Source organism: Colobus angolensis, unplaced genomic scaffold (genome assembly GCF_000951035.1).
Source record: "Colobus angolensis palliatus isolate OR3802 unplaced genomic scaffold, Cang.pa_1.0 Scaffold326, whole genome shotgun sequence".
NCBI classification, from domain to species: Eukaryota; Metazoa; Chordata; class Mammalia; order Primates; family Cercopithecidae; genus Colobus; species Colobus angolensis.
The window spans coordinates 1090190-1200427 of NW_012116555.1; the positions used below are offsets into that span (position 1 = coordinate 1090190).

General features: G+C 37.6%; 2 protein-coding genes across 2 annotated transcripts; both read right to left on the minus strand.

Moving 5' to 3' along the window:
* Window positions 1-47896: 47896 nt before the first annotated feature.
* On the minus strand, window positions 47897-68046 carry GPR37 (G protein-coupled receptor 37 (endothelin receptor type B-like)). Its single transcript, XM_011951749.1, has 2 exons — window positions 65846-68046; window positions 47897-49242 (listed from the first exon to the last, which is right to left on the minus strand). Exons 1-2 carry the CDS (start codon window positions 66866-66868, stop codon window positions 48424-48426), a joined length of 1842 nt encoding a protein of 613 aa, XP_011807139.1. The 5' UTR covers window positions 66869-68046; the 3' UTR covers window positions 47897-48423.
* Window positions 68047-79717: 11671 nt separating this feature from the next.
* LOC105518672 (chromosome unknown open reading frame, human C7orf77) lies at window positions 79718-94277 on the minus strand. Its single transcript, XM_011951750.1, has 4 exons — window positions 94000-94277; window positions 91290-91346; window positions 84385-84458; window positions 79718-79988 (listed from the first exon to the last, which is right to left on the minus strand). Exons 1-4 carry the CDS (start codon window positions 94078-94080, stop codon window positions 79928-79930), a joined length of 273 nt encoding a protein of 90 aa, XP_011807140.1. The 5' UTR covers window positions 94081-94277; the 3' UTR covers window positions 79718-79927.
* Window positions 94278-110238: the final 15961 nt, after the last annotated feature.

Sequence of the window (110238 nt, forward strand, 5' to 3'; positions counted from 1 at the left end):
GAGCCTAAGTCTCTTTGTAGGTCTCTAAGGACTTGCTTTATGAATCTGGGTGCTCCTGTATTGGGTGCATATATATTTAGGATAGTTAGCTCTTCTTGTCGAATTGATCCCTTTACCATTATGTAATGGCCTTCTTTGTCTCTTTCGATCTTTGATGGTTTAAAGTCTATTTTATCAGAGACTAGATTGCAACCCCTGCTTTTTTTTTGTTTTCCATTTGCTTGGTAGATCTTCCTCCATCCCTTTATTTTGAGCCTATGTGTGTCTCTGCATGTGAGATGTGTCTCCTGAATACAGCACACTGATGGGTCTTGACTCTTTATCCAATTTGCCAGTCTGTGTCTTTTAATTGGGACATTTAGCCCATTTACATTTAAGGTTAATATTCTTATATGTGAATTTGATCTCGTCATTATGATGTTAGCTGGTTATTTTGCTCATTAGTTGATGCAGTTTCTTCCTAACATCGATGGTCTTTACAATTTGGCATGTTTTTACAAAAACTGCTATTTTTTAAAAAAGGTTTAAAAAATTTTAACAGCAAGGGCAAAAGCGCCAGTGTACACATGACTTCATCCTGTTTCATGGTAGAAATTTTCACAATGTGTAATCACTGTAAAGCCTAAAAGGGCAGGATCAAGTCTGATTTTTTTTAATTGCTGTTTTTTACTGCTTGTGCCTCCTGTCATGCCAAGTATGTGGTCAATACTCAATATTTGCTGAAGTGATGAAAGATTATGATCAGTATGTGTAAATGACAATGAGGATGACATTGAGAAAGCAGTCATCAGTTTATGCCTAAATGATTAAACTAAAGGCAACTTTGAAAATCAGGTCTCTTGGCTGGGCACAGTGGTGCACACCTATAATCCCAGTACTTTGGGAGGCTGAGGAAGGCAGTTCACCTGATGTCAGAAGTTCAAGACCTGCCTGGACAACATGGCAAAACTCTGTCTCTACCAAAAATACAAAAATTACTTGGGAATGGTGGCAGGCACCTATAGTCCCAGCTTCTCAGGAGACTGAGGTGGGAGAATTGCTTAAACCAAGATTGAGCCACTGCACTCAAGCCTGGGTGAGACAGTAAGGCTCTGTCTCAAAAAAAAAACAAAAAAAGAAAGAAAGAAAGAAAGAAAGAAAGAAAGAAAGAAAGAAAGAAAGAAAGAAAGAAAGAAAGAAAGAAAGAAAACAAAAGGAAAAAGCAATTAGTTCTATTACTAAGTCTTTTAAAATCAAGTTAATTTCGGGTTATCTGACTTACATAGCAACCAAGGTTATCCACAATGTTTATTTCTAAACTAGCTCAAGAGAAGCATAGAATGTTCTTTATGATCAGAGAATAATTTGGGGCATCACCATCCCCATGACATTATTGAAGAGTACATGACAGCCTCAATCTTCTGATAGAGCAGAACATTCAAATGACAGGGGTCTTTAAAATTCATCCAGGTATTTTTTTTTATTCCACATATTTACTCATTCAACATTCATTGCCCACACCCATTTTCCAAATGATAAAAATATAGAAATAAAAAGCATCATATCTTCCCTCAAGAAGCCAACAATGTCATAGAAAAGATACAACAGGTTGAGATCAGTTTTGTAATAGTGTCTGGTTGGGGTGTGGAGGTAGATGCCTTAGTAGTTTTGCAATATCTGCAGATATTTCCAACCAGGCCTAGTGTCCAATATCTTTCATTTACAATTTATGACATTTTGTTGAAGGTTTACCATGTGCCAGGAAATGTTCTGCTACTGGAGATATGGTAACAAAGAAAAATGACAACGTTCCTTGCCTCACTGAGTTTACACTGCAGTGTGGAAAGCAAGTAAAAAAAATTAAAATATATAGTATTCCAGACATTGATAATGCTGAGAAGAAAATTAAGCAGGAGAGGCAAGTAGACAGAATGTAAATGCAAAATTTAAAGGCTGGTCAGGGAAGACCTTAATAAGATATTTGATTAAAGACCTAAAGAAAGTGAGCTCATCATTCTGGTGAACTCCCTGGAGAAACAGTACTTCAGGCAATGGAAAGAGAACAGCAAAGGCAAAAGCCTTGAGGTACAAGTGTCTGTAATGTCCTGAAATGGTGTGGAGGCTCAGGTGAGAATGGTAAAGTGAGCACGGGGAAAATTAGATGGAGAAATTGGTTAAAAGGGTAAAGGAAAAGAATTAAGGAGGGAGCCAGGCGCGGTGGCTCAAGCCTGTAATCCCAGCACTTTGGGAGGCTGAGACGGGTGGATCACGAGGTCAGGAGATCGAGACCATCCTGGCTAACCCGGTGAAACCCCGTCTCTACTAAAAAAAAAAAAAAAAAAAACTAGCTGGGCGAGGTGGCAGGCGCCTGTAGTCCCAGCCACTCTGGAGGCTGAGGCAGGAGAATGGCCTGAACCCGGGGGGCGGAGCTTGTAGTGAGCCGAGATCTGGCCACTGCACTCCAGCCCGGGCAACAGAGCAAGACTCCATCTCAAAAAAAAAAAAAAAAGAAAGAATTAAGGAGGGAGACCCAATTTCATAGGCCTTTCTATGGACTGATTTTACTTTGAAGGAGATGGGGAGCACTGATACATTTTAAATAGTGGGTAGCATGATCTACTTATTTTTTAACAGATCATATTGCTGTACCAAAAATAATTGGGGTATGAGGTATAATGAGGGTTGAAGTAGGTAGGCATGTTGAAAGGCTTATGGCGGTGTTCCTGGTGGGTTATAATCCTACTGACTTTGGCTAGTGTGATAGCAATAGGAGTGATATAAAGTAATGAGGTTTTAGATACAATGTGAAGATGGAGCCAACAGATTTTCTAATCAAGTGGATGGGGAGATCACTGATGTCCTTAACAAGAGGAATTTGGGTGGCATGGAAGGAGCAATCACCTTTATATAATGGGTTTAAGACAGATGAGGAAAAAATGAATTGAACATAGATTATAGACAACATGTCTTAAATGCTTTACTTTAAAGGGACAGTAGTTAGAGAGAAAGTGGGGTCAAGAGAAGATTGTTTTTATTTTAACAAGGAGAAACAACAGCAGTTTTATATTGATGTTAATTATAGAGCAGATAGTAGAAATTGATAGGAGAGAGAGGAAATTATAGCCAAGCAATGTAGTAGGTGAGAGAGAGAATGGGAGTTAGTGCACAACAGAAACAGTTGTTCAGTTAGGAACATGGACAATGAATTAATACTAATGAAGGGAAAAGACAGGGTTGATGTTACAAGTGAGTAGATTCAGTGGTAGAGTTTTGGAAAGTTGTCTTGTTTTTGGTCCTGTTAACTCATGAAATAGGATTTTCAGTGGCGAGCAAGAATAACAATGGCACAGGCAGTGTTGGCCATGTGAGGAAGGAGGTGACAGTGAGAAGCAGCTGAAGACAAAGAGCAAAAGTGAGTGAGAAAGAGCGAACTCAATACTTAGGTGAAGGTGTGGGAATAAGTGACTGAGGTTGTGCAAAGAACATTATTGTTGGAGAGAAAGTCAAGGCCAGAATATCATGTATCTATACTTTGAAATCAATCAACAAGAATCATAATAGCAAACACATTGCAGAAGACAAAAGTTAGAAGCTGAAATTCTCAAGTTTTAGGGAACACGTTGGTTTGATTTTAAACTTATGTTTTTCTTTTTATTGAACACACAATCATAATTTCAAAAATGTTTATATTTTTCAAATTATTGCCTTATTTTCTTTCATTTTTCTTTGAACAATTAAGAATTTATGACTACCCTGTGATGAGTGGATTATATTAAGTTTTTAAATTATAAAGCATGCCCCATAATTAATCCAAACTTGAAATAGTCACTCAATGATTTACACCTAGAAAGTAACAATTTACACTGGATAGAAATGAAAAATCAATGCCAAGTTTGTTTATTGTATCCATACTTTCAGAGAAAAGAAAGTTTTGAAAAGATATGATTAGCAAATATGTGCAAACCTAAAATGTCACAGGTACTGAGTTTAATAACTTTGGTGAATGTCCAGCTACAGAGAAAGTTAAGCAAAATACTTAAGAAACAGTCATAAGTGAAATCCATCACAAACTGAGCATTTCACATTGGGCCATCAATCATGAACAAGATGCCAACTGTGAATTGCATGAATATTTGGGTCTGAGAGGGCATCATCAATAATACCTAGTGTTAATAGAAAACCATCAGACCTATGCTCAATTGCCCACTGGAAATGGTCATTGATCTGCTCTTATGTCATGACAAAGACTTATGAATTCTGGACACTATTTTGAAGCAGGTCTCTACATGCTGCCTTTTCAAACACTTACAAGATTAATACGACTCCAGCTACTTTTAGTTTCATACGGTTTAGCCCTTTCCAAATTGGATACTGGGGAAAGGATATATAAGATTAAAGAGGGATCTAAGTTGATACTGAAGTGCTGACAACTAAACAGTGGAATAGGAATCCAACTAGTGTGAGCCATTATTTTGGTCCATTTTGTATTACTATAACAAGATAACCGAGGCTGGGTAATTTATAAATGAGAGAGGTTTATTTGGCTTATGATTCTGGAGGCTGGGCAATCCTATAAGCATGATTCTAGCATCCACTTGACTTCTGGTGAGGGCCTTATGCTGCATCACAAAATGACAAGGAAACAAGAGGGAAAGTCAGTGTGTACAGAGAGTCATGCAAGAGAGGCTAGGCTCACTTATAACAACTTGCTCTCTTGAAAACTAATTCATTCCAAAGACAGAACTCACTCATTCCCATGAAAGGGCATTAATCAATCTGTTCATGGGGCAGTGCCTCCTAATCCAAATACCTGTCACTAGGCCCTACGTCCCAGTACTGCCATATTGAAAATAAAATTTCAAAATGAGTTTTGTCAGAGGCAAACTAGATCCAAATCATAGCAACCATATCTCAAGTTGTAAGTCTGATCTCTAAAATGAAAAACACAAACTGAGTACAGTAATATTTATTAACATTTGAAGACTCCAAGATATTTGAATTCTGACCAAACCAAATTTTAAGGTATCTCAGCTTAAGGCATGGGAAATTCCACATACCATAAAGTGTTTAGATTTAATCTTTAGTTTGTAAATAACAATGACTCTAGTAAGCATTTTCACTTGCTACTTCTTTCATTTTATTTTATTTTATTTTATTTTATTTTATTTTATTTTATTTTTTTGCGATGGAGTCTCACTGCGACACCCAGACTAGAGTGCTATTGCACTTACTGGAGTGAGTGCAGTGATCTCAGCTCACTGCAACCTGCACCTCCCGGGTTCAAGCGATTCTCCTACCTCAGCCTCCTGAGCTGCTGGGATTATAGCCACCTGCCACCACACCCGGCTAATTTTGTGTGTGTGTGTGTTTTTAGTAGAGATGGGGTTTCACTGTATTGGCCAGGCTGGTCTTGAACTCCTGACCTCAAGTGATCTGCCTGCCTCGGCCTTTGCTACTCCTAAAAAAGAAAAGAAAGAAAAGAAAGAAAGAAAGAAAGAAAGAAAGAAAGAAAGAAAGAAAGAAAGAAAGAAAGAAAGAAAGAAAGAAAGAAATTTAATTTGCAAAAACCTGAGGACTATTTTAGAATGTGTATACACAAAGAGAACAAAAAGAAATTCATCAAATTAGCAAAAATAAAGGTGAATTTGAGGAAAAAGAGGAAGCTTGATGAACACTGTAAATATGTGTGAATGAGCAGGGATAGGCATGGATTGATTTACAGACTTTGGAACACATAGCCTATTATCCTTTATTTCTATCTGCATCATAGAGAAAACTTCAAAAGAAAATCATCTGTTCTTCTAATAAAATCTGTAAGATTCTTGCAGTAAATAAACATGACCATTATGAAGAACACTTTTCCCCAGTTGTACACAAGGAGATTGACATTATATTATGAATATTATATGATGTTATACATTTGCGATGAGACAGCTATTGACTCATGAAAGAAATAAGGACAAAGATGTATTCAAACCAAGAGAAAATCAGAGTTAAAAATGTGAAGTAGAACAAAGTTACTGGAGCAAGAATTCTGAAATGTATGCTTAATATAGAGAATAAGGAAGGACTGAGTCAACCAAGAAGAAACTGATAGAGAATGGCTTTTGAAATTTGATGCTGGGCTGATGAAAACAACTGATTCAGAATGCTCATCATGTTTAATCCAGAGTGAGGAGAAACTAGCTCAGGTTTTTTGCTTATGTTTTATTTGCTTTCCTTCAAAGCTGTGTTTGTAGATTTAGAGAGAACGGTGTTGTTTTACATTGGTTGTCACACTGGGAACCAAGTTAGAAAAGGCCCTAGTTTTCTCCCTGGCAGCTAAGGGAAATATCTTAGTCAGACCTATAACCAAATATGCAGTGACCAAGAATTCAGAAATCTGGTTGATCTTTGCAACAAAAGCACCAACCTATACATTTTCCTGCCTATGCATATTTTGAATTCCAACATTTTTTCTTGTAAGTTTCTCCTTCTATTGAGGCCAACCCTATGATCTTCTGAAAACATTCCTGAAAGGCTGGTGAGAGGAGGTTGAGAAAATACAAGGAGAACTACTATTGAGCCAGCCCATTGTCCAATAATCCTGTGCTTCCCCTCAAACTTTCTTGCTGTCTTCATTCTGGATACATGGGGTAATTACACTTCCTTGCCTCCTTAAGGTGAGGAATGATCATGTGATTTTCTTTAGAAAATAGAATGTGAGTGGAGGTGATATGTCTGTCACCTCTGGGTAGAAGCATTGAATCATCATTGTGAGACTTTTCAGAACATTCTTTTTTTAACTGCCATAATCATGGAAGCATGTCTTGATGTGAAGAGGCAAAGCTGAGCCATCACACAGAGGACAGCTGCCTGGAGGGTCACCAGACATGCAGTGCACGTTGTATGAACAAAACTTAAATCTTTGTTTTTCTGCCACGGGTATTTGGGGATTGTTTATTACTGTGCCATATCTTGCCTATCATGACTATAACAAGTTCCAACTTCCCCAGAGGCTTAGAAAAAAACAAACAAAATATTTTAGTTCTTTGGTGTCAGAAATGGTGGACAGCAATGAGAGTTTTACATTAGCCAGCTCAATTGCAACTTTACCACCAAAGTTTACAAGATCACCTTTTACTGGTCTTTATTAAAGTATAACACTAATTGAAACTATTTACTTACAACTACATATCTAATGAAGTTTTGAAAAGCTATACTACTGACCCTCATTTCATACTCACTCACCTCTACTTTCTAGAATTTCTTTGAATTGCAAGCCCTTTAAAGGAATGACAATTTAGCCTAAGTCTCTTAGAAGATTATTCCCCACTTTTTAATTTAGATGTAAAATAGGACTGCATTTTCATCTTCTTCCTGTATTCATTTTATAGGACTTATTTCTAAACACGTATATGCTATATATCTGGGGTCAGGAAGATAAACAGGCCAGACGGTAAATATTTTCAGCTTTGCAGACCATGCAATGTCTGCTGAAACTTCTGTCGTTGTGGCGTGAAAGCTGCCATAGACAGTAATCAACAAGTGAGTATGTTAATTTACAGAAACAGGTAGAAGGTTATTTTTGGTATGGGCCAAATCCAGCTGTAGATATTACTTCCAGTTTAGATCACATCCATATAATTTCAGTTTATCAGTTATCATTATAGCATATTTTGAAACTATGTTAATCAAATCACCATTCCATCTGACAACTTATCTGATGTTCTCCACAGCCATGAAATAGAACACATATCCTATTTATGCTGGGAACTCTAGATTTAATATCCTTTAAAAAAATAATTTCTCACAATACAATCTACATAGGACTAGATAAAAAAAAGAAGGAACTAATATAAGTTTTATATCTGTGTAGGATATTCAGAAGTCCATTTTTTCCTGATATTATATTTTAAATGGATTTTTTTATGTAAACATAATTTTTTGCTCCATATTAAAGCCAAGAGATAAAAATCTTAGCGGAATAAAGGAAAGAAACAGATCATAGCCAAAGCAGAACAGAGATACATCTTAAAATTGTTTTTAGAAAATGAAATTATGACTGATATAACCTAACATCTCTCCATCAGGAAAAAGCTAATCCATACAAATTAGTTCTGTGTTTGTTTGTTCAAAATAAAATGTCCCTGAAGTAGTCACATATAAAGGAGACAGTTGGAAAGAAGAGTAAAGGAAGAAAAAGAAAAAAAAAATTGTATGCATGCATATCTGAAACTGCTAGGAAGAAAACAAAACAATTTTACTCTTTTTAATTTTAATCTCAAATTAATTTATTTTAATGCAATATATTTTGAATTACTGGGATGAAGAAGCAAACAAGGAAGCCAGCCATGACAAATGTAGTTATGTGGAGCGTGTAGTTATGTGAAGAAATGAATTATAATAAGACACAAGGCTATTTTTGTTTCCTGCTTCAAATAGCATGTGTATGGAGGAAGAAGATATATGTATCATATAACAGCTCAGTGTCTCAGAAGCATATCCAGGACTCTAATTAAAATCAATTTTACTGACTTAGAAAATACATATATGAACTTGTCTTTTAAGGTATGTAGTTTTTTCTTGCACAGACTGCTGAATACACCGGCCAGTTAGTTTCTAAATGAACTGGGATGAGTTCTCATCTGACTGTTTCCATCCTCACTCCGAATATAATAAGGACAAGATCTTCAAAGGGAGGAAAGTAGATCGAGGCAGGTTGGAATAGCTCAGGCATGAAGTGATCATCATCTGCTGCCGTGTTCCACCAAAATGTGGAAGTGCTTCTAAGGTCAAGCTGCTTTGACTGCAGCATAACTGCCACAAAGCTGGAGATGTCACTGAGACAATGAACAGGACTGAACACTGAAAGTGGAGTGACTGTCAGATTCGCACACAGACAGACTGGATTAAAGCTTGCTCTCCTACTACCGACTCTGCTGGCTTATACAAATTAACTAATCATTCAGAGTTTTGGCTTTCTCGACTGTTAGGTTGAGCTATCTGAAGCTGCAAATATTAGAGTATATTTTTGAATTATGTTATTGGTGTTTTCTTAGTTCTAGGCTACATGTGCAGGATGTGTATGTTCGTTACATAGGTAAACATGTGCCATGGTGGTTTGCTGCACCTAATAACCCATCACCTAGGTATTAAGCCCAGCATTCACTAGCTCTTTTCCCTAATGCTCTCTCCACCCCCACCCTCCCCTGACAGACCCCAGTAAGTGTCGTTTCCTTCCCTGTGTCCATGTGTTCTCATTGTTCAGCTCCCACTTATAAGTGAGAATGTGTGGTGTTTGGTTATCTGTTCCTGTGTTAGTTTGCTGAGGATAATAGCTTTCAGCTTCATCCATGTCCCTGCAAAGGACTTGATCTCTTTCCTTTTTATGACTGTATAGTATTCCATCGTGTATATGTATCACATTTTCCTTATCCAATCTACCATTGATGGACATTTGGGTTGATTCCATGTCTTTGCTGTTGTGAATAGTGCTGCAATGAACATACTTGTGCATGCATCTTTATAATAGAATTCCTTTGGTTATATACCCAGTGACATGGTTTGACTGTGTCTCCACTCAGATCTCATCTTGAAGTGTACTCTCATAATTCCCACGTGTTGTGGGAGGGATCTGATGGGAGATAATTGAATCATGGGGGCAGTTTCCCTCTTACTGTTCTTGTGGTAGTAAATAACTCTCACAAGATCTGATGGCTTTATAAGGGGTTTCTGCTTTGGCTTTTCTCTCATTCTCTCTTGCCACCACCATGTAAGAAGTGCCTTTCACCTTCCACCATGATCCATGAGACCATCGCAGCCATGTGGAACTGTGAGTCCAATAAACCTATTTTTATTCCCAGTTTCAGGTATATCTTTATCAGCAGTGTGAAAATAGACTAATACACCCACTAATGGGATTGCTGAGTCAAATGGTATTTCTAGTTCTAAATTTTTGAGGAATTGCTACACTGTCTTCCACAATGGTTGAACTAATTTACATTTCCACCAACAGTGTAAAAGCATTCCTCTTTCTCCACAACCTTGATATTATATGGTTCTATATAGAACAGAACTAATAGTTTACATATGACTGGTGGCTGCCATTAAATAGAATGTTTCTATAAACCTCATGAGTATGCATAAATGACATATAATTTCTTTGAATTCCCCAAGGAAGGCTTATTAATTAGAAGGTATTATATAATAATGGTTGCAATTTGTCACTTTTAACTAATTTATTTCTATAGATCATTTAACAATCCATCAGTTAATGTTTATTATTAAAGAAATACAAATTGCACACTAGAATCATTTATTCAATCATAAGTATACTCTACAGTCCTAAAGTTTGCTTTATCACTGGTGGAGCATTTGCCAAGTTATGACATGTTCTGTCCAACAATGTGCTTCCCTGATATTATATTAATACACATGTTTGAAACCTGTCTTATTCTAAGTTAGCTTAAGGTTTGTTAACCCAATACTGACAAATTCTGCTCAGATGTTCCAATGACGATCTCACTTGTGGCCACTGACTCCATAAACAAGCCTGTAGGTGTAGGATAAGAGATCTATTATTAATTGAAATGGTATCCATGTCTTACACAGGTATTCAGCTCCAGTGAAGCTCAGTGGTCACTGTTTCTAGGTTATAAAGGAACCTCTAGTGAGTAGTTTGAGAGCTGAAGAAACAGAGTACAAGCCATAACTGATAGAGATGTAACAGAATTGTTCATAAGATTTATAATTACTATTCAACCATCTAAGACCATTGGCTTGCATTGGATTGCAGCAAATGGTAGGTGTTGCAATGTACCTGCTATGCAAATTTCATAGAATCTTTTTTAGATTATTAAAATTTAAAGCGCTTTAGGAAAACATTTAACGTCAGAAGGAATATTCATTCTTCTTGGCTTTTATTTGTGGAGTTTACTGAAGGTGACATCAGTGGGAGATGTTATAAACCTCAAAGGTTTCAATCATACACTGCAAACTAGAGGCTACTAAATATTTTATTGCTCTTTCATTCTTGTTTATTCCAAAGGCTTCAGACTGTTCTCCTAGAAATAACTGGCAATGTAACCTGAACCTTGGTAAATTTTGTAAAGCTTCCTGCTCCCTTAGAAACTCTGTTGAGATCAAATACCTTGACCAAATTTTAAGAGATCAAGGATTAAGAGATTAAGGATCCTGCCTTCAGGATCCATCATCTAGAATGGGTTTCTTTGACATCCATCTTTAATTTTACAGATTATTTTATAATTATTTTGTAACTTACAATAACGGTAGTTAATAGAATAATGCAGTTTTCTTGGTGATAATTACTTATCTTCAGCTGAAAGCCCATAAGAGTAGCCAGTGATGTAAATTTTAAGCACTTTAATAAGTTTATGTAAGGCCACCTGTCATAAATCAATCAAGAAACATTTACTCTGTGCCCAGTAGCACACTAGGTGTTGTGGAGTATTACAACATAAGATGAAAGTTCTGCCGCAAAATGACAACTGATTTAATAATGCCCAGCTGTAGAGGAAAATTGCCCAAAGGCCAAAACTTGCAAAAGCCAACCGAGTACAATGTGAGCCTATGGTGTTTGCCAACAAATATTAATCCAGCAGAGGTCTCATTCAGGAGGCAAAAATACTCCAAAATAGCTTTGTATAGAGAAGCAAAGGAATGGAGGAAAGGAGGAAGGGAGGAAAGGAAGAAGGGAGGGAAGGAGGGATTTACAACAGAAAACTTTGGACATAACAGTGCTATTTGGTGATAATTCCACAAGTATTTTGTATAGTGAACATTTGAAAAGATTTTTGAAGAGTAATCTTGTTTTTCTCCTCCTACCAAGAACCACGTGTAGCTATCCTGTTCAGGCTGCTTTTATGGAGGTTGGTTAGCTTGATAGTCTTGAGCCTGGGAAATAAGTACAGCAGTCTGAGTCATTATCTGGAAAAAATGCTTCTCAATTCTACTCTTAACTTCTCCCCCACACCTCTCAAAATTTATGCCAAAATGAACAGCAGTAAATGGTAGCATGAATCAGAAAACAATGTTGACAATAGCAGCAACCCCTGGAGTACAGAAGTAGGAACAAAGTGAACTTGCTTACTGGCAATGAAGTTGTGGGATGATGGCCTCTTGGAGCTGGGATGGCAAACAGATTGCCCATGGGACAAATTTAACCAACAAATGAGTTTTATTTGTCCTGCACAGTGTTAGATCACCAAGTAGTTTTTGAACTTTTTAAATTCACTCCCAACTAACTTCACCTAAAACTATGACGTCTAGTTCTTCTCAACATTAAGTGATCTGACAACTCTGGTCCTGTATTTCTCGTCCTTATCACATTGGCTGGAATGGAGTAACAGGTGCCCTCTTTAGATCAAGCATGCCCTCTCCATTTCCAACTCGACTCATTATTTCTGTTGGCTTTATGATCATTTACCCTTTCCTGACAGCTGTAGTTGTTTGAAATGGAGCTCTGAATTAGATTTCCATGTAACTTTGAGCATCAGCCAGTGAACTGGCTACTGTCCTGCTTGGGTGTCTCAAGCTCATCCTAGTCGGGGCATGCGCTTAGGAAGGAGTAAGAGAGACAGATAATCATTGGTATTTCTGCATTTCCAGTGCTCAGTTGGTTGACTTCCTGCCTGACAATGACTGTGCAAGAATTTAAGCATCAGCCTTTTTTGTGGTAAATCTTTATCTCAAAAAAATAAAAAACTCATGAATGATTATTGATTTATTTATTTGTACAAATTTATGGGGTGCATGTGATTTTTTTTTTCTGGAGACATGGTTTTCCTCCATTGCCCAGGCTTAAATGCAGTGGCACAATCATAGCTCACTGCAGCCTCGACCTCCTAGGTTCAAGTGATTCTCTTGCCTCAGCCTCTGGAGTAGTTGGGACTACAGGCACATGCCACTACACTTGGCCAATTTTTTTCTTTGATTTTTTTTTGCAGAGATGGGATCCCACTATGTCACCCAGGCTAGTCTCAACCTCTTGGGCTCAAGCAATCCTCCCACCTCAGCCTCACAAAATTCTGGAATTACAGGTGTGAGCTGCCAGACTCAGCCATGTGAAATTTTGTTATGTGTATATAATGTGCAGTGATCAAGTCAGGTTACTAGGTTTTTTTTTTTTTTTTCCTAGAGACGTGGTTATTTAGGGTGTCTGTCACCTGAGTACAATACATTTTTATTGTATAGTCATTTCACTTTGCCATTGAACATTGAGTTTATTTCTTCTATCATTCTGTGTGTTTGTACCCTTTTACCCACTTCTCTTTATCCTCACCCATCCTCCCCACTCACTTCTCCAAGTCTGTTATCTGTCTTTCCACTCTCTACTTCCATTTGATCAAATTCTGTAGCTCCACATATAAGTGAGAACATGTAATATTTGTCTTTTTGTGTCTGGTTTATTTCACTTAAGATCATGTCCTCTAGTTCCATCCATGTTTCTGCAAATGACATAATTTTATTTTTTATAGCTGAATAGTATTCCTCTGTGTATATATACCACATTTTCTTCTTCCATTCATCTGTAGTGAACACTTAGGTTGATTCCATGTCTGCGATTGTGAATAGTGCCATGATAAACATGCAAATGCAAGTATCCCTTTGATATATTGATTTCCTTTCCTTTGAGAAGATACCTAGTAGTAGGATTGCTGGATTAAACAGTAATTCTATATTTAGCTTTTTGAGAAATCCCAATACCATTTTTGCATAGTGGCTGTACTAGTTTACTTTCTAATCAATGGTGTATAAAAGTTCCCTTTGCTCCACATCCTTGTCAGCATCTATTATTTTCTGTTTTTTTAGTAATAGCTATTCTGATTGGGGTAAGGTGATATCTCATTGTGGTTTCATATTTCTCTGATGATTAGGGATATAGAGCATTTACAGAAGTTTTTAAATTTAATTAAGCCCCATCTGTCTATCTTTCTTTTTGTTGCCTGTGCTTTCAAAGTCTTAATTATACATTTTTTGCCTAGACCAACATCCAGGATAGACTTCCCTAGGTTTTCCTTTAGTATTTATGCAGTTTTTGGTCTTATGATTAAGTCTTTAATCTATTTTGAGTGATTTTTATCTAGGGTGAGAGACAGGGGTCCAAGATCATTCTTCTGCGTGTAGTTATCTAATTTCCCCAGCACCATTTACTGAAGAGATTGTCCTTTGCCCTAAGAAACTTCTTGTTGGCCTACTTTAAGATTACTTGGCTGTAATTCTGTGATTTTATTTCTAGGTTCTCTATTCTATTTCATTGGTCTATGTGTCTATTTTTATACCAGAATCGTGTTGTTTTGGTTACTATAGCCTTTAATATATTTTGAAGTCATGGGATGTGATGCCTCCAGCTTAGTTCTTTATACTCAGGATGGTTTTGGCTATCCAGGTTCTTTTTTTGATACTATATAAATTTTAGGATTGTTGTTCTAATTTTATGAAGAATTGTAATGGTATTTTGAGGAGGATTGCACTGCATCTGTAGATTGCTTTGAGCAGCATGGTCATTTTAGCGATATTAATTTGTCTAATCCATGAGCATAGGATGCTTTTCCATTTGTTTTCTGTATCTTCAATTTCTTTTATTATAATTTTTTTAATTTTCCTTATAGAGATCTTTCACCTCCTTGGCTAAAATCCTCCTTGGTTTATTCCTAGGTTGGTTTGTTTGTTTCTAGCAATTGTAAACGTGATTGCCTCTTTGATTTCCTCCTTGGCTAGATCATTATTAGTGTACAGAAACATTGCTGATCTTTGCATGTTGCTTTTGTACCCTGAAACTTTACTGAATTCATTTACCAAATCTAAGAGATTTTTCTGTGGAGTCTTTAACTTTCTCTAAATATAAGATCATGTCATCTGCAAAGAGAGATGATTTGACTTACTCTTTTATAATTTGGGTATTTTTTATTTCTTTCTCTTGTCTGATTGCTCTGGTTTCCAGTACTTCCAGTACTATGCCTAATAGAATTGGTGAAAGTGACTGTTGTTGTCTTGTTCCACTTCTCAGAGGAAAGGCTTTCAGTTTTTTCCCATTCACCATGATATTGGCTATGAGCTTGTCATATTTGGTCTTTACTATTTTGAGGTACATTTCCTTCCTATTTTGTTGAGAGTTTTTGTCATGAAGGGATTCGAATTCTATCAGATGCTTTTTTCATCTATTGAGTTAATCAAATGATTTTTGTTTTCATTCTGCTGATGTGATATATTATATTTGTTGATGTGGGTATGTTGAACCTTCCTTGCATCTGCGGGATAAATCCCACCTGATGGTTTGTATTATATTTTTGATGTTGGATTTGGTTTGCTGATTTTTTTTGATGATTTTTGTGTCTATTTCAACAGGAATATTGGCCTGTAGTTTTCTTTTTTAATGTGTCCTTGTCTGGTTTTGGTATCAGAGTTATGCTGGCCTCATAAAATGAGGTAGGGAGAATTCCCTCCTCTTTGATTTTTCAGACAGTTTCAGAATGATTGCTATTAGTTCTTTTTGTATGTTTGCTTAAATTCAACTGTGAATCAATCAAGTCCTAGGCTTCTTTGTCAGGAGCCTTTTTATTGTTGATTTAATATTGTTACTTGTTATTAGTCCGTTCAGTTTTTCTATTCCTTCTTGATTCAGTCTTGCCACGTTGTATGCTTCCAGGCTGTAAACTTTCCTCTTAGAACTGCTTTTGATGTATCCACAGGTTTTGATATGTTGTGTTTCCATTTTCATTTGTTTCAAGAATTGTTATAGTTCCATCATCATTTCCTCATTTACCCAGTGGTCATTCAGGAGCATGTTGTTTAATTTCCATATGTTTGTGTAGTTTCCAGCGTTCCTCATGGTATTAATTTCTATTTTTATTTAATTGTGATCTTAGAAGATACTTGATATGATTTTGATTTTTAACAAATTTTGGAATTTGTTTTGTGGACAAACATATGGTCTATCCTGGAGAATAGTACATGTACTGATGAAAACAAGGTATATTCTGGAGTTGTCAGAATGTTCAGTAAATGTCTGTTAGGTTTGTTTCATCTAAAGTCCAGTTTCAATTCAATCTTTGTTGATTTTCTGTCTAGATGATCTGTCTAACGTTGAGAGTGGGGTGTTCATAAGTCCTCCAATATTATTGTATGGAAGGCTATTTCTCTCTTTAGAGCTAGTAACACCTGCTTTAAGAATCTGGGTCTCCAGTGCTGGGTACATATATGTTTTAAATTGCTATATTGTCTTGCAGGATTGATCCCTATATTATTATATAATTATGTTTCTTGTCTTTTTTTTTTTTTACTGTTTTTGACTGAACATCTATTTTATCTTAGATAGGCATAGCTACTTTCACTCACTTTTGGTTTCCATTTGCATTAAGTTTCTTTTTCCAATCCTTTAGTTTCAGTTTATAAATTTCTCTACTGCTAAGCTAAGTTTCTTGTAACTGGCTTATAGTAGGACTATTTTTTAAAAAAATCCATTCAGCTATTCTATATCTTTTAAGTCGAGAATTTAATCCATTTATATTCAAGATTATTATTGATATTTGAGGCTTTATTTTTGTCATATTGTTCATTGTTTACTGGTAATTTCATATATTCTGTTGCTTTCTTTTTCTCTTTTGTTTGACATTGTGGTCTGTGGATTTCTGCAGTGGCTCCATTTGAATACCTTCTCTTCCTACTTTGTGTGATTGCTTCACCAATGCATTTTATACTTTCACGTATTTTCATGATAATAAATGTTGTCCTTTTGCTGCCATGTTTAGGACAACCTTTAACATTTCTCATAGGAACTGTACAGTGGTAATGAATTATCTCAACATTTGTGTCTGGGAAAGATTTTATTTCTCCTTCATCTATGAAGGATAATTTTGCAGGTTATAGTATTCTTGTCAGGTTTTTTCCTTTCAGTACTTTGAAATTATCATCCCATTTTCCTCTGGCCTATAACATTTTTATTGAGAAATTCACTGTTAGTCTGATGGGGTTTCTTTTGTTGGTGACCACAAGCTTTTCACCTGTTCTTAGGATTTGCTCTTTATCTTTTGCTTGATACGATCTGACTGAATACATTTTGCTATTGATAAGAGTTTTTGCATTGTATCTGCCTATGGATTGTTCAGTCTCCTGTATCTGAATGTGTAAATCTCTTGCTAGATTTGGGAAGGTCTTATCTATTGATTCATTAAATATGTTTTTTAATTCTTTCTTCCTCTCTTTGCCCTCAAGGATATCAATAATTCAAATATTTGGTCACTTTATTTTGTTCCAACAGTCACAAAGGCTTTGCTTTCATTATGTTTTTATTTTTTGTTCTTTATTTTTTCTGACTAGACTACAAGTTCTGAGATTTTTTTTTTTATTCTGCTTGATCTACTCTGCTGTTGAAACTTTCAAATGTATTTTGTATTTCCTTTAATGAATTCTTCAGTTGCAGAATTTTTATTTGGTGATTTAAAAAATATTTTTGGTAAACTTCTCATTCATATCCTAAATTGGTTTTTTTATTCCTAATTTCTTTGCATTGATTTTTATAATTCTCTTGTATTTCACTGAGGTTTTTTTAAATCAATATTTTGAAGACTTCATATGGGATTTTGAAAATTTCTTCTTGATTAAGACATATCGCTAGAGAATTATTGTGTTCTTTTGGAAGTGTCGTATTTTCTGGCTTTTTCATGTTTTCTATGTCCTTATGTTACTATTTGCACATCTGGTGTAACCATCATTTCTTCCTACTTTTGGATTCACTTTCATAGGGGAGAACTTTTTCCTGAAGATTCATCTACAGTGTTGGTTGGGTGGGGAACTTTGGTTTTGATTCTGAGTGTTGCCTCTGATTTTTTTTTTTTTTGGAGGGGGGGCCTATAAATGGTGTTATTGTTTTTTGTGGTTTCATCAGTGGATTAGGTTGTGATTATTAGTGGGATTTGTGGTAAAGTTGTGCTGATAACCGGGATGCCAGGTGGACCAGTCTGTAGGCTTCAGAGTTGGCAGTACTAGGCTGAATGTGCCTATTTTTGTGCCCCAGGGCAACATATGCTGACATTTATTTTGGTGGTTACTGGCAGGCTAATTCTTGGGCCTCCAGGTATCTTGTTCAGATGCTGGTAGTAGCATAATGAACAGCGCAACTTGATGATTCTTTGGTTCCCGGGAAGCTGACATGACACAGGCATTGGCAGTAGCAGTGGTGAGATGATTATCTATGTCCCAAGTGGTGTGTGTTGATGTTGGCAGTGGCTGCAATGAGCTGGCCAGGTCAGTTTCCAGGCCCACAGGTGACACTTGTAGCTGAGGTGGCAGCAGATGGGAGTTTAGGTTCAACCTCATGCCCCTGTGAAGTGTGCTCAGACGCCCAAATGGTGGATGGGGTTGAGCAATTCCTAGGACCCCAGATTACATGTTCTCTCTTTGGAGACAGGAAGGAAGCAAGACTGGGTGGGTTTGGGCTTAAGCCTCCCAATGGTGAGAGCAGTCACAAGCCATGGTGAGAAGGGGTGGGGTGATTTCCATGTCCCATGTGGTAATAGTCATGTTGAGGCCCCAATACTGAAAAGGATAGGACGACCCTCAGTGGCCACAGTCTGGGCAAGCTGGTGGGAATTGTGCATCCCTCTCATTCCCCAGCCCTTGGGGCACTTGACCCCAACCCTTGAAAATGGTCGCTCAAGCCTAGCTTCTACCCTAGCCCTGACTGCAGGAGCCTCTGCCCAGCTCATGAACCAGTACCAGCAGCAACATGTATCCTGCTTGCATCCCGGTCTCCATACTGGCAGTGCTCACTTCCTGGCACTGGCAGCTGTAGTCCATGTCTTACTTGGTTCTCAGCCCCAGCTGTGGGAGTGCTCCAAGCTCACACTGCAGTTTCTGCAGCAACAGCCTGAATTTCCATAACATTACAGTCCTAACACTGTTGGGCCCCAGTCTGCCAAAACAGCAAGGGCTAGGTTTAAAAATGGCACATTAGAACCATTTAGGTCTCAGGAAGTGTGTGGGACCAGCAAGAGCTTTCTCTCTGAAGCAGTTCTGTCCCATGGTCTTCTGGAAGCTCCCTATGTTAGTTTCAGGGCCTGGGGGCGTTGAGGGGCTCTCCCATAGCCAGGTTTGCATGATCCCACAGTGGAGATGTGGGCTGCTGGAAGTCTCACTCACCCTTTCTCCATGTTGGGAAATCACTCCTGAGTCTCAGCCAATCTCAGCCAAGCTGGCTGCCTCTCTTCCTTTTCTTTCTGTGCTTTTGGTTTTCTTGCCACTTCTCTGTTGAATTCCGGCATTCTCTCTTGGACAATATATGATAATGTATTTGAAGTATGACTGTCTATATACTATTTTGGTTCTTCTAAGTAGAGGAGGTGAGCATGAATTACTTCTAATAAGCCATCTTGAAGCCCCATCTGTTATTGGTTTTTCTCAGGTTACATGTTTGATATGACAGGCACTGACACTTGGGTTTTATGTAAGTGAAGGTAATAATAACAATACAAATTACTTCTACTTTTGAGCACAATGCTCCAGCCACACTGGAACATACTTCTTATCACACTTCTTATTTCATTTAGTTTCTCCAACAATCCTAGAAGGTCCTATAGTGGAAGTCTGTTGCTTTTAGCTGCCCAGGGTTCTTTCTACCTCCTCTTGGCAATAACATCCTTACTTACCTTGAGAAAATTATCTACCACCTCCTAAATCTTGGCAACTTTTTCAGGGTTATCAATCACAGTATTCCCCCATAAACCAGCAAAGGTGGGTATATGAGCCAACTAAGCCCAACAAAACCCTATTGAAAATTTGAGTTTTGAACAGAATGATGCTAATATAGAAAAGGATTTGGTCAGATTCAGTTCCATGGTGCTGACCAGAAAAGATCTTATATGAGTTTTTAATCCAGATACCAGAGCTACCATAGTTCCTATATTTTCAGGTGTAAGCTACTCCCTATCCTTTCAATAAATTTATTTTTTGCTTAAGTTAGCTGGAAAAAGCATTCATTGCTATAACCCAATGTGCTATTATGAGATAATTAACTTTTAAAAAATCAGTTGCATCTTTAGAAGGGAATGTTTATGACATAGCACAAAAAACATACAATATGGAATCCTACCTATTAATAGTTGAATCTCTGGTTCTGCTGTTTTGACCCTGAACAAGTTGCTTCATTTTTCTACAGCTCAGTTTTATTAGTTATGAAATGGGGATAATAATACTGTAGTACCAATCTTTCAAAGTTGTTGTAAGAAATTATTTATATAATACCTGCATAATAGGTATAAACATCTAAAGTATTAGTTGTAGTTGTTTTAGTTTTTGTTATTATTATTACTTTTATTATTCAAAGATTCATTCAAATAGGCGAAGAAGCATTGGCAAGCTTTTCAAAAGGACTTCTACAACCTGAATATTATCTGGGGCAAGCTGTCACAAAATATGTTTGGCTAGCTTTGCCTCATGGTGTATAATGTCTGTTGAAAACTAATCCTGCAACTCCATTTTTATTGTATATTTTCCTCCTTGGATGAGAGAAAAGTGAGATTTTTTTTTCTTTTCTCATTTCTAATTTTCATGGTCATAGGCAGAGGAAGTTTTATATTTGCCATGGATATAGAACTGATTCAGTAAGAATATGACCTAAGAGAATGGTTTATTGAGAGTACAACAGTAGGTGTTATAATTTCATAAAGAAATCAATATGCTTAATTAGCATAAATTCTGTCCTAAATTTGATATGAAGAACATTTAGGGGAGAAAACGATGCTGTTCACATTCTAAACTCAGGGAAACTTTTTCTTCCAATTCTATATAACAAGGCAGATACTGTACATATTAAATATATTATAAACAAATATATTTTCACTATAAAACATTACATATGATAATTTCTTTGAAACTAGAATTTATATTTCCTTCACCTTTGTCTCCTCATCATACAGACCCTTTCAGAGAAGAGATGTATAATGAACATTTATTCCAAGTATGACAAAAGGTTGAATATATGAGTATGGACATTCTTTCTCCATTAGCTCAGGAAATATATATACCACCAACAGTCTGTGACTAATCATAAAGGTCTGATTTTAAATGGATTTAGAAAAAGAAATGCAAAGAAATATTTGCTGATTCTAAAGATCAATGAATTAATAACAAAGCTATCTCTAAAACTTGTTGCTAGATAATGCAATTGTTAAGTCCTCCACGTTCGAGAAGTTGTTTCATGAGCTGACTGCCAAAATCCAGCTAATTCACAGATCATAAGAAGTTTAAAACTTAGAACTACATTGTGTAGCCTAATCAGGATTCCAAAACCTCTCCAACAACCTGGGAAAAAAATAAGCCATATTTAACAATATACAATTAGATATAGGTAAATACAAAGTTTTTTCACTTGCAACAAGAAAGGAAAAAATAAAAAAGAGACAGAAAGATAAAAGAGAATGAAAGAAAGAGAGAAAAGAAAGGAAAAAAGAAAAAAGGAAGAAGAGAGAGAGAGGATATAACACTGAAGAAATCATCCAAACTAGAATTTTCACAACAGAAGGAAATACCAGTTAGCAATGTAGCCAATTTAAATAATAATGTGACATTTCTAAAAAAGCTAGTTACTTTAGGCTGTGTCATCTGAGCTATACTTCCTGAGCAAGCAGGGTCACAGCTTATTTTACTCTTTACTAAAGCCTCACCTGAAATTTTGGAATACCGTGTTCACCCTGGGATTATCACATTTTGAAGACATTGATAAGTGAGTGTATTCATAGGGTTTTTTTTAAAGGAAATTGAAATATTTAAATAAAGAAAAGAAGGCTTCAAAGTCACAAGACTTGAGTATTTAAAGAGCTGCCATGCAATACACTATTTATACTACTCTTATGTAGTCCCAACGAGTAGGACTAATGGGCACCTGTTAGAATACAGATTTAGAGTTTCTATGACAAAGTGAATTAGTAATTAGAACTGCCTTATAGCAAGATGTGAAGGATTATATTTTCCAAAATGACCACTGTAATATTTCTGGTCTCACATACTCTCCAAAACCTTGTCACTCTCCATTAGGAGGTGGCATCTGTTTCCCTAATCCTTGAATTTGGCCAGGCTTGTATCTGCTTCAACCTAGGGTGAAAGTTGTGCTGTGTAACTTTTAAGGCCAGGTTATAAAAAATATATATAGCTTCTATCTGGCTCTCTCTCAGGACACTGGCCCTCAAAACCCAGTCTCCCTGTTGTAAAGAAACTCAGGTAGCATGAATGGATCACATTTAGGTAGTCCTAGCTAACATCTAAGACTGCAATTAGCATAAACCACTAGACATGTGTGTTGTGATCCTTGAAATGATTTCAGCCTTTAAGTCTTCCAATTGAAGTTCTAGACATCGTGGAACAAAGACAAGCAATTTTTAAAAGAATACAGAGAAATGAATTTCAACATTAAGCGGAACTCTCATAGTAAGTCTTCAGAAGTATCATATTGCTCAGATTTGTAACTCATTTCTAGCTCTTCTGGTACCGATTTTATACGAAAATTTATCCTGACTCACTCCATTGCTGCTGCCATTCGAAATAATAGAAATGCTAAAAGGTCGATAAAGAATTGGAAACCACTCACTAAGGATCATTGTCTCTATGAGCTCAGCAGGAGCTTCTGACAGATACGAGCTTTTCTGCCAGTTGCTACTACAGGGCCAAGCAAAACTTTAGGGGGCCAATTAAAAGAAATCCCCCTTTGGCTGCCTGACAACAAGATTTCTAAGGAATTTGGATGAAATTGAATCTTTCATATATTTTTTCCTTGAGCCTAGACTTTTAAGCTTACCCAAATTTAATAAAATTCTGTGTAGAGATTGTGCTGATACATCTCTATTTTTCTAAATCAATATGTTGCATTCCTATGAAAAAAGTATTTTTATTGTGTCTCTTCCAAGTTTTGGCATCAGGATCATGCCGGCCTCATAGAATGAGTTAGGGAGGAGTCTTTCCTCCTCAATTTTTGGTAATAGTTTCCGTAGGAATGCTACCAGCTCTTCCTTCTACATCGGGTAGAATTTAGCTATTAATCCATTTAGCCCTGGATTTTGGTTGGTAGGCTATTTCTTACTCACTCAATTTTGGAGTTCATTACTCTTCAGGGATTCAACTTCTTCCTGGTTCAGTCTTGGGAGGGTGTGTGTGTCCAGGAATTTATCTATTTCTTCTAGATTTTCTAGTTTGCATGCATATAGGTGTCCCTACCATTCTCAGATGTTTATTTGTATTTCTATGGGGTCAGTGGTAATAACCATTTTGTCATTTCTAATTGTGTTTGTTTGGATTTTCTCTCTTTTCTTCTTTATTGCCTAGCTAGCGATCCATCTATTTTATTACTTTTTTCAAAAAAAAAAAAAAAAACAACTCTTGGATTCATTGGTCTTTTGAATGATTTTTTATGTCTCAATCTCAGTTCAGCTCTGATTTTGGTTACTTCTTGTCTTCTGCTAGCATTGAGGTTGGTTTGCTCTTTGTTCTCTAGTTCTATTAGTTATGATGTTAGGTTGCTAAATTGAGATCTTTCTCTTTTTGATGTGAGTGTTTAGTGTCATAAATTTTCCTCTTAACACTGCCTTAGCTGTGTCCCAAAGATTCTAGTATGTTGTATCTTTGTACTCATTAGTTTCAAAGAACATCTTGATTTCTACCTTAATTTCATAATTTACCCTAGAGTCATTGAGGAGTAAGTTATTTAATTTCCATATTGAGCAATTTTCTTAGTCTAGATTTCTAATTTTATTGCTCCGTGGTCTGAGAGAGTGGTGTTATCAGTTCTTTGCATTCCCTGAGGATTGTTTTATGTCCAATTTTATGGTCAATTTTAGAATAAGTGCTATGTGGCAATGAGAAGAATGTATATTCAGCTGTTTTGGGGTGGAGAGTTCTGAAGATACCCATCAGGTCCATTTGATCCGATTCTGAATTCAGGTCCTGAATCTCTTTGATAATTTTTTGCCTTGATAATCTGTCTAATACTGTCAGTGGAGTGTTGAAGTCTCCCACTACATGCAAAAATCCTCAACAAAATACTGGCAAATAAAATCTAGCAGCACATCAAAAAGCTTATCCACCATGATAAAGTAGGCTTTACTCCTTGGATGCGAGGTTGGCTCAGCATACACAAATCAATAAACGTGATTCATCACATAAACAGAACAAAAGACAAAAAACACATGATTATCTCAATAGATAAAGAAAAGGCTTTTGATAAAATTGAATATCCCTTCATGTCAAAAACTCTCAATAAAGTAGGTATTGAAGGAACATACCTCAAAATAATAAGAACTATCTATGACAAAGCCACAGCCAACATCATATTGAATGGGCAAAAGTTAGAAGCATTCCTTTTGAAAACTGGCGTAAGACAAGGAAGATCACTCTCACCACTCCTGTTCAACATTGTATTGCAAATCCTGGCCAAAGCAATCAGGGAAACGAAGGGCATCAAAACAGGAAGAAAAGAAAATCAAACTGTATCTGTTTGCAGACAACATGATTCCATATTTAGAAAACCTCATAGTTTCAGCCAATAAGCTCCTTAAGCTGATAAACAACTTCAGTGAAGTCTCAGGATTCAAAATCAATGTACAAAAATCACTAGCATTCCTATACCCCAACAACAGTCAAGCTGAGAGCCGATCGGGAACACAATCTCATTCACAATTGTCACAAAAAGAATAAAATACCTAGGAACTTAGTTAACCAGGGAGGAGAAAGATCTCTACAATGAGAGCTACAAAACACTCTTCAAATAAATCAAAGATGATGCAAACAAATGGAAAAACATTCCATGCTCATGTCTAGGAAGGTTCAATATAATTAAAATGGCCATACTGACCAAAGCAATTTATAGATGCAATGTTATTTCTATCAACCAAAATGACATTCTTCACAAAACTAGAAAAAACTATTTTAAAATTCATATGGAAACTAACAGGGGCCCAAATAGCCAAGGAAATCCTAAACAAAAAGAACAAAGCTGGAGTCATCATGCTACCTGACTTCGGTCTATACTACAGGGCTACAGTAACCAAAACAACATGGTACTAGAACAAAACAAACACATAGACCAATGGAATAGAGCCCAGAAATAAGGTCACACATCTACAACCATCTGATCTTCAACAAAGCTGGCAAAAATAAGCAGTGGGAAAGGACTCCCTATTCAAATAAGTGGTGCTAGATAACTGGCTGGCCATATGCAGATTGATACTGGACGCCTTCCTTATACCACATACAGAAATTAACTCAAGATGGATTAAAAACTTAAATGTAAAACATAAAACTATAAATATTTGAGACGACAAACTAGGCAATACTGTTCTGGACATAAGAACAAGCAAATATTTTATGATGAAGATGTGAAAAGCAACTGCAACAAAAGCAAAAGTTGACAAATGGGGTCTAATTAAACTAAGAAGCTTCTGCAAAGCAAAAGACTATCAACAGCATAAACAGAAAGTATCAACTGACAGAATGAGAGAAATGTTTTGCAAACTATACATCTGACAAATGTCTAATATTCAGCATCTATAGGAAACTTAAATTTACAAGAAAAAAAAAACTCCATTAAAAAGTGGGCAAAGGGCATGAATACACACTTTTACAAAAAAAGACATACATGTGGCCAAGAAGCATATGAAAAAAAAGCTCAGCGTCACTGATCGTTAAAGAAATGCAAATCAAAACTACAATGAGATACCATCTCACACCAGTCAGAATGACTATTATTAAAAGTCAAAAAAAGACCTGCCACAGTGGCTCACACCTGTAATCCCAGCACTCTGGGAGGCCAAGGGGGGCGGATCTCTTGAGGTCAGGAGTTCGAGACCAGCCTGGGCAACATGGTGAAACCCCGTCTCTACAAAAAATACAAAAACTAGCTGGGCGTAGTGGCTCACGCCTGTAGCCCCAGCTACTTGGGAGGCTGAGACAGGAGAATCACTAGAACCTGGGAGGCAGAGGTTGCAGTGAGCCAAGATCACACCACTGCCCTCCAGCCAGGGGGACAGAGTGAGGCTCCATCTAAAAGAAAAAGAAAAAAAGTCCAAAAATAACAGACACTGGCTTGGTTACGAAGAAAAAGGAATCCTTACATACTGTTGATGGCAATGTAATTAGTTCAACCATTGTAGAAAGCAGTGTGGCAATTCCCCAAAGAGCTCAGAACAGAACTGCCATGGGACCCAGCAATCCCATCACTGGGTATATACATAAAGGAATATAAATTGTTCTTCGTAAAGACACATGCACATGTATGTTCATTGCACCACTATTCATAATAGCAAAGACATGAAATCAGCCTAAATGCCCATCAACAGTAGACTGGATAAAGAAAATGTGGTACCTATGCACTGTGGAATATTATGCAGCCATAAAAAAGGAACGTGATCATGTCCTTTGCAGGAACATGGACGGAGCTGGAGGCCATCATCCTTAGCAAACTAACACAGGAACAAACAACTGAATTCTACATGTTCTTGCTTATAAGTGAAGGCTAAATGACGAAAACACATGGATACATAGAGGGAAACAACAGACACTGGGGCCTACCTGAAGGTGGAGTGTGGGAGGAAGAAGATCAGGAAAAACAACTAATAGGTACCAGGCTTAATATCTCAATGATGAAATCATCTGTACAACAAACCCCAATAACACAAATTTATCTGTACAATAAACCTGCACATGTACTCCTGAACTTAAAAGTAAAAGTTAAAAATAAATAAAAATAAAAATTTATTCCACTTGGAAGACTTGATATTTATGTTTTCTGTATAATTTAAACTGAATTTAGTGGCAAGTTTTACTTTATTGTTGATAAATCAAAACAGTACTGAATTTTTCTCAAACATTTAACTAAAAGCAAACATATTCTTCTAAGAGAATATTGAAAATACATCTTCCTGGGCAATAGATTCAAAGCTTAAATGTCTGCCTTTGCAATCCTTTTTTTTTTTTTATGTCTTGCAGTGGCATGATTTGGCTCACTGCAAACCTCTGCCTCAAGTGATCCTCCCACCTCAACCTCCCAAGCAGCAGAGACCACAAATACCCCCATGCCTGGCAAATTTTAGTACTAGTAGTAGTAGTAGTAGCAGTAGTAGTAGAGACAGAGTTTTGCTATATTGTCCAGGCTGGTCTCAGACTTCTGAGCTCAAGTGATCCAGCTGCCTTGGCCTTCCAGTGCTGAAATGATAGGCATGAGCCACTGTGCCTGGCCTGCAATTATTTCATTGATAATATTCATTTTAAGACCACCACATCTGAACCATGTGACTTACTTTTAAGAGGAAAACAAGTATGAATTTTCAAATATTGAGGGTAGACACTCAGTTTAACCATAAGCATTTGTCAAAATAATTTATTAGGCTGAGGCTGCTCCAGCACTCCAGGTTTCTACCTAAAGCAAACCAAAACCCATCTCAGTGTAAACAGTAAGATGAAAACTAAGCTAAACCAATCAGGAACTGCCAAGTAACCTCTAACTAGAAACTTTCTACTGGAATGATCTAAATAAAACTACTGCCCCAGTTTAACCAAGCAAATATTTATCTTGCTCCTGTGTTCACCCTATAAAAGCCATCCTCCGTCTTTCCTTCAGCAGAGTCCCCAAATGCTTGAAGTGTGGAGCTGCGTAATTCATGAATCAGTGCTCAAATAAACTGTCAAATTGTAATGTGCCTAAGTTTATCTTTTAACATATTATATGACTTAAGACTTTTGAAGATTTTGTTTGAAACCTCCCAGCAGAACTTCTGATAACTTTAAAAATTCTCCTCGGCTAGCTTAGAAAGAAATAGTATTATAATAGTAAAAAATAGTTGTAAGTTTAAACGATGGTCAACAGAAAATCACTGGGAAATATTTGGTGAAGAAACAATTTGCATGAGCAAACAAAAACTACAGAAACTACTGGGATTGTTTTGTGGGTTTTTTTTGTTTTTTTTTTTTTTTGGTTCGTTTTTGTTTTTAAGACGGAGTGTTGCTCTGTCAACCAGGCTGGTGTGCAATGGCACAATCTCGGCTCACTGCAACCTCCACCCCCCGTGTTCAAGTGATTCTCCTGCCTCAGCCTGCAGAGTAGCTGAGATTACAGGCGCCCACCACCATGCCCAGCTAATTTTTGTATTTTTAGTAAAGATGGGGTTTCACCATGTTGGACAGGCTGTATCTCGAACTCTTGAACTTGGTGGTCTGGCTGCCTCCGCCTCCCAAAGTGCTGGGATTACAGGCAAGAGCCACTGTGCCAGGCCTGGGATTGTTTTTGCGATATTTTACTAGTGAGCTTTTTGAAATATGTTGGAGATGATTCTACACTTTTACTATTGAAGACTTTAAAAATGCTTGCATTTCTACTCTTTAAAATAAATGATTACAGTTCTATTTTCTAGCTTGATTAAAAATCATTGAAAACCAGTGATCTCTGATGTTAATAATAATCCTTTTTACTCCTAAGTAATGTTTTCCTCTCATTATATCCTTACACTGTCTTGTTAATCATCAGCTTTTTATGGTTTACAAGTTTTTCCCTAGGGAAAACAAAATACTGAGGAGGAGGAATTTAGCTTGAAAATATAGTACTTTGTATTTTTTTCTAAACAATGTTGACCTAATTTTATAATATCCACTTTGCTTAGTGTGTCAAAACCTAATTCTCTGGTCACCTGAAATATCAGAAGGAAGTATACTAATACTGTTCACTTCATGCCAGTATATTCTTCATAGATCTATATAATCCATTTATTTGATTGTTTTCATTAAATTAGCCTTATTAAGTATGGCTGTGTGAGAAGGAACATAATTGTCATTCTTAGAAAACTGTCTGCATCGGTGTATTTCATTTAATGTTCGTTTTTTTCTCTCTTGAATGTAGTGAGGACTTTCCTTGTTTTCTCATTCAATGAGTGAAAAGAATCCCCTCTGAATCTGAGGTTATATAGTACAACAGACACCACTGGTACTACTTAATCAACTCCCTCATTCCACCTGAGCTGATCAAGGCAGAATTTTGATTTAAACCATTTGTTTTGCCTTTTGTACCATTTCCCTGCACTTGGAAATAAGTATCTCTTAATACGTATCTAAATCCAGGAATTCAATGTCTTTTTATTCTTTTATTTCTCCTCCTATCCAAATCTGTTTCTTAAAAAATATCTATAACCTTAATTTCTGTATATTAATCTCTTCTGAAAGTATCTATAATGTAATATTTATAAAGATTTTATAGTTTTATGAATTTTCAAATTGCAGACAATAAAATGGGAGAAGCTAAAACGAATGGTAGATGTGACTAAATATTTTTACTGTAACTCCTTCATCTCATTCAAAAGCCAATTTTAAAATAACAATCATAGTCATTAGCCATCATTCATCATTATGTAAAGTTGATTATGTTACAGGCATAAACTGTGTTCCCACTCTAAAAAAAAAAAAAAAAAAAAGACAGTGACACTGAATGTGGCCCAAGAACAAATTTCAACCAACATGAAAAGCCCTGGTGAGTGTTAGCTGGGTTTCTTAGACTTGGAGGTAACAAAATGCAGAGATTACCTGCAGGGATAGAATTGCTGATTGCATGCCCTTTTCTGTAATAAGATAGAAATAGTCTCATTGGACCCAAAAGGGAGGGTTTGATTGGGTCCAGGCTGCCCATATTCAATCTAGGAGTGTTCCTCCTAGGAAAGTTTCTACTAAGCCAGTTCAGTGATGATGTGCTTCTCGTCCAACAGTGCCTTATTCTTTGGGTTTGCTTTGTGACAATCCTTAATTTGTTGCTAGATAGTTGAACTAACTTATTCTCTATGTGTTTCAAAATCATGGTATAACATACTAAAATAAAACACTTGGAGTATGTATGTTTTACCATTCTTCAGGTGAAAACGATTTAAAAATTCAAGTAAGGCCAGTACGGTGGCTGACACCTGCAATCTCAGCACTTTGGGAGGCTGAGGCAGGCAGATCACTTGAGTCCAGGAGTTCAAGACCAGCCTGGCCAACACGGTGAAACCCCATCTCTACTAAAAATATAAAAATTAGCCAGTTGTGGATGTGCGTGCCTACAATCCCAGCTACTAGAGAGGCTGAGGTAGAAGAATCGCTTGAATCCAGGAGGCAGAGGCTGCAGTGAGCCGAGATCACACCACTGCACTCCAGCCTGGGTGACAGAGCAATACCCTGTCTCAAAAAAAATTTTAAAAAAAAACAAAATTCAAGTAAAACGACCTAATGGAAAAGTGTGGACTCACATCACTGAAAGTCTAGAGACAGGGTATACACTTAAATAGATCTCATATAATTTCTCTTCTTTATGTCCTAGCTCTGCATCTCTCTCATGGTGAATTATACTCAAGTTGGGTTTTCTTAAGATAGCAGTATCTTCATAGTAGGCTCAGGTCTAATATTTACTAATAAAACTGTCCAGAAAAGTCAGTTTCTCTGCCAGTTGAACAAAAATCTGGGCATAATTGGTAGAATAAAGAACCCCCCTTAAATATGCTCTTGTTTGTCTTAATCCCTCAAGCTGATATTATAAAATTTCATAGATTGGGTGGCTTATGCACACATGGAATTTATTTCTCATGGTTCTAGATGCTGGGAAGTCCAAGATTGAAATTCTGGATGCTTTGGTATCTGGTGAGAACCTGTTTCCTGGTTAATACACAGCTCTCTTTTCACTGTGTCCTCATATGGTGAGAGAGACAAGGGAAAATTTGAGGGCCACTTTTATAAGGGCAGGCACTAGTCATATTCATGAGGGTCTCACTAATCACCTCTCAAAGGCCCCACATCCTAACACATTGTCCTGAGCATTAGGGTTTCAATGTATGAATTTTGGAGATGACATAAGCATTCAGACCACGTTTTAACCTTTAGAAACCGTGAATATATTACCCTACATAGGAGAGAAAATTTGCAGATGTGATTCAGGTTAAGGATGCTGCTATGGAAAATCTATCCTGGATGATTCCAATGGGCCCTACCTAATTGCATGGGTCCTTAAGAGCAGAGAACCTTTCCCAGCTGTAATCAAAGGGAGATGTGACCAAAGAAAACTGGTCAAAGAGATGCAATATTTATGGCTTTGAAGATTGATGAAAGGAATCACAAGCCTAGGAATGTGATCAGCCTTTAGAAGCTGGAAAAGGCAAGAAAACTGAACCTCTAGATAGAAATGCAGCCCTGCAGACATCTTGATCTTGGCCCAGTGAGACGGGTGTCAGGCATCTGACCTACAGAACTACTGTAAGATAATAAAATTCATATTTATAAGACATTAAATTATGGCAATTTGTTACAACAGCCATAGAATACTAATAGACTGAGTTTCACATAGCTTGGACAAGCTTAGACACACTGCCGAACAAGTCACATTAGCTAGCAAAGGAGATACCATCAACTGAATCACTTAGGCATGAATTACATAACCAAACAAATTATTTTGGAGAGTAAGATGAGACAAGAATCAATAAGCCTACTTTTGGAGCCGGAGGAAGCAACACACATATTCTACGACTACCCCACAATGACTGGCCCACAATGCCCACAATAGAACATGAGTGGGCAGCCTGCAATATGTACCATAGTGCACTTACTTCAGAAGGCATGTGAAACTGGCAGGTACTTTAAGACTCCAGAGTTCGTTTAGTTCCAAGCTTACTCAGTAAAGTAGTTTCTTCTTTCCTTCCTAAGAAGGGTGAGGATTAATTTTCCTTCTATGTCTTACAACTTCTCTTGATCAGTGTATTTTGAATGTCTGAAAAGGCTGTAATTTGTCACAGGACATGTCTGAAATGAGGCGAATGATGTTTAGTGCTTGGAGACTGCTTGCTCAGTGCCTAACAGAGGAAGGAATGTTTCAGTGGAAGAAAAATGAGGCTAAGACATAAGTATGACCAAACGTTTATGGGAGTACATTGTTTTTATTACCTAGAAAGAACAATATAGGGTCCTAAAATCGTGAAAAATATTTTAGCAAACTGTTTAAATTTATTTTATAATGCTCGATTCTTTCAAGAGTTCTTTAAATGTTGGTACGTAGCAAAGACTTATTTTCCAACCTTTATGCTTATTTTCACTTCTGGCATACAATAAATACTCTATAAATATTTGCTGTCAGTACTGCTATTTTAACTATATAATGGGTATCAGCAGTATATGAGGTGACTGAGCTTCTTCCAGAGATAGAAGGATGGCATTTTTTTTTTCTGAAGGTAAAATTCCTATCAATCCCAAATAGAAAGCAACAAATCATTTCCTTGCCGTGTAGGAAGTAAACTTGGTGAAATTAACACAGAAGTATAGGAAAGTAAATTCTTGAAGTTTATCTACTACTGTTCAAAGTAGAGAGACTTAGAATCTGGGGGACATGAGCATTTCAGTCATGAAAGAAAGACATTTGCCATGGGATCCTCATGGCCTAAATAAACTAGTCCTCTAGACCTGTAATCTCCCTTCATTCACCAGGCAACCATGTGATTACTAACACAACTCCTAAGGCTCTTTGATATTGTGACTCAGCAACTTGGATAGAGGATGTGAGCATGTACTTACACACCCCAAATATACACATTGATTGATATTCTTATCCCATCTCAGTCAGTGAGTTTGTCAATCCCAATCACAGGCCAAGGACAAGACGCAGATTTTGGACCTTGGCGAGGTCAACTGTGTGGTGCATCTTTCCTTGACAATACCTCTGTTCAGCATCGGGCCTGTGACCTTTATATTCAAAAAATGTCTACAATTTGTTAAATAAATATTAGTAATGTGGCCTAACCATTTCTATGGGAAAGTGTGCATAAAGTTACAAATAACTGATTTTTAAAAATTAAAACTCTCTTGGAATAATATTTTAAAACTAAGGAGTTATCTGTAATTATCATGTAAGTTTAGGGTTGAATCTTTCTTTTCATGTTTTAAACTTTATAAAATATGATAAACTATGGATTGTGGCTATGCTTTCATATTTAAAAAAATATTTTATTCCATAGTACCTTACCATTGTTTTCAGTCTGCTTGGTCTGGTACCACTTAATAGCTTGTCAGAATCATTTGGAAATGTGGGAGATTGGGGTGAAAAGGAGGTGCAAATGTTGTCATAACAATGAGATGTTACAGGGGCCAGGTATACTAAACATGGTGCAACATTGGGAAGGTCACATACAACAGAGAACAACAAAGAACTTTCTTGTCACAAATGCCAATTATATTTCTATTAAGAAACATTGTTCTTTATAATGTAAGAACTGATCGTGACATTCTAAGATTATGATTTAAAACAAAAAGACCCTGGAGATAAGTGCATTTCCTGCTGCTAGATCAGGAAATAATATTACCTGTTTAACTTTCTACTTTCATATTATTGTTTACAGCAACAGATATGTGTGTGCATACGTATATGTGTGTAGCTGGCTTTGCATGAGTTTCTTTACTCTGTTAAAGTCTCTAACGATAAAAAATGTTTTCTCTCCTTTTTCAGTGGCTGAAGCCTGATGAAATAGTCCTTGGAAATTAAGTGAAGAGCTTGTAAACATTCTAGCTAATCTGATCAATCAAAGCAGTGAAGTAATATAGCTCACCTTGGTAACAGGGAATTGCAGCACGAGAAACAAAGTCATATCCCTAACTCCATTTGGTACGAATCAGTCGTTCTGTGTTTTTAATTAATCACACAAAATTTCTTTCCACCAGACTTAATCATCCAAAGGTCACAGTATAGGGGGAACTTCTACACATTCATGCATTTTCTCAAACAGATTACAAAGCCCAGCATTATATGCCCACTCTACTTATGTAGAAATAGGTTGGGATACAAATAGCGCATGATCAAATATCAGAGCTAGGCTGACCATTTACACAAAGGCATTCACTCCAGAGGCAGATGCAGCTGGGTCTCTCAGGGCTGCCCTAGACAAAGCCTCTTCAGCTAAAATCCTTTATGAGTGAGGTTTAAACAATCACACAATCAATTGACATGACAACATCCAATCTTTTTAAACTCAGTGACCAAGGATCAGCCCCAACCAGTGAACTTTCCAACTGTTGCAAAATGCCATGTAAATGCCCAGTTTGTCCTGCCCAAAGGTTTTCAGAAGATAAAAGTTGATTCAGAAACAACGTTTTATGAAAGTCAATGAAGCCTTTTAAGAAACATTATTGAGATTTTTTAATCTCTTGCCAAAACAAAAAGAGGAAAAAGTTAAATTTCTATCCAACAATCTCAAAATCAGCAAGACAAAGAAAAATGATTCAACCCCCAAAGCCAACAAAAGGCCCATTTACGATCTGACACCCTGGGAGGACTTTGAAGCCACACTTCTCTAACAATCATTGTATTATGGCCACAGAACAATGCCAACCTGTTAATGTGGGGTTTGTTCGGTCAATTTGGAATTCAAATCAGAATAAACTAGGATAGAATGCTGCCCCCACAACAACTCACTGAGGCTAAGTCAACCACAGAGAAACAAAAACAAAAACAAAATACTCTTCTTTCCAGGAGTCGTGAAAACAAGATTAAAACCTAATAGATCTGAACTCTGTCCACATTAGCCTAACTATATGGTACCAGAGCACATTTTCAAAGTGAAGGAAAGCATGGCCCCATGTGACATCAGTGACTTCAGTGTGATTCATGATATTCATCCTGTCCACATGCTAATAATTCACAAAAGAACACACTTGTCTTCTTCACAAACTGTTCTAAAATCTTTAGACTTCAAATATAACATGTCAACATGATCAAAGCAAACTGTAGACAGTTTTAAAACAAAAACATGGATGAGGTTTTAGAATGACTAAAGCACATAATTATACATTCCAACATAGTTTCTCCATTGCCAAAATCCTTTATGATTGAGATCACTCTCCCATTGCCTTATAAGCACTGGTAATCAGAGCCCACTCTTCTTGATAAACAGAATTAGGAACAATAAGTTATTCCACAATATAAGAAGAGGGTATAAGAAAAACATGATTATGTCATTTTTTAAAACTCCTTTGCAAGTTTCCCAAACAACCATCACCATGTCTTCACCCATTCTGGATACCTCAGATGTTTTCTCCCTATCTCTCTCCCTCTTTCTGTCTCTCACATGCACGTGCGTGTGTGTGTGAGCATGTGTGTGTATATGCATAGGTATGTATGTATGTCTTTTTCCCTGGACAAACTGTTCACTTAAACTTTCAAATTGTGTCTGAGATTTTCAAATTTTATAAAGTTCAGAATACTTCGGTTAGGGAAAAAAATCCTATTTGACCAAAATTTCTAGGCACATTATCAAGGCAAATGCAGATAAGAGGACAATTCCAAGAGTCCTTTTTCCCTAAAACTCAGAAAATAAACTGTGGTAAATAGGAAATATCTCAATGCCTAAGGTTATACTTAAATTTGGTATGTATAAAGGAGTAAAATAAACTAATTATATACCTATCTGTATAGGAAAGTATTTGACTCCAAGGTTCTTACAGATTTTACAGACTGTATTATATATGAATTATTTATATATCTTAAAAATTCAAGGAAAATATCAAATTCAATTTGTAGAATTGACAACAATTGGGCTAACAGGAAATGAAAATGTCATTGAACAGCCATGTGATTGATTAAAGTATTACTAGTCCAAGAGAATGATTACTTTGAGATGAATTAAATTGCACTTTGAAAAAAATCAATCAAAATTATGAGTATTTGAGCCATAAAGACTTCTAATCCTCTAAAAATCTATAGAATGCAATAAAACATTGATTTAGCACCAGAGATTTAGGAATCAAAGATCTCATAACTATGATAGTAAATAAAATTTTTCTTCTACTTACAACAATACAATCTCTTCATTTAGTGAATCTTTATCATAATTCAGACTTTAATTATTTGAAGTAAAAGTGTGGCAAACACAGTTTAGTGAAATATAGTGAAAAATCAAGGACTGAGTATAGTGAGGCTGTGACATTCAAACATGTAAAAAGTTTGTTTCCTAATAACAATGATGAGTGGTCTCCGATGAACCATAGAAGCTCATTAATAAAGTATCTATTCAATTAGCTGGGGTTGTGGTGGCATGTACCTGTAATCCCAGCTACTGGAGAAGCTGGGGTGGGAGGATCCACTAAGCCGGAAAGGTTGAGGCTTCAGAGAGCCATGATTGCACCACTGCTCCCCAGCCTGGGCTACAGAGAGGGACTCTGCCTCAAAAAAACAAAAAAAATTGTTTTTAATTAAAAAATAGGCTGGGTGAGGTGGCAGAACCTGTAATCCCCAGCAATTTGGGAGGCTGAGGCAGATGGATTGCTTGGGTGATGGAGTTCAGTACCTGCCTGGGCAACATAGAAAACCCCATCTCTACAAAAAATAACAACAACAACAACAAAAAAAAACAGGCATAGTGACAACTGCCTGTGGTCTCAGCTACTCAGGAGGCTGAGGTGAGAGGATCCCTTGAGGCCAAGAGGCAGAGGTTGCAGTGAGCTGTGATCAGATCACCGCATTCCAGCTTGGGCAACAGAGTGAGACCCGGTCTCAAAAAATTAAAAAATAAAAAATAAAATAAATAAAATAAAACGTTTATTCAAATTACACATAACAGAAACCTATTGCAGTTGAGCAGCAGTTTGCTCCCTATCAACTCTGGTCTCATGCTACTACTCTATGCAACCATCTGCTTTTTATATGTCAGGATGTCTTGGCCTCTCTTGGTTCCTGAACTTACTTTGTTCCATCTCCACACAGAGCCTTCCTACAAATACCTCTCTCCACCTGGGCTTCTCCCACTCCCCATCTCCAGCCCTTTCCCAGCACTTCCTCAAAGGAATTTTGTATGACACTACCAACAGGTCAGGTTCTCCTACTATATTTTCTTGAAGCACTTTTCTTTCTGAGCACTAATCACATTTCCGCTAAATATTTCACAGAGTTTTTACTATCTAAGGATGTTGCCATAATGTAAACTCCAAGAGGGACTGATTTGTATCTAATACATACACTGTTTTGACTTTAGGACTTATACTATGTCTGATATATAGCTGATAAATGCATTCATTCAGTGATTAAGAGAAGGAAATAAATGGGCCAAGTCCTAAAGGATACTGAGACTTAATAACTCTGGGATAGAGAAGTCTAAAGATTTAACTGAAGCACCCAGTTCTTCTAGAATATATACCATGTATATGGTCATGGATATGTACATCATTTGGTTAATGCTGAACTGCTAATTTTATGATCTAAAGGCTGTTCGCACTGCTAATTTTATAGTCTAAACATACCTACTATGTGTTACCTGAGTCAAGATAGTATTTTACAGATTGCTGTGAATGTACTGGTTAAGTAGGAAAGAGTTATTTATAAGTTTCAGAAGGAGATATTCTATTCTTATCATTTTTATGCTAAATCAATATTCAACTAAAATCAAAGTGTGTGACTTTGTGCTAACTTCTCAAAGAATCGATTCTGCATATGTAAAGGAAAAAGCTGGGTAATACTACAAGACCTTAAAATCACTTTGTGCTTTAAAGAAATATAATTCCAGTGTATTATATAGGCCCTAGGTTGAATGATTTTGAATTTTAAAACTGACAACGTAAGTAGCAAAGCAAAACTGGGTTTCAGTAAATACTCTTCAGTTACATCCACAGGACAAAGAAAATATATTTTTTTCCTACTCCCTAAAGAGAGGGAGGCAGCACTCATAAAACATGACTGTGAAATTGTAGAAACTTTTCATTGTTTTTCTCTCCTTTTTTATTATGAGAAAGGTTATCTGTAATTAGATATAGTAGAAATTTGCTGTCTAGATGGAGAATATAAAAAGTCAAGCCAACAGAAAATAATTGAAGAGTACATTAAAATGCAAGATGTATGGAAATTATCAGGAAGAGACCATATTCTGTTATCTTAGAGAATCCTTGAAGACTGAGAAAAGCCCATCTATTTCAAAACAATGGAGAAGGGTTAGAGACATTTTCTTGAATAGAAAGATCCTAAATGTTTCTTAGAGGAATTCAGCTTCCTGCCAAACATTTTTCAGTTCAAGTCAGTACCAGATATAAATGTACTGGGGAGGAAGTTGCTGTACCCTCTGCTAATGAACACATAATATGAGAGGGCAGGGGGTGGGAAGGGAAGAAAGGGCCTCTCTGTAAACACAGGACATTGGGAATGTCAAAGTCATCAGGCTAAATAACTGTTTATACACTGATGTTAACCTCAGGAATATGGATTAGTCTGCAAGAGTATAGGTTTTTGTTTTGAATATCTGATGGTAAAGGCATTTTCAGTAGGGTCAAGTTATCTCCTAATCCAGTGATTCTTTAAAAAGTAGAACATTAAGAATGTTGAATATTGGTCCCCACTTTTTTCTGGCTTGTAGAGTTTCTGCCGAAAGATCCACTGTTAGTCTTGGTTCCCTCGCTGAGGTAATGAGTGACTTCTTACTCTATTAGTTCACATGAGAGCCAGTAGTTTAAAAGAGCCTGGCATCTGTCTCTGCTCTCTTACCATAAGACACACTGGTTCTACTTTCCTTCTGTCATAAGTAAAAGATTCCTGAGGCCTCACCAAAAGTTGCGCAGATGCTGGTGCCATGTTTCTTGTACAGTCTGCAGAACCTCAAGCCAAATAAACCTCTTTTCTTTATAAATTACCCAGCCTTGTGGATCACCTGAGGTTAGGAGTTCGAGACCAGTCTGGCCAATGTGGTGAAATCCCATCTTTACTAAAAATACAAACCACGAGCTGGGTGTGGCGGCACGTGCCTGTAATCCCAGCTATTCAGGAGAATCACTTGAACTCAGGAGGCAGAGGTTGCAGTGAGCCAAGATCGTGCCATTCATTGCACTCCAGCCTGGGTGACAAGAGCAAACTCTATCTCAAAAAAAAATAATAATAATTTATGTATATATATTACCCAGCCTCAGGTGTTCCCTTACAGCAATGCAAAATGAATGAATACACAATCCATCAACAAATCCTCTCTGAGCATCAACAAATATGCCCAGAATCCAGAATCCATGTCTCCTCACCTCTGCTTTGCCATCCTAATTCACCTAATTCATCTCTTCTGGATCACAATAGGAACCTCTAGCTGGTCTCTGCATTCATCCATGCCGCCTGTAGTCTAAATCTCAACATGGCAGCCAGAATGATTCTGCAATAACTTAGGTTAAGCCAGACCACTTCTCTAGTATTTTTTAAAGACTTATTTTTTTTTAACAATTTTACGTTCACAGCAAATTTGAGAGGAAGGCACATAGATTTTTTATACGTTTCCAACCCCCATGATGTTCATCTTTTCTCTATAAAGCCAAGTTTCTGACTTACATTATATTTCTTCTCTCTAAATAACTTTTTGTATTTTTTGCAGGGCAGGTCTACTGGCAACAGATACCCTCAATTTTTATTTGTTTGAGAAAGCATTTATCCTTCACTTTTGAAAAAGAATTCACAGGATACAGAATCCAAGGCTGTTTTTCTTTTCTCTCAATGCTTCAAATATTTCACTTCACTCTCTTCTCGCTTGCATGACTTCCAAGATGTCAGATATAAATCTTATCTTTGTTCCTTTATAGGGAAAGGTTCTTTTCCCCCTTCTGACTTCTTTTAGGATTTTTTTTCTTTAACTTAGTTTTTTGTTTTGTTTTGTTTTTTTTCTTTTTTTTTTTTGTAGTTTGAAAAGGACATGTGTAGGTGCAGTTTTTGTTTGTTTGCTTTTAACATTTATTCTTCTTGTTCTCTGAGCTACCTGGATCTGTAGTTTGGTGTCTGACTTTAATTTGAGGAAATTCTCAGTCATTATTATTTCAAATATTTTTTCTGTTTTTCTTTTCCTTCTAGTATTCTAGTATTCCCGTTACTTGTATGTTGTATTTTTTGTAATTGTCCCACAGTTCTTGGATATTCTGTCCTGGGTTTTGTTTTGTTTTGTTTTGTTTGTCTTTGTTCTCTTTACTTTTCGCAGTGGAAATTTCCATTGAGACATCCTCAAGCTCAGAGATTCTATCTTCAGCTATGCCCAGTCTACTAGTAAGCCCACCAAAGTCATTCTTCCTTTCTGTTACAGTGTGTTTTTGATCTCTAACATTTCTTCTTAGTTCCTAGAATTTCCATCTCTTCATGTAAATTCCCCATCTGTTCTTGCATGCTGTCGATTACAGCCTTTTAGCATCATGGTTGTTTTAAATTCCTTGTCTGATAATTCCAAGATCCCTGCCATGTCTAGTTCTGATGCTTGCTCTCTTTTCAAATTGCAACTTTTGCCTTGTAACTTTGTATTGAAAGCTAGACATGATGTATTAGGGAAAAGGAACCACTATAAATAGGCCTTTAGTAATGCTGTGAAAGATGGGGGGAACAGGAAGCATTCTGCAGTTTTTATAATTATGTCTGCCTTTTAGGAAGCATATGTCTCTGGACTGTGACATTCACAAGTGTACCTTGTTTGTTTGATTGTTTTTCTCCTCCCTTGACTTGGAGGGATGGCTAGAGTAGGCTTGAGTTGGGTATTTATCTTGTTTCATGTGGAAGAATAGAGCTGTTGCTTATTGTCTTTTTCCCGGGTCAGTTAGTCTGTGGTAACACCCCAGCAGGCTAGCCTCTGGTTAAGTAATTTCTCCCGAGGGAAGAACTTGTTAAGAAGAATGGAGTGCTATGGTGTATCTCAAATGGTTACTTTTTCCCTCTTCCTGCTGGAAGCATCAAGAGATTTCTCTTCAGTATTTACTGTGAGAATCTGGGTAAGCTCCTGGAGGTAAATCTCACAAAAGTGTGAAGTCCCCCTAGTGACTGGATCCCCTTGGACTTTTTAACTCAGAGTTGTCCACACTGAGCCTCCAGCAGTTTGTCAGTGACAGTTCAATATTTCCTACCGGGATACTGGTTCTTGTCGTGGGTTCCGCTCATTTAATCTCTGCTCTGGTACGTCAGCCAGGACTCCTTTACTTCAATTGTCTCTCTAGTCTTTGGGGTAGCAGTTTGTCCTGTGTCCTCACTCTCTTACAAATCCTAGAAGAGTTGCTAACTTTTTAGTCTCTTGGACTTGTTACTTGTTAGGATGAACTGGCAATATCTAAGCTCTTTACAAGGCTAAGAAAAGGAATAATAAGAATTGGAGTAAGAATCAATGAACTATAAAACAGAAAAACAACAGAAAAAAATTAAATCAATATTGCTTCTTTGGAAAGATTAACAAAATGGACAGATCTTTAACTAAGCTGACCAAAAGAAAGAGAGAGAAGAGGCAGATTATTAAAATCAGGAACAAAGCAAAGAACATAACTACCAACTTTGCAGAAATAAAAAGTTATAAAAATCTATTAGTTAGAGTTCTCCAGAGAAACAGAACCAATAGGACACATGGAGATATGCATGATAGGATTTATTACGGGAATTAGCCTGCATGATTATGGAGGCTGAGAAGTTCAATATGCTGTCTTCAAGCTGTAGAACCAGGAAAGCTGGTGATGTGATTTGGTCTGATTCTGAAAGCCTGAAAACCAGGAAAGCCTGTGGTATAATTTCCAGTTCAAGGAATTCAGTCTTCTATTTTGACTTCCCTTAGAGGGCTGACTTGTGTCACTCAAAAAGGTATGTTGAAACCCTAACCTTCAGTTCCTCAAAATTTGACCTTATTTGAAATAAGACATTGCAGATATATTAACTGAAATATTAATTATTTAAAATACTAGTTAAGTTAGATGAGGTCATATTGGATGGACTATTAAGCTGCCATGACTGGTGTTTTTATGAGAAGAGCCACACAGAGAGAAAATGGCCTTGTGAAGATGAGGGCAGATTTTGGCATTATGAAGGATCTTCTCCTAGAGCAGAGGTATCCTGCCTTTTAGCTTCCCTGGGCTACATTGGAAGAAGAATTGTCTGGCGCCACATATAACACACACTAACACTAATGATAGCTGATGAACAACAACAAAAAAAAAAAATTGCAAAAAACATCTCATAATGTTTTAAGAAAGTTTACAAATTTGTATTAGGCCACATTCAAAACCGTCCTGGGCTGCTTGAAGCCTGTGGGCATGGGTTGGACAAGCTGGTCCTAGAGGCTTAAGAGGGAGCACAGCCCTGCCAACACCTTGATTTTGGACCTCCAGTCTCCAGAACTGTCAGAGAATAAATTCTTGTTGTTTTAAGCCACTCTGTTTGTGGTATTTTGTAACAATTGCCCTAAGAAACAGGTATATCCTCTGTGATGGTTAATTTTATGTGTCAACTTGACTGTGCTAAGGGATGCCCAGATAACTGTAAAACATTACTTCTGATTGTGTCTGTGAGGGTGTTTCCAGAAGAGATTAGCATTTGAATCAGTAAACTGAGTAAAGAACATCTGCCCTCACCAAAGGTGGCTAGCATCATCCAGTCCATGCAGGGCCTGACCAGAACAAAAAGGTGGATGATGGGTGATTTTGCTCTCTTCCTAAGCTAGGTTACCCACCTCTTGGCCTTGGACATCAGCACTCCATATTCTCAGGCCTTTGGATTCTGGACTTACAGCAATGGTCCTTCTCCACTCCCCATGCAGGTTCTCAGGCCTTCAGACTCAGACTGAATTACACTACCAACTTCTCTGGTTTTTCAGCCTGCAGACAGCATAATATGGGACTTCTTATCCTCCATAATCGTGCAACCTAATTTCCATAATAAATCCCCTACTACATGCTTATACATGTGCTATTGGTTTTGCACTTCTGAAGGACCTTAACATATCTTACAACTTTTCTTTTCTGCAGGGTTGATAGTAGTGTTCCCTCTTTCATTCCTCATTTTGAAAATTTGTGTCTTCTCTGCTTTCCTTGTAAAAGTCTAGTAACACATTTGCCAATTTTGTTCATCTTTTCAAAGAAGCAACACTAATTTTATTGTTTTGTTCTCCTGTCTTATATTTTATTGATGTTTTCTCTAATCTTTATTACTTTCTTTCTTAGCTTTGCTTTGGATTTAGTTTCCTCATCATTTTCTAGTTTCTTAAGGTATAATCTTACTTTATTGCTTTGAAAATTTTCTTCGTTCACAGAGAGGTGCTTAATGCCTAAGTGCTACTTAATTGCTAATTGATTCTGGAAACGTCCTTACAGACATACCCAGAAGTAATGTTTTACCTGCTGGACGAATGTCAGGTATTCCTTGACTCAGGCAAGTTGACACTCAAAATTATCTATTACATAAGAGAATGTTGTTAATGACTTTATTCTAATACATTAGATAACTTAGATGAAATTGGCAAATTCGTATAAAAGCACAAATTACCAAAACCAACTCATGAAAAAATTGAAGATGCAAGTAATACCTACAAGGGGTAATAAAATTTAATTCATAATTTGAAATCTTTCTATAAATAAAATCCCCAACTGAAATGATTTTACTCATAAATACTACTAACTATTTAAGAAGAAATAATAGGAACCCTTCAAAAATTCTTTCAGAAAATCAAGAAAAGACCATTTCTCAACTCACTCTATGAGGCCAGTGACACTAAGACACCAGAGCCAGAGAAAGACATCACAAGTAAGAAACAAGTACATAAACTACAGACTAGTATCTATCAAAGCAGTCAGGAAAGAAAGAGCAAATAAATCACTGACCCCCAAATCATTTTCTCTCCAACTTTGGCTTTTGAGGGATCCCCAACTAAGACAATTGGTGATAATCCAAATTAACAATTAAAAAAGGCAGGAGGAAAATGGGCAGGGAAAGCCCTTCTATAAGGGAAACTCCATCATGAATGTTATTGGGAATAATTTGGGAAATTTGAAAATGAACGATCTGTTAGGGAATAATACTGTTTCATGTTTAATTTATTGGCTCTGATGATGATACTGTGTTAAGTAGGAAAATATTCTTGTTCTTAAAAGGTAACATGCTGAAGTGTTTATGGGGAAAACATCAATAATGCCTGTAACCTATAACTTTTTTCAAATGGTGAGAAAAAATTGGAGAAAATAATAAACAAGTGTGAAAACATAGTAAATGGTGGGTTACTTTAGGTAAACAGTAAACATACATACATTCATTGTCCTTGTCTTTCAACTTCTCTATTGGCTAACCTCTTTAAAAAAATAAAATTGAGTAGAGAAGTGCAAAAAGCACAATGAGATACCACTGCACGCATATTACAATGGTTAAAACTTTAAAAAAAGAAAACTGGCAACTGGCAATACCAAGGACTATTGACAAGGACTATTGACAATATAGTTTGCGGGTGGGAATGCAAAATGGTATAGCAACTTTAGCAAACAGTTGGCAGTTTCTTATAAAGTTACAAAATATACTTATGACATCACCCAAAATTCTCACGCCTAGCTGTTTACCAAACAGGCATGAAAACTTGTATTCACATAAATATCTATATGTGGACATTTCTAGTGGCTTTATTAATAATCACCAAGTTTCGAAATAATGCAAATGTCCCTCATCTGAGAAAGAAGTGCATAAACACACAGTGCTACATTCATACAATGGAATACTCTTCAGCAATAGAAAGAGACAAACTACTGAGACACACATCATGGATGAACATCCAATGTACTCTGCTACTGAAAGAAGCCAGATGGAAATGCTACGTAGAATAAATTCCATTTATATGACATTCTGCAACAATCAAAAAAATGGAATAAAGTTGGCTACAAAGGGGGATGGGAAGGTTTTCTGAAATAATGAGACTGTTTTATACTTTGTAGTGGTGGTTACACAACTGTGCACGCTCAGGACTGTGTGCTAACAGGAGTGAATTTACTGTGTATTAACTATATGGTAATATTAAAATAAATGAAATTGTTAGTTTGAAAAAAATCAGATCACTTCATCTAAAATCCTCCAATGGTGTGTTACTCAGGATAAAAAGCAGTCATTACAATAGTTTACAAGGCCTCCCTTTAGCTCTCTGATCTCATCCGCTACTTCTCTTCCTCTTCCTTCTTTCCCAGCTTCACTAGCTGCTTTACATTCCTGAAACCTATCAGACATATTCCTACCTCAGAACATGCTTTTCCCCCCAGTTGCTACAAGACTTGATTGCTCTTTTCAAGTCTTAATTGAATGTCATATTAGCAATAAGATCTTCTTCATAAGCTCACCTTACCCTGGTACTCCTTTCCTCTGTAGTAATTTTCACTACCAAAAATACTATGTATTCTAAAAACTATATACTATGCATTCTCCTTATTTATAGTGTCTGTCTGTCTCAACAAGAGAGGGCAAAGCTTCTTGATGATTTGTTCACAGCTATATCACATGCACCTACAATGGTACTTAACATATAATAGTGCTCATTCAATAGTTGTTGAATAAATTAGCTGAGATATAATGAAAGAGCTGTTACTTAAAATGCCCTGCACTCAGTATCACTTGCTACTTTATATAATACACTAAAACCTATCTCACCATAATTCTTGAAGAAATGGATCTTTTATTCTAATTTTACTTTTATGAGAAATAAGGAACTGAAGAGAAAAAAAGACTTATTAGGGATATAGTTTTTAAAATACATATCAGCATTTTCTTAGAATTCAGTAAATTACTTACATCTATAAACTGGAACAATAAGGATTTGATTCTTTTCCTCTGTGAAGCTCTTCTTCCTACCTTCTTCCTTCTCAACCACTAATCCCTCTGAGCACCACTTCACCTTTATCTTCTCACCATCAATCCATCTTTCTTACTGCTTGAAGTCATACATTCAACGGCTTCAAAATTGCCAATCAAATAAACGTTACATTGAGTTAATTATAATATCTAGTTATAGATATAGACACATATTTTGAAAATATTTTCATTGACTACCCTGAAACCACAAAAGTGTTCCTGTTAAGTAACCAAAATGCCTTTCCTAGCATTTTCTGATTAATCAACATTTTACTGAACTTAATCTTAGATGTGAGTTTCCTTCTGTTGCTGTTGTTGTTGTTGTTTAATGAGGAGCGGAAGACACTGGATAGGATCTAGACTGGAGAAATGTTGAACAGAAATGATTAACAATTTTTTTAAAGTATGTTATAGAAATTGGTTTTTGTGAAAAACGCAAGGCTATGAGAAAACTTTGAAATCACTTTATACTTGGGACAATTTATTTTGAGTTATTAAAATTTCCACTTTGACAGAGGTAGGATTCAATAAGAAAGTACATGTTGCAACTACAAAAAGTTGAAAGGCAAGTATAAATGAAAAAAGAAATGTAAGTTCCTGCTGCCTCCATTGTGGTTCAATCTCTTATAAGAGCTTCCTAGTTGCTTTTTCTTGTTCAGACTGTCCCCTACCAGCCTATGTAAACTGTTTGCAAGTTAATCTTCCTATGCAGAGTTGCGATACTATTTCTCTGTACTCAAAAACCTTAAAAGCAAAGCCCCATTTCCTGAAGCACCAACATCTAAACGTCTTTCAAAATATGGCCTTTTTACTAGAGGCCTTGGTGCATATTTTCATTAATATTGTCCACAAGGTTTCTATGCACGCATAGCACAGAAGTCAAACTGGGTTGTTTATTCTTCAGTCACACCCAGTGATTTCTTCCTCTATTCCTTCATAAGTTACCTTTTTCCTCCTAAAATGTCCACTTCTCACACAATCTTTCATCAGCTCCTTCTAAAAGCTCACCCATCCAATTATCTCATAAAGCCTTTCATGCTCTCTTTTAATCCGACGAGTGTTCCCTCTGCTCCAAACTATCACAGAACTTCACACCTTCCTAAGGCACCTAACAAGCCCCAGCTTATATCATAGTTGCCTATGTATTTATTTTATTCCTTCTCATCCATGTCATCCCTGCCTGATTTTGTAAGGTCTGAGGCTGTGACCTACTTACCTTTAGTTACTCAGGTAATGGGATGGAATCTTTTCTACATGACATGCTCTATTGTTCCTTTTTGCATTTTTCCCTATAAGGAAAAACATGAATTAAAAACTTTCACGGGATTTATAAAAGTGACTATCAAGAGAGAGACTATGGAATCACAATTGCTGACCTGCTCAGCAGCCAAAACCTAACTCAGGTGTCCTCTGGAGAAAATTTCCAAAGACCTATTACAGGGACCTACAAGAAGACAAGGGTGCTTTGCTTTAATTCTCCTGCAGATCCCACAGGATACACACAATGGAGGGGGAAATCCCTTTGAAAAGTATTGGACTGGCAAAAAGGAGATAGCCTGAACATTCCCATTGAGTTAACTTGAGTTTCACCTGCACCAATCTCTCTAATGATTTTTAAATAACATCATGTTATAATTTGGAAAAAGGAATACTGACTTACTTGTCCTGAGTAGAACAGAAATCAACAAGCAGAAAATACACAATTGCTGCATTTCAAACTCCCGAAGAGGCAAAAGAGGGGATTCAAATATTCCCATTGGAGGAGGTTAGGTTTTTATTCAGCGTTTATGAAGTATCAAGTTAAAGGTAGTATTTGAATGTTCTAATAAAAATATATATTTTATTATTCCACTCCTATACTTTCATTGCACTTAAAGAAATTAAGTTGTATAGATTTCATCAAGTTTATTTTTCAAAAGGAGAAAAATTAGAACTCAGAGTGCTGTATGTCGGATTCACAAAGCTTCAAAGGTCAGTGTTGAGAGGCAATCAGATGACAACGGCATTTTAAAATTCTTGATTCTGCCCATAGTTCCTCAAGGGTAAACCTGTAGCTCTATGTGCTAGTTCAAAGGTGAATTTTTTAAAAAAGAAACTTTCTTCTTACTCTGCTATTTATTCATATTTTATAAGTATTCAGAAGTAACTTGACATCTATACCTGCATATTAAAAATACAGCTTTGTTTTAACACACAACATAGTTTTATGAATCATGCATATAAAATGCTGCTATTAGAAAAACTTCTTTAAGACATAATGATTACCTGCCTTAAAAGAAAATAGGTTATAAAACAGTAAGGCCGGTTTTAAATTGTGCATAGAACCAGTAATTGTATCTTTAAGGCAGTTAGAAGATTTATTGAATATTGGTTAAAAGTAGATTGACAATGACATTAAAGAATAAAGTGTAATTTATTTGGTGCTACTTTGTGAATGCTTCCAAGTACAAATCATCTCACAATACCATATACAACATACTTTCAATCACAACTCAAATATAAAATAACCTACAAAATCACATGGCTATAATCAATATACAATAATTGTATTTTTAAAAGAAGAAAAAACGTTAGCAATTTTAAGTTAAGTTGCAGTAACTTTTTTCAGATAAAATATTAGCACCATACCAGATAAAATGATCTAAAACTATTGGCCTTCTCATTCTTCTTAAATAACTAAATAGAAACTTTTTTCAAAGCACAAATATTAATTTGCAAAATCAGTTCTACAGTAGTTAATATTTCTTTCTTTATTGTTTCTTTTTTGCATTTTTCCCTATAAGGAAAAATATGAATTAAAAACTTTCACGGAATATGAAAATCAAACAAATAAATCTGACCCAACCAAGTACTGTCCTTCAGCAATGAGTTCCGACGGAAGCAAAAGTGGACATTTCACGGCGTATGGTACTGAAAGGCGAGAGTTCGAGTTCTGTGGTGTACTCGTTGTCATTGTCATCACTGGTCACCGTTGAAGACTTCTGAATGCATTCCTCACAGCAACAGCAGCAGCACTCCATGAAGGCCCGACTGAAGGGTTTGCAGAGACAGAAAAGGAGGACTGGGGTGACACAGGACTTAAAGAACAAAAGGAACTGGCTGATGATATTTAGGAGGTCCATTGTCTGCTGCGAAACCCCTGTAGCCATGTAGGCAGTAACAATGTTGCAGATATTTTCAGGAATAATGCAAAATCCATATAAAATGGTCAGTGCCACTACCGTACAGTTCATCTGGCTCTCTAGTTGGATCTGCCGCTTGTTCCCTCGGGTACAGGCTTTCTCTGCTTTGCGGATTTTCCTCGCAGTCACTAGAGAGCAGGTGATGGTGAAAAGTGTGGGCAAACAAAAGTAACAGCCAAAATACCACCAGAGTCTCGCACTATCATAGGTGAGGGCTAGAACATAGATGGTGTCTGGTAAATCAGGAGAGATCTTAATAATGCACCTTTCTGCCGGAGCTCGGCCACTAAAACCCAAATCCTCCTTGCTCAGCTGGCGGAGAACAACCTCTGGAAGTGCTAACAGTAGAGCTCCCACCCATATAACAGCCAGTTTGGCAGTTGTTGAGGAACAGTTTTCGATCATTTCATAGTACATCTGTACGTTGGTGGCAGCACGGAAACGGTCTATGCACAGAGCACATAAGGTGAAGGTGGTGACTCCCAGAGAAGCGACCTGTTGGAGAACAGAGAAGACATTTATTCCCAGTGTCCCCCGAAAGATCAAAGCACTAGGAAATAAATGCAGATTGGCAAAACCGAAAAAAAAAAAAAAAAGAATAAATAAATAAAAATAAGAGAGAGAGAACAGTTTTCCAGAATAAGGCACGGGTAACTGGGCTCAGGACATCAGCTGAATCATTGTAAGCATAAAAATAGAAAACAAACTGTAGTGGATTGAGGGTCATAGAGTGTGGAACATTTAGGACTGGAAGGATCCATAAAGATCAGCTAGTCCAATCTCTTTTTATTATAGATAAGAATCCAGATACACTAAAAATTTTATTCACCACGAAAGTGTCTGCCACTAGGAGAGCTAGATAAGGAGTCAGGGTAGTGCAGAAATTCCCATTTTCGTTGCTGACCAGGATGCTCATGTTTTCCAGTGTGAGGGTCAGTAGTGTGCCAGCAAATACCAAAGAGCTTATTGTCTCCAATGAACTAAATGATTAGAGGGCTTCTCCAATCTTTCCTAAATGCAAAATAAAGTATAACAGTATTATTTTCAAAGGCATACACTTACGGAAAACAAGAAAGGGAAATTCTCCAGAGGCCAAAATCAAAAAGGAAACAAATTTCAAACAGGCCAGAGACTCCTCCCTGTTCATGCTGCATGTTTACCTAGGGACACCTGCCAGTCCTGGTGAGGGTTTCAAGTTAGCTTTAGCTAGAAAAATGGGTACACAGGTACACAGGGGCAGGAAACAGAGCTGGGGCCAATGTGGGTTGGGATTGGGTCAAAGATTCCCTATGAATGTGGAACTCCTCAAATGCTGACATCTTAAGAGTTGTAAGGAGATAATGAACAAATCTGCCTGCATGATAGGATTTGGGTCTGGATGAACTGCGGGGAAAGGAGGCAAAAAATGGCAAATTCTAACCAGGAGCCGGAACTTACATGGCGTTAGGATCAGAATTTCCAGGATCTATGTGGCTCAGAAAACCCAAAATACAATTTAAAATAATCCCAGGCACCTGGTAAAAATCAAACAAATCCTCTCTGGAAGAATGTACTTTAAAACCAGACCTCAAAAAATCCTATAGGTAAAATTCAACGGGCACAGTTTCACAAAATCAAAAGTCACAATATGCAAGAGACAATTAGCCACTATGAATTTATATGCCAAAGATACAGAATCAGACATAAAAAATATATTTATCATAAAATAGGTATGTATATCAAATTTAAAGAAATAGGAGATACCAAAAAAAATCACAGAAAATAGAACATGTAAAAATACATGAAAATATGCAGAAAGTAGCCAAAAGGAATGTCTAGATATTTCAAACACAGGAAACTTTTGGAGCAGAAGACTCTTTGACAATAACCACATGAAAAACTGTATTCAAAAAGGCACTGCTCTTATAAGCATATGGTCCAGACATCTAAAAAAATCAACATTTAAAGGTTAAGAACCAAAAATATGTACCTATTTCTTTTCACATGGAGGCTTTCCAGGAATATAAACCCATGTTCCTAATGTAAGCAAGCTATCATTTCATTTACTCATAAAACATTTATTAAGCATTGTACGTGTACTCAAATGGGGCAGATACATATCCAACACAAGCATCCATTTATTGATATCAACTCTATGCCAAGCACTATGCTTGGTGTTGAGAAAATAGAAAGCTACAAGAAGCAGTCCCTTCCCTCAAGCATATCATAGTCAACCAAGATGGGGACGATGGTTCTCAAAGTTACAACATGAACACAGTGATCACCTGGCAATATTAAATCCACTTAAATATTTTGGGGAAAATTTAAGTAATGTAATATGTAATAAATGTAGTCATTATTTATATATTTAAACAAGAACAATTAGGTAAAAAGGTAAAATGTTAGTAAGGTTTCAGATAAAATATGAGACTAAAAGAAAACTCCCTGGGTGGATGGAATGCTTTGGTCTACACCCAAGACAACTCGAATATAAGCATTTGCTCTCCCCTGCCTGCTGGTAGGAAGGTTTAAGAAGCATGGTATGGGCCATTCCCTGGCAAAGAGGCAGGGGAAATGTAAGTATAATGTTAACATCTAATTTTTTAAAAGTCAAAGGGATGATGTTGACAAAAGGGAAACCATTTGTCATACAATTTTAGTACTCAATACATTAGTTGTTTATCTACTACATTCAAGCTGTCACTCTCCCCAGAGCTATGGCAAGTTGCCTTGTGGATTCCGACAGTTCCAATGTCAAATATTTTCTCCTTATACGCTACGTATCAGACGGTGTCTACTAGTTTTAATACGGAAAATAAGGACATTGTATGTATGCCCTCACTACTCTCATAACTATTAGTGGGGACAGTCTGAAAATGAGGTATAATGAGATGTTAACTATATTAAAAGCAAAAATGAAAAAGATATGACTAGCAAAGCTCTAGATCAGTGCAGATAAAGAGGCATGACTGGGCTTATCACCACAATTCTTATTCTCCAAACTTTTAAGAAACATCAACCTAATATGACTTCAAATGACAAAAAAAAACTCCACTTTCACCTTTTAATAATTAACTTTCAAACTAAAAATTGCTCACATTGATGAAAATTTGTTTTGCATCTATGCTGGGGCACAAAATAATTCTAAAATTGAAGTCCACATTGTACAACTGTCTTATGATTGTGTTTGAAAATGTCAGCAATTGCCACACTTGAAGACATCTAAGAATGGCTGGCCACTTTCTAAAATTCTGTATCAAACAGTATCACATAGAAATTACAGTACATTAATTTATAGATTTTTGAAACGACATTTGTATACTAGTTTTTCAAATGTTTTGATTCATTTCTCTTAAGTCTGTTAAAAACAAAACAAAACAAACAAAACTTCTTAAACTATCAGAAACCCTCAAGTCTTTCATGCCGTCTTCACTAAGGCAAATCTGTGTGCATGCTTCCCTGTCACTTTATAGCCCAAGTGAGTCCACACAAACAAAGCTACCAAAGTTTATGCTATGCATCCTTTTGAAATCATGAATAGGATTTCTATTAAAAGGAAAGCTCAGTAACAAAAATACTGGAGACTCTGAGGAGAGGCAATCTGTTAGGGGCTCAGAACATCTATTTGCTTGGTGATTTTCTATCACTACTTGCTAAGAACACACAATACACAAAAGATAGCATCTTCTCTATTAATCTTCCTAGTTTTAAATCTACAGATTGAAAAAATATGGATCAATTATCACAAATGCTAGTAACTGCATACCTAACTCCAGGAAGTTACAGTCTTTAATGAAAAGTAATGGCAAATGCGTGTGGGTGGACATGTATTAAGATGGGTGTGTTAGATTACCAACTCCTTAGATATCAGAAGCTGTGCTGCACATCCGCTCTTAATTAGAGACATTAACTGCCTGAGAAAGCAAAACAATGTTTCTCCAGGTCCTTTACCTTCAATCTCATAAGATAACAAAAGCCAGGACAAATGTTAAGCAAGATTTACACGTGTTCCAACTTATCGTCAGGAATTCTACACTTGTTTTATCTGCGGATGCTCAAGTCTTCATATTCCCAAAAGCTTTAGTACCAAGTCAAAAGCTCAAACATATATGATCTGTAGTCTTTTTGATAATCATGAATTAAGGAATCATCCCCAGATATCACATACAAATTTCAAAAAGCTCCTATATCCAGGCTCCTGTTTTCAAATTGAACTTTTCTCTGACGGTACTCTCTGCAGTTAGGATCCAGCTGCAACAGGGTAAACAGTCCAGAAAGGTCACAAGAGCAACAGTGAAAGTTGCTGAAGGCGCCAATGAAGAAAGTAGCCCTGCTCCAAATGCAGCCAGCACTTGGGACGCAGTTGCCAAGAGCAACTGCAGCCCAAATGCCAGTCCTAGACATCTCCTCTCTCCTGCTGCCACTTCCTGCAGTGATATCATTTCAGATCTTTTTTCTGTAAATTCACTTATGTACTATACTTTATGGTGTGAAAGAGCAAGAAACATACAAAGGACCTGTCTGTACTTTTCAGAATTCTTTATAGGAGGCTTTAAACATGTGTAAAGAATTAACTGCACATCTCAGAAATTAATCGATAAAAATCATACAAACAATGAGTGACGTTCTAATTTCTGCTTACCCAAACATGAAATCTATCCATGTAATTAAAATTCCTAGATGTTGGAGCAACATGAAAAGATTTCTATCACAATTTTGAAATATACTTGTTTACATACAGCTTATTAAAAATTCTACCAAGATGAATAGTGCAATTATGTGCAAGTATAAAACTGCATCATGAACGCCAGATCTTCTGCATTTAATGCCCATATCTGATTGCTAAAATTCAATATCACCATGAAATATGCTCTTGGGAGTAAAGTTGTTAAGCATTGGCTTAAATGGGTAGCTCTTTGAAGCAACATCCTGAGAGACTGAATGAGTAAGATGCAATCTCTTATTAATTAAACTGCAATGGGAGGAATAATTAACAGCAACAAAAGCAGAACTGTAAACACTTTTCATAGACAAGACTATTAACTTTGAGAATTTCAAGATCAGAGGAAAATTAGAAACACAATTTTAACTATTGGTGAAAATACGATATTGAGCATTTTGAGAGGATTGGCATTAGAATACAGAGATGGCAAAGGAATCAAAATAAACAACTCTTACGATCTTTCAAACAACAATGTTCTGCTCTTCTTTGTGTCCCAGAGTAACAGCAATAAAGCTCCTTCAGCTCCCACCCAGTCCACATGTGGAGCAGTGAGGCTCTGGACACCAAAGTAAGGGGTTTAGGGTCATTCTTCTTGATCACCCCTAAAGTGTTCCAATTTTAGTATCATTATGCCGTTATTGAACACTGTATTACTAGCAAAGAGACCACTGCATTAGCACAATACTATATGTGTGTGTCTTGTCTTTAAGAGAGAAAGAGAGAGCACCTACAAAATATACTATAGCTGCTGCTGGGAACAATGATGAATAAAGCAGGAATTTTATCCTCAAAAGGTTTGGAATCCATGACAGAATTTCTTGACTATCTCCCACCTGCTACCATGCAGCCAGTAAGTTGCTTTATATATGGAATGACTCATTACAGTCTACTAGGCAGAGAGGATTGACTAACAGTTTCTGGCATGCTTGCTGTGACTCCCCTTGATCTGGGGCATATCCATGTATGCCTGGAGACTGCAGTTGAGAATTACTAGTTTAACAAGATTGGAAGACAAACATAATTTCACAATATCTCTTAGGGAAATTGCTACAGATGTCTAACTAGCTTTATAGGCTGACCAAATTGTAAAACATCTCCTGATAAATACTTGCATTTCAAGAGACGTGATCTAAATCTTTGCAAATATCATCTATGTCCTACTTTGTCTATTAGACTGGGATAACTTTGGGATTGTCAGTTTGACTGTTTATTAACAATGCAGTACAGTAATGATTTGTATTTTAACTGAAGTATCTATTTAAATCTGTGCAATACAAGGATGGTACAAAAAGGAAAGAGAACTTGAAGACCACCTGAAATTCATGTCTAAATGTACTCTTTGTTGCTCTTGACATATACAGTAACTCTTATAAAGCTGTAAAAGTTTGCTCCCGTGTAGGGGAAAAAAATAGCCCAGGAACGATTGCCATTAGCTTTATATGTTACTTTAGTCATTTAGAAAATCATTAAATAAATCATTTAAAGTTTGGATGGGTTTCTTAAGTTTTTTCTTATATGATAATATAGAGATAACAAATAGATAAATTTTCTCTTACAATGATATAATTTTAGAGGTAAAATTTATGCTATTACAATATTTGCTCATTTGGAGATTTATAAGATACTGGAGAATGAATACTAAGGGCTTAAATCACTCATAAAATAATTTCATTATATTCTATATTTTGAATGTTTTTCTAACTCTAACAAAACTCCAGTTTGAAGTCATCTAAAAAGGCTTATTCCTAATTACAGTCAAGGTGCAATTGGCTCAATTTAATGATCCAGATATTTCAAGCAACATTCCAGATGTTCAATATTCAAGCGACATTCAATACCCTGACTGATGAGTCCTCATCTTCTCCTTGCCTCAGTCTTCTTAAGAAGGAGCAAGGTAATATGTATTTCTCCCCTTATTTGTGGCTGCTGATAGGATACACTATGAAAGTCTACTGCAAAGTGAAAAAAGAAACCTATAAAGTATGGAGGATTTTGAAAATATAATGGAAGTTTTTGTGAATGGTTTCCTGAGTTACTTTTTAAATTTTGTTACAGAAAGAAACCAACAAAAAACAGGTAGTTTGGTTAGGATAATGAAGGAGTACAAACACAATCACCTGCATGGAAATGATGCGGGTCCTCATCTAGTCCCTTACCACCACTGGCAAGACTGAATTTAGAGAAACCCAACTTGGTAGTTATGAGAACCATAAATATACCTCAGCTTTCAAATATTTTGTCCCTCTGTTAAACTTGTATTTATGAGATCATGAGTTCCAAATTTTGGTTCAGCACCTATGCTGTCCAACTTAAGACAGCTACTTTATACCACTGATGAGAAATTAACCCAGTCAGTAAGTTATATGACAACAATGACTTTGGGGAAAGATTCAGAGCGAAACTATCTCTTGATAAAATAAGAAAAAATATATTGCTCTTTCCAGTGATTTTAATTCCCATGTTTCCCTAGATTTCTGTTAAAAAAATAATACAAACAGAAAGAAGCATATAAGGCAAAATACTTAATAAAAGGTATAAAGCATACTTTATAAGTCAACAAATAACTAGATTTCCTTTGTCCCACTGCTCAAGTCTTATTTAAAGCAACTATCAGGACCTGAGGAACCTGGGCTACCATTGCCACTTTGTGCTTAAATCTCTGCTCATTCAAAATGATATGAAGAAAGAGCCCATGGATGCTTTATGAAAAACAGTAATCTACAGAGATCCTGTCTTAGCTATTGCTGCATTTCTCAGAAGCTTACTGCAGACAAGTAAAAAAAAAAAAAGATTAAAAATGAGAGTAAGATGTGAAATAGACAACACAGAGCCCATAAAATACAAGTCATAAAGCAAATTGTGTCTTTTGCAAAACTTTCTGGTACAAATCAGTGATAACACTGATGGGGAAAGAAAAAACAAAACAGTGTCCTTCTAAGCAAAATTTCCATCCTATGAAATTGAATCTACATGCTGAAGTACAGTGAAGTGACTAGAATACACTGATTTTTATAAAATAGGAAAATTTCTAACCAAGGTCTTGTTAACTTCATTCTAGCCTGGCTTATATTTTACATAAAAAAATATTTAAGTACATCTATTTATGTGCTGTCCTTTGTTTACAAGTAACCCTCAAAACAAGGGCATTATTGTTATGAAAACCCATTCATTTGGGTCGTGAATGATAACCTATTATGTCAGTGGTTACAGGCCTAACAACCAGTCAGGAAAACAGCAGGATGAGCACAGGGTAGAGCCTCTAAATGGCTGGAGCTTGTATGTCTTTGGCTTCTTCTTGCATTTTTCCATTATCCTTGTCCTTGCAGCATTTCAGGGCAGCTTCCCATGGGAGATACTTTTTTGAGCACGAGTTGGGGAGCACATTTATCAGAGCCACTGTTTATCAGACTGCTCTGAATAAGATGACCTTTTCCAAAAGGTCTTCATTTTGGAGTGTATGCAGATCATGATACTGTGGCAGTGACACACTTAGATTAGTATTTCTAAACCAAAAACAGAGAAGGAGAGACTTTCCTCAGCCCTTACATCTGTGCACACACTGCTTGTGCACTCTCTGGAATGAAACAGAACTCTGGCAGCCACTCTTCCACAGTCAAAGAGAAGGCTTCTTATTCTTACAAACTGATATTTAGTCTGATATGCCCGCATATAATAAATAACCATTTATTTCTAATATACTCAGACTATTCCATTTGTAAGTGATTCCCAATGCTGTGGGGGAAAAATATTTTGAAAGCATCAACTATCAGCTGTCATTACTGCCTCATTCTCTACCTTCTTTTCTTTTGTCTAAGCTTGATACCATGCTTTACTTATTTTAAAAACCATTTAAGACTATTTAAAAATCAACATATTCTCCCAAAACTTTTCTTGATTCCATAAATCCTCTTTCCCTTTATAGTCCTATCTTGAATTAAGGTTTCTTACCAATTATGACATCTATAGCACAGTACATTCTTTATATGGTTAAAAAAATTCATTTAACTACAACCTGTCTAGCATGTTATAATTCCTATCAATCTGTCAGGTGTTTATTAAAATAAAAATGTAAATGAAGCAAGATTAGCATCATTTTGTCTTAAGATATAAACCATCTATATTAGATTCTAAAGATTCCATGTTTATTCTCAGTAATTACAGAATCATTTCAAAATGTAATATTTTCCCCAAGTCCACAGTCCAGTTTTCAATCTTTGGTATTATTATGATGTTCCTAATCAATCTTAAAGTGATTTGGAATTTCAGTTGTTTGCCTTGGGGTTCTGATAAGTTTCCAAAAAGTAGTAACACATTTTTACATATTTCCCTTTCTGACTAATGACATTGATTTGCATGATTGTGAATTCAAACTAAAAACAAAATTATTTGTATTTAGTTCATCAAGATTTTAATAAAATTGAAAAATCATATTTTAGGACAAAATTTATCTGCTTTTAATCAAAATTTCACCATTGATAGTCTGTTAAGGAAGTTTCTTTCTTGATGCAATCTTCTTATAAAAGGCAGTTATTTCTAAATCACATATCCTGATGCGAATTGGCTTATCAGATACTTTTCTATATAAAAAGGATTCGATCTAGGGAGACAACAGTAAAGATAGGCCCTGAAGATGGGAATTGATGAGGAAGGGGCTATTTTGAAAAAAAAATAAAAAAGTAACATCCCTGAGTAGAGTTACAGACCTAATGAGAATGTCTCACTCTAGGCAGGGATGAAATCAATGACCCTGGCCTCATTAATGAATGTTATGAACCATTGAAGTGTACAGATAACACTGAAAACTATCACAAATTTACAAATAGAAAGTATTCTGTCTCAAGAACAAGACTGGCACAGTGATCATATCCTGCATTTTATGGAAGTTTTATGAAAAGTATCTACACTTACTTTGCAAATAAAAAAAGACCCTCCATATTTGAGGTTGCAGCAATCCCATTCTCAACTCCACTCTGAAATTTTGGATGAGTTCATCTCTTCTGGCACAAAGAATATGATTCCAATTAGGATATTTAAGAGTTAGTCTTGGCAACAAGGTTGAGTTCATTATGGGACCTTGGCAGGTCAATTCTTGGGAAGTGAAATGACAGGCGCATCCCTGGAGGATGGAGCAGAAGTGTAAAAGCAGAGACAAACTGCACTGCATAGCTACCTTCCCATACCTCTCCCACAATCTACATCCCAGATACAGGTCCATGTGCTTCCAATGGGACACCGTTAACTCAGGTTGCAGCACATAAGATGAATGCCATTAAAGGTGTAAAAACTGTATCAAGGTCCACGCAGCCTAAGTATGAAAGCAAAGGTAGACCCTCACCCACTCAGCCTTCCGTAAACTCAAAAGCTTATATCTGTTTTACTTCCGCAGACCTATTTGCTTCTTTGTCTCTGTGGAAGGATACTTTGCTGACATAACAGGATACCTGGGAAGCCCTCAGGAGCTCACAATAAATCTTCACTCTGATTGTGTGCTTGAGAGATGAATCTAATTTTGAGGAAATCCATTCATCATGCTACCCTTTCCTCAACTCCACAATGGAGTCTAAAGTATCCCCCTTGTCCATCTTCTTTCTTAGGTTTTCTAAGGTCAAATTAAACAATTTGTATATGTTTTGATATTTTCAGAAGAAAAGAACTAAATTTAATATACTGTTATTACATTGCCAAATAAGCCATGCATTTAAGTAAAATGTTTAATTTTGACTTACTTAGTGTCCTTATAGCTAATAAGGACTAACCGTAATGCAGAGATAGTTATCCTAGGCACTGGCACAAATTCCTATTTTAAAAGAAATTTCTAGTACTGTACTATCTGCTGAATTATTTTGCCAATTATTATTATGGGCTTTATATCCTGGGAAAGCTAAAGAAAACAAAAAAGCAAGAATTAAAACATTTTCATATTTGTAACTTTTCATCATCGATCTAGGTTGTATGGGCATTTATGAAGATTAATAGTAAGAATATAATTGAAAAGAATTAGAGGGAGCACAGTTTTCTCTTTAATTTCTCCATCTCCAGTCATAACAAGTACAACTGTTACCTAATCCAATTCAGTGCCATTTTCTGAGCTTCCACAATGCTTTGTTCAAACCTCTATTATAATATTCATCATGGTGTAGAACATTACTTTACTTTTCTGTAATTTTAATGGCAGTGATTCATCTATGATATTCATCTTTGGAAACTTTTCTCCCTCTTCCTCTACTGCCTTCTCCTTCCCACTCCTAACATAGTACCTCGCATACAAGAAAAACCAGGTAAACATTTGATAAATTAATGAATGGTGAACAAATGAATGAATGATGACATCTATGTAAAAGGATTACAGAAAATAATAAAATATTCAAATTGCTCTTTAATCAGTTATTGGGTGCTCTGTTTTATATATAATCCTTAAAAGCTGAATGCCAGACAATATCTACAGAAGGGAAGTAAAAAATATCAATTTTCCTATTTATACTTCATTGACAAGCTTTAGAAAAGGACATACTCTCATTACAATCAATGGCTAAGGAAACTATTTGGATTTCTTATTTGAATATTATAAAGCTTTCCTTTCTTGTGTAAGATCCAAATTCAGTTAACTTCACCATACACCATTCAGAAATGAAGTTATAAATAAAAACACACTCTAAGAAACACTTTTCTTCCTGTTAGAGTCATCAGCTAAATATTTTCATTCGCATGAGAATATACAAAATGATTACTAAAAGATTAATGGAAATCATAAAATACTTGTTCAGCACCATTCTCATATATTGAGTACATTTTCCCTAAGAATACTATTAGTAACTTTAAAATTGCTCATAGAACAGTATGTTTCCACTTTAAAGTCCAGCAGAATATCTAACAGCTAATCTACCTCTCAAAGAAAATTTACCATATGCCATGATAAATGTTCTATTACTTGAACGCAGGCGTTCTAGGGAAATCTGTGTAGAATTGGATAGTTGTATGGCGCTATCATCTTCATCCTGCAAACGCTCTTCCTTTCTCACTTGTCAGTGCTACCTACAACCTAAGACAATGAAAGAGGCATTTGTTCCACTCAATTTAAAGCCAGTATTTCTAAAGTCATTGGAGAAGCTGGTTCCTCTCATTAGAAAAGATTCTAGACTTGTCACAAATTATCCCCAGACCGGAGGCCATGGTAAGACATGTTCCCTTTATTCTCCCTCCACCTCTGTGCAGGAATTTTGTATCCCAGTAAAATAAAAATGCAGTTAAATCTGGGGTTATCTCATTATAATTATTTGAAGCCTTCTGCTCTACAACACACCATGAAGGTGTGAGTTCTTTAAACTAAAGAGAATCTCAATCATTCAAAACCTCCAACAAACAGACCTTAATCTGTTATCTGGGTCAGATGATACCTTGATTCTGACTTCCATTAAATAATGAGCAAAGATTCATTCCAGTTTCCATATTCGATGTCTGAATTATTTGATTTTTTTTTTTTTTTTTTTTTTTTTTTTTGAGACAGGTTCCCACTCTGTCACCTAAGCTGGAATGCAATGGCACGATCACGGATCACTGCAGCTTCAACCTCCAGGGTTCCAGCAATCCTCCCACCCCAGCCTCCTGAATGGTTGGGACTACAGGCATGCACCACCATATCCCACTAATTTTTGTATTTTTTGTAAAGATGGGGTTTTGCCATGTGGCCAGGCTTATCTTGAACTTCTGGGCTTAAGCAATCTGCCCGCACAGGCCTCCCAAAGTGCTGGGATTACAGGAGTGTGCCACCACACCTGGCCCAAACTATTTTGTGTTAAACACTTGTTAGATTCCTCAGTGAATGGTAGGTATGGTAGGGAACTCCTCTGCCATTCTCCTATTGCAATCCACATAGCTCCACCTCCCCCAGTACACATAAAAGCATACTACATATACAACTTTTGTTTTGAGTATAGTTTTTTTCTTGTGGCTATGTAATAAACCACTTTAAAATGATGTGTCTAGGAGGATGGCCATCATCTATCCAAATTTTCTTCTCTCCTATCCGGCTTCTCCTACCATTTCATTTGTCCTTGGTCTTTATGAGATTTATTACTAGGCCATAAAGATGTCATAATCCTGGAATAGAAAAGGAAAAGTCATCAACTACAACAGTTCCCAGAACATTCTCACTCACAGCAATATTAAACATCACAAAACTTCCTTTCTCACAATAGACCTTGGAAGCTGGGTGCTATCCTCAAGCTTTAGGCCAACAAATTAAAACAGAAAGGGGAGTTGAATGCAAATTACAAAGAGGATAGGTTTTACTTAAGAAATATCTCCTATTTTTCTACACAAACCCAAATCTCCCCCAAAAGTCCATGATTCCCTTCAGATTATGCTAATACTCAAGCTGTAGAGGAGAAAGAACTGTGGTAGAAAAGAAAAATAAAGCAAAAGAGAAGCTAGGAGAGAAAAATTGTAAAAATCAATCATAATCAATTGAGAATACAATTTAAAATTATGAAAAATTTTAAAATAAAAACACTGGAAAAGGTTAAACATATTACAGGAAAATGGTAAATGCTACATCATAAATCAATAAGAAGGTATTATACATAGTTTTTTAAAAAAGGAAAAATAGCCAAGAAATAAATTAGTATAAGAAAGTAACAAGTGAAGGAAAGGCAAAATTTAGAAATATGAAAGCAGACAAGATGTCAAGCAATTTTTAAAAATCTTGAGGTCAGAGACAAAATTTTGAAAGGGGATTTGGAGAAAGTTTGAACAAATGTAATATGTAATGTCCTTCACCAATCTAACATACTTCATGATTTTAAGAACATAAAATGTAACCTATATAACTTTTTGGTCATTAAAGTAATCTTGCTAGGCTCATTAAAAAGCATAGTTGTCTCAGATTACTGCAATTTTAAAAATTTTAATTAACTATCAACTGCAGAACTTACTGACAGTTTATGAGAAACAAGATGAAACCTAAGAACAAAAGAAGCTATACATTTTATTATATAACAAATGATGTTTATGGGTTTTTATTTTTTCCTGTGTAGTGGATAAAAAAAAAAAAAAGAAAAAATGTTTCAGATGCCAAAGAGCAGAAAGGAAAAGAAAGCACTCACTGGATAAAGCTTGTACTTCATATATGTTTGTCTAATCAGCAAATATAAACATGAAGCATTGAGACCAAGGGTCTGGTGGCCACTGACTAGGTATATATGTTTAGGATAGTCTCTGAGCTTCAAATTTCATCTTTAAAATGAGGGAGTTGGATTAGAACATTACCTATGTCTGATTTAACATGATTGTTCAAAAGCTACTGTAGGCCGGGCACCATGGCTCACACCTGTAATCCCAGAACTTTGGGAGGCAGAGGTGGGCAGATCGCAAGCTCAGGAGATCTAGACCATCCTGGCCAACATGGTGAAACCCCGTCTCTACTAAAAATACAAAAAAAATTAGCCAGGCGTGGTGACACACACCTGTAGTCCCAGTTATTCGGGAGGCTTAGGCAGGAGAATAGCTTAAACTGGGGAGGCAGAGGCTGCAGTGAGCTGAGATCGTGCCACTGCATTACAGCCTGGAGACAGAGCAAGACTCTGTCTCAAAAAAAAAAAAAAAAAAGGCCACTGTAGTGGATGCTGTGGTTTTCCACCCAGACAGCTCCCTCCAAAGTCCTTCAAGAATTGAAGCACTGATTCCTCCAGCTGTTGGGGCTATTGGTTGACAGTGCTTAGCTGCATCTCTCTCTAGGAATTGCCCTTGACCAAAGAGATCCACCCAACTCAAGATTATACCCCAACCTGGGAGCAGGCTTGCATCCAATGCCTTACATCTAATGACTGGTCCATAAAGAGATATAAAGGCTGAGCCCTCTTGCCCTGATTTAGGATATGACTGCATGGTCATTCCAGCCCTAAAGCTCCTAATGGTGTCAGCTGAGGTCTTTGTGGCAACTGCATCACAGTTCAACTTCTCCCTTTGCCCAATCCTGCTTACTTCCTTCCCTAATAGGTGTTGAACCTGAGAGCACAATCCAATAAACTTGATGCCCCAGTAAATCTACATCTCAGGGCCTGTTTTTGCAGGAACCCAACATACAAGAGACCCTAAATACCTCTTACTTTTGTGAAAACATCAGTGCCTCCTGGAGATACACTTTTATTTTGAGATTTGGGCTGTAGTTCTTGCTCTCAGTGATCAGGAATTATGAAGCCAGCAATATTGTCCAATGATTATTTGTATAAAACATTATAAAATTATTTCAGAGTAATAAGGATTAGGTAGAAATATAGAAACGCTACATATTAAAATTTTCACTCACTATTTCAACAGTAAAAATGTATATTATACTCTAATTTAAAAAAATAAACAAATGAGTTAATTTTTTAAGCCTTTGATTCTCTAAGAAAAATAAACGCTAGCACTAATAACTGAAAAATAGAGAAAGCTATTAGGATGGGGAAAAATTAAGCAAAATTACAGAAAGTAGAAGATTTTACCAATAATAAGAGGCAAAAAACAAAGCACTCTTGAGGAACTAATTAAATTAAAAAGTGAAATACAAATGAAAGTATTACATTCATAAAAACTCAGAATTATGGATAAAGAAAATTAAAATACATATATAATAAATGCCATTGCTCAAAATGCTTATATCTCATTAAGTTAACCGAAGTTTTTATATTCTTTCCTGAATTTGATATTCTTTTAAGGTGTTCTTTCAAGAACTTTGATGTTTTCTTTTTTCTTTCCCCAATTTCTTTTTTCTGTTCTACTGTTTTTCCTCTAATGTACACAGATTTCTATATGTCCAGTACATTTCCAGTGAGATAAACCAATACACTTCTCTGTCATTGAGGTACCTCTCTTGTCCGCTTTATACTTTTGTCTCTTTCTTGCATAAGTCAATTTCTTCTGATAAAAAAAAAAAAAAAGAAATTTGAAACTGACCTTGAAGAGGCAGTTTGTTAAATAGACACATATTCTCTAACATGAGTTCAACTGCCTCCTTCACAATTCAAAAATGAACTATCTACCAAACAAAGTAGATGTTTCAGAGATACGCCAAGCTTGGCAACAGGAGAACCCATGGATGCCACCAAAGTAGCAACAGCTGATTTCATAGTCGTGGAATGATCCTGCACCTCATCCCTGTCAGGATAACAGAGAGTCTTATTTACTGTCTCCAGCTTTGGTTCGTCTAAGTAGATACTGTTTTCTGTTTACTTATCCCCCAGCTTTAGGCCTGGAACAATGTTGAACATAGTGTCACAGGCCCTGGTGCCAGACAGGATCAGGGGCTGTGGAATATTTACAGTTTCCCTTCTTCTGCTTCCATAAATGAAATGGACAGTCTGAATGGAGAAAATCAAGGGCCAGCTGGCTAAAAACACAACTGGCAGCAACACAGTTGGGCCCCTTCCAAGAGCTGGTGTTTAAAGAGAGGCCATTTAAAGAGCAAATTCCACCTACCACAATAGTGGGCCAGGACACTAGCTGTAGGATGAAACACTCAATTTCACTCAAAATGATTTTTGTTTCCAAAGTTTGGAAACCAGATGTGCCGCCTTCTTCTCAAGAAATTTTCTAGTCTTAGGGTCAATCCCTTAAAATAGCCAATCTTTCCACTTATAACAAATGACAAATGTATAACTTTGAGAATGTTAAACAAATCGTGTGCCATGGTGGCCAAAGTCTTATTTTTGCTTAAATTCACACAAACACACAAAAATAAAATTAAGAAACCAAGATGGGAAAAGAGAGAAACAAGAAATGACTTTAAGAATGTAGATGGGATAGCATGAAAGACAGCCAGACAAACTAATCTGAAAGGTTATTAATATATAATTAGGTCAACTGACAAAGAAACATAATTTTCTTTCTTTCTTTCTTTCTTTCTTTCTTTCTTTCTTTCTTTCTTTCAATAAAATCTTACTCCAACTTTGATGTTTAAGAAAAAATGCAATAATCTTCTTGGGGGAAAAATCACATTGAAGCACTAGATACCTAGAAAATAAATGCTAATGAATTTTTTTTTTTTTTCTTGTAGGCTGTGATGATGACAACCGTAGGCTGGCCATTTATTTAACCCTAAATCTCTGACAAGTGCCAAATCAGAAATATGCATAACACCATATCCAGGGAGATAGATTTATACACAAAACAGTTCTGTATATTGTGAGATCATCATTTTTTTACAGCCCAGGAGCAGATTAATTTGAAGGTGATTTCGCGAAACTCTTTTTGTATATATATATATACACGCATAAATGATTGAAAAGAGAAATGAAAGAGGGCCCCAGATAAAAAGGAAAGGCGTTCAGCTAGGTAGTTGCCTCCAGCAGCAGTTCTCTGATGCCATAATTCCGAAAACAGATAAAGCCAATAGCTTGAGACCCCCCTGGAAGGCATTACCTCTATATAGGGCACGATCTTGCAGGAGAAGTCCTCCAGCAGCCACTTCTTGGTCAGCTCGTGGAAGATGACCAGTGGAAGGCAGAAGAAGATGATGAGAAAGTCCCAGAAGGCCAGGTTGGCCAAGAGGGAGTTGGAGATGCTCCGCATGTAGTAGTTGTGACACACGATGCACATCACCGCCAGGTTGCCAATGATGCCGGTCCCGAAGATCACCACGGACAGACACATGACCGCGTAGGCTCCATAGGACTCCTGGGTCAGCGGGTAGAAGGGGTTCTTCAGTCTCACACGCCGGTTCGTGCTGTTTCCCCGGCGGGGACCCCCAGGCTCATGGATTCCTTCACCCAAGGACCCATTCTGGGCCAGCGCCCGGCCCGGGAGTGCAATTGTCCGCCCTTCGTGCCCCGCCGGTCCATTGGCCGTCTTGGGTGGGGGCTTGTGGTGGGAACCTTGGAGTTTCCCGGCTTTCCTTGGCCAGTAAAAAAGGTCGTTGGCTCCGGGCACTGTCTTCACACTCTGCTCCTGGCTGCGCCCGGAAATGCCAGCGCCTCTGGGACCCTTCTCTTCCTCCTCTGAGATCTGAAGGAAGAGCTGGAGGGCTGTGGGGCTCCCTCTCCCCAAACTTTCAGGCGGTTCCTGACCCCGAGCACCTTTCCACCTCCAGGGGCCAGGTGGTCTAGTTGGAGGTCCCGGGGGTCCAGCTGCCGACGCCTCCGCCCTTCTGCCTGCAGCCGGGTCACGGCCCGGGGCAGCCGGCAGGTCCCAGGAGGGCGCCGCAAGCACCGCTGCCCCCTGCTCCTCCCTGGGTGCTCTGGCTCGCAGAACGTCTCTTGCAGAATTTCCTGGTCCCCAGACGTCCCTGCCGCGGCGCTGGATCACTGTAGGTGAACAGCTCTCTCCCAGACAAGTTTCGTTCCTGGACGCAGGGGCGAACCCGAGGGCAGAAGAAGCAGACACCTTGAGCAGTAACAGAAGCAGTAGCCGCGACATGCGGGCGAGAAGCGCGCCCGGGGCTCGCATGGCTTGGTGAGGGCACACCCGGCAGCCGCAGCTCCTGCTTAGTTAGGATCGACACCTGCTGCCGAAGTTGCTGCTGAGAGTTAGGCACATGTCACATACTCACCCCCGCCCGGGAAGCGGGGAACCGGAGATTACGGGGATAGCGGAAGAAGGGTCTTGGGGGTCACACACACGCCCAATACAATCCTTCCTCGTTTGGCATCTTGTGCATTTCTCAGCCAAATTCAGTCCCAGCGAGGTGTGCCCTCCAAGGTTCGTAGAGGGAATAGGCTACTCCCGGTGACTGACCTTGAAAAGTTGCAATCAACACCTGACTGTTGATTATGTTGAGACTCGGGGGAGCCCGGACGAAGCCCCACACTCCTCACTGCCTATGGGTGGGGGTGGTGGCCTTCTTGGTAACAGTTGCTCTGCCTATTTACATCCTTTCGACAGTGTTTTATCCAGTTGCAAGCCGAGGTCTCTAGAGGAAAAGAAAAACAAGTCCCCCTCCCCCAGACGACTGGCAGTCACAACCCCGCTCCCAGCTCGCTGGAAACAGGTTGCAAACAGTCGGAAGCAGAGCTGATGCGCCGGCGAAACTCTTGCCCCACCGAACCCCAGCGACTTGAGAGCCTGCTGCAGCCGAGAAGAAGCGGGATTCCAACCCCGCGGCCACTGCCAAAGTTGCTTCTCCTCCAGCTCAAAGTTGACGACTGGGCGAAGCGGGCTGCTGGACAGCGTGCCGCCGCAGAGAAGGAAATCGTGGGGAGAAGGGGGAGAAGAGGGCCCCTGGCCGTCGGTGGACGGTGCCGCTGGCCGCGGGAGCTAGTCACTGCCACAGCGGGCGCGGCCGGGGCGGGGAGGGTGGTGCCTGGAACCGCCGCGGGCCAGGCAGTGCGCGGCCGGGAAGGGGAGGTGGCCCGGCTTCGCCCTAGCGCTCCAGTCGCTGCGCGCGCCCGCGAAGCTCGACTCTTCGCTTGTTGCCTCCTCCCACTCCTTCGCCTCCTTCTCGGAGAGATACTGGTTTGTGGGGAGACGGGATCCCCTGGTGGTTCACCACTCACTAAACCCACACACGTTTCATTCAAGCCATTTGTAGCGGCTTCCACTCCGAGGAGCTGGGAGGGAACAAGGGCGGAGGCGCGGAGCCTGCGCGGCTCGAGGCTAGGGATGGGCGGGACAGGTTAATTCCCCAGATGTCGAAACCAGCCTGACAGGTCCCCGAGCCCGGGCTGGGGGCGGGTGCGGGGCGGGAGTGGAGGGTGGGGGTGGGAACGGGAATATGAGAGGGGTCGGGGGAGGGAAGGGAAGAGGGTAGCAGGGGAGAGAGCAGCAGGGTCCCCTCCAATCTGTCGTGGCTGATGCGCATGCCCAGGTCTCAGCTCTGGGGGGTGGGAGGGCGGGGGAGGGGTGGCCGGTGGTGGAGGGTCCGCGGGGAGTAAAAAGGTGAAACCTCACCTCCTCAGGTATTCCCTAGAGTGAGATATGAGAGAACGGAAGCTCAGAGGTGTCAGTCATAGGGAATTACCAGTTCCAGGATTGGGATGCAGAGGGAGAATACTCAGGATGGGCCATTACCTTAAATACTGAGTTAGGAAGCATCCTACCATGGGTTACTTCGTACCACCCAGAGCATAGTGAAGTAGTTGTATTTGATGAAGTAGTGGAAAATGATGGAGGCAGAAAATTACTTGAACAGAACTCCCAGCACGGCTGTCCATGCCTTTCCAACCTTTCTACTATGCCCACCCCACAACCCTGTCAAAATTGTCAGGGCATAGCTAATAAAATAGACAAATTAATGAAGAGAAAATGATAGAGGAAGAAATAAACACATTCTGAATTTTTCTTTTTTTTTTTGAACAAGAGTCTCGTTGTGTCGCCCAGGCTGGAGTGCAGTGGTGCAATCTTGGCTCACTGCAACCTCCGCCTCCCCGGGGTTCAAGAGATTCTCCTGCCTCAGCCTCCCAAACAGCTGGGACTACAGGCACCCGCCACCGCCACCATGCCCGGCTAATTTTTTTTTTTTTTTCAAGTGGAGACGGGGATTTCACTATGTTGGCCAGGCCGGTCTTGAACTCCTGACCTCGTGATCCGCCCGCCTCGGACTCCCAAAGTGCTGGGATTACAGGCGTGAGCCACCGCACCCGGCCTGATTTTTTTTTAAAGCAACACATCTAGAGAGGCAGGAGAAAATAAAATGGAACATATGATACCAATTGTGGTAAATAGAATAATGCCCTCCCAAAAGATGTCCGAATCCTAATTCCTAATATCTGTGAATATGTTACTTTACAGGGCAAAAGGGATTTTGACAATGTTATTCAGCTAAGACTCTTGAGATGGGGAGAGTATCGTGATTATCCAGGTGGATACATTATAATCACAAGAGCCCTTACAAATGAGGGTCAGGAGGGTCAGAGTAAAAACAAACACAAGCCAAGTGATGTGGGCAATCTCTGGAAGCTAGAATGGGCATAAGAAAGGATCTACCAGCCCATTTGAGACTTCTGACTTCCGTAACTGTAAGATAATGAATGTGTGTTGTTTTATGCCACAAAATTTGTGGTCATTTGTTGCAGCAACAATAGTAAACTAATACACCATTAAATCTAAAAATTTAGACAACAGGAATAATTGTATAGAAAAATATAAACTACCAAAAATAGTTCAAGAAGAAAATTTTCAGAAACTGTAATAGAACTACAACATTAAAGAAATCAAATCATTCATCAAGATCTACCCAGAAGAAAGCACTAGACCTTAGCATATCCTACGGAATAAATATATATTTATACAAAATGTTTCAAAGCTACTCAGTTCATTTTGTGAAGCCAGAATAACCTTAATATCAAAATCAGACAAAGCCAGAAATAGGAAAAAATATAAGCTAATAGCAACATTCATTTGTACATTAATTTATTCATTTATATACACTAACTCATTCTCTCAAATTCACTACTTCATTAAAGAAATATTCTGCTCAAGTTACTTAGGCCAGAGCGATGAATAAAATAAAGCTGTGCTCTCACTGAATTTATATTTTCTTGTATACTCATAAAAAGGACAAACTAGGCTTATGTGTATCACCAAGACTGAATCTCAGAGACATAAATGTGAGGGAAAAATGTAGAACTTGATGTCTTAACTATATAATGCTACCATGTGTGTCTCTCTTAAAATGCACATAAAACAATTTAATAATCATACATTACATGGTATCATATAAAATATGTGAATGGAATAAATACATATCAACTTCAGAATATTAGTCACCTCAGGAAATAGAAGAATGGTAATGGGATGGAAGGAAGCTTCTACTCTAACTGTAGTATCTTGTTTCTTTAAAAAAATTTAGAAGAGGGAAATCTGGATTGATAATGGAACAGGAAAAATAAGTTGCCAAAATGAAACAGTAATATCGCTTCCCTTCTCATCTCATTAGCTTAGAGTTGAAGTTACACAAGTAAGCTATGTTTCTATCTTTTTTACTCTAAACCACATAAATTTGTTACTAATCTCTACCCCTACACAGAAAGGAATCAAAGCTAAACAGGGAAAAATCCGTTTACCTGCTCCCTTAGAAGCTCCATTGTAATTCACACATGCTTGGCTCAGAGTTGGGCATCATTCTCAAAGTGATGGGCTATAGAACTCAGGTAGGATGCTTGGAGAGTGGCTGGGGAAAGTCCTGAAGAAAGAGCTACCTATGTTTCTCTGTGATGGTATCTCATTCATAAGTAGTCCCTTCCTTAACCTGAACAATGATGCCTTCCTATTTGGATAGTTGCCAAGTTCCGGTTCTCTAATTTATTCTGACCATGAATAAAACCACAGAGCTCCAGCCACTTCACTGGAGCCTGGGTCAATATCAATTATTTATATTTTTGGAAACACAATTTTCTCACCTGTATAATAAGGATACTAATACCTACTCTCAGCTCTCCGCTCCCCCCCCCCCAAGTTGTTATGTGGATTAGGTAGCTATGAAAAGACTAAAGTATAAAATATTTATTACTGGCCGGGTGCGGTGGCTCACGCCTGTAATCCCAGCACTTTGGGAGGCCGAGGCGGGCGGATCACGAGGTCAGGAAATCGAGACCATCCTAGCTAACACGGTGGAACCCCGTCTCTGCTAAAAATACAAAAAAATTAGCCGCGCGTGGTGGCAGGCGCCTGTAGTCCCAGCTACTCGGAAGGCTGAGACAGGAGGATGGCGTGAACCCTGGAGGCGGAGCTTACAGGGAGCAGAGATTGCGCCACTGCGCTCTAGCCTGGGCGATGAGCAAGACTCCATCTCAAAAATAAATAAATAAATAAATATAAAAAATAAAATATTTATTACTGTTGCTCTTGGTAGTTCAACTTTGTTGTTTTTAGTGAAATTTAAATGCTGTCAAAAACACATAATCCTTGAAAAAGAATATGCTTGATAAATAAAAGTGTAAATAGGTTTATAAGAAAATTTAGAATGCATTCCCTGCAAAAAGAAAAACACATGTCTTCAAATATTTTTCCAAAGCTTAGCTCAGCTGTAACTATACATTTTAAATGGGAATAGTCACAACTCATTCATTTGTGTAGATTCTACTTTAGAAATATAGATCAGAAAAGAAATTAGCTAATCATTGTCTGGTTTACATCCGAGGCCATTTATCTGTACAAAGAAAACGGATTTGAATATGGATTTTTTTTTCTGTGTCAGCATTTCACAAGGTTTATAATACATACTATTGATTTTTTTAATAAAAAAGAACATATAAATTATTACCTGTCTTGGCATTTTTATAAAATCTGTTACACTTCATTTGGTGTTTGGTGTGCTGAAATAAGACACATTACAGAATGAGAGAAATTACTATTTCAAGTTTTAAGATACATCATTGAACAGAAGCTTCACCCAGCACACAATTCACTTCTCAAATAATTTTCTTTCTTTTTTTGCCTCAGATAACTCAAAAGGGCCATTTTTCTGAAAGAAACTGTAACATACCACCAATAGATTATTATTTTCTGAGATTCAAAATGTGTCTGTTTTCCAAATAGTTTTTGGTTGCAGCCTCTGTCACTGAATTACTAATTGTTAGTTTGGAAGCCTCCATTGATCACCTTCATTAATCACCTCTCTCTTTTGCCATATAAAAGAGCCCAATTATCATAAATGGGTGGGAAATGGTACTGCTTGGAATATAACACCAATATGGTTATGTCTACCTTAAAAATCAAATATCAAAATTAAAGTATTTAAAATTTAAAATAAATCAATAATCAAAATAGTCCTTTATTTATTCTAGACAAAAATGTAGCCGTTGGGCTACATAAAATATATTTGAACCATAGTTAAACCAATACACTAATGGCATAGCCAAGTCCTTGGGGTTTGGTTGGGTTTGGGTTGTTGTTGTTGTTGTTTGTAAAGAGACTTGAATGCAAAAGGGTGAAATTGAAGATGAATTAACAGGTGCATAACCAAACATTCTCAACCTTTCACAATTCTTTATAGAGATAAATGCTTGTGAAATGCATCCCTACCTTTGATCAACATCCTTTTTGAAGCGAAGATAATTCTGATACTTAGTTGGCCCTCAGCCAATAGCAGTGTAGCAGGAGATCAGAGCATCTCAGGCTTCAGCCTCTCATGACTTCTCAAATTGTGTATTTTCCCTAGTAAGCACATTAATTGTAAATCTTCTAAAAATCATAGTAAGCTGAACTTTTTAACAATTATCCAAAATAAATGTGATATAAAGATATATTTCATTGTATCTTTTTTTTTTTTTTTTTTTTGAGATAGAATCTCACTCTGTCACCCAGGCTGGAGTGCAGTGGCTGGATCTCAGCTCACTGCAAGCTCCGCCTCCCAGGTTTACGCCACTCTCCTGCCTCACCCTCCTGAGTAGCTGGGACTAGAGGCGCCCGCCACCTCGCCCGGCTAGTTTTTTGTATTTTTTTTAGTAGAGACAAGGTTTCACCGTGTTAGCCAGGATGGTCTCGATCTCCTGACCTCGTGATCCGCCCGTCTCGGCCTCCCAAACTGCTGGGATTGTATCTTTATAATACCAAAATAAATGTGATATGAAGCTATACCAAAATAAATGTGATATAAAGATACATTTTACTTCTTTCTCCCAGAGTCCAAGCTGTATGCTGTATCAATAAGATTCCTTCTGAGACTGTTTAAAACAAATCATCTTATTCTATATTGTTGCTCCATCTCTGACCAAGCATTATTCTTTAAATTCGTTTTCTGTGTAATGTTGATACTGGATAATACACTAGAATAAAAGCAAGTCAAGCCAAACTGCACAAGTGTCAGCTTGGTTCAAATAACAAATGCTAGTAAATTGGAATTTTTAGTATTCTGACCAGAATAATTTTTGTATACAGAGTCAGTAAGGAGAGCATGGATTTCTATATGAAAAGTGAAAAGTTGAGATAGTTAGAAGGGATTTTAAAAGAGAATACACCATGGATTTGACTCTTCTGGCAACCTATTAAATTTTAGTTCCAGCAAAGAAATCAATTCAATGAACACATCTAAGACCTGAGTCTTGGCACATTTCACAATTATTTTCCTGATTAGCGTTTGAAATATAAATAGTACCAAAACAATATTTGCTTTGTGAGAGTTATAAAACTACCCTAAAGACTGGTCAAAAACAACAACAAATAGCTTTTCTAGTATAATCTTGATTTGCTTGTTCACTTTTTAGAATCTTCTGCAGGGGATATTTCTTTATGCGGATTGAGGTCCAGAAAGAAAAATGTATCTCTGTTTTATATTTAGTTTTTTTAATTCACTCAGGATGTTGAGAGGGTGTGACTCAGTTTTATTACAACAAATTGACCTGATAATGTAGACATTTTGAATGATCAACTTAATAAAAGTTTAAGATTTGGCCCAAGGTATAATGAAATTTGGATTACCTGATATTACTAGTTTCTAGTGTTTGGATTTTCTTCCAAGGCCCCGGCTGGTCCATGGAATGCTTTTTCAAAGCTAGTTTTCTGTTTACTTCTTCATGAACTCAATATCCTTCTCTGAGCATCTACTTTTAGAAGCTGAGAAAACTTTTGTTTCGCGTTTTAGACAACAAGGAAACTGATTATGTCCTCTTGTGTTAGAGAGACTACACACATGTGATAACATGACTGAAGATCTTCGTGGTGGTCCAAAAGAAGCACCTCCTAGTGTTCACAAGGGTGGTGCCTTTGGGGTCATGTAGTATTGGGGGCAGTGTCCCTTCTAAGATTTCAAGATGCTTTTCAGCTCACTAAAGAAAAGACACATTTGATCTCTGATAAGATTTTAATGAATGTAAATATTGGACTTCATAAAAGAATTATACTTATAAAATAAGAGAATTTGACTGCTAAAAAGCAATTAAAGATCAATAATCCAGTACTCCCCATTCCTTTTAGAAATAAGGAAACTGAGACCAAAGTCGGTGAGATTATTTGCCCTATATTATGTAGTGTAATAGAAATAGAACTCGGACTGAAAACCAAGGTTTTTGAGAGTGAAGGAAAGGGGCAAACCAGTCAGGAATTCAGAGAGGCTTCCTGAAAGAGGTGGATGGAGTAAGATACTAAAGTAAGAGGACAAAGAGTCCATGTGGCAACAGAGTGACTGGCACCAGCAGACTGGGAGAAGAGAAAAAGGATGGTGTGTATGGAACTACAAGCAGTTCAGTGCTGCTAGAAACAATGGATGATAATTTTTGTTCTTTAAAAAAAAAAAAAAAAAGTCATTATATTGTTTTTGAAAAGTGCCTAATTGGGATAATACTTATTATTTGGCCACTTATTCTGAGCCTAATGATCTTCAAATATATATATTAATCTCTTTATTTATTCAACAATACTTATTGCCTACCTCCTATGTGCTAGGTGGGCTAGATATACAATGGTGATATACAGCCGTTTATGGCCCAAATCCTCAAGGAGCTTACATGGTAATAGGCAATTTAATCATGTAAGTAGACATTTAATTAGAAGGTACTATGACAAAATTAGCTCTTAAAATAGGGAAATATAAAGTGCTATGAAGACATAAAGAAGTATCTTACAGAGACTGGCGGAGGGGACAAAGTAGATGTTTTTGAAGAAGTTCTAAACTGAGATCTGCAAGTGAATACGGGGGGACAAGAGGGAAGGGGAAAGCTGGACATCCAAATGAAACCAGGACAAAGCTGAAATTCAACATCACAGACTTAACAAAAGTGACAGTAGTACAGTGTGGCTTATAATAGAACTGTAAGTAGGAATGGGGAGAGACAGGCCAGAGAGGCAATGAAGGGAAACATGGACTTAAGAGCCAGTGAATTTCAACCAGAGAGCACTCCCAATGGCACAACCACCAAGGAAGCCATACAGAATGCCCTACAGGAGTGCAGGGGGTGCATGGAGGTGCAGGAAGTAAATCTAAACCAAACCCATCCCTTGTCTTGGCTTCTCTCTACCACTCAGCTTTTTTTTTTAAATTATTTCTTTCTCACTGCATTCTAGCTTTCTTTGCATCCCAAATATATGACAAAATACGCCTGCCAACACCCTTTTCATTTATGCATTAACAGTCAGTTGTTACAGGGACAAATAGGCTGAGTTCTCTTTTTTTTAGTTTCAGTATCCTAGGCAGGAACGTCACATGGTCAGATGAGCATACCTGAACTTTTAAATGTGGTTGGAGGGAATGTGCAACCTGCAATAGTAGACAGCTTCCACAGACACTGCACAGTTATGCAGAGAGGGGAGTTTATAGAAGCAGGAATGGTGAGAAGATTTCCAAGTATGAGAAAGGGTTCAGGACAGAAAGAGTTACGGGTGTTCACTTCATTGACACACAAAATTGTAATGGCTGAACGGTAATGGATGTAAAATCAAAGGGCATAGTGACATGCAGGTGTTGTTCGGTGAGTTACTGTTGTTGAATTGATTTTAGTCTCTTGAAAAATGTAAAGTACTCACAAGGACCCCTTGTTTTGTCTTACTACAGCCACGACTACCTCCATTCAGCCCCCAGGCACACTCACTTTTCTGGGAGGTACAACTCCAACAGTTTATTGTCCTAGCACTGGCTCTGTCAAATTGATCAAAGCTTGAGCGATTAGTCCCATATCTGGAACTCCTCCAACTGGGACAAAAACAGAAAGAGGGTGCACAGATTAGCTTCAGTTTAGACAGGACATGGGAGCTATTGGTAGATATGTTTTCAATGAGGATAAAGGCACATAGAAAAGCAACTTGTAACCTGGAAGACAAATGAAGGAAACTCAGAAAAAGAAACCAACCAGCTCCAGAACATAGTTCTGTGCCTGAAATCCAGCTGCCACTCAGTCCTTGGAGTCCATAAGATACTCCAGTGCTTTGTCACTAAGGTTGAGCTGCTGTTAAATTACTTGCAATCAAATCTGTCATTACAAATACTCCCTGTCCAGAAACCTTATTACACTTTTATCTACTCAAATTTCCTAACTTTTATGAAAAAGTTGTACACATCATCACTGTGAAGACTTATAATCAACATGCTAAACCTAGTAGAATGACTAGACATTAAACTAATGTCTAGTAGAACCTAAACAATATCAGAGTTTTGCGTAAAAATTGTTAACTATTCTAGATATTGGATTTTTAACTGTATAAGGTTATATAATGTGTCCACAACCCATCGAGGTTTTTATACATTGAAAGATTTCCTCTCTAGCCCTATAAAGTGGAGGAAGTAAGAAGGAGAACCAAGTCATATCACTTTCACACCTCTAGCCAGTGAATTATCAGAAATCAGTTTGAAGGACAGCCCTTTTGTGATGCTGTTATGAGAAACTGAATCATTTCTGCCCCTTTTTCTTGAATGCCCTTGAGGGCCATACACAAAAAGTGGAGATATGTAACAAGCTTTTATCTCTGGAGAAGAGTTTTACCTGACTCTAGCAGAAAATGGAAGGTGAGAGGAGAAGGCATTTCTTCTCTTAAGGCTTGAGATGAAGAGAAATGAAACAAGTCCAGTATTTAAGAAAGACTTGGAGATCACATTAAAGAAAGAAAAATAATTGGAGACAGTCAATCAAAAAGTATCTATTATGTGCCATCTTCATGTGGCACTGTGCTGGGTGCCTGACAAAGCAAACTGAGCCAAGGCGGTTCTTAACTTTAAGTTGTATAATCTAAAATTAAGCTTCAACATTATATGCAGGGCTTTGGGGCAACATGACACAAGACATTTTTATTTCTAACAAGTTCTAAAAGTATTTTTACTTCATGTGCCATTTTTCAAAAGCAATCCAGAATTTTGTTTTTGAGGTCATCTATTGCTGTCCCATAATTGCTTATACAGAAATTCCTATAATTTTAAATTGTTACTGGGAAATACACTTCAAGAATGTTAGAAACCTGCCATTTTAATCGAAGAAATATATTTTGAAAGAAAACATCTCCTCAGACCATTACAGCTTACTGTTCACTTAGATCATAATGACTATATTTTAATCAGGTACCCATAAATACTACAATATTGAGAAAAAGCCTGGGTTCTAATCCTGACTCTTTCATTAACTACTTGGAAGGATTAGGGACATCTCTATTCTTTTAGTGCTCTATATCCTCATTTGAAAATGGCTAAGGCACTGTTAAATATTATATTCCAAAACATAATAAATATTTTTCACATTCACGTAATTTCCATATTAGTGATTCACATTCTTTACATTGTTTATTTAAAAATCTCTCTTTTGTACAGAGAGTGTATCCAACAGAAGGAAATCTGGAAACTCTAGCAATAAGTCCAACACTGGTACTAATATTCATGAGTTATAACAAGAATAACTCACTATAAGTACATATTGTCCTATTTTTATGTGATATATGCAGTATTAGCTAAAAACATGGACTGTGTGTAAAAACTATTGTGTTGTAAGTGGTCCTTGCATAAGAGAGCATTATGGAAATAGAATGATTGGAGAAATGGTTGAAAATATTTATAATGATTTTCCAGGTGGTGCACTGGGTGTATGTGTATGCATGTGTTTTATTTTCAATTTCTTATAATAAACATGTTATTCTTAAAATAAGGGGCATGTAAATTTTAAAAGAATACGGTTCAGTTAGAATTAACCAAACTATTGGATTCATTAATGCTCTTCCTTCCACCCATAACACATGGACTGCCGAAGGGCTGCCCAGTTACTGACAGGCTACTCCATAGGAGACTCAGGCACTTCTGCTTCCAGCCCTCTCCTCGAGTGCTGTTGCTCACCACAGTCAAAACCAGTTGTGTCTGCTTCTTTATTTGGGAAAGTCACTTGTGCTTGTCATTGTAATTATGCAAATTAACATTATATTAAAAAGTGATGAGATATGATTATGAAAATAAAGTCATTTCTTTAAACGTTTCAGAAAGATTTGATTTCTAAAATGTTAAGTTAGATGTAAGAAAACTATAAAATGTTATGATAAAAAGTTAAAAATGCTTATGCTTTTAGATTGCTTTATTAAGTGTTAAGTTCTTAACTTTAATGAAACTCAAACTGGAAATGTAAATGATACGTTATAGGTGTGTGGTCTATGCAAAAAAGAAGGTAAGGACCTTCATTCAGGAAATAGAACTCATGTTATTGGCCTCATCCCAAAAGCTTCGTGAGTAAATGAACATTTATATATTTTAGATTAAAATAAGTATCTAAGGTATATATTAACTTTTCAATGATTCCTTACTTTCACTGCTTTTTAACTCTGTAACCAAATACAGATTCTAATCGAGTTAGATAAGAGAATTCCAATTATAACTATTTATTTACAAGCCCAAGTGTTAATCATCCTGTGGCCCCTTTCCTACTACCTATTATACTTCAATTTCAAACCCTTTCCTGCCAAATATTTATTTTATAATCAACCATATATAGATACCCTTTGAACTTAAAACCTGAAAGAAAACAGTCTGAAAACAATTATCTTAGAAGTTCCCATAACAAATCAGCCTTTAATCCTGACTATTATTCTAGGCACTGCTATTTGTATAGGGAATTCCTTTTTTGGTCAAGTCTATATATTCACCCAGGTTTGTAGCCCCATGCAGAGCTTAGGATTATTACTCTGGTTTATAGCTTTAGAAAATTTTAAAAAGCAACAACAACATGTCTTCACCAAATTATGTAAAGTGTTCCTATTTCCCAGAACAGTTTATGGGGAAAAAAAGTACATATACATATAACTATTTAAGCACTTACTAATTTAGCAAATATTTACCTGCTGTCTGTTACGCAAAAAACAGTGAGGTACACTTGCACATTTACAAAAATACAGCTACTCTATAAGGAAGTTTGATATGTCTGTTGTCCTAGCTCTAGGAAAGATGTCTTTTGATTATTTTATTTTTGTTGTGTGTGTGTGTGTGTGTTTGTTTGTTTTTGAGTTGGAGTCTCGCTCTGTCACCTAGGCTGGAGTGCAGTGACACGATCTTGGCTCACTGCAACCTCTGCCTCCCCGGTTCAAGCGATTCTCCTGCCTCAGCCTCCCGAGTAGCTGGGATTACAGGTACATGCTGCCATGCCTGGCTAATATTTTGTATTTCAGTAGAGACAGGGTTTCATCATGTTGCCCAGTCTGGTCTTGAACTCCTGAGCTCAGGCAATCCACCTGCCTCAGCCTCCCAAAGTGCTGGGATTACAGGTGTGAGCCACCACACCCGGCTGTTTTGATGATTTTAAACCAATAGGTATAAAATAGACTATGTAAAAAGGAAAGTGAAATATAATAATGGTACAGCTTAGAAAAATCCTCAGATAAAAGCATTTTTCCCAGAAAAACAAAAGCAAGTGATTTAATTTTTAAAAGATGGCCAAGAAAGATCAAAAGAAAATCAAAATACCATGGGAAATTCTCAGGATTTAGGTTAAAGGTTATTTTAATCTACAGTTAATATCTCAAAAATTCTTCATGATTTTCTACTAAAATTGGTACACTGAAACAATGCCTGACATATTTTCTCACTATATGTCTTCAACAATGCATGGTTGCTAATGACAGCATTTGCTCATGAGCCTTCCCTGCAAGAGAGAGAAAGCCCCTGGGGTGGAGAATTTTCTACAACAGCAGACCTGCCATAGCAGATCTGTCAGGGTGAGTCAGACAGGCATTCTGCTCCCTAAGGATGACAAGAAAACAAATAAAAATAAAAGAAAATGCAAACATTTTCATAAAAGGCATTTGGCAAATTAGTAGCTGCCCCAAGGCATTCAAAGCAAGGGCAGAAACAATTAGCACTTCATTCACAAAAATCTTTTGATTTCAATATTTCAAATAGATAAATTAAACCCTACATTATGTCTTCTGATAGTTCTGCACAAATATATATTGTGGAAACTTGGCCATTACAATGATTTCATTCACACACAGCTCATGCTCCTTTTTCTTTCTTTCTTTTTTTTTTTTTTTTGGATACAAATACTTGTCAATTTCTACTACTGCAAGGCACAGTGCTAGGCACTGGGCAATGCAACGATGAGCAGAAACCAAGGACTGTATCTCCACCCTGCGGAGCCCACACAGTTTAATGAGGATGGGGAGGCAGGCATAGTAATTAAAAGTTCCTATAAGCACATGAGAAATTGCAATCGGCACAAATCTGAAGGAGAGATATATGGTGCTTAGAATCTGTGATTGGAGTATTTTAAGTAAACCAGAAATTGAAAACAACTTCTGTAAAGAAGTTCTGAAGGACCCTGAGATATTAACTAAGCAGGGAGGGGAAAGGTTATTGTGGGCAGAGGAAACACCCATGTCCTAAGGCGTGGTGGCAGGAAACGGTATGATCAGTTGAGGGGGCTGAAAGGAGGTCATTGTGGCTAACGCGGAGAGTGCCAAGGCACTGTGGCATGAATGGGGCTGAAGACATGGGGGATCCACATCCTAAAGGGCCTCAGAGGCATGATACAGAGTTCTGTGTCCACCCTGAGAGAGAAATAAAGTCAATGAAGCATTTAAGGGGCGTGTGTCTGCATGTGTGTGTCTGCTTGTGGGGGTGTCATGCTGTTTGAGAGACAGGACATGATCAGATTTGTTTTTATTCTTTATTTAATCAACTCTTAATTTTACTAACAGCTATCCTGCTAACAGTTTCTGCAAATGGTAAGAGTAATTGGGGTTGAATACAAAGTGGTTTTACATCTAGACTGTGGAAAGTACAAATAAGTCTACATAAAAAAAATCACAAGTTTTGCATGTTTTTATATGTAACATAATGCAACTGAATGACTTTTTAAAATGTACAATTTGTATTCAGAGATAGTATAATTTGCTATTCTTAACATGAAGAGAATCAAGGAAAATCGCCTTCCTACTAAAACCAATTAAATATTTGAATCGCCTTTAAGCATGTACATTACACTCTTGTTCCTGATCAATATAATGAGTAAAATATCCTGTACCCACCAGTATTAGTTACATGCAAAGAGGAATAGTGTCCCCCTTTTCTCCTGGGAACTTAGGAATAGTAAATGCACAGGAGGTTAGAAATATAAAAATTCTGAATACATTCTGGGTATAGCATGCTGAATAATGCACTGAGTAATAACATATAGAATGACAATAACAATAGCTTGCTGTTATGAGTGACTTTAGTAATAAAAAGAAATCAACTCATAATAAATATTATCATTTCAAGTCAATCTGGTAATATAGCAATATACCTATAGAATTATGGATAAAATTATACATGTCATAACATTCCAGTTTTTAATTGATTGAGTGCATGTTATGTGCTAGGTGTTTCCAACATTTCATATTATCTTTGTGAGATAGTTGTTTGCAGGAGGGGTACTCACAGAGCTTGACGCCCAGGCCTGCTGAAGCCTGAGTGTGAGTAATAGAACCTCACTTCATCCCACCTCCATGTAAACACTCAAGAAGGTGCTAATTTTGTTTTGCAGTAGTTATTTGCACCTAGTGAGGAAGCAGGCCTGTAGCCAGAATCTCCAGAACAGCCTAGCTGATACCATGAGGAAAAAGAAAAAAAAGAGAAAGGCAAAGGAAGCTTCTCCTATCTGATGGTGTTCTTGCTCCATTTAGGCAGTATCATCTGAAGCTATGTAATTTCACTGCAATGCTGAGGTCATATGAGAAGTCACAACTGTCTCTGAAACCTCACTGTGCTGACTCCTGTTTTACGTGTCTGTTCTCTGTTTTTTCTGCCTCTCTGGTTTCCTAACCATTTGCCATTAAAATCTTCTGTCTGTTGACTGCATTCCCATCCTATTGTGACAATATAGAAAGTATTACACTCATTTTATAAATAAAGACACTGAAACCCTAAGCATAACAGTCACTTATCCAAATTAACCAGCAATAATATTGAGGTTCTAATAAACACAACTGTGCCCTTTGCATATGTAACTGTTAGGAAAGGGCAAGAAGACTGAAGACACACTTACAGGGTGAAGAGAAACAAAAACCAATTCTATAAATGTGTAATCATGACACTGTGTGGAGAAAATTTAGGTTGTTTCTTTTGATATTACACATGAAAATCATATATGATAATATAAATATGTTTATTTTACCATCAAATAAGCTCTATGAACACAGGAAATGTGTCTGTTTCATTCACCTATTTAAAGCCAGCATCAAGCAGAGCCCTGCGTGTCATAGCCACTTAATCAATACTTAAATTTTTAAATTTTCAAATGCCTATTGATTTAAATTATTTCATTTCTTCGTTAAGGTGAAAAATGTAGTTTGGTTATTTGAGGAATATAAGTGATGTTTCTGTGAGGGTTTCTTGGATGATACTAATATTTAAATTGGTGGACTTTGATCAAAGCAGATTGCTGTCTGTGGGTGGGCCCCATCCAATCAGTTGAAGGTCTAAATAAAGACTGCCCTTCCCAAGCAAGAGAGGATTCTGCCAGCAGACTGTCTTCAGATTTCAACTGCAATACCAGCTCTTCTTTAGACCTCCTGCCAATTTAGTGAGCCAATTTGTCAAAGTAAATTTCTTTCTCTTTCTACACACACGTACACATGCACACACACATACAGCCTATTGGTTCTGTTTCTCTGGAGAACCCTGACATAATACAATTAGTATTAGCATAACTTTTTAAGAATATGAGTATTTCAGTATAAGCAATCTTAAATGATGTACAGACTATTAAGATGGGGTGGAAAGAACATGAAGTAGAAAAGTCACAGGGCCAGGTCCAAGATTTCTCTATTTATTTATTCATTCACTTATTTATTCATCATATACTTTCTGAGCATCTATGATAACCCCAGACACTGTTCCAGGAGCTGAGGGTACAGTGGAGAAGAAGGTTGACCAGCTCCTTCCTCTTATGCTTGTTTAAAACTAGTGGAATAGATGAACAATATATAAGTCAACAATTGTATTAGTCAGAGTTCTCTAGAGAGACAGAATAGGATATATGTATATATGAAGAGGAGTTTATTAAGGAATATTTACTCACACAAACACAAGGTAAAGTCCCACAACAGGCCCTCTGCAAGCTGAGGAGCAAGGAAGCCAGTCCGAGTCCCAAAACCTCAAAAATTGGGAAGCTGACAGCGCAGCCTTCATCTGAGGCCAAAGGCCCAAGAGCCCTTGGCAAACCACTGATGTAAGTCCAAGAGTCCAAAAGCTAACGAACTTGAAGTCTAATGTCAAGGGCAGGAAGCATCCAGCACAGGAGAAAGATGAAGGCTGGAAGACTCAGCAAGTCAAGTCCTTCCAATTTCTGCCTGCTTTACTCTAGCCACACTGGCAGCTGATTAGCTGGTGCCTTCCCAGCTTGAGGGTGGGTCGGCCTCTCCCCATCCACTAAGTCAAATGTTAATCTCCTTTGGCAACACCCTCACAGACACACCCAGGATCAATACTTTGCATCCTTCAATCCAATCAAGTTGATACTCAATATTAACCATCACAAGTAAACAGACGAGTTACTTTCAGAAAATAAAGAAAAAATAAAACAGGCAGGTATGATACAGAATTCTTTAGATTAGGTAATCAAGGAAGGCTTCTCCAAAGAGGTGACTTTTGAATGGAAAGATGACTAGAAATAAGAAGCCAGCCATGCCAAGATCTGGAGTCAGAGCATCTCAGGCAGAGGAAACAGCAAGTACCAAGGCCTGGAGGCAGGAGAGTATTTGCCCAGAGTACCTGATACAAATTCCATGGCCTCTCTGAGCCATGGTTCTTCACCTGTAAATTAAGGGTGATGAGACGTACTTAAAGAGTTGTTGTTAGAATGAGATAATGTTTATAAAGTCTGAAGCACAACTATGGCATATAAAAGAAACTTGAGAAATGGTCATTATTAAGGGAGTGTAGTAGAAAGATATAATTTAAACTGGGAGCAGGGGAGCATACAGAAATGACTTTCAAGGACATTTGAACTAAACTTTGAATGATGAACCAGAGGAACCAGAGACTGTCAGATGATGAACGAGGAGAATATTCTAAGCAACACTAACAACACACATGTACACCATGCACACACACACATGCGTGGGCATGCACATGCACACATCACTCATATCCTTACTTCACTGTGGTTTTGTTGCTGGTGAGCAGGTACAGATTCTTGACTTCACCGCACAAAAGAATTTGAGAGCAAGCCTAAAGTAAGAGTAAGTAAAGTTTATTGCAAAGCAAAAGTATGCTCTGAGAGGCAGAGCAAGCTACTCAGAGGGAGACAGCAGCTAGTGCCTCAAAGGAATTCCTTTGATGGAAGCTGTACGTACATTTTCATAAAATACGACCTGGGAAGGTCAAGTATGCAAAGGCAGACCTGCAGCTGTAACACGCATCACATGTATCATGCCCTAACACAAATCGTGTGTATCATGAGCATATAAAATCTCCACCTACGGGTGTTTTTTTTTATTATTATTATTATTAAAATGAGGAAAAGGTTACTAAAAGCTAAACCTTGAGCCTAGCTGCATATGCAGGACACCAGAGAAGCCCCTGGCCACCCCCTTTCCTTTCTCTTCCCTCTTCCCTTCCCCCAAGGCAGGAATTTGTACTTAATAGCTTCTCTGGTGCTGATTGCTTGGAGAATGGGGAAATTCCATCAGGAATAAGACTCTTCTATTCTCTTTCCCAGGCCACACTGGATGTCAGGAACTTGTAACTGTCTGGTTGGTGGTCTGCTGGTATCCTGCAGGACTGCTTACCTTGCAAAAGAGGTACTGATGCACACGAGGATGCAAGGGACGTAGAGCTGTCTATGGAGGGCCCCGTGGGGCTTCACACAAGGGTGTGTCTGGAATTGGTGGGTTCTTGGTCTCACTGACTTCAAGAATGAAGACGTGGACCCTCGCAGTGAGTGTTACAGTTCTTAAAGATGGTGTGTCCAGAGTTTGTTCCTTCAGACGTTCAGATGTGTCTGGAGCCTCTTCCTTCTGTTGGGTTCGTGGTCTGGTGGGCTTCAGGAGTGAAGCTGCAGACGTTCCCCGAGTGTTACAGCTCATAAAGGCAGCGTGGACCCAGAGTGAGCAGCAGCAAGATTTATTGCAAAAAGCGAAAGAATAAAGCTTCCACAGTGTGGAAGGGGACCCGAGTGGGTTGCCCCTGGCTGGCTCTGCAGCCTGCTTTTATTCCCTTATCTGACCCCACCCACATCCTGCTGATTGGTCCATTTTACAGAGAGCAGGTTGGTCTATCTTGAAGCTGATTGGTCCGTTTTGACAGAGTACTGATTGGCACGTTTACAATCCTTGAGCTAGACACAGAGTGCTAGATTGAAAAGTTCTACAAGTCCCCACTAGGTTAGCTAGACACAGAGTTAGCTAGATACAGAGTACTGATTGGTGTATTTACAAACCCTGAGCTAGACACAGAGTCACAGAGTGCTAGTCCCCCAAGTCTCCACTAGGTTAGCTAGATACAGAGTGCTGATTGGTGCACATACAATCCTCTGGCTAGATATAAAAGTTCTCCAAGTCCCCATCCAGTTCAGGAGCCCAGCTGGCTTCACCCAGTGGATCCTGCACTGGGAGAGCAGGCAGAGCTGCCCCCCAGTCCCGAGCTGCCCCTGCACTCCTCAGCCCTTGGGCTGTCCATGGGAGGGGGCCACGGAGCAGGGGGTGGCACCCGTTGGGGAGGCTCAGGCCGTGGGGAGCCCACCGGAGGGGGAGGAGCTCAGACATGGCAGACTGCAGGTCTCGAGCCCTGTCCTGCGGGGAGGCTGCTAAACCCAGTGAGAATTTGAGTGTAGCGCCAGCGGGCTGGCACTGCTGAGGGACCTGGTGCAAACTCCGCAGCTGCTGGCCCCAGTGCTAAGCCTCTCACTACCCTGGGACAGCAGCACTGGCTGACCACTCCATGTGCGGAGCCCGCCCAGCCCGGCTTGTGCCTGCCAGAACTCGCACTGGCCTGCCAGCGCCCTGGCAGCCCCGGTTCCTGCCTGTGCCTCTCCCTCCACACCTCCCGGCAAGCAGAGGGAGGCAGCTTCCCCCCTAGCCAGCCCAGAGAGGGGCTCCCACAGTGCCCAAGCAGGCTGAAGGGCTCATCAAGCACCGCCAGAGTGCACACGGAGGCCAAGGAGGCGCCAAGAGTGAGGGCTGCTAGCACATTGTCACCTCTCAAGGGGATAAAGTCAGTATGGCCTCTGATATGGTTTGGCTCTGTGGCCCCAATCAAATCTCATCTCGAATTATAATTCCCACATAAAGGAGGAGGGGCTTGGTGGGAGGTGATTGAATCATGGGGGCCGATTTCCCCCTTGCTGTTCTCTTGATAGTGAGTTCTCATGAGATCCGGTTGTTTAAAAGTGTGTGGCACTTCCCCCTTCTCTCTTTCTCTCCTGTTCCTCCATGGTAAGACCTACTTGCATCCTTTTCGCCTTCCGCCATGATTGTAAATTTCCTGAGGCCTCCCAGCCAGGCTTCCCGGACAACCTGCAGAACTGAGTCAATTAAACCTCTTTTCTTCATCAATTACCCAGTCTCCGGTAGTTCTTTATAGCTGTGTGAAAATGAACTAATACAGCTCCCTAATCTTACTTATCCTGCCTCAGTTTGACTGTTGTGTTTAAATTAAAATCACCCTACTTTGAAATTATAACAAAACCACAAAATTTTATTAATTTACATGCCAAATCTTTCAAAACTCATAGGTCTACTTTATATTGCTCGCAATGCAGAAAGAAAAAAGGAAAAAGGGAAAGAGAGAGAAAAATATAGAATATGAATGACAGAGATAAAAAGCCAAGAGACACATGGAGAACAATGATGGAGGAAGTAAGTGAAGGAAGAGGCATGGAGGCAGGAAGAAGAGTGTGGACTCAGGGAGAGATGGAGATGATGGTAGGGGGAAAAAGAAGCCAAAAAAGGTGGAGGAGGAAGAAGCCGAATCATCCAGTTGTCTGGAGCTGAGCAGACCAGGCAAAATGGCAGCATGCTAACCTTGAAAACATTCTGGAAAAAATTGCTTAATAAAATGTATGTATTAGTTTCTGAAAAAAATTATATTTGACATTCTAACTGAAGGAATTCATGTTCCTCATTCAATATGGAAGCCAAACAAAATGTATTTCCATGCGACAGAAATATTTCTCACATAACAATTTTCTTCCTTTTAATTCAAGAAATCGGGAAGGAACTTTGCCATGAGAAAAATGGAAGTAATTTCTACTGGCCTATCACTCGTAAACTATTTTTCTTCCCCATTTCTTTTCCTTTACTTTCTATTTCACCATACTGCCTTATCTGGTCATGTGTGTATCGCTCTCTCTCTCTCTCTCTCTCTCTCTCTCTCTCTCTCTCTCTCTTTAATATATGCTTTCATTTTTCTTTCTTTTCTCTCAAAACATACATTCCCGCTTCAATTATTTTGTGAATGTTAGAAATCGATTAAAACATACCATCGATGGCTGGGCGCAATGGCTCCTGCCTGTAATCCCAGCACTTTGGGAGGCCGAGGCGGACAGATCACGAGGTCAGGAGATCGAGACCATCCTGGCTAACATGGTAAAACTCTGTGTCTACTAAAAATACAAAAAATTATCCAGGCGTGGTGGCGGGCACCTGTAGTCCCAGCTACTCAGGAGGCTGAGGCAGGAGAACCCCTTGAACCCAGGAGGCAGAGGTTGCAGTAAGCCGAGATCACACCACTGCACTCCAGCCTGGGCGACAGAGCGAGACTCCATCTCAAAAAAAAACAAACAACAACAAAAAAATGTTATTTCAACATGATAACCTATGTTTACTGAGTATGATTTTATTTATTCCTGAGAAAAATTAATGTGAACTGTTTATTTTATCACAGCTCAATATCAACCCTGATTTTATTGTTAGCTCATTGCTGAAACTAAGAAATGTCCATTGACTTGCTGAAAGCAATAGAATGCTTCTACTTTTGTCATTAATGACAGTGATTGTGATAGATGAGCACCTCAAAATTTCTGTGTGTAAACATAGAACTAACTCAGAAAATTTTTCTTTAAAAAAGTATACCCACCTGTTATTAATATAGTCACTACATAAATAGTTACTCTGTCTTAAGACAGAGGAGTATGCAACCTCAGTATCATTGTTTACTAAAAAAAAAATTTCCATGCTATCCATAATGTTTTTAGTAAAAAAGGGAGGCTCATAGCAATTGTAGTGCAAATTAAAACTGAATTTAAAAAAACACATAATTCTAATTGTTGAATTCTGAAAATAAATAGCCCAAATCATTCTTTAAAAAGTGCAGAGGCAGTTCAAACATCAGCATTCCAAGATCATGAATTTTTTTTTTTTTTTTTAAGAACTCTTGAAAGATATGTGAAGGAAGGGATCCAGAATCCAAAGTAAAAGTCCACCACATATTCACAGCTGTGGCATCTTCCACCTCCTAGAACCTTACCCAGGAGTAAAGGCTTTCCTAACTCAGCAACCTTAAAGACCTGCCCAGAGGAAGCTGGTCCAGAAGGCGCTCTCCTGGTTAGTGTAGTTTGTCCAGTCCCTAAGCCAACCTGAGATTGTAGGCTGAGAGTGCATTTGGATGGGTTTACTAAATGGAAAGCGCCCTTTTTTTTTTTTTTTTAAGTTCTGAGTGGATGCTGTAACTTTAGTCTTCCTCCAAAACTATTTGGAATCTCTGAAAACCTTCATAAACTCAAGAAAGGACCTAACTATGTTTCTCATGGTCTCCAAATACAGCATTGCCAAGATGCTGCTTGAACTTGTAGGGTGTTTTCTCTGACTGGGCTGCGTTCTGGCACCTGATTTTTTCCTGCAAGATTAGTTCAGAATACTGTGGGGAAGAGCTCCCTCGCCTGCCTCGCAGAAGGTAATGCTACTGGGTACGATTGCCTGAGTAGGCTAACTGCTTCCAGAAGCCAAACTGTTTAATTTGATCACGTGAAGTTTGCACTTTAGTTTGGAGAGATATTTTCTATATTTATAGTCCTTGATTTGTAAGTCCAAGTTTCATATATAAACAAATGCATAACTAAATCATCCATTCTAGATTGCTTGTATAAACAAAATGTATAATTTGCACATTGACTACAGACTTTCTTCAGAAAAACAACAATTACTTCATATGTGAGTTTGGAACTAATAGAAATCTGTTCAGCTGTGATTTATGTGCACTTCCAAACTGAGATTGTTACAGAGGAAATTGTGGCAGTTAATCAACATGCAAATGACATGTTTATGTATGACTTAAAATGAATTTTGACAGAAGTATGAATGCTAAATTTAAAGCTTTAGCCTTGCAATGAAAATTACACAAACCACAGAAAGATCTGACTTATCTATAGAAATGTTGAAGTCAAGACTTTTAATTAATGCTTGCCAGATTAATACTTTTCACTTGATAAAACTCAAAATGCTAGAAGTAAAAAAACACCTTTATACTCAAAACCTGTTCCGTCGCCTTCACCTACAACATGTTATATTATTCATTCTAGGACACAGTTGTAGGCATGTCTTCCGGATTTCAATGAGTTTACCTATGACATGGGTTTGACTTTGTGTCCCCCCCGAAATCTCATCTTGAATTGTAATGCCGTAATCCCACGTGCTGTGGGAGGGACCCATGGGAGGTAATTGGATCATGGGGGCTGTTTCCCCCATGCTGTTCTCGTGATAGTGAGGGAGTTCTCATGAGATCTGATGGTTTTATAAGCATCTGCCGTTTCCCCTCCTGGTACTCACTCTCTTTCCTGTCACCCTCTGAAGAGATGCCTTCTGCCTCATTGTAAGTTTCCGGAGGCCTCCCCAGCCATGCAAAACTATCAGTCAATTTCTTTTCTTAATAAATTACCCAGTCTCGGGTATTTCTTCACAGTATTTCTTTTCTTAATAAATTAGGTATTTCTTTTCTTAATAAATTACCCAGTCTGAAGTATTTCATTAGTCTGTGAGAACAGACTAATACAGTCTAAGTGGCCATACTGACAGAATTATTTTTCTCTGTTTATGAATATTTGAAGAAGTACTACAGTTTCTGAATCTCAAACATAAAAGTTCTTTTCACATTTATTAGGAACTTTACAAGATTTTAAATAAAAGGAAGCAGTTGGTATAAAAAAGTGAGATGAAAACAGAAACAAAAAAGTAATTAAAGCAATTCTCAGTAATGTCCCTCACCTGTGCTTTATTTAATTCTCACACTGAATTGAAAAATCCTCAAATTAATATGAATCAACATTTACTGAGTGTTCCACAAGTGTTAGCTACTGTTATGTACTAGGCACTGTGCTGATCGCATTACATTCCTTATCCCCTTTAACCTCAAGACTTCAAGGAAATTTAAGCAAATTGAGGCCAAAGGAGTTAAATAATTTGACCAAACTGACACTGCCAGGAAGTGGTGGAGCTGTATTTTCAACCAAGGTCTGGCTCTAGACCCCGTGGTATTAACCGCCACCCTATACATTTCAGACTAAATGGTTTATTAATAACTATGATTTCTCTGACAATGTTTTGCCATTTCTTGAGTACACTACTGGTTAATGAATTTGGTGTGGAACTGAAGTTCGAGTTCACAGAGCCAGGATAGCACATAAAATGCCAACAAGAAAAGAGCCCCAAAAGGAGAAATATTAGCTTTGGATGTGAGAGACAACAGACCATCAAAAGGGGATAACTAGAATGAAGACAAGTGAATTTGGTCAGATCTGGGCATAGATTAACTTAAATGACAAGGCCTCAGTATGGAGAATGGGATGGGTGTAAGAAAATTCTATATATATACACATAAGTATGTATAGGTATATAATGTAGTTTTGAGGTGGAGAAGAAAAAAACAGTAATCAAAAAGGTGAAGGTGGAAAGAAGGAAAAGAGAAGAAAAAAGGAGAGTAAAATGTATTTAGAACTTTCCACGGGAAAAGCATTTTTATGTCACTGCATATAATTTTCATATTAACTGCCAAGCACATAATGACTCAGAATACTTTTTCTCATTTTTAAAGATGAAAGTACTAAATAACATTTTGGAGAAGACTTACCTGATAGACTCTGAAGAGCCAAGACTTGAACTCACATCCTTTGATTCCAATGCTGTCCTGTGGGTTTAAGCATAAAGAGGGAGGGAACTACAGAGAGATATCCTAGATGATTTTGAATAGATATCATTTGGTTGCTATATTGAAAATATTTTGAATATTACTTATAATTATCATTATGACACATATTTATTAAACAAAATGAAAAAAACATTTTCTAAAATTTCCTCCTGTTTGTTGCATTCATTTTAAGAGAAAAATATTTACACTTTTCTTATGAATTGGAATGCATTTTTTTAATTCTGAAAATGAACTTTTTTATTTCTGTTTTTACCATCGTAGTAAAGGAGAAGTATGCTTGAAATAGAGTCTATCAGGCATTATTATAGATCCCTTTCTGCATCATTTGGGTCCAAAGGAAGAGGAAAAAGGATAAATCGTGACCAGCTAAGAGATCCAATAGATTGGAGGAAATTAGGAGGTGCACACTTTTCATTTGGAGATACTATTTTCTTTGTTTTGATTTACAGCCCCAAATTATCTAAGATAGGGGTATGTGTGTGTGTGTGTGTGTGTGTGTGTGTGTGTGTGTGTGTAACCTGGAAAACATTAAGTCAGGAGTATCCTCCATGGTCATTGTGTCCTGGGCACCAGATAAGGTCCCGGTTCCCCAGATGGTGAGCGCCAAAGGTTACAGTGAGATCTCCACTTCTTCCCAGATACACTTGCTATGAGGTGGCAGGTTAGATTTGCTCTTCTTTCACTCCTCTTCTACTTGCTTTACATGGGGTAGAAATCTCGCAACGTTTGTGAAGAGTGACTGTCACTATTTCATATTTAACTGCACTGGTGAAGAGTTTATTTTCCTTTAAAAATGTTTTTATTTTTGTTAAATAACCACTTTGTCATTTTAATGGCAATCTGCATAAATGGAGTTAGATATATGCTAATGTTTTCATCTTAAATCTAAGTTAGTTTTGAGGGAACCATCATCACACATTTTGAATGAAGTTAACATCATCCAAAACTAACACATGTATGTGGGAAATCCTTCAAGTGATTCTTTTTTGCATATTTGCAAATCTAGAGTATATCTCAAAATACTCTCAAGTACATAGCCTTGTATTCATGCAAGAATCAGATTTTAAGTGAGGGATTTTATTTTCCTTCAAATAAATGGATTTAATGTTTCTCTTAATTATATGTCACAAATTGGACAAAAATCTCACAGGGCCTGCCTGTACAGGAATCTAAACAATACCAGTTTAGGGGAAATTAAGAAATTTTTTTTTCTTTTAGGTATTTATTCAAATCACACGTCATTCAAGGGATTCATTTTTAAGTCATTGAAATTATTTTAAGGAGGAAGTCAAATCCTATACAAACCAATAAATTGTAAGTAAATATTTATGAAAGTTCATTTCACTGCCCGTGGGAAGGTCACTATTCCTCTTTTACTCGAATTTTCTATACTACTAGGAGAGACACACTGAAGTTCCCAGTCAATGGATAATCAGTATGTGCCCATGAAGGCTGGAAATCATGTTGTTTGGAGACATACATCTACAACCTCACAACCAATCCAAAAGTCACAGACACACACTTGTTGATTGCACTTCCTTTCCTTTGTCAAGATTTCCATTTTCTTCTTTTCTTCTTTTTTTTTCTCCTTTTCTTCTTTCCTGTTCCTCATCTCCATGTTTCTTTGTTCTATTTAGTTTTTTCTTCAGGTAATCTCTCAGGTAATCTCAGTTTTTCAAGCATCTTTATTGTGTATTTTTCTGTTAGTCTCTCTTCCCTTTATATAATCTGACATTTATTCTTTCTCTTTTTTGTCCGTTATATTATCTGCCATTTCTATTTCCTATTAAAGCAAACTAAATATGGCCTGAGAAGGACTCCATCCTTCTATATTTGTGTCCTTGTGGATGAAGTCTTGGTCAATTCCTGCAGCCATATTTCAAACAGTTATACACTGCAGAGCATTCAAACTGCATTCAATAAGGCAAACTCCAAGCTGTAACCAATCCAGCTGTTTCTTTACCTCACTTTGGATTTCTGTACCTCACTTTACTTTTTTTGCCCATAAATTTGTTCTGGTCGTGAGGGACGCCTGGAGTCTCTCTGAATCTGCAGTGATTCTGGGGGTTTCTCAATTCACGAATCGATATTGCTCAATTATACTCTTTTACATTGAATTTGGCTGAAGTTTTTCTTTTAATACTCCTGTCCTCATTGTCCCCATTCTCTCCTTTATAATTCCAACCACCTGCTTTATCCCTCTCCTCTTTCCCCCAAGGATAAAACACTCCTGAAATTCCACTTTACCTCCCATGATAAGTAGATTCCACTGTTGTTTCTTCCTTTGTTTTTGGTTTTGCTTTGGCAATTCTCTTTCTTTCCCAAGGAATAGAAAACATTTAATTAAGAAACAACATTCAAATTTATCATTTGCTCTAGTAAGTCTGATTGGCATTTTTTAACTTTTAACAAAATGATATTTTAACTTTATAAATGCCTGATACACACACACACACACACACACACACACACACACACATATATATGTTAGAGCAGAGCTCTGTCTTGTTGCTGATGAGAAGTATTTTGTTCTCCATTATAAAATGTACTCTTTCTCTGAGACACACGTCATGCTTCTTTGACATAAGCCAGCCTTCTCTTTATTGCTATTGTCTTAACTTTCTGATCATACCTCCATGTTTGTCAAGGAATAGATTTCTGCTTCGTCCTGCGTGAATTCAGGAGCCTTGATACAAACCCTCTCTGCTCCCATTACTTCCGGTAACTTTTACCATCACTCTCAGGAAGTGATGGTATCTTTTCTCTCTCAGAAGCAGACTTCCACCTGCTTCACTTGAACGTCTCTCAAGTTAGATACCCAGCATGGTCCTCCTGGTGAAACAAGAGTGCCAGCTATGCCATCAGAAAATCTTTTTACATGCCTAACTGATTTGGCGCAAAATTGAGGAGTAGAGAGCCCAACTCTGAAGTGAAAGCAGAAACACTGGGCAGCAAATGATGAAATCTGCTTTGCTCTCAGTGGTTTCTGATAACCCCATGGCAGGACTGGGGTGGAAGGAGGAAGGAGATAAAGCCTAAAGCCTTAATACAGCATGGACCCCAGAGTACTAAACCATCGGAGCAAAGGTGAATGAGAAGTAAATCCTCTCCTTTAGAAAAGGATCACAAAGAAATATGTCTGTCCGGAACTTGATACCTTCTTAAAGGATTTATAACCTTTATCAAGCTTTCTCATGAGTCTTTAGTTCAAATTATCACCATTTTCCTTGTCTGAAGAAAGTTTGAGGGGAAATTTTAAGTTAAGTTAGTCTTGGCTTTAGTTTTCTAAAAAACAGAACTTCAAGATATTGAAAAGATAAACCTTAAAATAAAGAAACCCACAGAAAGGATTATACAGCAGATGTATAGCTGAAAAGCAAATGACTGAATCTGCAGGGAAAAGAAATTATCCAGAATGTGAAAGAACGAGTAAGAAAAGTAAATGACAGAATAAAAGAAATATTCAGCTATTCAAAGTTCCAGAAAGAATACCAGAGACATTGGAAGAGATGACGGCTAAAGCTTTTCCAGAACTGTTAAGGGACATCAGTATTTAAATTCAGGAAGGTCTATGAATCCCAAGCTGAAAACGATTAACACCTAAAATCATTATAATGAAATTGCAGGGGCCCCTAAGGGCAAAGAAATTATAAGCTATAATTTTTTGCTCTCAATGATGTCACTGTCTGCAGTCAGGTACAAGACCCTGAATTTCCCATTTTACAGCCTCTATTTTTGGAATGAGAGGCCCTCATGATTGTTGCATCTGTAAATCCTGGTTTGTCTCTCCATCCCACTTTCATCTGCCCCATACCACTTGTTAATAAAAAGACTAACTCCTGAAAACCTATAATTTCATTCTGGCTCCAGTGAAGTCCTGAAAATCCAGAATCTCAAACACAGCATCTATCTAAAACAGGGTAGAGACTCAACTCTCCTTCCCAACGCTGCTCTTTGTGATCCTCTAACTTTACTTTTCAATCTTTGGTGCTTGTCTATGTCCATTGCATATTCAGCTGACCTCTCAGCACATGCCTCATTTTTGTTTCTCTTTTGGAGCCAAAGGATCATCATTTCTATGAAGCAAAAACGGGACACAAAACTATACAAGTAGAATGACCTTTAACTCCGCTCAGCACATATGAATACACACACACACACACAGGCACATATACTTGCACACATTTCCAAAGGGCTGTTAATGTTAGGATAGGAGAAACCACTGGTAGGACATCAGGAGAACTGGAATTTAAAGGAATAATAAAGTGATGAATCAGCAGAGGTTAACTCAGGTAAAGAGATGTTAAAGATATAACTTGGGTAAGAGCAACTACTCTACTAATGAGCTTCCATCTGGGAGATGTCAGAAGAATGTCACTGAAGGAAATTTTTCTGTTTCTTCCGAGTAATAGAGACAAGTTCATTTAGTATGATGTCATTTAGTCTATACAAACTTCTATTCCTTCTTAACTCTCTCATGAACTGACCTCCTTGGTAATTCTCTTCAGTGAAAGCTTCAGGTTCTGATTCACAATTTTCATCTCTGCCTCAATCTTCATTTTACAATTCAAAAAAAAATGTGGAAATCTCATGCAGCACTACACCTTGTTTACTTGGCTTTCTGTCTCCAGTGATTTTAGTGATCTTCACCTCCACTCCACTTTAGTTACAGACACTCAATACCATACCCTGGGCTTTATCATCACCTGTTATTTCTCCACCTCTGAAATCTTAATCTGAAAGTTCACTGTCTGAGTACAAATTCTTACTCTTCCAGCTACTCTTCCAGCTCTTTCATTCTGTTACTTCCATTAAACATTATTTTTTACTTCATAGCGATCTCAGTTCTTTTGAATCCACTTCTATGAAATTCTTTTGATATTCACATCCTTTGTAACTCAGTTTAGACCTCAATGCTGCTTCTCTTATATTCCAGGTCCTACAGTCATACCTCTTAAATATTCCAAGAATCTCCACTCTTCTCTCTATTTCCATTATCACCACCCCAGTTTAGATCACCATTACCTCTCACAGATTACTCAGCAATATCCTCACTGGCCTTCCTGACCTTACTGCTTCCAAACTCCCTTCCCAACTCATTCTCTGCATTGCAATGAGAATTATCTGTCTCTAATGCAAATATGGCCATGCCATTCCCTCTTTGAAAGCACTTTAATGACTTCTAGTTGCTTCTGGAATAAACTACATATTCCTAAATATCAGTTACACATTTTTCATGATCTGGGACCTGCTTTCCTCACAAGCCTCACTCTTAACCGTCTCATTCATTCTATCTCACCCAATATTTCAATAGCCTGAGATATGTTGGGTTTACTGAATTTTCCATGCCCGTTCCCACCTCTAGGCTTTTGCACATGTTTGTTCTTCTTCCTGAAGCAGGATTCTGTACTTCATCCTCTTCCCATGTTACCCTCCCAATCGTAATCATTCCTTAAGTCTTGCCTTAAGAGAACACATCTCTCAGGAAGCTTTCCTTCTGCTCTGAGTTACACAACCTTCCCCATGTACCTGTACTTCCCCATCACAATACTTAATATAGGATCTCCCAACTGTCTCTTAAATTGTTTGCATCTCTCATTAGATTGAGATATGTGAGGCAGGGATAGTATCCTCACAGGATATCACAGAGTCTGCACCACATTAGTTGCTCAATAAGTATTGAATGAAAGATGTGGAGAAATTTAGTAGAAATAACCTTCAATCAGGATACTCATTAAGAAATTAGAAGATTTTGATCAGATTATATACCTGAAGAATATGGAACCTTATCCACCATCCTGGAATGTTACTGGAAAAAAATTCATGTTTCTAAAATGATTATAAAATTTTCTTTATATTACACAAAAGATGTATTTATAATCTACAAATTATACACTTTTATCTACACTGAGATTTGCACATGTAATCTCCACACTAGGCACTATAAATTATTGTCCTGATTTTAAATCAGCATTTTTTCTGAAGAGTTTCCTTCTTATTTGCCTCAACACAATGGAAGGTGATCCAGAGGAACGAGAAACAGTTTTACATCAAATCTCTCATGACTTGCCCAAAGATGTACTGCAGGTCTCACTGGGCTCTCTACATTTCTGACAGATTGTCCATCTTCCTTAAAGCACTGGATTTATAGAAATACTGTATATGCCACAGACTTGTCTCCTTAAAACCTCAGTGCTAAATGTGCTTAGGCCATAAATATCTGAGTTGACAGAGGAATTGATATTCCCCATGCAAGTCTCTTTTCCTATAAAATGGAAGTGTCAGATTATAATTGTCTTTAATTTGTTTTATAAAAAACATATTGAAGGAAGATAAAAGTTAGCAGGAAGTATGTAAGAATAAAAAAGAAAATAGCAAGCTGTTAAACTATCCAAGGCTTTCATAACTGCTGTCATTTTGATAACATAGTTCTTAGAGACCATTAGGCCACATCCAGCTTCCCCCAGCTGACAAGTCTGAGGTTCCTGCTGCTCTCACAATTGAGTGATGTGTCTGTATGAACGAGAGAACAGCCTTGTAAGAGGCTTTGTGTTTTTCATAACCACAGGAAAGTTGGTAAGATCTATCTACATTAATAGTTTCAAACATAGATGATCATCACAATTGTTGTGGGGGGTGGAATTGTTATAAATTTCTAAATCACATTCCCAATATTCTGGGATCCACTAGGGTCTGTTTTTGTTCATTTGAATATTTTTTTCCTTGTTTTATTTAAGTAAAACCTTACACACAGTGAAATGCACAGGTTTCTTTTCTTCACCCCTTTAAGTCAGTTAATTATTTATTATTAGCAATTCATTTTAAGTCTTTATTTATTCATTTATTGAGACAGGGTCTCACTCTGTTGCCCAGGCTGGAGTACAGAGGCACAATTATGGCTCACTGCAGCATGGATCTCCCAGACTCAAGCAATTGTCCCACCTCAACCTCCTGAGTAGCTGAGACTACAGGCATGTGCTACCACACCTGGTTACCTTTGGTATTTCTTGCAGAGATGGTGTTTTGCTGTATTGCTCAGGCTGGTCTTGAACCCCTAGGCTCAAGTAATCCTCCAATCTCAGCCTCTCAAGGTACTGGGATTATAGACATGAGCCACTGCACCCGACCTATTTATCTATTTTTGGCTTTTAGCTACACCTATGTGGATTGTTTTTAGTAATTTACATATAATTACCATATGCATCTTTAAGTTATCACAGCACTTAGAGCTAATATTTAGTCCAACTGACTTAAAATGCTAGAGTTTATCCCCATGATCCTATCTATTCCCATTTTCTGTGCGATTATTGTTATAGATGTCAAATCCATATACATTATAAAACCCATGATACAACCTTATCTGATTTTTTTGATATCAGTTGCATAGCATGCTGAATATAGGTAATAATTGAGTGCTGTACATTTCAATATTGCTAAGAGAGTAAAATTCTAATGTTCTTATCACCAAAAATGTTAAATACTTGAGGTGATTAATACATTAATTAGCTTAAACATTCCACGCTGTATTAAAAAATCATAACATCACTTTGAACCCCATAAATAGACACAAATATAATTTGTCAATACAAAATTTTAAAACAAAATATGCAGTTGTCTTTTAAAGAAATTAAGAGAGAAAAAAAGGATATTATTTTAAATGCATTTACATATTTATCTTTTCTTCTGCTCTTCAATCTTTCCTGAAGATCTGAGTTCTTTAGTCATTATTTTTCTTCAACCTAAAGAAAATTCTTCAGTATTTCTTATAGTATAAGTTCTGCTTATGGCAAATTATCAGCTTTTATTTGAAAAGTCTTTGTTTTGTCTTTCTTTTTGAAAGTTATTATTTTTGGAGATAAAATTCTGAGTTGCGATAATTTTTTTTTCAATACTTTAAAGACTTTGTTCCATTGGCCTTCAGTGTTTTTGGTGAGAAGTCAATCATCTTTCAATCATTGTTTTCCTGTGTCTAATATTCCATCACCCTACCCCAACCTTCTCCCCACACACATCTCTGACTACTTTCAGCATTTCTTTTTGTTTTGGGTTATCAGTAGTTTTATTACGTTATTTAGAGTTTTACATGCATTACTCCTACTGGAAATTCTTGGAGGTTTTTAAAGCCTGAAGTTTGTTTTCAGCCTTAAAAATTCCCCACCATATTTAAGGAATTTTGGCTATTATATTTTTAATATATATTATTTTCCTCTTTCTCTCTTCCTGTTAGCTGGAATTACAAGTATACATACATTAGACAGCTTGATATTATCGCACATATCTCTAAAGGTCTGTTCCTCATCTTCAATGTATTTTTTTCCTGTTTGTTCTTCAAATTGGATAATTTATATTAATCCATCTTCAAGTTCAACTGACTATTTCTTCTGCCATCTCTAATCAGCTGTTAAGCCTATCATGTGACATTTTTCTTTCAGATATTTTAATTTCTAGTTTTAGAATTTATATCATGTTCTTTTTTTATAGTTTGCATTTCTATGTTCACTCATTATGACCATTTTTCCCTTATTTATAATGATGGATGGTGGTTTTAACGGTGTTGTCTGTTGACTCCAGCACCCAATTTGTCACTAGGTCTGCTGGTCTGTCTCTACCGACTACTTTTCCTCCTGATCCAGTGTCATAGTTTTACTTTGCATGTTTTGTGATGTTTATTATAGGAGAGAAATTGTGGATGATACGTGGGGGAAATGTTGGATTCTGTTATTGTTCTCTGAGTAGTATTCTTCTTTTTTTCTTTTTTTTGATAGCAGGCAATTAAATTACAGGCTGCTCACTATAAACTTCTGAAGGCTTGCTTTACATATCATTAAAGCAAGCCTATTTTCATATCTTAGGTCCAATCTCATAGAGTAAATTCTGTTATAGTCTTTAATCTGAAAGCATGGTGTTTCAAAAGAAAAGCCAAAGGTATTATTTATCAAGCCCTTCTAACTTGTCATGACTCACACTCCAAATGTTTGTCTTCCTTGTTGTGGACAGTAGCTAAAATCTCTGTGAAGCCTTTTAAACTTTTAGCTATTGATTTCCACTCAGCTTCTTGGATTCTCACTTATGCCTACATAGTCAACAAGGGATTGAGGAAAGTTTATATTTATATTGTGGTGCTCCCTTCTCTGTAACTCTTTCCTTACTGAAGGGAAATTCTCAGTCACTTAGGTTGTCCCTTGGCAACTCAAATAAAAAACACTGTAGCTTTCTGCTTGAGTTCTTGCTGCCCTGTACTACACAAACTAGAACGGAAAAGCAAGATCAATGCCGTTATCTTGTGTCAAGGGTCAATTTCTGATTTTGGTTTTTCTCCAGTCCTTAATTTTTTTTTCTTTCAGATTTTATTATTGTTACCTAGGACATTGGGGGAAGGATATTAATGGAATATAACCTACTCCACCATTATCAGAAACAGAAAACCTATTTGTTTGGCTGATCATTTTCAAATAAAGCTCCTCTTTTTTTGTTCCTTAAACATACATTTTTTTTGTTCCTTAAACATACATTTATTTTAAGCACCTCCTATGTGCTGGACACTCTTCCAGACTGTGACAATGCAGCAGTGAACAAAACAGATGTATTCCCCATTCCTAACGAGGTGAAATTCTAGTGTAATAGGAAGACAGAAACATACATAAATATAAAAGATAATATCAGGTTAATAAGTACTATGAAATAAATAAAACAGAAGAAGGGGGTGAAGAGTGACAGAACTAGTATTTGGACAGGATCATTGGAGAAAAATCTCACTAAAGAAGTTGCTGGCCGGGCACGGTGGCTCAAGCCTGTAATCCCAGCACTTTGGGAGGCCGAGACAGGTGGATCACGAGGTCAGGAGATCGAGACCATCCTGAGCTACACGGTGAAACCCCGTCTCTACTAAAATATACAAAAAACTAGCCGGGCGAGATGGCGGGCGCCTGTAGTCCCAGCTACTCGGGAGGCTGAGGCAGGAGAATGGCGGGAACCCGGGAGGTGGAGCTTGCAGTGAGCCGAGATCGCGCCACTGCACTCCAGGCTGGGCGATAGAGCTAGACTCTGTCTCCAAAAAAAAAAAAAAAAAAAAAAAAGTTGCTATGTGAGCAGCCTGGGCAACATAGAAAGATCCCATCTTTAAAAATTTGTAAAAATTAGCCAGGCATGGTGGCTCGTGTCTGTAATCCCAGTTACACAGGAAGCTGACGTGGGAGGATTGCTTGAGCCCAGAAGTGCAAGGCTGCAGTGAGCTATGATCTTGCCACTGCACTCCAGCCTGGGCAACAGAACAAGACTTCATTTCTAAAAAATGAAATAAAATAAAATGCATTTGCTATGTGAGCAGAGACCTCAATGGAGTGAAGCATTCATCATGCAGTATTTGAGGAAAGTGTTCCAGGTTAAACAATAGCAAATTTAAAAACCTTGACAAAGATGTTTGGCGGAAATGTTCTCGAAATAAGAGGGCCAGTGTATCTGGAGAAGAATAAAATACGTTAGATGAGAGAGGCTGCCCTAGCTGAATCAAATACAGTTTTGTAAAGAGGTTTGATTGTAATGAGTGTGATGAGAAGGTAGTTTTGAGCAGGCAAATGATAGAATCTGGTTTACATTGTGAAAGGTGTGCCCTGGCTTCTGTTTGTAGAATAGATGGGAGGGGAACATAATGATTTTCCCCGGGTGATTGTAATGATTAATAGGTTTGGGAATATGTTTCTGCATGATGCAGAAACTGGAAGCTGCTGCCTTGCTAGCCTGATATTTCAAGTGTGGTCTAAATTAGCACCATCGGCATTCTAAAAGCTTGTTAAAATACAGAATTCAAGACCCACCCATAGAACAACTAAATCAAAATTCACATTATTTCCTCTTGGAATTTCTATTTCCACCTAATAAAATCTTACCTATTCAACAGTGACCTTATCCATCAGAAAATATCCCCAGCTACAAGTGAGTTTGCTTTATACATTAGTAGAATGTTATCCTTCACTCTTAGTTCCTTGTATCCTAACTTCACCTTTTTTTTTTTTTTTTTTTTGGTCGAAGGAGTCAAAAGAGGTGAGGATTTCACGAAGTCACACTGAACCGTGTCAAATGTTCAGTTTCTCCTTGGATTTGCAATTACCTTTCTGAAAATAGTCACAGAAATTTTGGATGCATGTGTGAGGAGGAAGACAGATCTGTCTAACCCTTATTTGATATTGCGTGGCTCTTCTCTATCCCTCTCTCAAGCCTCCTTCGCCTACCATCCAAACTACCTCTTTCCGTGTGTTAATCAATAACAATTGTTTATAGTCTTTACTTTGCAACAAGTTGTTTTGGTAATGATCATTCACAGCCTTGGAGAAAACTCTCACTCCAGAGGTATAGTTGTTTTTTAAAAAAAATTATCTTAAAATGAAAACTAACATGAAACTCACAGAAATTATAAATTTAAGGATTTATTTTCAAGAAAGACTCTTCTTCCTAGATCCTCACTCTCACTGTTATAATTAGCGATTTTTTTCAGTAAGGATGATTAGACATTATCTTAATTTTCTAAGTTTCTTGCTAAAAATTAATGATTCATATTTATCAAATAACTATAAAATTTGTAGGTAAAAATTAGCAATTTTAGTTACTAATATTAATTGAATATAAAAACAATATTTAGATAATATAGTTTTCAAAGATTTGTCAGCAACTAGCAACATCTTTATAGACATAATTGTCTCTTCCTCTTCCTTCAAACATTTGTGCATTATTGAAAAAATAAATCAAAATCTTTACAATAAAATTTTAAATACAGATACTTTTTAAAATCACAGAATATTATTTAAATCAAAATAGTTACAATATATTCTGTAATCTAGTATTATAATTTACAAATATCTGACTCTAAGAGTACTTAAACTACAAAAAGTATAAACTGTAACCAGCTGATTACCTGAAATATGGTAAAGCCAAACGTAAAATTACCTTGTAACTCTGTAATTGCATTTGCAAAGAGACAATGTAAAAATCCTCAGTTGAAATCACTTTCTAATGATTGAACGTCCTCACTCCCCATGGAGCACCTTGCTTATTTTTTGTTTTTGTTTTTGTTTTTTTTGAGACGGAGTTTCACTCATCAGCCAGGCTGGAGTGTAGCAGCGTGGTCTTGACTCACTGCAACCTCCACCTCCTGGATTCAAGCAATTCTCCCACCTCAGCCTCCCAAGTAGCTGGGATTACAGGCGCCTGCCAGCATGCCCAGCTAATTTTTATATTTTAATGGAGACGGTGTTTCGCCATGTTGGCCAGGCTGGTCTCGAACTCCTGACCTCAGGTGATCCACCTGCCTTGACTTCCCAAAGTGCTGGGATTACTGGCGTGAGCCACCGCACCCGGCTGCACCTTGCTTGTAATTGATGTCTATACTGAATCCTTTCCTGAAGACCAGGCTTCAGCAAGGCTATATTATGCCATTGTTGTTAATATGGTTATTGCACATGCCTTAAAGATTTCAATTTCTTTGAGATTTATGTAATTATTCTTGTATAACAGTACAATAAATGCAGGTTACTGACTTTGTACCTGTGATTCACATCCAGCTTTCAAGTTCCCAACTCTTAGAATCATTTATTCTCTGTATTTTCACTTCAGCTCAACAACTCCATATGTCACATGTAAGTAAAACTATGGAAAAAAGAAAAAGAAAAAAAGAACTTCAAAGCACAGAAATAAATGTCTTAATTAGGGATTTTTTTCTTTTTTTTTTTTTTTCTTTGAGACGGAGTCTCCGTCCGTCGCCTCGCCGGGGCTGGAGTGCAGTGGCCGGATCTCAGCTCACTGCAAGCTCCGCCTCCCGGGTTCCCGCCATTCTCCTGCCTCAGCCGCCGAAGTAGCTGGGACTACAGGCGCCCGCCACCTCGCCCGGCGAGATTTTTGTATTTTTTAGTAGAGACGGGGTTTCACCGTGTTAGCCAGAATGGTCTCGATCTCCTGACCTCGTGATCTGCCCGTCTTGGCCTCCCAAAGTGCTGGGATTACAGGCTTGAGCCACCGCGCCCGGCGGAGGGATTTTTTTCTGCTACCATATGGTCCAAAAGCATTCCCTGTGGCTGTCACTGAAGAGCATGGTAAAGTAGCAATGTATTTTTTTGCCAAAACTGAGTCGTGGAAAATAAAATCATTTTCTAAGTGTCTTGGTTTGTTCAACAGGATGCAATATTGGGTCAAGAAAACAACTGTTTTGATTTCAGGCCCACTGGAAGCTCTGCCATCATCGCCGCATGCCTTCCTCTTGCAGTCTTACAGGGTGAGAACAGTGAGAGTAAGGGACTGACAAGTGAAACAGAAGGACAGTTCAATGAAACACATCCCCACTTCTGTAAAATCTTGAACAATATGCCTGCGTGCCTATTCCGGTAATGTCTGCCCTTGTCCTTCTCAGTTGTGTTCTGTATGCAAGGGGCCATCCTCGAAGTCTACATTTTCCAGGCCCCAGTTGCCATAAGCAGATTAGAGGCAGGGGGAAGGGGGAAGTCAAGGTATTCAACTTTCTGCCTTTGATAATAGCTAACATCACATTAGGGCCTAGCTCCTGCGGTAAAACCCATGAGGTTCCAGCCTTTCCTGCAGTAGCCCAAGGGCACGGGTTGCCTCCTTTTGTCCTTCTGCCTACATCTGGAGGAAGCTTGGGTGGGCTAATGTTTAGATAGCCTCACTGCCATCTAGTTAGCATCTGAGTTTCTTCCATCACCCATATAACCCATTCCTACATTAAATTCCTTGTTGCAAATGCTGAGAGTGTTTTTTCTTTTTGTTCAGGTCCTAAATAATTGCACACTGTTCATGGAGAGTCAGTAACACTTTGATCACACTGAATTCTATAACTAGAATATATATACACACACACACACATATATGTCTTATATACATATGTCATGTATATGATGTATATGTAAAGAAAACTAGAGAATTATAGGCATTGTATATCATAGATGGAATAGACCCAGAGCAAAAACAAGAAGATGACCTATAAGATTCAAGCAATTCAAACATAAATTTTAGATTTATGGCCAAATGAATTAAACTACTCACCAAAAGAGATTAAAATGACAACAAAGCAGGACAATTTTCTTAAGATAGTTGCATGATCCTGAAGTTTGAATGTAATTTTTGCATGTTAAACAGATGGTTGGTTTACAGGTAATTAAATAAAAAGAATCTCCAGAGGCAAAGCACAGCTTTTTCAGTGAGTTAGTGATGGAATAACTGAACCTGAAGTAATTGCACAGATAACAGATTGAAGGAGACTGGAACAGCTATTATGTAATATGGTCATCTCTTCCCTTCCTAAAAGATTATATTTTGTTTACCTAAATGGATTATGAGATTATGTGTCATTAACATTGTAGTTTTCTTGCAGAATCAATTAGACAATGTCTTTTACACAGATGATGCTAAAATTTATGTTTATTACTACATGATTCAATAAATGAACTGGCATGGCCTGACAGATATGTTTTAGAAGGGTTTGCCTAAGGCTGTTAATAGAAGCATTGCAGGCAGTCCAGAAAATTGCAGTAAAGATATGCAAGTGCTTATAATAGCTTCTAAGTTAACCAATATCCGAAACTTGACATTTATAAATGAGAGAAGAAAAAACAAAGTTTCATAGACCCACTCAAGCTTATAAAAAATAAAGAAGATAAAGAAGCCCCATTTGTTTTTATCTACATTTTTAATGAATATGGGCTTGTAACTGAAATATTAACTATAAGAAGCACAAGTTTGTATTTAAAACCTTCTAAGTATAAAACTGAAGAAAAAATACTGCATTGTAGATTGCCTAGCGCATTTAAAATGTCTATTCCCTTTTTCCCTCTCTCACTTTCTCTTTTTTCTTTTGTTATCTTATAGGACTTAAACGTTTAAGTTTAAGTAGTTATATCAATAACTGTTTTAAGTAGAGAGCAAAATTCACTACACAGAAAAGAATCACATAACCTTATTTTATGAGTTTCTCTTAGGTCTTTGAGAGCAGTTTATGAAAATGTGGCAGAAATGTGGCTAAAAGGGGGCAAATAATTCACATCTTTTCTGGTACACAATAGCCTCATGGCAGCATCATAAGTCACTGACCTGCTTCTTTCTTAGGGAGCCAGCACGACATGGGCATTTTTAAGATCTTCATCCTAAATTCCAATGCAGAACACATAAAAGGGGTAAGAAGGCCAGGCACGGTGGCTCCCAGCCACCTTGTAATCCCAGCACTTTGGGAGGCCAAGACAGGTGGATCACGAGGTCAGGAGTTTAAGACGAGCCTGATCAACATGGTGAAATTCTGTCTCTATTAAAAACACAAAACTTAGCTGGGCATGGTGGCGCATGTCTGTAATCCCAGCTACTCAGGAAGCTGAGGCAGGAGAATCGCTTGAACCCGGGAGGGGGAGGTTGCAGTGAGCCAAGATCGCACCATTGCATTCCAGCCTGGGCGACAAAGCAAGACACCATCTAAAAAAAAAAAAGTAGCAGGTTAAGAAGCCAGACTATAACTTCCTATATGTAAACCTGCATTATCCCTTTTCCCTTTCCCATAAGCCCTCCATATTCTCCTCAGTATTATTTAAAAGTCTGTGGACAAAAGGAAGCCAGAATATCATATAGGTCATTTTTGCCTCCTGTTTAGCCAAACCTTCCCTATGGATATGAAATGCAGAACTGAGACCTTACTTAAATTGTGAGTAGTGGTAGAAGAAAGATAAAGGAACAAAAACAGAACATATATAAATTATAATCTCAAAACATTATCTAGGCTCACTGATATTTAAGAAAGCTCATGGTTTTTGAATGATTAAATTTTATTCTGCCAATTTACTGAGTTGTTTTGATTAATTCTCATAGCTTCTCAGTTAACACTTGGGTTTTCTAACATCATAGAAATTGAAATATTTTAATTTTGTGTTTTCTTTTCCTACATGTATACTAATAGATCTACTACGTAACTAATGCATTGACTATATCCTCCAGAATTTTAAGTAGCTAAAGAAGCATTATGCATTGTGATATTTTTCTTAAATATAACAGAAATGCTTTCTGCAATTCTCTGTTAATTATGATGTTGACTTTGGTTGTGAAAGAGATACTCTTTATCACAAGAGATCAATAGAAAGGAACAGAAAGTTTAGCTATGGACAAAGTGTGCAAAGTTTTTTATGTTCTTGCATATGAGAGTGGGGATGCTATAATGAGCTGGGGAAGTTATAGTCTTACCTCACATCTCACACCAACATAGATTCCATGCAGATCAAGTATTTAAAGGGAGAATTAGGCCAGGTGCAGTGGCTCACACCTGTAATCCTAGCGCTTTGAGAGGTGGAGGTAGAAGCATCACTAGAGGCTAGGTATTCAAGACCAGCCTACACAACAGAGGAAAACCCTATCTTATGAAAAGTTTCAAATATTAACCATCTGTACCCTCCTATAGTCCTAGTTACTCAGGAGGCTGACACAGGAGGATTGCCCAAGAGGTAGAGGGCTGCAGTAAGCTATGGTCATACTTTGCACTCCACCTGGAGCAACAGAGCAAGACCTGTCTTTACATAAATAAATAAATAAACTGTAAAAGCATTCAAATACAATTATAGGAGAAAAAATTTTCTTAGAAGTCTAAGAATGATGTAAGTAGAATATAATCATCAGAAAATATAAGATAAATAATTAATAAATTTAACTTTATAATTATAAAATTATTTTGCACAATAAAATAGACAAAATGAAGCCCCTAACCAAACTAGAAATGACAAATAACAGAAAGGAAAGAATGGATGAGGTTAAGCCCTATTTTTAATAATAGAAATGTCCTAAAAGTGGGTGAAATAAATAATAATGACAAATGCATTTGAAAGGAATGCCAGCCTCACAATAAATCAAATAAGAGTAAAGATGAACTTTTTGTAAGTCACAAAAATCTTAAAGTCATAAAATTTGGTAATATACATGACATTTGAATCCTAGTATTACCACTTACTAGTTGTACGCAGTTGCTTAATATTTCAGAGCTTCAGTTTCTTCATTTGATAAATCCATCTAGTCACACTGGGATCCAGGGTCCATCCACCCTGTATTCCAGCATGTTATCTGTAACAAAATATTACTTTCCTCGTGGCTGTCATTTGGATTAAATCAATTATTATATGTAAAATATTTAGCACAGTGCGTGGCACATCATAAGTCTCAATTGATGGCAGATAACAGAAGAGTTTAAAATGATAAATTGATTAGAAATGGATTCCACTGCAAATAACAGAAAACAAAAACAAGTTTAAAGCAAGTTTAAGTTTAAGCAAGCAGGATTTCATTTCTAATACAGAACAAAAAGTCCAGAGGTGGGAAGTTAGTTCACCTTCTCAAAGGCTCTATCAGGGATCCAGGCTATTGTTAATCATTATACTTCACTATCTTCAGGGTGGAGATTGTGTATGCATCATTACTGCTTCATGATTGTAAAGTGATGCTGTATCTCTAGTTACCAACTTCTGCGTTCCAAACAGGGAAAAGGAGGAAGGAACAAAAGGCATGAAGGTTAGAGCTGGGTGCCAGCTTAATCTCTTTCATTTTATCAGGGAAGCAAACCTGTCAGATGGCAAACTTCTATCTCTGACCCAGAAATGTATTACATGGTCATCCCTGGCTGAAATGTCACTAGAGAGCAGGGGCTGTGGATGGCTATCGGATCAGTCAACCAATAGTGTTTGCCACAAATAGTAACAACAACAAAAAGAAAGTCAACAGACTTAGCAGTGGCTTTAACCTTTACACTTTTATTGAAACTCTTTATTGCTTTCTTACAGGAAAAGTGTAATCATTAAAAAAATAAAACTCAAATACACTTCCCTCTACAATCCACTACATTGCCCACCACCCCCAACCAGACACCTAACGAAGAGGGAGAATGAGGACGTTTTATTACTAGTATGTTGACATTTTAAAATCATTTCAGCTCCTTAAGACTTTCATAAATATCAATCTCTCTGTTGCCCCCAGAGTCTTAGGGATATAATTTGTATTGGTGAAATTAAAAAAAAGGGGGGTCGGGTGTGTGTAGTGGCTCACGCCTGTAATCCCAGCACTTTGGGAGGCCGAGGCAGGCGGATCACAAGGTCAGGAGATCGAGACCATCCTAGCAAACACGGTGAAACTCCGTCTCTATTAAAAATACAAAAAATTAGCCGGGCGTGGTGGCGGGCACCTGTACTCCGGAGGCTGAGGCAGGAGAATGGCGTGAACCCGGGAGGCGGAGCTTGCGGTGAGCTGAGATCCGGCCACTGCACTCCAGCCTGGGTGACAGAGCAAGACTCCGTCTCAAAAAAAAAAAAAAAAAAAAAGGGCCGGGCGCGGTGGCTCAAGCCTGTAATCTCAGCACTTTGGGAGGCCGAGACGGGCGGATCACGAGGTCAGGAGATCGAGACCATCCTGGCTAACACGGTGAAACCCCGTCTCTAGTGAAAAAAAATACAAAAAACTAGCTGGGCGAGGTGGCCGGCACCTGTAGTCCCAGCTACTCAGGAGGCTGAGGCAGGAGAATGGCGTGAACCCGGGAGGCGGAGCTTGCGGTGAGCTGAGATCCGGCCACTGCACTCCAGCCTGGGTGACAGAGCAAGACTCCGTCTCAAAAAAAAAAAAAAAAAAAGGAGACCACTCCCTTGTACTGTATGAATACATGAATACATCTTTCCCTTCTTTATAATAAAATAATTTTGAGAAAAGTTGTACATATTCTCAATTGATTTCTTTACTAAAGTTTCCATGTTACACATAACCACTTCAAGGACAAATACCTGAGGAATTTCACACCTAAACAATGAATAAGAATTGGAAAAGATTATTACAGTTTCTCACACTGAGTTTCAATCTGATTCAT

Bases quoted from the DNA above. Each gene is read 5' to 3' on its own strand.
- GPR37 (XM_011951749.1), bottom strand. From the start codon at position 66,868: ATGCGAGCCCCGGGCGCGCTTCTCGCCCGCATGTCGCGGCTACTGCTT. The intron at 49,243-65,845 runs GTAATGCCTTCC...GTTCTCCAACAG, and splicing joins AGATCGTGCCCTATATAGAG to GTCGCTTCTCTGGGAGTCAC.
- LOC105518672 (XM_011951750.1), bottom strand. From the start codon at position 94,080: ATGGGAGCAGAGAGGGTTTGTATCAAGGCTCCTGAATTCACGCAGGAC. The intron at 84,459-91,289 runs GTAAGTCTTCTC...CTCTTACTTTAG, and splicing joins GGCTCTTCAGAGTCTATCAG to GCTTGCTCTCAAATTCTTTT. The intron at 79,989-84,384 runs GTAAGGATATGA...TGTCATCCTTAG, and splicing joins AGCAACAAAACCACAGTGAA to GGAGCAGAATGCCTGTCTGA.